This window comes from Coloeus monedula (assembly GCF_965178545.1).
Source record: "Coloeus monedula genome assembly, chromosome: 8".
Classification (NCBI taxonomy): Eukaryota; Metazoa; Chordata; class Aves; order Passeriformes; family Corvidae; genus Coloeus; species Coloeus monedula.
In genome coordinates, this window is record NC_138788.1 from 3,515,201 (window position 1) to 3,629,208 (window position 114,008).

Genomic DNA, 114,008 nt, shown 5'->3' on the forward strand with positions numbered 1-114,008 from the left:
AAAGCCTCAGAAGTTACATATTCAAGCATCTATTTCAAATCTAAATGAAGCCCAGAAACTTCTAGGAGACCTACAATGGCTTAAACCCATTACAGGAATTCCCAACATGCTATTGGAACAGCTACGTCCTTTGCTAAAAGGCACAGATCCATGTACTCCTGTGACGCTTACGCCGCAACAGTCTAAAGTCTTGCAGCAAATTACATCCTGTATCTCCAGAGGCTTTGTTGACCGTCTAGACCCCGACACCCCCTTATCCTTAACTGTCTGGAACAGCGGAGAACATCTCTTAGGAGCCATTACTCAGCAAAAGAAAACGGGGGACATCTCTGTTCTAGAATGGATTTCGCCCCCCTTGCAGCAAAGAAAAACAGTTACTCCAAAGATTGAAAATTTAGCAACTCTTTTAAAGAAAGGACGTCTACGCACCTGGGAAATTAGTGGCCTTGAACCTGCAGTTATCTACCTCCCCATGGAAAAACCTACCTTAGATTGGTACCTACTCAACTCCTCGCAGCTCACTGAAGCATTGCTCTCTTCTGGAGCAGAAGTTCGCACCGGCCCATTAGCTCCAAAATTACTCAACTGGTTGGGAAACTGGACTTGGATATCCAAACCGTTGCAGCACCAAGGACCTATCCCTGATGCTCTAACAGTTTTTACTGATGCCGGACGCAGAACCAGGACAGCTGCCGTTGTTTGGCACTATAATCAACAATGGTGCCACCATAAGATTGCAGCTACCCCTACTGATACATTACAAACCTTAGAACTTGTAGCAGTACTGTGGGCCGCCCTTCATTTTTCGGAACCCCTTAATGTCATTTCAGACTCTCTTTATGTTGTAGGAATTGTTTCTAGGATCGAGGACGCTGTCATCAAGGAAGTGAAAAACCAGCGACTTTTCGATCTGTTATTACAACTGAAACGTGCGTTGCGGAACAGATCCCACCCTTATGCAATTCTCCATATACGCAGCCATAAGTGGCAAGAAGGCTTAGGAGAGGGCAATGAGAGAGCAGATCAGATCGTGTCACTCAGTCAGAATGTTCCCAAAAATACTAGGGCTCGAGAAAGTCACAGTATGTTTCACCAAAATGCGAAAGGATTAGTAAGAGATTTCCATATCCCCCTACGTGACGCACGTGCCATAGTAAAAGCATGTCCGTTATGTAGCTTTCATAATGCTGGAGTCGGTTTAGGTATAGGAGTCAATCCTCGGGGACTTAAAGCCAATGAAATATGGCAAATGGACGTCACACATGTCCCCAGTTTTGGGCGCTTGAAGTATGTTCATGTGTCAATTGACACATACAGTCATTTCATATGGGCTACAGCTCAGACAGGAGAACAAGCGAGACATGTTGAACGTCATTTGAATAGCTGCATAGCAGTTATGGGAGTTCCTCTAATAATCAAAACTGATAATGGCCCTGCTTATAGCAGCACCCGCTTTGACAGATATATGCAGAATTGGAGTATTACTCATAAAACAGGCATCCCCCACTCGCCCACAGGTCAGGCTATTGTAGAGAGGGCACATGGTACCCTCAAAACATACCTGCAGAAATATCCTGAATTGTCCAACCCACAAGATAAATTACTAAAATGCCTTTTTGTCTTAAATCACCTTTGTGTGTTCGGTGACAAAGAAGTGCCTCCTGCCATTGTTCATTTTACCTATCCTCAACCCCCGACGCCCATGCCTTGGGTGTGCTACAAAGACCCCAAGACGGGACTTTGGCAGGATCCTGTAAAAACCTTGTACTGGGGAAGAGGTTACTTATGTGTGTCCACTCCGACAGGTCCCCTATGGGTTCCGGCCAAATGGACTAAGCCTGTTGTCACTGATGAGCAACCCACAACAGAGGAAGAAAAGAAGGGTACAGAGGAAGATCTCACAGATCCTGCAGGAAGCTGAGCAGCGGTTTTGCATTACCTTCCTTGTGGACTCTGAACAGGAGATAGAGGGTTATCTCCTCCCACATTTGCAGAGACACTTTTTGCGCTTTTGCCAGTCTAGTTGCTTTGCATGTAATTGTAACAATCATAAGGCGTGGGTAAGATTGCTTTGCGGAGGCTGTAATTTACAGTGGTGGGTCCACCAGCAACATCTATCAGAAGGGTTTTGGTGTCAGTCTTGCAGTTTTCACTGGCACCGTGAGACGGCTCAAGGAGCATTAGTACAACTCACAGGCAAAAATATCATTGACAGTTTGCAATTAGTTGAAAATCTTGAAGATCTGCGGCTAAGAGAATTAGCGTGGTCAGTACAGCATTTAGCAAAAAAGATCTTAGCCGATAGCTACTCTGTAATTTTGCAATCCTCGTGCCAACCAAATATCGGGGTCCCCATTCAGTGGCAAGTTGACCCAAGAAAGTGGGATCATGTTTGCCGGCGGTTTAAGCATCGTGCTGCTAATCGCAGGCTCAGTAATGGGTCACCCCCTTTCCTATCCTCCTAAAGTGTTTGACCCTAGAGATAATATCTGGGTCTCCTTGGCACGTGAATTGAACACCACAACATTCTGTGCCTCCCTAGCCACACCCAGTACCCCATTTTTGACATGCTTAGTTGGAGTACCACTAACAGATAATACATGGCGTAACTTCGTAATCGAGACCCAGAACCAGTTCAAAATTATTAGACCATTAAAATCCACAATGAATATTACCGCTGGCCTACAAGAGTATGATAGCTGGGATGATAAACTCCCGGTGGGTCCTGAGCCACAAGAGATAGAACTAGTTGATTCTCTTAACGCTACAGCCTGTATTTATATTAATAGTTCACGTAATTTATGCCAAGAGGGCAGCCTTAATGGCTGTCGACTGAATGAATCCAACCCCACCTTGATTTATCCTATTGGCAATGCTTCACAGTGGGATTTAGAATGGTGCAACATTACCGTGAGAAATCGATCTCTTGCAGCCCCTGGAACGTTTTTCCCTCGAAAGTTACCCAGAGGGTTTTTCCTAATTTGTGGGAATCGTGCCTGGTCAGGTATTCCATCCAGGCCTGTAGGTGGGCCCTGTACCTTTGGCCAACTGAGTCTTGCACTTCCACAGCACCATCCTAATGCTACACACCGAACACGATGGCGGAGGTCTTTAACAGAAACTATAACACCTGAATGTCAGGATGACCTCACGCTATGGAGCAAATCAGAAGTGCTTTTTACCTCCCTTTTTGTTCCTGGTGCAGCTGCGGCACGAGCCCATCGTCACTTAGAAAAACTGGCATGTTGGGTAGTTAAACAGGCAAACGGTACCAGCCGAGTGTTGTCTGAACTTGCAGAAGATCTGAGTTCAGTCCAACACGCCCTGCTTCAGAATAGAGCAGCTATAGATTTTCTACTCTTAGCCCACGGCCATGGCTGTGAAGACTTTGAAGGAATGTGCTGTATGGATCTTGAGGATCATTCTAAGTCCATCCACGCCGAAATTAAGAATTTGATTGAACACTCCCAAAAAATAAAAAAAGACTCTGGATTTTTCGGATTAGAAGGACTTACAGAGTGGATGGGCTTAGAAGGATGGATGAAAAGTGTGATTAAATCCTTAATGCTGTTGCTAATAATTGTTTTGCTTGGTTTACTTATGCTTAGCTGTATAATGTCATGTATAAAAAATTTAATTTTGAAGTCAGTCAATATGACTATGATCATGCAAAAAGAAAACAGGGGAAGTGTTGAGAGTCTTTCTGAAGAATGGCTAAAGAGCAAAGGTCATGATAACACAGGAGGCTTAGAAAAGATGCAGACACTGAGTCCTTGAGCAAGAGGTTGCATAAATAACAGTGTGCATTCAGATAAGAAAGAAGACAGAAACCATATGGAAGAGAAAGATAAGACCACCGTGTTTGTAGATCCCACGGAATAGCTCCCACCAATGAGGAGCTCAACTTTTGCAATATGTATGAGCTAATTAAAGGTACTATAAGTAAGTGTAGTTTTGAAAAATAAATCGAGACTTGCTGAACATCATGCCTTGAGTGCTTGTCTCCCGCGACTCCACCCGACACATGGCCAGCAGAATGAATTACACAACATGATGAACCAGCCACATGGAATCCAATTTAATTAATATCAGATGCCTGAGAACCCATTTATAATTGGAATGGGATAATTAGCTTACAAGCTGTCTTTGAAATAATAAGCAACCAGACAGCCACAGCTCTTGAGCTTCTTGCTGACCAATCCACTTTAATGAAGAAAGCAGCATTTCAACAGTGGATGGTATCAGATTATCTATTAGCAGAAGAAGGAGGAGTTTGTGGAAAATTAAATGACTTGAGCGGCTGTTGGCAAATAGATATGACAGTGAAAAAGTGGTAAAACAAATAACAAAGGAAATAAAGTTAGCTCATGTACCAGTCCAAAGGTGGAAAGGATGGGAATGGGACACGTTTTCACGGTTGCCTGCTGATCTATGGGTTAAATGAATACTGTTTCTCCTCTTATATGCTATAGCAAGCCTAATCTTTTTAGCATGCATGACACCTTGCCTAGTGCAGCTCTTTCGGCATGTGATCAAGGGCATGCAGGTACCAGCCATACCTACTGATCCAGAAATGACTACAAAAGGACAGAAAAGGATGTCACTGCAAATAATTGCAAAACCTAAGAAGACCCAGGAAGAAAAAATTAAATCAATGGCAATTAAGGTTTGTAAAGACAAAGAGAAAATAAAAAGAGGAGGGATTAAAAGGAGTACCATGAATATATCTTTACAAACAGACGGTGTTAACCTGCCCCTAGGCAGGACTAGGAACCTATGGATAGCGAAGTGAATGAAGAAACTTCTTAGTTCTAGAAACTGTTACGAATCAACACAGACTGCTGCTCAGCCATGGCCATGCTAAATTCCTGAACCTAGTGCAAGAGAAGAAAGGCTTAACAGAATTTTGAATCGTTTCTTTTTCTTTCTTTTATGTACTAAAACGGGGGTTGGTATTAGAGGGGGGCATAGAGTAGGTAATTTGGGAAGTCTGTACCTTCCGAGTACCTCAGCCAACGGGGAAAAGGGAGAGGGCGATGTGGCCGTGAACTTAGGATAAAAAGGGGGCTGCGCCCTGCAACAATTTGAGAGACCTCATGGGAAAAGCCCCATGGCCTCTCCTTTTATGCGAATGAAGTTACAGAACTCCTCTGTCTCCTTTTTGGACATAAACCTCTGGCATCGTGGATTAACTTTCTTAACAGCAGCGACCTGCCACCTGGTCTCCTGGCGCCCCATCCCCTCCCAGCACTCTGGCAGGTGTAAAATAGCTCCCGGCGGCTCTCACCGCGCGTTACAGACGGCTGCGCGGCCCCGGGGCTGCCCGCAGTGCTCCCCTGCTCCGCAAGGGCTGCCCGCGGGCTGCGAAGCCACCTCACTACCGGCGCGGCCAGGGCCAGGGCCCCTCTCAACAGCAACCGAGGGGCTGCGGAGCGGGCGGCTGCGGGACGATCAGCCTTTTTAGGCTGCACAGTGCTGCCGCCTCCATCTCTCCATCGCGCCGCACGCTCGCCCCCCGCCTGGCGTGCTCAGCCTCGCCGGGAGCCCGCCGCCCCCGCGGTTCTCCCGGTGGGGCCGTGCCCCAGCTCCGCCGACGCCTCGGCAGAGCCCGGCTGCACCCATGCCGCGTGGCGCGGAGCACATACGGGGCGCGGCAGGTATCGGGGCAGGCGGGGCGGGCCGGCGAGGTTGCGGTAATGCGGGGAGAGGAGGCCCGGGGCGGGGCGGCGAGTGGTGCGGCGGTGAGCGCTTCTGCTTCCTGTCGCTCGGCGGCCACCCCCAGCACCGGACCGGCGTGTGCCCTATGACTCTGCGGAGCGGCGGGACCGGCCGGGCGGCGTGTGGCCAGGCGTGCGGCCAGCGGCGGCCGCAGCGAGGGGCTGCCGGCAGTGCCCGTGCCTGTGGTGAGAGCAAGAAGCCGAGGCCGGCCTTCCCAGGCCGGTGAGGGGTGGCTGCCTTTGCCGCGCTGCCCTCCTTGCAAGCACGTGTCCGATTCCGGCCAACCCGGGGTCCCCGCAGCGGCGCGGGCAGGAGGGAGTGGGGAGCACGCTCGGTGCCGTGGCGGCCGCTCCCGCCAAGCGTCGTGCTGCGGCCAGGCGTTTTCCCGCCCGTCCCGGGAAAGACGTAAGGGACACTGAATGTGGAGGTTAGCTGTGAGCGGGAGCAACTTCCCTCCATTGGCGACCTCTTTTCCCCCCCGCGATTCAGCTACCTTGTGGTAGGTGCGGTGGTGCTGAAGAGGGGCGGCGGCTTGGCACAGATGCTGGTGTAGATGGTGCGAGAGCTCCACGCAAGGAGCTTGGAGTGGCATGTGTGAGGGTAGGAGGGTATGGCATCCATAGGTGAAGGAAAAAAGGTCAGGGCGTGTAATCAGCCACAGTAATGCTAGGTTATTAATCTTCGCAAGCTGCTTGCAGTGTTGTTCTTTCCTTAGGTAATGGGGGTTTGTATCAACCAGAACCGCATGTGGTCAGTATTTGCAGATACTGTTTACTCGGACCGATGGTGAAGTAAGTGTAGCAGTTTATATGGCATTCTGCAAAAAAAAGTGACAGGTGTCTCTGTGTTCCTGGTTTTAAACAAAAATTAAGTTAACAAACCCCTGAAGATAGGTTTTGCAAAACATCCTATTTTTTTTCCCTACTAGTACTAGAGACAACCATAGTCACCTTGTCTTTCCGAAGTCAAAGGTTACATATTTTTGTCCAAGAGCATCAAGTGCTTTTGATCAGTGCATGCATGCATTAGTCTTGTTCTTCCTTGGAGAACTTTTACAGTACGCAGATGATCTGTGTAGGCTGCAGACTGCAGTGGCGGACTTTAAGGCTTCCAGCAGAAGGGAGATGCTGTCCATGTTTTGGATTTTCCTTAGTCTGAACCTTCAATGTCCAAGGCTTCAATTTTCAAGCAGTTGGAAGAGCTCCAAATTACGACATGAACAGGTAGTTGTTTTCTCATCACTTCAGTTACCACTGGTGGTTTAGTCAAGTTATCCTGTGCATTTGATTTAACTGAATAGTGAAGTGGGTGTTAAAGATATGTATGGTATCTCCTCCATTACCTTCCCAGAAGGGTTTTCTGAGTGGAGAACAAGGAGTTTTGAATACAAATATTTGGCATACAAGAAGTAGAATTTAGGATTCGATTCCAGAGCACTGCATGCATGAACGGTTAAGGAGGATCAGACGGATCCTTTTATGTCCCCTCGATGCTTGTTCTCATTGGAAATAGTGAACATTCTGCAGGTTGGTTTTGTTAGGGTTGTGGGTTTTTTCTGGGGGAGGGGCAGTGGTGGGGGAGGAGGTGGGTGTTGTTTTTGTTTTTTCTTTCCAGAATAGTGTACAAAGAACTTGTGCCTAAAACCAGCACTATGAAACAATGCAGGTGTAAAAGAAGGTCACAGAAATGTAGGATAATATGAATCTGAAAATGCTCCAGTATTTACCCAGGTGTTTCACTCCAACAAGGTGATTGTCCTTCACAGAAATGCAGTGGCAGGCTTCTACCATACTAGAAATGATGACCTTTCTCTGCCCCAAATTGATCAGCAAAATATTTTGGCTCTTGATTTAAACACCTGAGCCAGCCGTGTTTCAGGCTGCAGAAGCTGCAGCTGTTGTGGCAGAGGCAGGATGCAGCCCTGCCTGCCGGTCCCGACCTGGCACCGCTGGTGGCAGCCGTCAGCGCCCGGGGTCCCCTGCGCCGCCCTGCCAGGGCTTGGCCTGCCTCCGTCCCACCCCTGGTAGCCTCAGGGAGAAGGCACACTACTCCATCTGCTTCAAAAACAAACAAGCAAGCAAAAAGCCCACTGTAAAAATAAGTAAAAGTCTTCAAACTAATTATCAGCCCTTGCTTGGAGTTTGTTGATGGAGCAAATGTTTTTAGATAAACTGGTATTGCTAGTATGACTTTTAAATTAGGTTCCTAAACTTCAGAAAGGAGGAGATGGTGGGCATGTACCCCTGAGGAATGTTCGAAACAGTAGGACCGCTCAGTCATTTAAAGGTGGCCAGAAAATGGGTGTAGCAGTGGAGTGGACACTCTGTGAGTAAGTAGCCTTAAGTCATGTAATGACTGGCACTTTGGTGGGAATTTCACATCAACACCGAGAGATCATGTCAGGATGCGTTGCATGAGAGTGAATTGGGCCAAAATTCTACTGACTTTGACCAAGGTGGACAGGCCACCTTCCCTTAACCCGTCAAAGGGGCGTAAGTTCAAAAAGCAGCCATAAAAAATAGTCCCTTTAGTTTGTTGGACTGTTGCAAGCCTGCAGAGCTCTGTTGGCGGGTCATTGGAACTAGCTGTTGGAATGTAACTGCAGTTTGATGCTTCATAAGTCAGCATCACTAGGAGGCTTAATCATTTAGATTGAGAGGTGGTGGATGTTTTTTTCAGAGTAATGGCCCAATGAAGAGCAGTGTTCACTGCCAGGACTGCTGTTATACCCTTCAAGAGAAATGGGCTAGGCTTAGCACTGTGTGAGAATTCTTGGTTCATTCTAACAGGTTTCACAGCTGGAGCCAAGGTACAGTATTGGAAGCAATTCCTAGGGCAGAAGTGGAACATGTCCAAAGCACCGGATATGTTCATTGTCCTTGAGCACAGCGTAATTGAGCGTAGTCTAATTAGAGGAGTGCTTGACCATCAGTGATAGCAGACTTTTTAAAAGCTCTTAATTCTGTCAAAGCAAGAAAGAAGGAAAGTGATGAAGATGCAGTCCTTTCCTCTTAAGTCAGCCTACGCAACAGCTTCAGGGGTAGTCGGGATGTGTACTCACCTATTTTAGCACTGAAAGGAAACCGGAGTCACTTAAAGAGATGTTTCTATGGAGTACTACAAAACTGGGGTAACTGTAACAAAAACCAGCAAGTTTTCATGCAGTAGTTTGAGCACGGAAGTAATACATGTACAGTCTTGGATGTTTACTCCTGCTGGCTCAAGAGCCAGTATTGAGCTTATTGGTTTTAAATCCGGTCTTAGAGCTCCGGCAGGGATCACTGCAGCATGACGTTGTGACAAGGGGATGCTGATTCATGCATAAGCTTTAGATGCTTTCATTATATCTTCAACCAGCTTTGAAAACCTATGAACTCAACTTGATAGTCATGGCAAAGGTTTCCCCAACCATTTTGTGATATCATGCTATAGCTTCCATTTCTAAAGAAATTAGCATTGAGCATATTGCTGGCAAAATGCTGAAAGAATAAGCCAAGAAAACTATCCTTTAATGGGAGGGACGGAAAAAATTTAGACGTGTTTATTTGAATTAAAATTACTGTGGACCAAGCCTAAATGTATTTCACACTAAATTCTTAGAACTGCTTTTAAGGAAAGGAGGAATGTATTAGCTGCTTGTGTTTCAGTTCGTTTGTAATCCGGGTCTTTCTCATTTCCTTTTCACTAGAAAACATTTCTCAGGCTCAGCGAGCAGATGTGCAATCGGTTCTGTGTGTCCTTGTAATCAAATAGACAGGGTCAGATGGGTTTCTGCAGTAAAAGGATACAATGAAACGAGGATATAGCCTACAGTGGGAACTCCTGTGATTTTTCTTCTCTCAAAACATTTCTCCTCCCAAAACTGATCTCTGTAGCAAACTTTACACATTCTTCTACTCCCGAGAGTTATTAAAAAGAAACCTGGGGTGTTTATTGGGTGCCAGTGCCGTTCCAGCTGTGCACCTTTGTGTCTGGCTTGCAGACCGTTTTCACACAGCCGTGGTCCAGAATGTGGGCAAAGGCAACAGTTTTCTCTTGCTTACTTGGCTTTTCAAATTCTTATCATGTGATTATTGCATTACTTGTGTCCATAATACCTGAATTGATTTACCATGCAGTTTTGAATACAGTGCAAATATATATCTTACTCTTAGAGATCTGAAAGTGAGTTATACTTAAGAGGACTTTGTGAGTAGTATGGCAATCAAGCCTTAAATATGCCAATCAAGCCTGTAAATAAACCCGTATTATCAGTCAATCTCTACAATATATTCATCTGTTTGTCTGTGATTTTTTTCCTATATAAGAGAAGAAAATGTAGTAAATTGCCTGTTTATAATGAAAGTTTTAGTTGACACTGACTTTGATAAGTGAGATTAATCACACATAGTTGGGTATGTACTTAACTCCCCCACCTGAAATTCAAGACCCCTTTCTCGTGACATTTCCCAGCCTTGCCCAGCCCTGTCTGCTCCTCTGAGGACTCCCAAGGCCCACTCATGTATGCCCAGTGTTTCAGGAGTATGGGAGAATAAACTCAGGGGAGGTCCCATGCAGCCACACTCATCTGTCTGGGCAGTTTTTGCCTGGGACCACTGCTTGCATGCCTTGACTTTTGGACAGGCAATTCACATTTCACCCTTGGCCTCTGGGACCAGAATGACAGTTCTTTCACATACGAAGAAAAGCAGGTAGCCCAAGTCTTTTAGGTGCAGATTAGAGATGACCTGTGCAGGATCAAAGCCAGATGGAGCAGTCTGTCCTGGCCACTTTCGTGTACTACAGGAGAAAGGTTCACGAAGGATGTCTGGACTTCAGGCGGCTCTCTTGAAAGCTGTTTATTGCATAGGCGAAGTTACAGCAGCTCAGGGAGTGGGTATCCAGAGCCAGCCCTACAGCTGTCAGCTCCAGCTTGTAGGCATACCTGAAGCTGCTTTCTGTTCAAGTTACAAAGCATTATCTACTTTGCTGAGTGTCTTAATACATAACAACTAATAAGCACCACACACAATACCTTTACATTTGCCTATAGCTTATCATAACTACTACCATTACCGAATTATAGTCATTATTATCCAATCACAAGAGTAAGTAAGTTACAATTTAAGCTCACAGTGGAAAATTCTCAGACCTCTCTTCTTCTTGCTACATCGACATTTCTTGTTTGCCTGCGATAGCTCTTTTTGGTAAAAGCATGTTTTCTATTTACTTATGGTCTTCTTGAGACTTACTTACTTGCTGAGAAACAGGTGCTTGTTTGTAGTCACATACCTTTGTCCTAATCATAAAAATCTCCTTCCAACTCATCTCCAACCTTTGCCTTCTCAGTTATTCAGTGGTCCGTGTTTCAGCAAAACTTCTTTTACTCTATATCAAAACTTGCTTTCATTTCTATCTCATCCTCAGTTTCTACAGAGATCTTTCTGCCAAGCCTACATAGCTGTGAAACTTTCTTACCAAACTTTCATCCTCTCCAACAGTGTACCACCGATCTTTGAATGTACTTCTCTCCTGCCTTGTCTTGCCTTGCATTGGCAACCCAACAGTTGCCTTGCCTTGCCCTGCTGACCCTCCCTTGCCATGCCCCACCCTTGACCTGCCTACTGCTTTTCTCCAGGGCCTCCTTGCCTTGCCAGGCCTACAGATGGTTTGCACTTCCTTGCCTTTCCTGGCCCTTCCTTTACTTTGCTTGACTTCCCCACAGCTTGCATTGCCTTGTTGTGCAGTTTGTAGCCTTCCCTCAGCCTTCCTTCCTTCCACTGCTTTGCATTGACTTGCTCACCCACCCCCCACCTGACTTCCCTTCCCATTTGTCCAGGTCCAGCTTTTCATTTCCTTCTCCTTCGAGGACTCTCATTGCCTTGCCTGCGATAAGCATGTTGGCCACAAATCCAATAATGTCCTTTCAAAGCCCATGTTCCATCAGCAAAGGGGCCTTCCTACCCTTTGTCATCAACTGGTGGGTCAAAATACAGCTTGTTTCCTGGGCTGAACAGTCCTCCAACAATAGTTGCCCCACCATAAGAGTCACAATATTTGCATTTCTGAGCTCCTGCACGGGGTTCCCATCTACTTTTACATCTGCAAGCTGTTTGGTTGGATTTGCAGCAGGACTCACTAAAAAGGGTTTGAGTTCCATTCTGGTGTTGCCATTTCTGCTGATAATCACGAACAACATGTGTTCTACATGTGGAATTTTCTTGGGGACAGCTTAAAAATAGGTGGTTGTAGCGGGTTGAGTTCGAAACCAGGAAGAAACACCAATTAAGTGCAGTGGTCTTGGCTCAAAACATTCACCACTTACTCATTTTCCCTCAGTGAGACAAGAACTAGGAGAAAAGCAAAGCAGGCACAAACCTTAAACAGTTGCAGTACAATGAAAGAGTTTTATTACTAATAGAGTTAAAATTAAAGAGAAAATAACAAAAAAATTAAAGCACCCCCCCCCCCTCCTTTTCCAGCACTTCTCTCCTTTTACCCAGCTCACACAAGGATAACAGAACATGGGATGTTAGTCAGCGTTCCCATTCTTGAAAAGTCTCTCTCTTATGCTTAAGGAAAAAAGGGTTTTCTTCCGTTGCATGTGGTTCCCAAACTGCTACTAACAGCAGACCCGCCTGGAAACAATCAATCTGTTGTGTGTAAAACATCTCTCCCATGAAAAATCTCACAGTTCCTTCACACTGCAAAACATGGGTCACCACATGGGGTTATTAATCTTTTTTAAGGATAAGTTATTTTGGCCTGCACACAAAGGCTTTTCTTCGCCACAAGTCTTTAACAGCCTCTTACTGCTTCTATATAGCCTGGCATAGGCACTCTTCACAATCTTCACAGGCCACACGAGGATTCTCCATCCCCCCATGTACTTCAAATGGATTAAAGAGACAAACACTTTGTGGTATTACAGTTTCTTACCATGGCATGCAAGAAGGTTTTTTAAGGTACGTGCGAGAATCGCGGCACCGCCCTCTTTTCTCCCGTCGCCATTTTCAGCTTTGTCTCGCATGACTCACTTCTCTTTCTCTCTGACTCTGAAGCCGCCATGTTGAAGGGTGTTCTTGTTCAGGCTTTACGGTGGGGAAAGCCTCGCTCCCTTTGTGCTGCTGGCTGCGTGGTGTCTTCTTCAGTTCAGCACGAAGTGTGCTGGCTGCAGACAGGAGGCTCTGCTGGCTCCCGTTGACTCCGCCGGCTCCACATGGAGAGGAGAGGGACCCGCCTGTCCCCAGAAGCCGCGCTGGATGGGTTTAGCTGTGAGCAGTCCATGGCTGGTTTTAGCTGCCTGCGGCTCTGGGACAGTCCCCCCCAGCGACCCAGGGTCCGTGCCGCAGTGTTGGGAAAGGGGGGAAGGGGCAGTGGCCCCGGCCCGGCCCGGCGGGGCCGGGAGGCTCGGAGGCCCCCCCCCCACCTTCCAGCAGGCGAGCTCCGACGAAAAGGGAAAGTCCCGCCTTTCTGTGCGGTTTAAATATGTAAATTGTGAGAAGCGTCGTCGGTCCAAAAGACTGTCTATCAACTCAGGCTCAACCCAATACAGTGGTCAAAAAAACCCCCTTTTCCCTCCTCATTGCTTTACAGCCTTCAAAATCTTTTTGGTAAGTGTGGTAGGAACACCTTACCCAGCTACCATTAGTGAGCTTAACAGGCATATGATTGCATTTGCCTTGATATTTGGAACAATTGTAAGGAGGGCAATTGGGGGTCCATATCCAATTGTTTAAATGCAAAGATGAAGTCAATTCACAAAGCCCCTTTTCCTACATATACACCCCATGTGCTATTGAAATGGTTTAAGTCATTGTACTCTGGCGTGCTTGGGTATCCTGTGGCTAGAATAAGATACATCGTAACCAGTGTAGAAGCTAGCTGAATAAGTTGGCAGAAGATAGGGAACAAAAGCTTGCTAGATCCAGTGAAGAAAATGCTGAAACAACTAGCAAGAGACTGCGCGCGCCTAGGAAAGAAAGGTGAAAAGTTCAAAGCAAGGAAGATGTTTGACCTTCGTCAAAACGACCACCAAGCCTTCCTCAGGGGGACCACCAGGGAGCACTGCGCCTGCGCTCCGCGTATGCTAATGATAATAATGAGTTCTAAGAAATTGTTGGCATAACCACAGCTTTTCTAGGGAAAACTATGAATATGCATACATGGCAACCATATATTGTAAACTGCTGTGTGTGTGTTTGGAGGAGCAACTGGGGTGTGTGCGTGTTTGGAGGAGTGATCCGTGCCCAGCCAGCACGCTGAATAAAGCAAATACCCTCTTCTTGGACTTTGTCTCGGAAGTGTCTCTAGGCCCGGTTTGGAGCAAATAAGAGGGACCTTCAGGGGAGAGTGGTGGTGCTGAAGAGCGGCATGGTAAAGTCTAGAAGGTGTGAATAGAATAAAATACTGAGAATGATCTAAGAAATAATAGAAGAATCTCACCAGGAGCTGCTGCTGCCCCATGACTAAACGAGGTACACCGAGGGATCGGTGGTGCAGCAGCGGGGAGGCTCCACCTCTCCCCTGTGTGACTGAAAGAGGCATGGTCAGGGTGAGTCGGGGTTTCTAGGGGTATGCTGACGGGTCTCTGGATCCTTGTCCCTAAAAGAGCTGCACTGAGCGATGGGCAAGGTGTGACTGCAATAAGATTGAGAGAATATAAAGCTGCACCGCAGGGTCTCTGTCATGCTGTGTCACTAAAAGAGCTGCACCGAGGGACCGTCAAGGTGTTGCTGGTGGTTAAAGAGAGGCATAGGAAAGGGTGGGACATGTGATTAGAATAAAATACAAAGAATGGTATAAGAATAATAAAAGAACCGCGCCAGGAGTGGCTGCTGCCCCGTGTAACTAAAAGGGCTGCAACGAGGTATGGTCAAGGTGCAAATGCAATAAAAGAAAATAGAAAGCTGCACGGCCAGGTCTGTGCCACGTGCTGTCACTGAAAGAGCTGCACGGAGGAGTGGCCGAGGTGCAGCCCAGATCGAGCCCCCTCCACCTGCGTGACGAGCGGCGACGCTCAGCAGGACCGCGCCGGGGTTGAATGGCGGCAGCGGCGGCAGCCCGAGCCAGGGAAGCGGCTTCGAGCAGCAGAGACGAGCGGGGGCTCCCAACCAGTTCCATTCAGCCCCCTGGCACTGGGCTTGAGTCGCTGCACACTTTCCAACCAGGGCCGCTCACATGGACATCACCCCGTGTGTCCCATCATGCTGCCTCGGCCCTGCGGGGCCAAGAAATCACTGGGAAATCGCTCCGGTGCACTGAAAAAACTTTTTGTGCGCAGTGAGGGGCATGGGGGAGCCCATAGGAACTCTCCTGCCCTCAGTCACTCCGGGGCCATTAGCCCGGCTCCCAGGGCTCTGGCCCGGCACCAGCTACTGCCTTGGGCACAGCATTGCTGTAGAGTTTGGTATCAAACGCAACAAATTTGGGCACGGGTTCCAGTCTAGGAACCAGCACTTTGTCCTTGGCAACTCACATCTGCACGAGGGGGATAAAGGATCCCCCGGCCTCCCGAGCAGCGGCTCTGCCCCCCACCAATGGAGATGTGTCCAGACTCCACAGAACTATAATGTTCAGTTAGAGCCTAGAGAGTTAAATGTTGAGAAACAAGTTATGAGACTTTTTAGAAAGCTTAGAAGTTAAGAGTTAGGAATGTAACCAATAAAGACAGATAGTGTCAACCAAGGTTGATTGTTTTACATCTGGTAACACTCAGAACCAGCCAAAGCGGGACCAACACATCTGGTAACATTTAAATGAAACCGATATACCTCGAATAACACTCAGAATCAACCCGGGGAGACCTATACATTATGAATTTTAACACTGAAACTAATCAAAACCAAAAAATGAAGAGACCAGCAGGTCAGGTAGTCCTAGCAGCAAGGCGAAGGTGAAAAGTTTAGGGGGGAGGAAGACTTCTCTCTCCTTCATCTCTGCGTCCCCAGACTCAGTTTACGACCCCTGACTCAATAAAGAAAAGGGACTATGCAGCCGTAATGAGCATGCAAACTCATTATAATACCGAGTGGGGAATGGGCAGTGATAGGTAATAAATATGCACAGGCACCTTAGAATATGCATGATTTTTGTGGATCAATAGAGAGCTAGAAGCTGCGGAAAGGCACACACGCCTTTGGGAGACATCCCGCGTGTCCGCCCAGCGCTGAAAATAAACATCCCCTTTTAACCAAACTGGTTGAAAGGTGTTTTGTCCTTGCCTTTCACGCATCATTCTGGCAACCGCGGCAGGACATACTCTACCTGCCCGCAGGAACAGACGGGAGTGCGACAGCTCCTGGCACGCGAATCTGAGTCCCTCTTGGACGGAGACCTCCACTCCCGCCTGCTCCAGTATGGGAGATAGATAAGACTGTTGGTAACAGATTAAAGGGTATGTTTATGATTTTAAAATCACCCCAGGGTTAGAAGGCTAATTGGTAAGACATAGAAGACGTTCTATGCACAATCTGGGCCAAAAGGTACTGCTTGCAAGCAGAGGGGACTGTTTAAATTGACAGTAGGGGATTTGCTGTGCCGTAGAGGGCATTGCTAGCAAGCTCTGGGGGTGAGCTTGAGCGAATCCTGGTGTTTAAGTTGCCGGTGAAGGGATTTGCCATGCCGTGGAGGGCACAGCTAGCAATTCTGGGGGTGAATTTGGGCAAATCCCTGTTTATTGTAGCCATTTCAGTGAGCTGTTGTTTTTATCTGTGTTTGGAATGTGTGTGTGTGTGTGTGTGTGTGTGTGTGTGTGTGAAAAGCGCTGGATGAGATTTTTTACGGTTTTGATGGCCATCATATATTTGTGGTACAATACTACCATCTTGTGCTGAAAGTCATAGTTGCGATGAGTTACTAACATTCTAATCCATTTGTAATACAGTACTGCCCTCTTGTGTTGAAAGTTATAATTGTGGGAAATCGGGAGCTTTTGTATGAGATGGGCTGTTTGCTTACTCTTAATGAATAGATAGTTAAAAGTGGCCAGCGAAGCTCACACTCGAGCTGTAAGGGCCTGACCATCCAAGGAAGTACTCTCTAGATGAATTTCTTGATACAGGGGAAGATTAAGATGAGAGGGTGTTTTTAGGAGGATTATATTCTCGAAGAAATTATTTGGGTTTGACTGGGAAATACCTCAGAATACCTGGGAATAACCTCAGAAATCCACATTGTGGCGATCAATAGGGGTGACTCCCTGTTTGTGGTATTATCCTGTGTATGGGGGGGGGGGGGGGAACAAAAGGCTACTTGTAAAGTTAAAGAACAGTTCAATAGGAGAAGGAAGCAGCTAGTTATTTGAGCTGCTGGAGGAGGGGGGTTTTGAGTAACTTGAAGAGAGAAGACAATGGGTACTGGTCAGAGCAAGGAGATTTCTAAAGCCAGCCCTTTGGGCTGCATTCTGGCACATTGGAGAGAACTGGTGGGGTATGGGGGCATTGAGAATAAAAGAAATCTTGTGAAATTTTGTACACAGCGGTGGCCACTGTATAAGTTGGGAAAAGGCATTTGGTGGCCACCCACTGGTTCTTTGGACTATGCAACCTTATTGCAGTTTATGTTATTTTTAAGAAGGGAAGAAAGATGGGAGGAGGTGACATATGCTGACATGCTTTTCTCTCTCCGAAATCATCCTGAATGGCAGAGAAGTTGTGGAATTAGACCTCCCTCTGACCCTTTCATACTAGCTTTAGAAAAAGACAAGGCAAATAGAGGGAAACCCAAGCGTTGCTGTGATGCCTTCTCTATAAACTAAAAGTGCACACAGCCTGATAAAGTTTATCATGCAGAAAAACAAGAACAGGAGTCTATGGACTTACTCAGTCCACCCCCTAAAAGGCAGGGTAGACAAGTAGAAGAAACGGGTTTAAGGGAATCATCACACTTAACCCCTACTCCAGTAACCTTAAAAAAGAAAAAGGCTGAGCAGCCTATTCCTTCTCATGCCAAATTATCACACCCATGTAGTAGTGATAGTGATGATAAGTCGTCTTCCACCTGTAGCCTGCCTTCCCAAAGTAGTCCCATAGCAACCTGAACTCGAAGCCAAACAAAAAAGATAATACAAGCACCCCTACAATAGGCAGTGGGATCAGAGGGGACAAGGATGTTAGTTAAAGTACCCTTTTCTACAGCTGACCTAGAGGCATGGGAGAAAGTTGCCAAGAACTATCGAGGTGATCCGATAGGCACCGCTAAAAAATTCAAGTTTATGATTAAACAGCACAATCCAGATTGGGTGGGCATCCAGCTAATGTTGGAAGCTTTAACTGAGACAGAAAAACAATTAGTTTTCAAGACAGGAGGGGACTTAGCAGAAGATTCTCGTAGGGGAACAGATAAGGATATTAAAGAATTTTTCCCTCTCCAGGATCTGAATTGGGACCCAAACAGTCAACTTTATAAAGACATGTTAGAAAACTATCAAAAATATATAATAAAAGGAATAGAGAGGGCGATATGTAAAACCATAAATTGGTCAGCCCTTTACGCAGTTAAGCAAGGCCCTTTGGAAAGCCCTTCTGAATTTTTAGATAAATTGCAAGACGTAATGTGTTGTCATACGTCCCTAGATCTTGCATCTGAAGAAGGGACACAACAGTTGGTCAATTTATTTTTAGGGCAATCCACAGGAAATATTAGGCACAAACTCCAGAAGATTAGGGGGCCAATGGGATGGAACTTAGAGACCTTACTAGATGAAGCATGGAGAGTCTCTAGTAATCGAGAAGAAAAATATAAACAAGGGACTAGAAAATTAGTAGCAGTAGCAAGGGAAGAAGGAAAGGGGAGATGTGGGCAGGGGCCACCTAGACAAGGTCCACCTTGGCTCAGGAAAGACCAATGTGCACTGTGTAAAAAATTTGGCCACTGCAAAAAACAATGTCCGGAGCGAAGAGAAGGGGATGAACAAAGAAGGGGGAACCTCAGAAGGGAGGGGGTGGTTGCACATGTCAGAGAGGACTGAGGAGGACCGGAGGGTCTCACTCTAGCGGACCCTCTGGTTATAATTAAGCTAGGGAATAATGAAAGAGAAATAGAATTTTTAATAGACACAGGAGCAACATATTCAGTGTTGAATAAGGCTCTAATGCCTATAACCAATGATTATGTTGTGGTAAGAGGGGCAACTGGCCAAACTGAGAAAGCATACTTTTGTAAACCATTAAAATACAAACTTGGGAAACAATGGGGAGTCCATAAATTTCTATATATGCCCAATGCCCCAAAGGCTCTTTTGGGCAGAGATTTATTAGGACAGCTAGAAGCAAAAATAATATTTAAGAATGAGGATATTCTTTTGGAAGTGAAAGATCAACAGTATGTGGAAATATTAAGCCTAATATTAACAATTAATGAGGCAACTAATGAGATTAAAACTAAAGATGAAGAAAAGATTTATAAAGAAATAATGGGTCAGGTATTTCCTGGAATATGGACCTCTGATACACCTAGAAGAGCAAAGAGTGCATCACCTGTGCAGATTAAGCTTAAGGAAGGAAAGCAACCAGCCAGGGTTAAACAGTATCTTCTCAAAAAGGAAGATAAGGAAGGGATCAGACTGATCATCAAAAACTTTCTGCAGATGGGGTTATTAAAAGAATGCCAATCTGACTTTAACACTACCATTTTACCAGTTAAAAAGCCTGATGGATCATACAGATTAGTACAGGACTTGCGAGCTGTTAGCAAAATAACTGAGGACTTATACCCAGTAGTTGCAAACCCTTATATATTATTAACACATTTGACACCTGAACTAACCTGGTTCACTGTTTTAGATTTGAAGGATACTTTCTTTTGCCTCCTTCTACATGGAGATAGCCAGAAAGTCTTTGCATTTGAATGGGAAAACTCAAAGATGGGTCGTAAGGTTCAGCTCATATGGACAGTTTTGCCCCAAGGCTTCAAAAATAGTCCCACAATAGTCAGAGAACAACTTGCAAGAGACCTAGAATCCTGGGAAGCTCCATCAGAAGAAGGGCAGCTGTTGCAGTATGTGGATGACCTCCTGATAGCTACTCGAACCCAAGAGGCATGTATGAACTGGATGGTAAGCCTCCCGAGTTTTTTAGGCCTACAAGGGTATCGAGTATCTCAAAAGAAGGCTCAGATGGTGAAACAAACAGTTATCTATCTGGGCTATGAGATCAGGGCTGGACAAAGGACTTTAGGACAAGATTGTAAAGAGGCAATATGCCAGACTCCAAAACCCCAATCAGTAAAAGAGCTGATGACCTTTTTGGGGATGACAGGGTGGTGCAGATTGTGGATTTATAATTATGGACTGTTGGTCAAACCTGTTGGGGTCTCCCCCCCTGCCATGGAGCCCTGGGAGAGGGGCCCTGGGGGGGAGACATGGGGTTTCCCTGCCCCTGCTCAGCCTCATTCCCGACTGGTTGGTTTGTGTTCCCTGGTGTGGCCAAGGACCCTCGGGTCCCGTGACTCCTGGGTTCCGGAGGAGAGCCTCGGCCATGCGGCTGGAGAAATAAACATCTCTGAAACATTTACCACAAATCTGTCCATATAAATTTCCTTTCCACGGGACTCCTGGTTTGATATATGTGTGTTACAGTAATCCCTGCTGTAACAAACTGATGGAGAATGCGGGCATGACACTGATCCCTGAGGAAAAATCGTGAGTAAAAAACCACTCTAGACCTCTCTCTTCTCATCTTGGTTTGGATATTCTCTCTGGACTATGGAAGAATCATGGGAAATGGGGCTCTCTGAGCCACAGAAAAAATGTATCTAGAAGTAAAAGGAATCCTTGAATAACAAAACAAAAAAGTATTGCAACCGGGAGATCTAGAACATTTTTTTATCTGGCTTTTCAAAAGGTTCTCCTATATTTCTCGAGACTTACTTTTTGATATCGAACCTCCCGGATCTTGTCAGGGGTGTTTCTGGTACAAAATCTGGGATAAGGTAAGGGATCAAAGAGAAGCTTTCCGTGCATTCCTTACAATCAATGAAGCTCTTGAGGAGCATTTGTATGGTCCCATTACCCCTAAAGCAGAAGATCATACTTATCCCGTGGCCGAGACCGTGCGGTCGCCATCCCTGGGGTGCGTGACTGCAGCCATGCCGGCGGAGGTGCCTGCGCTGGATGCGCCCGGCCCCCTCGGGAGTGCGCGCCTTATCGCGGACCCCGTCCCTGCCTCGGGGTCCCCAGCCACGCGACTGCGAGTGAGGGAGCGATGCTGCAGGCGCCGCGGGTGTCATGGGTCACAAGCAGCCAGGAACTGGGCATTGGCCGGGCATTGCTCTGAGCACACGGCTCGGAGACCCCTGTGGAGGGAGAAGCGGCGGTTTCCACAGCGACACGAGAAGCCGCGCAGCACAACGCCGAGCTGAAACAGGGCCACTCTCAAAGCAGTGTGGAGTTTGCGGAGCAGAACCACTCACAGGCCACGGAGCCAGCAGTGATGGCAACGCGGGGCCGCGCAGAGCCCAGACACGCACCGGAGCAGTGCTGCTTGGAAAGCGCGGAGCAGCTGCAACGCGGGGGCCTGGCTGAGACGTCGGAGTTGGCGAGGTGGCGGCCACGCGGGACCAGCACCCACGATGAACACGCAAGCATGTGATAGGAAAAGTTATAGCAACGAAAATCACAGGAACTGTGAAATGGTACAATGTAAAAAACAACTATGGATTTATAACATGAGATGATACAGGGGAAGATCTATTCATCCATAGAACTGCCATTAAAAGGAATAGCCCTAAAAATTACCTGCAAAGTGTAGGAGATGGAGAAGTTGTACAATTTGATATAGTGCAAGGAAAGGGTTTACAAGCAGTGAATGTTACTGGTCCTGGAGGTATTCCTGTCAAAGGCAGCTGTTATGCACAAAATTATAAACAATATCCATCCCAGCAATTTCCCTACCCACAGCCTACTTTCCCCTTTTACCCTATACCCAATATGAACCCTTTCCTAAGTTGACCCTATCCCCAGTTTATTCCTAATCCGTTTTTCACCCCATGGCTTCCCTATACAATTCCATTTCCCTACAATTCCTCTCCGATGCCGAGGGGGGGATGAAAAGAGGGAGGGAAGAAATTAAACCCTCTCCTGCCTCAGTTTCCCCACAAAGCATGCCCGGAGAGCTCTGTCTCCCTTCTGTCAGCCCTAAGATGTTCCACAGAATCTGTTTGGACATTTAAAGACTCAGGAGGGTGGCTTGTTTTGTTTTGAAACTGTTCTTGTTATGTTTATACAGTTGTTTTCATTCTCCTTTTATTAAAATAAAACGGGTGAGATGTTGGGGTCTCCCCCCCTGCCATGGAGCCCTGGGAGAGGGGACCTGGGGGGGAGACACGAGGTTTCCCTGCCCCTGCTCAGCCTTGTTCCCGACTGGTTGGTTTGTGTTCCCTGGTGTGGCCAAGGACCCTCGGGTCCCGTGACTCCTGGGTTCCGGAGGAGAGCCTCGGCCATGCGGCTGGAGAAATAAACATCTCTGAAACATTTACCACAAATCTGTCCATATATATTTCCTTTCCACGGGACTCCTGGTTTGATATATGTGTGTTACAGTAATCCCCGCTGTAACAAAACCCCTGCATGCCTTAATCATAGACGAAAATAGAGATCTCCAATGGACAGATGAAGATACCTGAGCCTTTGACTAATTAAACAAGGCCCTTACGTCAGCCCCAGCTTTGGGACTTCCAGATGTGAGTAAACCATTTTTCTGGTTTTCTCATGGGAAGTAGGGGATCGCTCTAGGAATACTAGCACAGGACCTGGGCCCATATTGGAGGGTGGTTGCTTACTTTTCTAAACAACTAGACGCAGCAGCAAAAGGATGGCCAGGGTGTCTTAGAGCTGTTGCTGCAGTGGTGTTGAATATCCAGGAAGCGCACAAATTCACCCTGGGCCAGAAAATGATTGTGCTAGTGTCCCATACAGTATCTGCAGTGCTGGAAGTGAAAGGGGAACATTGGCTCTCCCCACAGAGATTCCTGAAGTGCCGAGCTATAATGGTAGAGCAAGACGATGTTGAAATTAAGGTTACTAACCTTGTGAACCCAGCTTCCTTCCTCAGTGGGAAGACAGGAGAACCAGTGATCCATGATTGCCTGGAAACCATTGAGGCCACCTACTCCAGTCGCCTGGACCTGAAGGACATTCCTCTTGAGGACACTGAGAACTGGTTCACTGATGGAAGCAGTTATGTCATCAGTGGGAAGAGGCATGCTGGCTATGCAGTCACCACTTGCAGAGAGGTAATAGAATCTGGACCATTGTCAGCAAACACCTCTGCACAGAAGGCAGAAATAATTGCTTTAACCCGTGCCTTAGAATTGGCAGAGGGAAAGGAAATCAACATATATACAGATTCAAGATACGCATTTGGGGTCATGCATGCCCATGGAGCTATTTGGAAAGAAAGAGGACTGTTGAATTCACAAGGAAAGAGCATTAGACATGCACAGGAAATAATAATATTGTTAGATGTGGTTCAACTACCTGCAAAGGTAGCTATCATGCATACTAGGACACACCAGAAAGTGAGCTCCGAATTGGAAGAGGGAAATGAACTGGCGGGCAGAGAGGCAAAAGAAGCAGTCAAAGGTGAGGTACCCATAGAATCACCTTTAATTCCAGATGGACAGATCTCCCCAGAAGGTAACAAAAAGGATAAGAGGCTCATCATCCCAAATCAATACCTTCCTTAAACTCTACACACACACTCACACACACACATGTATATATATATATATATGTGTGTGTGTATATATATACAATGAAACCCTACATGCAGTTCTCAAAATTAGGTCTCCTTGTGATACGGGTTTCCCCATCTTTCTGCATTACCCACCAAGTGTAACCAGGTCCTTGAGCAAAGACAATCCCACGGATGGGTTTGGCTTTGCCTGAAGTGGGATTAATCCAAACAGTCTTTCGTAAAATACCTCTCGTGTACCACTGTGGATACAATATTGCTGCTAGCAAGAATTTTCTTGCTTCTTTCTAAGCCCGTGGGATACTTTTCTCTCTCACGAAGAGACTAGCAGAGTTCTACAAACTATGAACACCTGCAACCTTGTAGAACTGTTTATGGTACAGTAGAAAAATATTTTGACAATGGATGTTTAGGATTTCTAGCCAATCCACCCAGGGGGTGGCTGATCCTTTGTCCAATTAGACTATGAAGAAAAAAGTCTATAAAGGAGTTTGTAAAATAATTAAATAAATCAATCTTGCTGCATGATTCCTGCCTGTTGGATCTTCTCTCCTCTCCTATGGCTGTGGGATACAGTAATATACCACAGGTAGTCTATCTCCATCCACTGTGTGCAAGGGTTCAGACTCGGCGGGACCAGCTCAACTGATGGACCCTCAGGTGTAGGGTATGTCCAGCCACTGCCCTGGAGGGATGTCTGCTGAGATAAGGAGATTGCTTAACCTCCCAGCAGGACCCCCCTGGGAAGGCAGCTAACTTTTCAGTTACGGTGAGAAAAGACAGATCCAGAATCCTCTGGGAGACCCTATGCAGATCCTTTGTAACCCATTGGCCTTTACCCTCTTGTAAGAGATGGTCCGAAGATCCCTCATCTGCTTCACGATCATCACCAAGGACAGAGACTGAACACAGGAATCCTGGCCTGGCTGAGGTGGGATGTCTGCCAAGTGTTGTCTGCGGGTGTGCCCACTGGGAACTGGTACGCATTCCTGAGGAAAATTAGTGCAGGTCGCAATGGACTGCATTGTTCTTGCTGCCCAGGCGGGAAGGACTGCGCTGAAGCAGAAAGGAATGACCTGTCCTGTACACCTGTCCTGTACCTGTTTCCCAAAGCAAGGGGCCCCATAACAACGGCTGTAGATTTCCCAACCTCTTGGCCAGTTGCCCCTCGCTTCTGAAAAGGACTATAAAGGGACTTTCTGAAATAACTGAGCCCGAGATCTCCTCACAGAAAGAAGACGAATCTATTGGCGGAAGACCACGAGGACTTCGTCTCATCCGTTGGTAGCTATTGTCCCCCCCTTTTTCTTCCTCTTTACTCTTTTACATTGTCTTTCTTTATCTCTCTCTCTCTCTCCTCTATTGCATTACTATGTTGTGGGCACTTAATAAAGGTGCACTGTTTTGATTAAAACTGAAATCCCTTGTGTCCTTTTACGCTCTGAGATCTATAAAATGAACCATCACGACCCCCGCTCGTATTAGTGGATTGTGACATTAAACTGGCGTCACGGACAGGATCTCTGACAGACAGAAGGGGTTGCAAGGTTGTGTGTAGTCTGTAATAGGGGAAGGACGTTTCGCTCCAGCTGCACCTAGCCCAACAACCTGAAAAGGGTGAGTGGTGTCTAGAAAGCAAGGGGGGGTGACTTGAATTTCCTGCAAACTGCACACACCTGGGTGAAAAGCACCCCATACTCAACTGAGGGCTCTGTCTTCAGATTTTTCACAAAAGATCTCTTAGTGTAAAAGGGGGAACTGTTTTGGTGTGTGTGTGTGTGAATTTAGACTGCTTGGTGTAGCAAAGAGACAACCATAAGTAACTTAAGGAGTACCTCCCAAGCAGATTTGGTCTCTTCACCCACCCAGGGAAGCGAAGGGAGACACAGTGAAGCTGTGTGTGTCGCAGTGCGTAATTAACTTTTACCTCCCTGTGGTGGTTTTGATCCCTTCATAAAATGACTGAAAACCCCAGTGCAAATAATAAAGCTGCATTTTATGCTCTGCTAGCAAAACATAATGGCCAGCCCTCTCCGGGAGGGGAAGAATGGGCTCAAAATAACTGGTTTAATTTGGAGAATGTGACTGTTAGAGTATGTTCTTTACAACATGAGACAAAATTTAAATTTGGCCGAAATAAAACCATAATCTGCTCCATTTTAGGGGCATGCCTTACAGCAGCTATAGATCACTGCTTAAAGCGATGTACTGAGGAGAAAGCAATCATAGATTCACTTCAAAACCTAGTGAAGATTTTACAGAAACAATTAGATGAAGAGAAGAATAAAAATCATTTGCTGCAGGCTGCTTTAAAAGAGGAATATTTTAAGAATTCAAAGAATGCTGACTCACCAAAAGAGAGAGAGGAAAAGGAAACTCCTCACATTAACCAAATTACCCCCAGAAAGAATGCTAGTGAAAAATTGTGGGGAAAACTGCTGCCCTCATATGAGACCTCTGATTAAAACAGAATATAATTATATCAACGATGGAGAGTTTGAACTGCATATCACCACTAAACAAATACCATACACTGCTATTGAATTGGCTAAGTTAAAAAGGAGTATGGGCGGCTCCCCCATGAATCTGAGATGGAATATGTTTTCTGAGTGTCTCTCACTGGAGGAGAACAAATTCTATTAACTGAACAGGAGGCCAGTGGATACTGGGAACATGGAGTTTTCTTGACAACAGGAGACAAATGTGGCACATAGTCCCTGACTCAGCGCACAGCTTTCTAGGCCGGGGGGACTCAATCCTTTAGAAAGGGGAGACCCTTTAGCTATAGTTGGTACCCCCGATCAACTTCTAGAAAGCGTCCACAAAGCCGCCTGTCTGCAAATGATCCATGACAGGAAATTGACTCCTGGATATGAATCCCCGATGCAATTACCTGTGAAGCCCGAACTGATGATCCCTTTAATTTGAGGCCTTCCAGAATCACTCAAACCTACAGCAATTGTCCTTCAAAAAACCATAGCAGCTGTAGGTACCATAGAAAGACTGGATAGATTCCTTGGAAACCCAAGCGACCAAACTGGATCTACTGATCCTGGGTTTACTCCATATTCAACCCCCTCTCAGCTGCCAGGTTCACAATCGAATTCACCTGCCGGTGGTTGCAAAGTTTGGACATGGAGTGAGGTTGCAGAAGATCTCATTAATTACAGTAGAAAATATGGACCTATAAAAATCCCAGAGGAAAAATCAGAAAAAAAAAAAGGTGTCAGGTACATTAAGGCTTCTCATAGAGAAAAGCCAGAAAATGTAAAACAGATTTCTAACTGTCAGCATTGGTGGTTATTAGGCATCAAAAAGGGGGTCCCCAGAGATGTGATGGATGGCTTACCCCTTGATAAATTGAGTAAGGTAGTGTCTAACTGGCACTGCCGAAAACCATTCTACCGAATCCGTCAATTCAACCCAGTGCACCCCTCCTCCCTCAGAATCTGGGCAGTGAGTCAGAGCAACCTCTCCCTCAAAGTCTGTGCAGTGAGCCAAAATGACCTCTCCCTCAAAGCCATGGAAACTAGACCCTCCGTCTCTTGTCAGTGGATGAAGAGATGGAGCATGGGTATACCTGAGAATGCTCACTAAAAATAAAACAGGAGATATAAATGATCACAGCTATTACAGGCCCTAAACAGGCACCTGTAACTTTTCTGATTGACACTGGGGCACAAATTTCTGCACTGACAAAGAAAGATGCCCAGAGGTGTGGAATTGTTCCAACAAAGAACCACTATTGTGTTTTAAATGCCTTGGGAATGCTCTCACTACAGGGACCAAATGATCCTAAGAATCCAGCACACTACCCTGGACAACCTGTTTTGGTAGACCTCCCTACTGTAGGAGAAGTACCACTAGTGCTAAAAAGCCCTGTGAATAAATATGCATGGGTAGCCTCTGATGCCCTAGGGAGAGAGCATTGGATATATAAACTCTGGATAATTCCATCATTCTAATTTTCTGCCTTTTGGTGGCAGACTCTGTTGTGTTTGCTTTTCACAGAAGAACTCCGAGGGACATGAAGAGTCCAGCATGGTCCCTCAAACGAGTTAAATTGCTGATGCAAAACAATGTCTCAGAAATTCAGCCAGCTTGTTCACCTTTTCTGCAAACTTCCTTCGAGGGGTGGACAAACTGGTTGCGAAAGCAGAACCCTTCTAAGAAATAAACGCAAAGAGACATAACCGGTGTTATGGGAACAGGATTGGGAATCTTAAATAGTATTGATTCAGAAGTACTAATGAATAAATTGGCTGCCACAACTAGAGATTTGACTAAAATACAACAACTGCTGCAGTCATCCCTATTAGCCTTGGGAAGCCATCAGTGGTTGTTATCAAACATATTACCAGATTGGGAAAAGGTAAATGGGAATGACCACAAATTGATAATTGACATGCTCAGTGCTACACAAATCAACATTTCTTTGGCTCTCAGCTGCATCCAGGCTCAATTATGGATGCAGTCAGCAGCTGCATCAATCATCAGAGAAGGTGGTGAAGGCACGTTCCCTGCTGAGGTTCGCAAAATTATTTGGGATAATGCCTCTGACTTAGTAAGAGAACTCCAGTCATGGTGGGTCTTAGTTAACTTTACTTATGATCCTGTAACAAGTATGGTGACTGCCTTTGTTTTAACTATAAATAATGCACCAGTGAGTCTGATACACCCAATAACTGCTTTAGGATTAAATCATGAAGGAACCATCCTAAACCCCTCTGAACACAGAAAGTGGGTGCGAAAAGTTAAAGGGAAGTGGAAGACTATTAATAGAGTCTTGTGCCATGAGGAAACAATTGGGGTTTATATGTGAGGGAAATATAAATGAGGATCAAGATACTTGCCTGGATACAGACCAGAGCATTTGTCACTTCGAAGTTCACTCGGTCAATCAGACAACCTTGCTTGTGTACATAAGCCAGGGCTGTGTGTGTCTTAGGACATCATGCCCCACGATAGTGGTGGATGAATTGATCATAAATGAAACCAAATCTAATCTGTGCATATGTAATTTTGTCAGAATTGAAGGCTGTGACTTCTCCTATCAGGCACCTGTTGTATCACATCAATACATAAAGGTGAATCTGACTATCGTGCAGGAAATATCGCCTGTGCCTATAGGGATGAATTTAACTCTAGTCAAGCAGCTGTTGAAACATGAAGACTTAAAGGAAATTCTTGAAGAAATTAAGAACATGGGGAAGAAGACTGATTACAATACACCATGACGCAGAAACTATATGGAGAGTCTTTAAACGGTTGGAAATAGACACATCTCATCGCTGGTGGGATGTGCTCTTTGGATGGTCACCAAAAGCAACTGGGATACTCAATATGTTAGTTCATCCAATTATTGTTTTATTGATTTTGGTTAGCATAAGTTTGATTATGTCTATTATAATGTTCATTTGGAATTGGAAAATATTACGATGGGTAGCGATTCAAACCTCGTTATCAAAAGCATATAGTGTGGCCTTAAGAGATACTTTTACTTGGTATGAAGATGAAGAATCTGGGTAGTACTAAAAGAATTTACTAAGCTTATAGAAAAGGGGGGAATGAACTGTAGTGTTCAGTTAGAGCCTAGAGAGTTAAATGTTGAGAAACAAGTTATGAGACTTTTTAGAAAGCTTAGAAGTTAAGAGTTAGGAATGTAACCAATAAAGACAGATAGTGTCAACCAAGGTTGATTGTTTTACACCTGGTAACACTCAGAGACAGCCAAAGCGGGACCAACACATCTGGTAACATTTAAATGAAACCGATATACCTCGAATAACACTCAGAATCAACCCGGGGAGACCTATACATTATGAATTTTAACACTGAAACTAATCAAAACCAAAAAATGAAGAGACCAGCAGGTCAGGTAGTCCTAGCAGCAAGGAGAAGGTGAAAAGTTTAGGGGGGAGGAAGACTTCTCTCTCCTTCATCTCTGCGTCCCCAGACTCAGTTTACGACCCCTGACTCAATAAAGAAAAGGGACTATGCAGCCGTAATGAGCATGCAAACTCATTATAATACCGAGTGGGGAATGGGCAATGATAGGTAATAAATATGCACAGGCACCTTAGAATATGCATGATTTTTGTGGATCAATAGAGAGCTAGAAGCTGTGGAAAGGCACACACGCCTTTGGGAGACATCCCGCGTGTCCGCCCAGCGCTGAAAATAAACATCCCCTTTTAACCAAACTGGTTGAAAGGTGTTTTGTCCTTGCCTTTCACGCATCACCATCCCGGGCTTGCAGGGGCGAGTGTGGAGCAGGCCTTGAGCTGCTCCATGGAGCTTCCAGCCCCTGCTAGATCCATTGGGGTGCGACACAGGCAGTGGTGGGTGTTCGTCGGTGCTCAGTGTCTGTTGGCGTTTGCAATCTGACGGATAAATTGAGTCCAAACAGGCAGCGACCTCCACAGTGGCCCAGGGGAATGGGGGTCACAGTCAGATCTCTTAGAGATCAGGACAAACATTTTTATCTTTTTTTCTCACAATTTTCCGGGGGTAAAGGAGTGGTTTTTCTCTCGCAATAGCTCACGCTGCAGCTCCTTGTCCTTTCCCCCATGGGGAGCAGCCCCATATGATATGCGGAAAAGACTCCACTACTGGAATAAGTAGTGAAGTAAGTATGTTTATTTCAGTGCTGGGGCGCATGGGGGATAATTCCTCCAAAGTCATGTGTGCCCACAGCTGCATTCAGCTTGATATATATCGGGTTACAAGTTCCATATTCATTGAGTTTCCCAATACGCCTATGCATATTCATTACCTAGCCCCACCTAGCCTCGCCTCATATTACAATGAGCCCAGAAGTCATTTACATTCACGTTGCACTTGCGCAGTGTCGTCTGGTGGTCGTGGGCAGGGGCTCTGGGATGGAATAAGGGTCTTACTCAGATGAAGTAAAGGGTCTTCCTCCTTCTGAACTTTTCACCTTGCTTCCCTGCGCATGCTCTTTATGTCCCTGGCCCAAGTCCAAACTTCAAGGCTGGTTTAAGTTAGTTTTAGGTTGAAAACAGGATCTTTGGTTAAGATTCTTTCTCTTTATCAATAGTCTTCTATCTTCTCGTCCTGCTTTGGTAGGCACAATAAGTGTTGAGCAAGCTGAATGCATTGCTTTTAACAAATAGCTCCTTAGCAAATCATTTAACCTCTGCTTCTTCATCTCCCCTGATTCATGTATGCTGGTTTTCCAGGGCATCAGGGCCAGTCCCCCCAGTAGCCGTTGGGCTGCGGCGGGGGCAGGAAGCTCCGGTCCCGCTACCAGCTCACACCACACCGGGCCAGTGCCAGCAGACAGAGGTGCTTTGACTTCCTGTCCCCTTCCCCGTGTGCCCAGCCCAGTGTCACCACCCCCGTGTCCCCAGCCTGTGCCTCCCTGGCTCTGCCATCACATGGAGGACAAGGACGGCTATGTGGTCTTAGAACAACTGGACAAGCAGGATGTCAATAATGCGATGTGGGTTGGTCATGTGAGTTCTTGGGGTGACCCTGGGGTGGTCTGGGGGTTCTGAGGGGGATGTGGGTTATGCATTAGGGGTCGAGGGGGTCAGTTTGGTGGTCTCGATGAGGCCTTTATGGGTCTGGGGAGAGGTCAGTGGCCCCAGGGTGGGTCCTGGCAGGTCCTGGGGTCTTCCTGGGAGGGAGGTCCCATCAAAGGGTTCTGGGAGTCCCATAGGGTGATGCTAGGGGGGGTTCTGTGGGGGGTCATGGGGGTTTCATGGGGTGTTCCTGGAAGGTCCTGAGGGATCAAGGGGAGGGTTCCATGGGGGGGTTCTCGGGGTCCCACGTGGGAGTCCCGAGAGGGGGTCCTGGGTGGCGGGTCCCGGTGGTCCCATGGGGTGGGTCCTGGGGGGCCCGATGTGTCACAAGAAGTGTTCTTAGGGGGTCCTGGAAGGTCCCAGGGAGGGTCCCATTGGGGTGGTTCTGAGGGTTCCATGTGGGAGTACCAGAGGGGGTCTTGGGGAGGGTAACGGAGCGTCCCCTAGGGGGGGTTCCTGGGGTAGGGTTGTGGAAGGTCCCAGAGGGTCTAGGGAGGGTGTCCTGGGAGGGTCCTGAGGATCCTGGGGGCTTCTGGGAGTAGAGCCCAAGACGGGGGATAGGGGTGGGCATGGCCTGAGACTGGGTGGGCTCACAAAGGGGCGTGGTCCTGAAGCAGTCCAGGGGGGTCACTGTGGGGGTTGGGGGTCACAGAAGGATTTGGAGGGGAGGTCCCAGAGGTCAGTGGAGGGGTGGGAACATGACTGGGTGTGAGAAATGAGACAACTCTTAAAAAGATTAATTTATTGAAAACAGAAAAAAATTGAAAAATTACAGAAATCAGAAAAATATAAAAATTTGGGATCCTATGGCTCGGTAGATGGTATGCCCCAGGAGCGCAGGGATATGAGATCTTCTGGCTGAGACAGCACTAGACCTCAGGTAGAGAAAAAACTTGCAGTGCTGGGTTGACTTAAAAAAATTACTAAAAGCCCCTTAAAAGGGGTAAGGCTTTTAATGCCCAGCACCGATGTCTCCCACAGCTAGTCTGGAGAGAGCAAGAGGGGAAGAGGGAAGAGAGAAGAGAGCCCGCCTCTCGGCTTCGTCCTTTTTATAGTTTTTGCTCCGCCCCCAGTCCGCCCCCAGTCCGCCCACAGCCCGCCCCTTCGGTCCAAGGCGATTGGTGCTTTCCCTTTGATGGATCATCTCTGTCCACCAATGGCTCGTCGTTGTCAAGGGGGGTGGTATCAGTTAGAGATAAGGGAAAACAATATCTTCATTAAAATTCAGGCATTCAGGCTGCCATGGAACCCGCCCGCAGAGCAACGGCTCTGCAGCTAGAAATAGCTGCCGGCTATCAAGACTGGGTGGGGGGGTCTCGGCCCCGGAATCAAAATGCAAGTGAAACATCTACAAAAAGTATTAAAATACATCCAACACACCCCAGAACACCCGCAAAAGTACACAGCAAACACAGGAAAGGCAACTCCCACGGTGCACCAGTGGTCTGCAGCCCGAAAAGGGGCAAGCCTGCGACCTCCAACTGGGAAAACTCCAACTGGGAAGGGTGCAACTCCACCAACAACTCTAAACAAATAGAAACACCGACAATGGAACCGGACCCCTGCACCTGGGCCGATGGGTCAACTGCAACATTCAATTTAAAAATAATTAACTCAAAATTAACTATCCAAAGCACCCAATATGCAAAGACCAAGCACAAATAGGGATTTCATGTATGACACTGGGGACCCTGCGGACAGGAAACTGTGGGTACAATCCGAGGAAACGGAGGAGTTGTATCAGCACCTCCACAGGAGTTACACTAGGGCAGGAAGGTTGCAATAGCACATGCCAGTCGCTGATCCTCGGATGGAATGGGGGCGTGTCTTGGAACCCATCCCAGGGTGATTCCCATCCACACGCACCCACTGAGGGGGAAGGAACGCAGGGTGGGGCAGAGTGGAGGAACCGTGGGCCGGCTCCGTGGGAATCCAGGCATGCAGAGGGGAAGTCGGTGGCAGTTTTGCTGCTGATAAACCAGGGGAGAGAAGGGGAGGTGTCCTGCAGCCGACGCAGCGACTGGGGCGGAATCTCTCTCCTTGGATGGACTCGCTTCATTAAACCCTAATAATAATATTAACACCTCCTCTCCATCTCAAAGTCACCTCCCTCCATCCCAAAGTCATCCTTTTTAAGGCACGGACCCCATCCCTGGACACTCCCAGATGGTCCCGGGTATCCTGGGGGTCCCGGGGGGGTCCTGAGGTAGTGTCTGGGCAATCCTGGTGGGGTCTATGGTGGGGATTGGGTGTCCCAGAAGGAATTGGGGGAGTCCTGGAGGGTTTGGGGAAGTTAGAGGCGTCACGGAAGAGTCACAGGTGATATTTGAGGGGCGGAGGGGGCGTCCGCGCTGCAGGAGCCAGTGCGGGAGCGGGGCGGGTGTCACACCCCATGCTACCACTGTGGGAGGGGCTGCTCAGGACACGGCCCTTTCCCATCAGACCACGCCCTCTTGCCTAAAGCCATGCCTCCTCTCCTTATATCACGCCCGTTCCATCTTGGCCATGACCCCACTCCCTCAGACAGACAATGGGGTGGGACCCTGGCCACACCCCATCCCAAGACCACATCCATTGACTTTAGACCACGTCCCTTCACCCTCTGACCATGCCCTTCATCCTAAGATGTTCCCCCTCCCCTTTGGCCATCCCCCTTTTATCCTTTTTACCCCTTTTACACCACTACGTCCTACTGTGGGGGGAATTGTCACCGACCACCAGCAGGATGGGGCAGCTTGAGGGGGTCAGAGGTCAGCAGGGGGGCACACTGGGGGTCACTGGTGACACAAGGGTCAGTGGTCACTCACCACATGCCCTTCGCCCCGCTGTGCTGCAGGTCCATGCCCCCTTGCTTGGGCAAAGCAGTGTTTTGGCTTTACCCACCTCAGCCATGCCCCTTTGTGACCCCGCTCATCCTCCTCAGGCCTTGCCCACTCTCCATCTTACCCCTTGGCTTTGCTCTCGGAACAGCCCCTGTACCCTCCTGGACATTTGAAGATCCCTCTGGGACATCATGGGACCTTCCAGGACCCACCCCTAGGATCCCACATGGAACCCTCCCAAGGACCCTCCCCAGGATACCCCAGGACCTCTGACCCCCTCAGACCCCATCAGAACCTCTCAAGAATCACTAGGAACCCCCCCGGAACCCCTGGACGCCCACGATGCTCCCTCCTCCCGACTGCCCCTGGGACCCCCCATGTGGGACCCCCACAACACCCCTATGGGACCCTCTCTAGGACCCCCCAGGAAATTCCAGGAGCAGCTGGGACTTCCTTTGGACCTCTCAGGACCTCTGACTCCCCTGGGACCCTCATGGTACTGAACCAGGGGGGATGGGGAAGCAGAGGTTAAATGATTTGCTAAGGAGCTATTTGTTAAAAGCAATTCAGCTTGCTCAACACTTATTGTGCCTAGCAAAGCAGGATGAGAAGATAGAAGACTATTGATAAAGAGAAAGAATCTTAACCAAAGATCCTGTTTTCAACCTAAAACTAACTTAAACCAGCCTTGAAGTTTGGACTTGGGCCAGGGACATAAAGAGCATGCGCAGGGAAGCAAGGTGAAAAGTTCAGAAGGAGGAAGACCCTTTACTTCATCTGAGTAAGACCCTTATTCCATCCCAGAGCCCCTGCCCACGACCACCAGACGACACTGCGCAAGTGCAACGTGAATGTAAATGACTTCTGGGCTCATTGTAATATGAGGCGAGGCTAGGTGGGGCTAGGTAATGAATATGCATAGGCGTATTGGGAAACTCAATGAATATGGAACTTGTAACCCGATATATATCAAGCTGAATGCAGCTGTGGGCACGCATGACTTTGGAGGAATTATCCCCCATGCGCCCCAGCACTGAAATAAACATACTTACTTCACTACTTATTCCAGTAGTGGAGTCTTTTCCGCATATCAGGATCCCCCCAGAACCCCTCCAGGACATCCTGGGATGCCTTGGGACCTTCCAGGACCCTCCCAGGAAGCTCAGGAAAGCTGGAGGGCTGCTCCCAGACAAAAAGACCAACAGCTCTGGCTGGCCCTGGCCTCCCAGGGGCTGCCTCAGGCTGCCCCCAAGACATTGCGAGTGATGTGCTTTCCATCCTCTGGAAAAGAGCCATCCTTTGCAGACAGGCAACCCTGGCCAGAAGTGGGATTCAGCCAAAGCAAGTCCAACTAAGAAACACGGGTTTGTTCCATTCAGAAAGTAGTTATAATTCCCCCTTCCCATTTTTTTGTGGAAAGAGGAAAAAACCCTCCTTTTTTTCAAACTTGACTGCTTTCAGACTTGACTTCTGCATCAGAACATCAATCAATTGGTCCTGCTGGATTGGTCTCCATGACAGGTTTTTCTCTCATAAATATGCAACCTGTAATACCAGTGCACAGGGTAATGCCAACCCCCCACAGGGTCCTGGAGCACTGGAAAATCAAGAATCCATTGGATTTTTCTCTCTCCAGCCCCCTTCCAAGCCAGCCTTTAAAGGAAGGTGTGAGATCTCAGTTTTAGCATGGGCAATGTTGGCCAGGTGATGCTTGGCCTCTCCTGGGAGAGCAGTCACTTTGGCACAGTTTCAAAATTAATCCTGCCACCTGTGAGGAGAGGCAAAGGTACTGTGGTTTATTTTTTTTTTTTAATTCTTTTGAATAGTGGGAAAACCAATTTTTACCTGGGCTGTGTGATAGACCAAAGAAAAACAGAAATGGGTTCAGGGCCAACCTGCATACATTTGTTCTTCTGCCACCATTGTCCCCTCACTCAAATGGCTCCTCTCCTTGCCCTGTGGCTCTTCCTCTCCACCCAGATATTCATAGCAAGATATTCCCTTCTACCTGTACTTTTAGCCATATTAAACAAACCAAGCCCTCTGTTTCCGGGCATTATGTGAAGGTGTGCATGAAGATTAGCAAAGTTCACAATGATGCATCCAAAGAGGCTCTTTTCAGGGTTGAAAGAACAAATAAGATTTCCTCGAGAGGAAGTTGTTACTTAGAATACATAAATGTGGGTTTTAAGGCTATTTTCCAAAGAGTAACATTTTTCTTGAAGACTGGGGTCACTGGTGTTTGCAGAGGTTTTTATAGTGAGCTCCTTTGGGGTTGACCTGAACAGCTTTCTTTTGAATGCTTTCTGTGTTGGCAAGCATGCGGGAGGAGGCTTTAAGGAGCCCCTGGGGGAGCGTTACCTGGGAGGGGCACAGGATCCTCCGCAGCTCCCTGAGGATGCCATCCCAGCCCGAATATGCAATTCCCAGTGAGGCGTTCCCGTATCCTGTGGTCCCCTTGGGCTGCCACAGCTGTGCCACCCACCAGGAAACTGGGAGAGGGAGATGCTGAGCCCAGTCAGGGAAATCAGGGGAGGTGTGGGAAGGAGTGCCCGGATGCCTCTGCCACCCTGCAAACTCATAGCAGAGCATGAGGGACAGGGCCAGGGCGGCTGTCAGGGTCCCAGGGAGGTGGCGAGGACAGCAGAGGGATGCTCCAGGAACCCTTCGGGATCCTTGAAAGTCAGATCCTGCTGCTGGGCAAGGGATATGGAAAACAGAGTGGGATCAGGAGCACCTGTTACCTCCTCCAACCCCAAAGAGCCCAAGGCAGGAAGTGCTAGGGGAAAGCAACTGAGTGAGACACCCCCCTGCATAGGAGCATGAGGAGCTGTGTGACCCCAAAACCCCCTCTGCTCCCTTTTTTGGGGTCATGGCTTGGGGGATGGGACAGCAGCCAACCACAGCCTCAAGAAAAGCCCCCCAGACCCTCACTTTCCCCAACCTGAGCAGCTCTTGGCAACTCCTGGGTGGCTTCACCCCCCCCCACCCCCCCTGCCCCGCTCCAGTTCCTCTTGAAGAAGGGGCAGTCAATAACTAACTCATGTAAGCACAAGCTAACTATTGGGACACACCAAATGTTAGTTCAGACAGAAGATGTTAATTACAAATTCACCCTAATCTTGTCAAGATAGAGGGGACAAGGATCATCTCAGAGACTGCTGAATCATTCCTCAAAGGACTACGCATGCCCAGGGAGAAAGGTGAAAAGTTCACTAGGAGGATGACTACTGGCCTTCATCAGAAAAGACCCCCGAGGAAGAGGAGAGGTCTTCCTCAGTGCGAACACCAGGACACACAGCGCATGCATGGCCCATATGCTAATGACTTCTGATAAATAATTTGTATAACCACATCTGTCCCAAGGAATGTGATGAATATTCATAATTTAACCCTTAATACTGTGTTGTAGAGAGCACCAGGGTGTGTGTGTTCGGAGGAGCAATCCCCACAGACCCGGCGCGCCGAATAAAGCAAGTACCCACTTCTCTGACTCTGTCTCTGAAGTGTCTCCTGGCCCGGTTGAGGCGTGATTCACTCTCCCCCAACGATCTGAGGCAGCCCAGAGGACATGACCCTCCAGTACCTGAATCCTGCAGGGTTGGGGAGCTCCCCGCACTCCCCCACTTGCCCTGTCGGTCTAAGACCACATAGCCGTCCTCGTCCTCCATGTGATGGCAGAGCCGGAGAGGCACAGGCTGGGGACACGGGGGTGGTGACACTGGGCTGGGCACATGGGGAAGGGGACAGGAAGTCAAAGCACCTCTGTCTGCTGGCACTGGCCCGGTGTGGTGTGAGCTGGTAGCGGGACCGGAGCTTCCTGCCCCCGCCGCAGCCCGACAGCTACTGGGGAGGCTGGCCCTGATGCCCTGGTGAGGGACACCGAGGGGCTGCTGGTGCTGGGGGTTTGTCTCCAGACAAAGGAAAACAGGCATACGGGGTTGCTCCCCACGGGGGAAAGGACAAGGAGCTGCAGCATGAGTTATTGCAAGAGCAAAACCCCTCCTCAAAAATGGTCAAAATAAAAGATCAAAACTGATCAAAACCGTCCTGATCTCTAAGAGATGATAATCAACAAAGTATCATTGAAAGAGGCATAAAACATCAATAATTGATCCATAAAATGCTAGATATATCTGAAAATGGACAAATCGTTTTGCAGAGCTCATGGCCCAGTTTACCAGCCCTGTGTGTGGAGTGGCACCACCTCAGCGGGAAGCCCTGGGGCCTCTCTTCTCCTACCCACTACGTAGGAGCCATTTATTAAGGTAATTAATAGCTGTTTCACTGTCTTTGAGCTGCCTTGGTCCTCTGCCAGGCACAGGCAACACGGGCTCAGAGGCTGCGGGTGCCGAAGGTGGGATTCAGCCTCCTAAAATTGCGAACCTCCAGGCATTGCTCCCAGACAAAAGCTGCTGGGACCAGCGGCTGTGACTGGCCTTGGGACTCCCGGGGGCCACCTCTAGACTGCCCCCCGACACGGGGGACAAGAGAGGGACACGGGAAGACATGGGGGGGACATGGCAGGGAGCACAGGGGACGTGGGCAGGGACACAGTGGACCATCAGTCTCAAGTTCCCCCCCCTCCGGCTGAATCTTGGATCATCCCAGCACCAAAACACCCCTTAAAATGCCACTTTTCTTCCTCCCTCTTCTCAGTGTTCACCCCAGAAGTGCAACTTCCCAAGTTATTTTTAGGTTTTATTTGTTTTTTTAGGTCAACTTCTCCCTACATCGCCCACCTCAGAGAGACTTTCACTGGCTGCGGCTCTGTCCATCCCCGCGGGAGCTGGCGGATCTGCAGGAATTGGGATTTTTCCTGCATTAATGCTGGTTTGTTTTGGGGTGCAATGGAGGCTCAGATCTCAGCAGATTCTCTCTGGCAGATCCACTGCAGCCTCGTGTCACAGTTCTGAGGGTCGATCCCTTTACCCTTGAGCGTTCCACAGGCTCCAGGTTGCTTCCCGAGGTCCAGCTGGAACCTGCGGGTGTCACCCCCGGGGGTCCCTCGGGGACAGTGGGGTGCTCCCCCTGACCCCCATCGCTCCCCCTGGCGCTCACCGGTCCTGGTCGAGGCCGGAGCTTTTCTCCCATATCCTGGCTGTCCCGGCCACAGGCACCAAGAGGCCGATCCAGAAGTGCCATGTGGGTTTCTGCAGGCTTTCAATTAGGAATTCCTGTCCCGGGAAAGGAGAAGTGATGATGCTGTTTTGGTCACCCCAAAACAGGCTCTGTCCTCAGCCCAGAACTGAGCCCCACCCGTGTCCCCCATACTCTTCCACAGGCAACAGGGGGGTTTGAACATGGTCGGGGGGCTGATCACAGGATTCTGGGAACCCCCTCACCCTTCCATGGGTGCCTCCAGCCCCTCCGGCACCACCAGCCCCCCTGGGTGCAGCCCCAGGTCCATGCCACATCCCCAGCACTATAATTTCCTTCACCAGCTCATCCTGATCCCATGGCACCAGCAGTGCAGACCCCTGATTCTCACAGTCTTCCGAGCTCCTGTTCCTGTTGGAAACCCAGTAGCACTTGGTCCTGCCAAGCACCAAGCCCGTGGGGCAGAAATGGCATTCCTCGCTCTCTGCGGACACACGGACGGATCCCAATGCACTGAGGCACCACTGTGGAACCAGAGGGAATCTCCGGCCTCCCTTTTCTGCTAAAAAGAGCATCCGATGTCTAGGCATGCTTCTAAAAACAATCCCATGAGGGCAGTTTGCTTGAGATAAAAGTACTGTCTGCTGGCTTACGCCAGGTGCCATCTTCTGTGAGGAGACAGCTCAGATGGCACAGTGACAGCAGGCAAACAGTCACTGCTTGTAACACAGCAAACTACAAATGTCAAGAGCTGATGCTTGTGCATCTTCTTCAAAAGAGTGTAGAGAAAAAAGCAAGGGAGGTTAAGAGCAAAATTTTAAAATGCTGCACCAGGCTCTGTCTAAAATAGTGTACAGATTTATAAATTCTAAAGCCAGGATGTGTTCTGTAGAGATTAACCAGAAATGGCTTCATATGAATATTTGCTCCTGCTGTCATCTCCCAGGAGAAGGGCAGTTTCTCCAGTGTGTCCTGCAGGTAGCAGAGGCAGCACCCCATGGCACAGTGCGCTGCAATTGCTCCAGGTGTTAATTTTTGGGAAATGAGCCAAATGCTGCTTTGGTATCTGTTGAGTTCACACTTACTGGCAACCAGAGCACCCGCTTGTGTGTTTGCCCTCAAAAGACAGCCTTAGTTGAAGCTCTGCTGTCACTGCACAAGGAACTACTGATGTGAAAAGTTTTCCCCCCTTTTGCTGCTGCCCATCTCTGCCTTCCCCCCCCCTGCAACTATTCTGCAACACAGTTGCTTCAAAATGTTCCTTTGCATAACCTAAATGCCTTGGGGTGTTCGTCAGGTTTGCCCTCGATGTCTAAAAACCACAGTGCTTGTATGAGGATGGTCCCAACGTTTCACTTGCAGTGTTTGAAACCCAGCCTTTATATCATGAGGTCAAAATTAACCCTAGGGGCCACAGAAACCTTTAACCTCTTAGAACTCTCCTGAACATCTGGGCAGTTTGGCTACTGCCACTCTTCCCACTGGTTTTATGGAATAGCCCCAGGAGTCAGCAGCCTTCAAATCCTTCTCCTTCAAATCAGCTGTTTTTGGTATCCTTGTGGTCTAAGTAAATGTCAGCCCCAGGTGCGGGAAGTTAGGCTGATGAGTGGTGGGACAGCCCCAGGTGTGGCCAGTGAAGGTGATGAGGGGTCCCACCTGATTCATGCAGAATAGAGTAGATTTTAATCCATGGATTAAGGGAACTAACAGACTGGATAATGCTATAGTGGCTAGTAGTTCTTGCCTTATATTTTGTGCAGAACAAAAACTCTTCTCAAAAGATATGACAGAGTGGTTTCGGTTAGAAGGGGCCTTAAGGAGTGTCTTGTCCCCACCTTCTGCCATGGGCAGGGACATCTTCCACTAGACCAGGTTGCTCCAAGCCCTGTCCAGCCTGGGCTTGGACACTTCCAGGGATTCTGGGGCAGCCACAGCTTCTCTGGGCAACATGTGCCAGGGCCTCACCACCCTACATGTATCAATTTCTTCCTAATATCCAATCTACCCTGTCCTCTGTCAGTTGAAAGCCATTCCCCCTTATCCCAAGTCCCTCTTCAGCTCTTTTGGAGCTCCATGTAGGCACTGGAAGGGGCTCTGAGATCTCCCCGGGGCCTTCTCTTCTCCAGATGAACACCCTGAGCTCTCTCAGGCCAGATCCAAAGCTGAGGGGCTCCAGCCCCAGATAATTAATAACTAGGGTGGACTTACAAACTGGTTTTTTTTGGTGGTTTGTTTGTTTGTGGTTTTTGTTTGAGGTTTTTTTTTTTTTTTTTTTTTTTTTTGTATTTTAACCAAAAAATACCTCTTTTTTAAGGTTTTACCGCCTCCTTCCAAGTGAGGGCGCCACTTTCCCGCTGCCCTTCCGCCCTGAGGGGGCGCGGCTTTTCTGCCACCCCCTCCGCCCTGAGGGGGCGCGGCCAGCGGGGAGCGGCAGGCTCGGGGCGGAGCGCGGCCGCGCCGGGACCCCGCGAGAAGGAGGAGGAGGGAGTAAGGAAGGAAGGAAAGAAAGAAAGAAAGGAAAGAAAGAAGGAAGGAGAGAGCCGGCGGTAGCAGGAGTGATGGTGAGCGGGGAGTGCGAGGCCGGTATGGGGAGAGAGAGAGGGGTGTCCCGTCGCGGCCTGTGAGGTAGCGAGGCCCGGGCCTTGTCCGGCAGGGGCTGGGTGTGGGCTGGGGGGTCCCGGTTGGACCTCAGGGGATGCCTGGCCGAGCTCGGCCGCCGGCGGGGTGCGAGGGTGGGTGGTCAGGTCCTCTCTTCGGTCCCCACCCGAGGCTCATACCCTTTACGTAAACGTAAATGTGTCTCTCTTATTTATGCACTGCTTTACTTATTCCCCACAATTACCTAGTTTCGGGGTAGAGAGGATTAGAAACGGTGTTTTCGCTTGTCTGTGTTTTTTTCACCTGGGTGGGGCAGAATGGTATCTTCCTCAGGATTTTGGTGAAGGTGCTGATTTGGCTAAGAGAAATCGTGTTTGCTGCTTAATTATATATTTTTTTAGAGACACTCTTTGCTTATTGGCTATTATTTTTTATCTAGAAGCAAACTTCAGGACTGCTTGGAATATAGCTGGCCCTAGCCCACGTTGGCATGGCATGAATCTTGCAATTCGTTAAATCTGGAAGGGGTACTAGATTTTTGGTTGCTTGGTTGGGATTTTTTCCCTATCAGCAAGGGAAATTGAAATCACAGTTGCTGAGTGATAAACAAAACATTATCTTTGTCTCACTCCTTTGTCCCACTTGGTTACTCCATTCCCAAGAACCCAAGTGCTGTTGCTTCTTTCTGCTTTGGTGTGGAGCTGTGTGCTGCCATGGGTAGCCTGGGACAGCACCAAGGGCCTGCACAGCTTGTGTTTGGGTTGCTTTCAGCTGCCAGAATTTGACACTGGGTAAACACTTTGCTAATTGTGCAGGGGGTGGTCTAGACTGGCCTGGGGTTGCTGGAGCCATGCTGTGTGGTGAGGCTGTTCTCACCTCAGTCCCTTCTGTGCCAAAGCTTTGCAAAGAAAATTGCTACTTATTGCACCTGAAGACCTGCTCAGGTCTGCTCTTCTATTCACTAGACTATTCAGAAGCTATTGCATAGGATTCATGGCTTCTGGAAAGCTTAGGAAGTTGGCTTTGTACTTGGGGACTGAGGTTTCCTCTGGAGAAACACTGATACGTAACGTTTTTCCTAAACTGTGCTTTCATTTTGCCATCCTTCCTGTGATCTTAGCAAAAGGCAGTGTGGAAATTTTCTTACCTAGACAGAGTAAAATCTTTCTTCTTCCATGTCTTGCTCATGTCCAGTCTACTCAGAACTTCTCACCCTCTTTCTAACCTTAGAAGTTGTGTCTGAATCACTGAGCAGGGAAGGGTCTGCTGAGGTAACGCCTCACTCACTTCCCACCTTGGATTTCTGCAGCAGTGTTTGGTGGTGTGGAGATAAACCTAATCACAGCATTTATTGCATGTGGTTTGCCTGGTGTGGCAGCAATCACAGCCTTGCTGTGACTCCTGTGGTCAAAGGGATTCAGTAGAGCCCCTTTCTGAGTAATGATTTTGGGGTTCTGCTTGTCTCTTCTTCCAAACACACAACTCTGCCAATAAAAAGATGTCTCCATCTCATCTTCTCCTGCACCAGCTGCTCCCATCACGGAACAGCTAAGAAGGACTTGGGGTGCTGGTGGGTGATGGCTGGCCATACCTGAAACCCCCCGTGCCCTGGGCAGCAGGGTGGGCGGGGGATTCTGCCCCTGCTCAGCTGAGATCCCACCTACAGAACTGCCTCCAGCTTGGAGGGGCCCAGCACAGGAAGGACGTGGAACTGTTGGAGTGAGTCTGGAGGAGGCATCAGGATGATTAAAGGGATAGAACACCTCTGCTATGAGGAAAGGCTGGGAGGATGGGATTGTTCAGCCTGGAGAAGAGAATCTTTGGGGTGACCTAATTGTGGCCTCCAGTATCTGAAGGAGCTGACAAGATAGGTGGAGAGAGACTCTTTACAAGGCACAAGGGGGAATGGCTTCACACTGACAGAATGTTAGGTTTAGATTAGATATTAGTAAATAATTCCTCCCTGTGAGGGTGGTGAAGCCCTGGCACAGGTTATCCAGAGAAGCTGTAGCTGCCCCTGGATCCCTGGAAGTGTCCAAGGCCAGGTTGGAGGGGCTTGGAGCGCCTGGTCTAGTGGAAGGTGTCCCTGCCCATGGCAGGGGGATGGAATGAGATGATGATCATGATCTCTTCTGAACAAAATGAGTCTGTGATTTTACTATTCTATTGCTCCTGTTCTTTGCATCCCAGGCAGTGAAAGGCATTCCCTTTCAAGTACTAGCAGGCCTGCTATGTGTTTTAGTCCTGCCCTTAGAGCATGAACGGAGATTTAGGATTCTGCCAATTGATGTAGTAGCAGGTGTTCTGGTCTATTTGCTGTGGTGATTGTGATACAGTTTTCTGTATTAGGAAATATTTGAAATATAGAAATTTGCATGTAAAAGTCAGAATCCTTTGTGTTCTGAGCATTTCCTTTGTCTCTCTTTGCACATCAAGATTTATCCATGCCATATCAGGAAGGGCATGTGACAGATATTGCAGGGGTTGAAGGGTTCTGTGTGTTGGTGTTGATAAGATAATTTTTGAGGATTCTGCCCTATGGTTGGACTTGCCCAAGAGCAGAGCCCTTAACGGATAATAGCAACATTCAGTTTGTGCTGATATTGGGGGCTTTGTCCAAGGCTTGCATAACGCTGCTGGGAAGCTGTGCCAGGGCTTGGTGCTGCCTTTGTTCATGGATGCCTGCTCCCAGTACAATTGCCTTGCTAGGGTTTCCTTCTGGACAGCTTCTGCCAAGACTTCATGTCTTAATGCTGCGGGTGCCTCTGTGTATGCTCTCAAAATATTTCCAAGAAACACCCATTTTATTGTCCAGAAGGCATGCAGTGATCTGAGGCTGAGAGGAGGCCAAGTGGAGGAATGATATGTGTCCAGATGAGCCCCTGCATGCCGGGAACTGGGTGCTTCTTTTACCCTAATTATTGTGGGTGTCAGCAGAGGATGTTTCCTTGCACATTCTTGGACCTGGTGACCCACAGAGATCCTTGATGAGTTTATGTGCAGCATCCATTGGGTGGATCCTGTTTCTTGTGAGGTCTGTGCTGCCTGGAGTGCGCCTAGATGTTTGCAGAAACTTTTATAAATTGGTTTGCCTAAGTGAGCAAAGTGAACGTGACACCTTGTGTGTATTTTGAGTTAAATGAAATTTGAACTTGCACCTGATTTTTGGAGGCCTTTGGGTTCCTGTAAAATCATACATATTTTGAGCCTCCAATCAGCCTTTTCCCATTTTGTTTTGGTAGTTTTACATTCCATCTCCGCAGTGGAAGCTGGAATGCTGTTGTTCTTACTCTGACTTGCTGCCTTGTTTGTTTTTGTGCTGAAGCTATAATTAGCCATTGTTTAGCCACTCCTCTTGAACTCTCAGGGCTGGTGGGACAGTATATTCATACATTCATTTTGCAGACATTGTACATGGCCAAAGAAACCCCCCAAACTGCTGTCATTCTGGAAAAAGAAAAAGTTTCAGTATGGCAGGGGTGGAAATAAATGCAAGGCAGATGAAACTAGTGGTATTGGGGACCTGTGGTAAGATGAGCGTGGCCTGAATGTGGTTTTAATTTCACTTAGTTCCGCCCATACATCCGAAAGCTCATGATTTTTGATTTCTGAGAGATCATGCATCCAGTGTCGCTCTGTCTGCCCACATCCTTTGGTCAGGATGGACACCACATGGTCCAAACCTCGAGCTGTAATTAGGAGCTGACTAACAAATATTCCCTGCCTGGTGCTGATGTAAAGATATTTGTCAGGCTGGGGTTGGCAGAGAGGGATGGAGGAACAGAGTCATTACTGGGGTGCGAATCAAAACACTGTAGGCACAGACAGCAATAAGCACCCTCTGAAGAGGCTGGGGTAGTGTTGCTCAATCCTGTTCCCGGCTCTCCAGTAGGAAGTTGGCAGGCTGGTGGCTCTGAGTCCAGGACTTCCCTGTGGCCAGGCTGGTTATGCTGGTCAGATGTGCCTTTTGTGGACAGAGCACGTGTAGGCAACAAGGTGTCAGTGAAGGCAGGGCTAATTGAAGCTTTCCTTCTGCTTAGGAGCAGAATAAATAAGCAAAGCTGCCGTGTCCTTGCTGGCTTTCTGTGGTTTGTTTTCAGTCAGGAAGCTTCTACTCGGAAAAACTCGTTGTATTGGAGCAGAGGCCTTAATTTCAGTGGAAGTACCGGTATTGCACGTGCTCCCGTAATTGGAGCTGACCTAACTTGTGCTGTTGGAGCCATCTCCCTTGGCCTTGATTTACTGTGTGCTGACTTGTGTGACAGCCACCTCCTGCCTCAGCTCTGGGGATGTGAGGGAAGCTGATGGCAGATACAGACGTTCAGGTTAGGGTGTGGGGAAGTGGTCAGAGAGTCCTTGGTTTGGGAATCCGTGTGGATTCAAGTGAAAGCTGAGAATGTGGTATAAACTGACAGAGAGCAGGTTTAAATTGGATATTAGGAAGAAATTCTTCCCTGAGAAGGTGGTGAAACCCTGGCACAGGTTGCCCAGAGAAGCTGTGGCTGCCCCTGGATCCCTGGAAGTGTCCAAGGCCTTGCTGGATGGGGCTTGGAGCCACCTGGTCTAGTGGAAGGTGTCCCTGCCCATGGCAGAAGGTGGGAACAAGATGGTCTTTAAGGTGTCTTCCAGGCCTTTCTGTGATTCTTTGATCTTAGCACTTCCTCTTTCCACAGTCAGCCTCATGGTATTGCATAACATAAACTTTCCTTTAAAAGCGACTTTTATTCTGTGGCCCCATTTTAAACCCACTTTAATCGTTCTTTTGGAGGAAGGAAAGTTCAGCTGATAAAGTCTTTCTTCTCATTTTTGTCACAGGTAAACTCAGGCAGTGTTTCCATTTCCACAGAAACAGAAGGCACTTGTAACAAAACTCTGAGGTTCTTCAGTTTATTGCCTTTCTGCTTCTCTCTCATGCTTTTTTTTTCTTTTAAGCTTTTTTATGTCCTAAAACTCACAGCCGAGGAAATGCTGTTCTGGCAAAAATACAAAATGTGCTCTCATTAGCTTTGGCATTCCTTCCCTCTCCCTCTTCTATCATCTCGGACAGAAGAGCATTACTGCAGTTAATTTGTGCTCTTTTGTAGTGGTGTAAGGGCTATCCCTGGAACCAGCTCAGATAGCTAATGGCTTTTAGAAATAAAGTACAAAGGATGTATTCCTAATCTGTGCAGCTAAAAATTCAATATGTAAACTGCTTAGGTAGCTGAGTGCATTATGTCAGTACAAATGAGCACTGCAAGTCCTAATGATAGCAATTAGTATTTTATCTGATACCTGGGTCTGTCTTACTGCTCTGCGAATTAAAAACAAATCCTCCAGTGGAGATTTTTTTTTTCCTCCCCACTCTTTAGTGTGCTAATAAGTTGGGTTATTAAACTGCTTCTGAAATAATCCTGTGTCTTGTGAAGCTTTTGTGTAGGGAGGGTTCTCTTACAGAAATAAAACCAGCTTATCTACTCTCTTCTAACAGGAAGGGAAACCTTTAATTTTTGATGCCTTCAAAAATAAGCAGGTTATTGTTTTACATGAAATTCTGTTCTGTAGACAGGTTTAAAATCAGGTCAGCCTGTTGTCTTTAGCCCAGCTGGGGAAGCAGTAAGAGTTTTTCACTCTGAGCAGCATCTCCAGGGCTGCAGGGGAAGGGATTCCGATGGCTGGGCTACACAGAAGCTGTTTATTCCCCCTGCCTCCTCCCTGTAAAATGAAGAAGTGGTATGGGACTGCAATCGTAGAGAATCCCAGAATGGTTTGGGTTGGAAGGGACCTTAAAGATCCTCCAGTCGCACCTCGTGCTATCAGCAGGGACACCTTCCACTAGACCAGGTTGCTCCAAGCCCTGTCCAACCTGGCCTTGAACACTTCCAGGAATGGGACAGCCACAGCTTCTCTGGGCCTCACCACCCCCACAGGGAAGGATTCCTTCCTGATAACCCATCTAACCCTTCCCTCTGTCAGTGTGAAGCAACACCCCCTTGTCTTGTCACTCTGCCCATGTAAAAAGTCATTCTTCCTCTTTTTTATAAGCTCTCTTTTAACCCAGCATGTTCTTGGGTGTAATAAAAACATTTGGATGCAACCTTCTAAATGCCCTGTGGTTTCTGTGGAATTAAGTGAATAATTTAGAAAGTAAAGATCTCTCATGTCTTGCTGGATACTTTCAGGGAAAGGAGCGCATGGGAAAAATGGAGTGCATGGTTAGCCAGGTATCTGAGAAATTGTAATTCACTACTAACTTATCTTCCATGCCAGTTTTCACTGGGATTTTTAATCCCAGTTGTTAATGTCCTCCTAAAATGATCAACCTCGTCCTTCAAACTTCTCCAAGTATGAAATAAGTGAAGAAGGAAAGTGAGAAATACAGAGAAAACTTTACCTGGTCAAACTGTATCACTTGCAGATTGATTTCAGGTTGGGTTTTTTTAAAGCTTTCGAAAGGGGAAGAAATTCTTCCATGTCTTAGAATGAACATAATGAAAATCTTCTGTTACTTGTTCAAAACTTGGATATACCACTGAGTTCCTGTATGTCAGTGCTTAGGGGTTTCAGTGACAGCAAAATATACAGTCATCTGGGATCTTCTGTCCAGAGCTTTCTCCAAGAGTGAGGTCAATTGCTTGCCAGATTTATTTATTTTAACTTGGCCGTTGACTGGAGTGACTTCTGTCAAGAAGGTCATGTTCCATTTTGAGTCAGGGTTTACAGCATCCTCCATCTTCAGGGGAAAAAAAGGCACAGCCCACTTTATATTTGATGCTGCAGCTTGCCATGAGTTGAGAACAGCTATTAAGACACCAGCCCATTAGTGGCTCCATTTCCATCCTTTAAGCACAGTTCCAAAACTGAATGATATCCTAGCATTTCCTCCTAGGCAAAGAATCAGAGTCATTGTTGCTGGTTAAACAAGCATTTCCAGGGATTTGCCAGTGAAGATTGTGCAAACTCGCTGAAACTTAAGTACCACCTCTGGTTAGCTGGAAAAGGTGGCTCTTCCCTTAAATTCTGAGGTTAAATCAGCTGTGTGCTTAGTGGCTTGGAGGACTGGGCATTCATTAGCTGGGACATTGCCTAATTGCAGTGGTTTGTGGGGCCCCCGTGTTTTGGAGGCTGAAGTGGCTCTGATGTATTTTTTAATTGCCAAGTGAATAGGTGCTAATTTGCCTTCTCAGAGCTGAGTGCTGCCTGCTTTTGCTGAATTCAGTCCCTTCAGTGTCCCTTCAGCCTGTGCTAGGACATGGATCTAAACCCTTCTCTGTTAAGGGTAAATGCTGTTAATTCTGCTGGAATTTATGTTTGGCTAGCTTAAATACTTTCAAACTCTGCCATGTTATATGCATTTTACTGCTTTTCCAAAGTAGTGAGTGTTCATTAGTGTTGCTTTTTGAAAAGAAAACCTGCCTTCCTCCTTTGATTATTTGGAAAAACTTGGCTTTTTTTAGACTGTTAGTAGCCTATCCAGTTGTGTTGGAATGACATGTTACCCCCTAAAAAAAAGCTGATTAAATGCTGCTTCTGTTGTTGGCTTGACCCAGAAGTGAGACTTGTGAAGGGTGCTGAGAAGCACAGTTTTAGCAGTTTTTTATTTAGTGGTTTACTGAAAATTTGCTCTGTTCCCATCTGAAGTCAAACAGCACAGGAATCAAGGATTTATTCCTTCCAAGGTTTAGTTACAAATCTTTTGAAAGGCCCCGTGTACTTTCCCTGTTGTTTGAGGGGTGAAGATCTCCCCAGTAAAACTGGGCAAAACTGGGCTGGATGGCTGGTCAAAAGGGAGGAGGGATTTGGAAGAGGGCTCTGTTCTTGCTTATTCTTCTTATCTCTAGAAACCTTTTCGCAGAGAATTGGATGGAAGACCCCTGTTTAGGCGGAAATGTCCTTTTTCTTCTGTGTACATCCAGTTTCCTTGCCCTGTTCTGATGCTCTTGAAGAGCATCTGGTTTGAAGCTATTGATTAGGAACTTGGGCTGTGTCCCGACAGTAATTCCTGGTTTGACATTGTAATTGTTCTTGCATCACCATTTTCTGGGGGTTATTTTGGCAGTAGCAGTGTTTTCCTCTCCTGTCCTCCCTTGGTGTGTAATGTGCTAATTAGATCTTTAAGTTAAAGACTTGCTGAGTGCTTCCATCTTCATTAAAAATCCAGCCCAAGGTATTTAATAGACCTGTTTTTGTGGTACCTTCACTCACCACCTGAAAATTCCTTAGAAAAAAATTAACACAGTTAATTCTCTTGGGCGGTGGTAAGATCTGGTGGTGGTTCTTGAAGCTCTGCAGAGAACCTTACTTTGCTCATCTGCTCTTGGTGCTTCTCTCTCAATATTTGAAGTTTCTCAAGGTGTGTATTTTTATCTGTGACTCAACTGGAAGTGAATGAAAACTATCTCCTACCTGTTGTATTTGTAGGAGTTAAAGAAAGCATGGGGTCTGCATACTGAAAAAGCACCTTTTTAATCAACAGTAGGCTTTTTGATGCCCTACTTGTTTTCATTTGTGTTTTCCTCAATATCCTTCCAGTTTTCCTTTGCACAGGATGCCATTATTCCCTACAAGGAAATCCTTCAGATGTATTGGGAGAAAGTCACAGGCTTTGTGAACGCCCGGTGTGATGGACTTGAACCCTGGCAGCTCATTGGGTTGACCTTTTCTTCCACCCTTCTAAGTGTGTGGTTGCGTGGCTTCCTCTGCCAGCCTGAGAGTAAGTATTTGAAATGGGAGATTTTCTTACCTCGGGAGGGAGGGGAGGTGGGCCTGAGTTGTTCCTGGACAGTGGAAGGAAAGAGGGTGGAACAAGGCCAAACACTTGTTAAAATAGGCTTTCTGCTGTCACCTAATATGTACCAAACTCTCATCTAAATTAAGGTCAAGGCTTGTCTGGTAAATGAAGCTCTCCTGTTCCTTCAGAGAGTGCATGGAATGTGCTTCTGTCTCCTTCCCTTTCCCTTGTTTCCCTTTTTACTTTGGCTAAACCATTTTCTTGTCACAAGACTCTTTTCTTGCCCAAACTCTGGGGAGATTTATGGAGAGCTGGGCTCCTGTGGGCTTTGTCACTGCTGCAAAGCATCTGGATAACAACACTTGATTGTTTCCCTTCCTGCTGGGGGAGGAGACGTGGTCTTGGTTCTATGTTGGGGGCACATTTCATCCTCAGTGTTCAAGGTAATTGCATGTGATGGTGTGAGGATATTTTCTTCTTTTAATTTTTTTTTTTTTTGTATTTCTGGAGTATCTTCCTGTTTTGAGTGGTTTCTGATACTGGCAGCTCTGTAGTGGAGCTGAACTCTGTAGAACCTGCAGTTTTCTCTGGTCATGAGATGGCCTGAGGTCCCTGCCATGCCCTCAGAGGTGCTTTTCAGTTCCCACAGGCCTTAGGGTTACACTCCGGTGGCAGCTTGTTAAAAATAGCCACGTTTTTAACTTGATGTCTCCTCCCGTGTCTCTGTTTCTCAAGAGCCTTTTCTCTTTGTAGAGCTGGGAGTAGTTTAACAGTGGGAATGTCTGTAAGGAACAAATTGGTATGCAACTTTTGTTCAGGACGCTTATCTTACTGGCTAGTATTTGTACCGTTGCACAATGTATTTTTTTAAAGTATTGACTACTCTTAGAAGTTCTGATTAGATTGTCAGAATTTTTCAGGAGTTTGCAGTCTTTTCTTGCTGTGAAAATTATTAATGAAACTGTGCACACTAAGATGTGCAACAGAAATGTTATTATCAGAGCACTAACGAGTATTTGCTACAGAATGTGCTAATTAGTGTCCTTGGGTAGCTTTTCCAGTTATATATATGAAGTGAAATATATATGAAGTGGGAGGGAAAGTGTAGATAAAATTGCGAAGTCTTAAAATGGTTGATTTTTAAACTCAGTTATTTTTTGGTGTGTCCTGTAACTGCTGGTGTGCAAGTAGGACTGGGAAGGCATTTTTGGTGGCTATAAAGCATCTGTGACATCCTGATTTTGTTTCTGCCTTTAGAGCTACCCAAGGATTTTTCCAGTGCTTGTCATCAGTGGCTTCTCTCATTTGAGTCTTTGGGCTGTGGTAGAATTTCTGCTCTTTCCTCCATCCACCCCCTTTCCCTGAGTCACTTCCTGGTGCATCAAATGGGGCAAATTCACGTCGTGTTGTGGCTGACATTGTCATAAATGTCCCTGTTCCCTCCCTTGGTCTGGGAGCCTGTTTCACACTGCCGTTCTTGTTCTCTAGTAACTATTCTGGTTTGAAGAGGAAGGAAATGATAGTAATTCCTTACCTTTAGCAAACCCTGAAAGAATTCTTTTTCTTGTAAAATTCCACACATGGGTGTGAATTCCCAGGTAAGTAAGGAAGCAGGTCAAATAACTCATTCCTGTAGATGGCTGCTGTTCTGCAGTCCAGATGTTTCCATGGCATGGTCCATCCCTGAAAACCTTGCTCTTGGATTCACGCATCTGTCTCACCATGTCCCCTGGGTCACTGTGTTATTTCAGCTTGGGTCAGGAATGCTGAGCCTGATCATGAGCTGCATCAGAAGTTTCTTTTATTTTGTTTCTTAGGTTCATTTCTGCCTTTTGTTTTTCAGGTTTGACATCCCGAACTAAAAAACAGTTCTTTAAACTGCTGAGAAAAATGCCATTTGTTGGGGCTATAGTAAGTATTTGAACAACTACTTAGAGTATTATTCCGGGTCCTTGTTTCAACTCTCTTGGAGAATATACAGTTCTGTGCATCTTCATTGTCAGGTCACTATGATCCTAGTGGTCCAAGAATATAGATCTGGAATGTCTTCTGCTGCCTCCTGGTTTAATGATAGATACAATTTCTACCCAATCTTTTTGTATCACTCTCAGAAAAAAGGGAATGCTGCCTTTTTTACTTTTGAGCTATTTATATCAACCAAGAATGAGTGAATTCTCCAGTAATGTTTCCTCATTGTTAGATTTTAAGAAAATAATTTTATTTCTGGAAGAAGAGACAGAATTGAACTGGAGCTGTTCTTCTGAAACAGTGTGAAGTGTGAGATAGCCAAGGGTTTGTTGTGCAACATGGAAGGGTATTTATTTTAACCAAGCAACTGGCCATGATGAGTTTAGGGCTCAGATAACAATTAGCAAAAGTTAGCAGAAGGATATCAGCACTTTGTGTAATCATTAAAATGACAAACGAGCTGTAGTGTTTGGGAGCTGCTTTTTTTTTGCTTTTGCATAAAAACTTGAAACCACGACTAAGCTTATTTTAGCACGTTAACGACTCTGGGATGAAAAAATGCACAGCTGGGTTTCTTTTACGTCATAAACGATGGTATCACACTTGATTGCACTTCCTGCTGCTTGCTGTGCTGGTGTATCTATGCATTGATTCCGGGGGTCAGATCTGTTCCAGGCAGTTTTGTCCAAAGAGAGTAGCACAGACGAATTTTTTTCCTTTTGCTGTGGACATGGAAGGAGTCATCCAATTCCTCCCACATTCCTCTGGGAGGGATTAAATTCCCTCCCTGTCCTGTTAAGTGCCCCAGCTTTCACCTCCTAAAGTGAGTAGCCCTTGGTCAGACAAATTCTCTTCTGCTTATTTTTGCCTGCCTGTTAGAAAAGGACACTTTAATCCCTATTGTTCCCTGTTTAATCCCTATATCCCTTCTCAGGGCTAACACTGCTCCCCTGTGCCAGGGCACTCCTGCTGTGTCCTATCTGTGTCCTCTTTCTGCTCTTTGATAGGCTGATACCTGATAACTTATCAGTTGCTCACAAGAGGCCTTGACTTTGAGGCATTCCAATGTCCAAAAGTCAATATCCCAACACCTGTGTTGCTTGGAAGAAGAATCTTTACTTTGGTATGTGTTGTGAGAAGAAGTCTGGGGTTTCCTGAGTGCAAGATGTGGGTGGGAAGAAAGAAATCTCTGAACTGTGTCTGTGTAGAGATTTCTTTATTGTGTCTCTGTTTTCATGAGTTTCTAAACTGTTTGTATGGTGGTAGAGAAGGCAAGGTACAAACCAATGCATCTGAAGACCCCTACAAATTAAATCGTGACTTAAAAAGGTTTTCTGGATAAAAATGCAGGTTGTTTTCTTTGAGTTTTATTTTCTCAAGCACTAAGGAAAGTTGTCAAAGCTCCCAGTGGAGCAGTTCCTGTCTGTTCCATCAACACCACTGATGTAGGCAGCGGGTCCTGTCCTGCACACACTCAACTATTATTTAGAATTTGACCAGTGCCATTGTTTGATAAGCTTTCTTCTTTCTTTTTAGATTCAAAAGAAGATCGATGAAGCTTTGAATGATGTCACTTCCAGTTTATCCTTCCTGAAAGATGAAAAGGATTATATCAAAGCACTGCCAGAACAAGGCATGAGCCAGCCTGAAGTGCTGCAGAAGATGAAAGAGTACAGCTCAAAAGGTGAGTCTGTACTGCAGCAGAGGTGGGTCTGCTCAGACACCAAACATGACACTTCCTTTCTTAAATGAGTCCCAGGGACTCCTGCTCATGGTTTCAGCTTAAATATTTTGTCCCCTTGCAAATTTTTGTCTGTTTTCCTTCTAGACATGACTAAGATCCATGAGTTCAAATACTGTGTTCAGGTATCTACATTGAAATTCTGTTCCTTCCCCAGGAATTCTAGGCTGATGGAGAGATGGGAGAGCTGAGGAGAAGAGAAACATGGAGGAAGTTCTCTTTTTGGATTGCATTTCTCTGCAGTTACCTTGATGTTTGACTTTTACCAGAAATGCATTTTCCATTAAGCCCCAGAAAACATTCACAAGCAACTTCCAAGTAGGATTGTTAGGGAATTTCCAAGACTATGACCTCAATTAGAGGAGCAATTGTTTGTTCTTTGAAAAAAGCCTTTTAAGGAAGAGTCATGATGATGTTCTTCTGGCTTGAGTCCACTCAAGCAGTGTCTGACACTTAATTTGAGTTGCCTCTCTCATGTAAATATGTTCCCCCTGATTTGTGTACCTGTTACTCCTAATGAGCAAATGTGAGTGACTTCCTGTCTAGAGGAGAAGATATGACTACCCTGCTGCTATCCCAAATTTGAGAAATGCCTTGAATTTTCTGCTAGAACAGTGCATCTGCTTCAAAATCTGAAACAAACAATTTCATAGTTGAGTATCCTGGAACAACTTCCTTCTTTTCTACTGTTGTGTATTGCTAATGTTGCTTCTGTCTGTGTTTTCTCTTAAGTTATTGTTTCCTTCCTTCACTAGGTTCTTTTTTTCTTAAGGCCCCATTGAATTCTCCACTCCCCTTTAGAAGTTGCCTGGAAATACCTGTTTAGGTGAAATTTAATTGAGGTGCCAGCACTGTGGATTTTAGCAGTGCAAACTTGGCCTTTCCGTCTCTTCTCAGCTTACAGTGGTGGTGGGTGCTCTTGGAAGGTGGCTTTAATTTAGTGTCCAGTTGGTTGAACAGCAGTTTGGGGAGACTGATGGGGTTTAAGCGGATTACATATTAATGTAACTGCTTGCTGCAGCTACATGTTGGTTATGTGCTGACTCTTTAGTCATCATTTACTTGCTGTTTGCTAAGTTCACACGATGCCAGAGGCTCAACTTCACACACAGCTTGTTCCTGGGCCACAAAACTCAGGGAAATCTCAACAGCTGAGTCCTCCTCTGCATAACTGAGGTGATTTTCTGTGTGCTTTTCCACACTGGCTGGGAATGGCTGTGTTTGTGAGCAGTGTGCTCTTCCCTCTCTTCCAGGAGATGTACGCTGGCAGGATGGGAAAGTCTCTGGGACTGTGTACAGTGGTGAAGAGAAACTCACCCAACTGCTGGTGAAGGTAAAGTGCAAGGAGGCCAAATTTGCGTCTTCGGGGTGACCAGAAACTCCTCAGAGCTCTTCCAGCATCCCAAAATAAATAGAGAAGATCTAAAACTTAAGTCTGGGAAGGGGAATTAGTGGCAATTTGGGCAGTGTAACGCTGGCCATGTAACTGTCCATGTGAAAACACCTCGTAAAGATAACTGGTATCCAATCAGATGAGGTGCTGTTTTGAGTGAGAAAGTAAGTAGTAATTACAAATGAACTGGAGGCCGGTACTGAAACAACTTTCACTGAGCGGAACTAAACCCCTCTTGGTTTAAGCAAAAGAAAAGCATTGTGAAATGTTTTTTTGGCGTGGCTGTGTGGTCCAAATTATAAACAATGGAGCAGTGGCATGCTTCAGTGGTGTCTTTGTGAGGTCTGTTTACCTGCTCAGAAACTTGTCCCTTTGGGGAGGCTGGAAAATAACCTAAACAGTCTAAAGGTTTGTTTTCAAGTACATCTCCTTCCATAGTTGTTTTGCTAGAAAGGGAAGTCTGGCCCTCTTGCTCCTGGGAACAGCTTTTGTAGCAGCTGTAATGGGCTCTGTTTGGTGGTTGCTATTGCTGTTTTCCTCCTTATGTTGACATTTTCTGTGCCGCTTTTGGGGAAACAAAGCTCGGAGCAGCCTTTCTGGAGGGGCCTTGGCTTGGATCACTTTGTGGAAACATTCCCTTTGTTTGTGCTGATTATTCACTGGTTTGTTTTGCTGTATTTTATTTAACATCCCTGCAGGAGGTTGGGACTGGCCTGTTCCAGCCTTGAATCCTGTGAATCCACAGTTGTGGAACAAGCAGAAATGCTGGTTTCCACAGCTACTTTTGTTGTGGTGTGGGTGGGCATTTGTGCTTTTCTACCAGCTTTAGAACCTCTCTTTAACAGTAAACTTGAGAACAAGTTCTGCAAAGTCACTTTTTTTGCTTGTTTTGTGTAAAGCAATTGCAGGATGTATGCTGTATTCTTTTTTTAAAACAGCAAAATTGTTAAATCTGTTCTTACAAGAGATATTGTTGTGCTGTAGAATCATTCCAAAGGTCTAAATGCCTTAGAAAAACTTTTTTTTATTTTACTCCTCAGCTACAGCTTCCCAGCTTGTGGTATCTACCTGCAGGAGTAGTTAAGTTCTGTAGTGTTCTTACGATAAAATGCAACTAATTTGCTTCTACAGTGCACATGGGGAATTCTCAAAGCCTCATATGCAAGTCTTAACTTTCTCTCTTTGTCTTCTGAAGGTGTATGAAGAGTTTGCCTGGAGTAATCCTCTCCATCCAGATATATTCCCTGGTCTGAGGAAGATGGAAGCAGAAGTAGTGAGGATTGCCTGTACGCTCTTCCACGGGGGCCCCAACTCTTGTGGTGCTGTAAGTAGCCTGTCTTTGACTGCCTCCTGAACATTTTGGGTATTTTTGACTTTGATAAGTGCAAATCCATCTTGTGCTCTCCAGAGGAGACTGAGGTTAAGCTCATTCTGGTGTATTTCATGCCAGCTGTGTGTAGGTTGCTTAATTCCTCTTCTTGGTGAAGCTTTATGAGAAACAATTTAACTCAGAGAAACAGTTGTGTAAACAAGACTTCAGCTTTTTTCCCCCACTCTTAAGTGACACATCTGCTTTATGGCAATTAGAAAAGAAAAATGCAGCCTGGCTAGTTGTCAGTGGGGAGTTTTGAACAGAGAAGTGTCACTCTGAGAAGCTCCCCTCAGTTTTGGTCTCTGAGCCGGAAATCTGTGAGCCTGCCAGATTGCTAAGCTCAAAGGCAAGGCCAGCTGGCTGGCCGGCTACTCACCAACAAGCGGGCATGGCATATATTGTCAGCTGTCCAGCTGGAAAGCTGCGTTTCCAGGCTTATGTGGCCTTCCAGTGCAAACCAGTTTTACAGCCTCGATAAAATTCTCAGCAAGAGTCCAAATGTGTGTTTTTAAAGTGATGGTTTCAGTGTTGGAAGGCAGTGTTGACACAAGAGCTTATGAGCTGAACTGGCCTTGAGTGGGCTTTCCCTGTCAGCTGGAGGCTTGGTCGTGTTAAGGAGTTGAGAACTGGAGTAGCCTTATAGAAGGTGTGGTTGGGGTCAGACTCCCAGTAGGGTTGAAGATGAATGCTTGACTCTGTGGGAGTGCAAAATGTGATTGTCTTTGATAGGAGGTGACACCCTCTGACCTGACTTTTCTTCTCAGGACTGTATTCCCTGTACCACCCTGAAGTTTAGAGGAGGAAAGTGCCTCTTCGCTTATAAGAAACATTTCACCTCACCTCAGCTCCTTCCTGGCTTGCAGTGCTGAGAACACGAGGGAAATTATCCCTGGAGTGGGGCAGGCACTGGGCATAAGGCTGTTGGAACTTGTTTCTATCAGCAGTTGGGACATCAGCTGATATAACAGGTGGAGAGCTGTGCGACTCTGATGGGTGCTTGGGAAACTTTGCTTGCTGAAGCCTGCACCAGGGGGCCTTCGGGTTTTGTTACATAAAATGCATTGTAAAAGTGTCAGCCTTGGCCCTGGGTGCTTTCCCACTTTGGGAAAGTGGAATTGCCTAAGAGAAGGTCAGAACGGGTATAAAACTGCCGCAGGCAAAGTGAGATCTGCACAGCTATACTCTGGGGAATTCTGCTTTTTCCTCTGTCCTCCTCTCCCTCCCGAGGATGGTGCTGCAAAGCAAAGGGGGAAGTGCACAACCTGCTGTGGGATTCTGTCCTAACTGCTTGAACACAGCCCAGTTTGCAAGGAGAAGGGGAGGGCTGGAAAGTTGATCATTTGGAAACAGAAGATTAATTGCACCCCTGTAATTATCATGTCCAAATGAGTGTTTCCAGTAGACTTTTTGTCTTTCTCCCACTGCTCTTCCTGACTATAAAGTGCCCAGAGCTGCTGATCAGTGATGGAGAGATGTGGGTGGGTGTATGGAGGTCACATGCTCTTTAAGTAGTAGGACTCAAAGACTTCTCTTATTTTCTTTTTTTTTTTCCCCAGAACTGAATTAACATTTCAAAATAATTTCTGGAGGCTTGGACAATTACAAAGTCATTTAACAAGAACATTTTTTCAAACTGGTGATTTGATTTCTGTCTTAGGAAGGCCCTGCTGTAGCTTGGTGGCTCAGAGTGCTGCAGTTATGCTTCTATAACCGGTGAGGCTGTAAAGCAGAGAGGTTTTAATGCTAAACCAGAGAAGGTGCAATGCTCTGAGTTATCTTTATCTTTAAACTAATCTGTCCAAGAGGGCCTGCTGGCTCCTTCTACTTAAGAAGGCCTCTGGTTTACTTGATTCGACTTTTGCAGTGTTGAAATTTAGAACAACTGCTTTTTTTTCCCCCAAAATTCCTCACTGCCACCTCTGAGAAGCAGAGTGTCATAGTGCCAGGCCCCTGTCGACTGGATTTACTCACCTGATTTAAGCAGCAGGGACTGCTTGGCTAATTTGTTGGTGCGTGGTGGTGGTCCCTGAAGGCAGATGGAACTTGTTGGTGTTTCTGGAGAGGGTGTCTGCTTCTGTGCTGCATGGAAAGCACAAAAAAGTTTCTGTCTGGACTTCTCAGTGAGGCAGTTTCACTTCCTTTGTGCTCTGGTTTCCACAGCACTTTGCAGAACAGCACTTTGTGGGAGTAGTATTCTGCTGCTCAGTCTGGGAAAAGCAGCCCAGTGACACATCCATGCTGTTCCCAAGGTTTTCAGCAGCCTGGGATCTCTGTGTGGTCCTGCCCTGTGTCATGTGGACACCTCCCTCAGCAGGATCTCTGGGGAGCTTCCTCTTTGAAGGTTTTTGGTGTGTTTCATAAATGCTAAAATGAAACCTGTCTTTTTTACATTTCTGAATGTTAGATGAGCAGCTTGCATTATTTACAGGAGTTACCTTTAGCTGAGCCATGTAGGCTGTAATTCTCCTTTGTTTAAACATGGGCATAAAAGCTATAACAATGCCCTGGTAGTTGGGGGTGGTTCAGACATGCCTTTGCCTTAAATTGCTCTGGGATGTTTCAGGTTTTTAAGCAGTTTTAGACGGACTCATTTTCAGCAGTAGATGGATGCTTCCTATTTCTCACTAATTACTACTGTTGTTCTTACTTTTAATTGTGTTATGCAAGAGCAAAAAGACAGGAATTGGTGAGTTTGGGCACCTAGAAGATTCTAATCACATTCTTGAAATGATTTGGAAGGACTAATTAAGCTCAGCACACAGAAGAGGAACAAGGGGGTTTGTTCTTGTCTGATGTGTGCATGTGTTCATGTTCACAAGGTGCTTTGTTTTGCAGTGTTGGCTCTGTGGATTTCCCCTGTAATGTGGGGAGAAATCACCATTTTTATGCAAGCTTCAGTATTTTTTTTTTAAGTAGCTTTCTGAACCTTAAAAAGAAAGGGCAGCTTTGAAGTGTAGGGAAAAATTCTGTGTGTGGGTGACGTATGTATTTGATGTGGATCTTTCTGAATTCTTCTTCCACTTATTCTACAGCTGAGGACAGGAGAGAGAAGGCAAAATCACCAGATGCAAGCCTAAACCTCCTGTAGAAACTCGTTTTGTCTCTTCTCCCAAAATTCTGGGGCTTCCAAACTTTGTTGCACATTTGAAGTAGGGAAATGAGAGTGATGTGTCTTGAGGGGTCTTAAGCTGTGCAGATCTGTCAGATTTTATCTGTAGTGATGAGCAGGTTACCTTGAGAGACATAAGCTGTGGAATTTACAACCTGCAGGTTTCCAGGGGTCTTATGGGAGGCTGCCGCAACGTTATGATTGTGCAGTGGATTGTGGTGGGATTTTTTTACTCTGTTACCCTAGAAATAAGTTGTAGTTTGCTTTTTTTTTATTCATGGGGTAGTTCAGCTCAGTGAAACTTTCCGTCAGCTTTGTCTCCAGGGTCTGAATGGACATGTTTATTCAGGAGAAAATGGAAACAAAACTTCAGAGACCATGAACCAAAGTGGTTCATTTATGTCTGACAGTTTGACAGTGACATGGTGTCTTGGTTTGAAAGACAGGCATCTGCCAAGGAAGGCAGGAGCCTCCCTTGAAATGAAAAATGCAACCCCCTTCCCTCCAAATTATTATAATTTTGAAATTAAGGGGCTTTCAGGCAAAAATATGAGGAATAGGAATATATATATACGTATGGATAAACAGGCAAACAGTAATATCTATGGCAGTAACAGCAAACAATCACAAACCCAGTGCCAGCCTTCTCGGCTGTCGGGCCCTTTCCCCTCGGGTGCAGTTCCGCTCGCAGCCGGCAGGGGCGCTGGCGGCTCCCGGTGAGCAGGGCAGGTGCGATGGTTCCCCCGCGGCTGCAGGGGGCGCTCCGGAGCGAGCTCGGGAAACACGCGGCACTGGTGGCCTGGGGTCCCAGGGAGGGATGGAACAAAGGCTTCATGAACCCCTGGGCAGCCAATCCCGCTGTACGGCTGGACCCTCGGGGACAGCAGGCTGGAACAGCAGGGACGAGCACAAATCCTGGGTGGCAGACGAGATGGATCAAACTCCAGAGCTGCAGCGGAACCCTGGGAGGTCTCAGCAAGCAGGGCGTGCGGAACTACAGAGTAGCGAAGGCTTGAAGCAGTGACAGAGGCAGGGCTGCTGCAGCCCAGCTCCCAGTGGGGCAGGGGAAGACGGGCTTGGGAATCCCGGGGTTTCTCCCTGAGGCACCCAAGCAGATGGTGAACCTCTTTTAGTAAGGTGGGGTGTTAGGGTCCCAGCGCAACAGCCGCTCCAGTGAGCAAACTCCACTCGTGGTAGAAGGAAGGCAGCTGAAAGCAGAAGCCTGCAGTGCTGACGAAATCCCTCCACAACAATGGCAGCCTCTCTTCCTCCCAGCGCTGAGAACACCAGCCTGCCTGGGGTGTACCCAACCCCCAAGTGAAAGAGAGTAGCCAATTTGACCCCTCCCTCTGTGGCCACATCTTTTGTTTTTCTTAAGCACACAATAATTTGTTGCTCTGGCAACATATATGGGGAAAATTCTTGAAGAGAAAAAGAAAACAGGAGAACTCCTAATAACCCCAACACATGGCCAAATAAATCCTAGAATAGGGACCACATCTCTTATTGCGGTTGTAATGTTGAGGTTCCAGAGCACTGGGATTTGGAGGGAGGGAGCAATGGATATACTGAGTTTGTAAAGCAGGAGGTATATTTATTCCCTGTGCTCTCTCCTCTCCCCTCCCATTTGGAAAACAACAAATAAATCAAGAACACAAAATGTCTGTTTATTTTCCTTTTTCCCCACACTTTGCCTGGCCTGTGAAGATAGTGCAAGGTTGCAGAGCTGCTTAAAACAATGCCTGTTTCCAGCCCCTTTTCTGCTTGGCATGGCCTGAGCTTGTGGACTTTAATTGAGGGGAGAGAAGAATGTGTGTGAGCCCTTGGCAGGTGCTGAATCACCGTGCATTGGCTGGGTGCCAGCGCTGCAGGCACTGGGGAAGTTGGATCCTGTGACAGTGATTCAGGTTCTGGCTACTGAAGAACCGAGTTTGCTGTCGGTGGCTAAGCTGATAAAGCCTCCTGTAAAGGAGCAGGCTCCATCCACAGGTACAATCCATGTGGACCAAGAGGATTCTGCTGTTGGAGCTGTGCTAGGCTGCTACAGACTCTAGCACTTCTCTGTGGTGGAGACTCGTGGTGTGCTGACTGTGGGCCAATTTAGGAAGCTGAGCTGGCTGAAATTCAGCTTTTTGGGTGGAATTTCAGCTGCCTAAACAAGCTTTCTGTGTTGTTGTCTGCATGCCAGTCTGGGTGCCTGGGAGAAGGATCCATCCTGGGATGCTCTTCCTTGCCCTGCGGCTGATAAGTGTTGGCTCTGACCTACCCAAAACTGCGTGTGGCTCAGCATTTCCATGCAGGGAATAAAGCCAGGCTTTGAGGAAAGGCTTGTTACATATGAAGGCAAGATGTTGGTGTTTTGGTGGAATAATTGAAATGGGAATAAGACTGTACAGAGGCTGCTTTTTCAAGAGCAGATTATCTAGGTGAGAGTAGGGAATGCTGCCCAACAAGGAGCAGGCCTGGTGTTCAGTAACATGAATGCAAAGATCCCCAGGTCCTTCCTAGTAAAGTTTTCACAATCATCGCAATTTCCTAAGCAGTGTTGCAAGGATAGGTACGAGCATGCAATAATCCCATTCCTCTTCTCCCACCTAGTGGGAAGGCAGTCTGTGTTATCACCAGCTGGGTTTTATTCCCCAAAGGTAATCACTGACAACCTGACAGATCCTTTCATAAAGGACATTGAGAAGTGAGTGACACAGCCCATGAAAACCAACACTGTGTTCCTGCCGCCATCCATTTGCTTCACAATTAATGCAGCGGTGTCTTTATCCAGTGCGAGGCTCGGTTAGGTTTTATCTCTTGACAGCTGTTGCTTTTAAAATTCCCCCAAAAAGTAGAAATTCTGTGGTGTGGCAGTCGCTTCTGCGCTGCCTGTGGCAGCAGCTGCTTCTGGCTTGGATTGTGTTAGGAGCAAATCCTAGCAGGCTGTGAACCTTGTTCCTTATCTCTTAATATTTAAACTTAGTGTTCAGTCACTGTCATGCAGTCACACTTCTTGGCATTTTTGGGGTTTGCAGCCACGTCAGCGGGGAAAAACCAAAGGAAAACAAATACAAATGTGCTTGGGTCCTTTTTATGTTTATTTTTGAGACAGAAGAGGTTAAAAGGGGAAGTTGCAGTTGGTTCAGCAGGTCTGAGGAGCAAAATTAGTTCCCCATAAGCAGTATAAGTAGGTTTTGATTCCTCATTTCCCTGAACCTCTGTATAACTGTCCCAGCTACCCCATATCCTCAGGTTATGGCTCACCCAGTTAAGTCAGTCCTGCAGGCTGCTTGAAAAACCAATCTCACATTTTCCCAGGTTAAAATTTTACTGGGGAAGGTTGTGCCCAGTGTCCTCTGCATGCCAGAACTCATAAAAGCTTACCCACAAGAGACGGTCCCACTTGAGGAATTCCTTCCTGTAAAGAGTTTAATTTATGTATTTGCACCAGCTCTTGAGTTCAAGTATGCAACAGTAAACCTGTGTGTGCCTTCCTCTCTTCCACCTCCTGATGCAACCCTGTGGTCAGGGTGAAGAGGGCTGGGACAGCCGGGTTAGTGGGTGGTATGGATACTGAGGGACTGGCTGGGGAGAGGAATGGCCAAATTCCTCATGGTGTAAAATTTCTTGGGTCCCTGAGGGCTTAGAAGCTCTGGTATTGAGCAGACCTTGGCTGGCCTCTGCAGAGAGGAGGTGGGTCTTGCAGCATGCTGGGTTCTGGGAAGGTTTTGTAGCTCAGGAGTGGTGCCAACCCTGAGCTGACTCTGTGTCTCAGCGTGGCACTACTCCAGACCTAATAAACCCTGCTGGACTTCACCTGACTTAACACAGAATCAACTTTGTTGTTTCCATATATGTGGCATAATTAATCTGTAATGCAGATAAACAATCCCCAGGTAATCAAGAGCTTGAGTACGAGTAGTTTTGTGAGGTGAAGTGACTGTGCAATGTGGTCCCCTCCTGTTTGGCTCTGGAATTCAATACTTTTTGTTTTCCCTTTCCCCCATCCCAATTAAACAGAGGATTCAACATTTAAATGTGCATTTTCAAGCCGAGTGTCAGAAAGTTGCCTCATGCTGTTCAGTGGCTTCTGCCCTTGAAACCCTGAGCTGTCTCATGCATCTCTGAAGCAGAGACGAGATGCTGTGCCTGCATCCCCTTTTTGCTTTTTCCTCCTGCAACATCCATTGTTATTTTTCCTTGTTTGCTTCTTTTCCGGTGACAGATGACATCTGGGGGAACTGAGAGTATCCTGATGGCCTGCAAGGCATACAGAGACCTGGCTTATGAGAGAGGCATTAAACAGCCAGAAATGTGAGTGGTGCCACCACAGCTTTTTCCTTTGGGGGCTTGTGGGATTTACTGTGCCCCTTAAGCTGAGGTGGCTGCTGGACTTCAATAATCCTTCATTTCATAGCTCATTACCACCTATTCCTTGTCTATCTCTGTCTGGAGGAGGGAAACCTATGTAGAAAGCAGCAGTTCAAAAGTACAAGAAGTTTTAAAGCAGCCTGGGGGCAGAGATGTTGCTGGGGGGGGCAGTCCTGAGCAAATGTATTCTGGCAATACCTGTCTGCTGCTCTAGACAGCCTGCTCTGATCAGCTCTGCTCTTGAGCAGAGATTGTCAGGCCTTTTGAAGTATTCAAGGGTTTGGATTTACTCAGATCAAAGAGGGTTTAGCCTGAAAACTCTGAGGCTGGAGTTGGGCTGGTTGGAGCTCAAATGAGGAATTGTGCTAATCATTACACTGCTAATAGAGGATTTGCTGTCTCTGATGTGTTGCCTCTTTTCTAGATGGTGCATGGAAAATATTTTTCTGGTTAATTGCTTTGAGGGGGAAAATGTAAAAATAAATGAAACACTGGTGGTTCTTTTCTTCCCTCTCTAACATTTAAGGCTCTGATAATTATATGAGGCCTCAGAAAACAGGGTTAATTAAGGCTGTTCAGCTACTGCCACTCGAGATGGGAGATAGCAAAATGTTATTTTCATTTGATCTGTTTCTTTTCCAGGTTGGTCCCGGTGAGTGCCCACGCAGCCTTTGACAAGGCAGCACACTACTTTGGCATGAAACTGATCCAAGTACCACTGACCAAGGCTATGGAAGTGGATGTTCAGGTATCACTTTAGGCTCTTTCTGTGAGGAAATTAGCATACTACAGCAACTAGCAAGAAATCTACCTGTCCAGGTAGCAAGTCAGTGGATAAAGGGGGAGGAATGCTTTCTGGAAACAAAGACAAACAGCATGAATAAATGCCTATCATTGCAGATGAGGTTTTATTTGAAATAACTGGATGTTATCCCTTTGTCCCATGGGATTCATTTAGAATTAAGTAATTTATGTATTTCAGAAATAGCCCCAGATTTCAGAGGAGGATGAACAAAAATATTATGGTATTTCCAAGTGGATGAGTGGTTGTAGCTCGTTGCTTTCCTTTCTGTACACTTTTGTGCATTGGTTTTTAAGACCAGACTCTGCATCTTGTCACTCTTTATCTTTTTTGGCAGGATGGCACTTGGTAAATGGAATGTGAGCATCTTCTCTCTTTAAATCTTCAGGCAATGAGGAGAGCTATCTCAAGGAACACAGCCATGCTGGTCTGTTCTGCTCCCCAGTTCCCACATGGAATTATGGACCCCATTGAAGAGGTGGCAGAGGTAAGACACCCCTACCTTTAGGAACTTGTGTGTTGTAGCAGTAAAACCAGCACAAGAAGAGTAGAGGGGTTCCAGGATGCCAAGCAGTGAATTTGGTGGAGGGATCCCACTGGTTGGAAGGGTATTACTGTCCTCAGAAGGTGTTGACCAACAAACAGCAGGGTACACAGGATGTAGTTTGGGAGTGAGGGGGAATGTGTGACTGTGAGACCAACCAGAAGTGCTCGTTCTTTGCTACCTGAAAGAGCACCTATATGGCCCACTTAGTGAAGAGACTTTGATTTAGGGCCTGCTGGTTGTAGCAAAATTTGTGTGGAAGTCTGAGGTATGTGTGGAGGGAGTACGAGTCAGAGGGCTGGGATCTTATTTTCCAAACACACTGATTTCTTTCCTCTCTGTGCTCCAGTTATTTATTTTCTATGTGACCACCCAGGGCCTCTCCTCTGACCTTACATTCATTTGACTCACGCACTTTTACTTTATTGAGGATACTCCTTTCAAACAATGTTGTCACATTCCTTTGGCAAGCACAGCAAACTACCAAAATGCCACATTGTTTTTCCTCTGTGTGGAAGGCAGAAAAAGGCGTCCCACAAGTAGCCAGGCCTTCCAGATCTTCTGTCCTCCGCAGCTTGAGAATGGTGTGATGCTTTCAAAGGGTTCAGTGAACATTTAACCATGAAATGCCAAATACGTTTTAGTGACTGGAGTTTGGGTACATAATTTTGTTCCCTGATCTCTTGTTCACATGCAGCTTGCAGTGAAGTACAAAATCCCCTTCCATGTGGATGCCTGCCTGGGTGGATTCCTTATTGCTTTCATGGACAAGGCAGGGTTCCCCCTAAAGCGTCCCTTTGACTTCAGTGTGGAAGGTGTGACCAGCATTTCTGCTGATACCCACAAGGTAAGGAGAGGGGAGAAGGGTCTTCCAGTGCTTTCATTTTTGGGGTGTGATTCGTGTTGCCATCCCGACCTTCAGGCATTTCTTCTTTACTGTGTGGAGGAGCACCGAGGTGTAGGGGTAGGGGCTGCTCTGTTCACATGCGTTGTGCAGTGTGCCAAAGTACAGAACCCTTCAGGTTGGAAAAGACCTCCAAGGTTGATTCCAACCTGTGACCAATCCCCACTTTATCAACCAGACCAGAGCACTGAGTGCCACATCCGGTTACTCTATGAACACCTCCCTGGGCAGCCCCTCCAACCTGACAGCCCCTTATCCCTAACTACCCTTTCCACAAAGAAATTTCTCCTGATTTTCAACCTTAACCTCTCCTGACACAACTTGAAGCTGTTTCCTCTTGGTCTGTCACTTGTTTTCTCTGGGTGGAACCTGACCCCCACCTGGCTCCCCCTCCTGTCAGGGAGTTGCAGAGAGTGAGAAGGTCCCCCTGAGCCTCCTTTTCTCCAGGCTGAGCCCCCCCCCCCAGCTCCCTCAGCTGCTCCAGGTGCTCCCTGACCCTTCACGAGCTCTGTTCCCTTTCCTGGACATGCTCCAGGCCCTCAATGTCTCTCTGTCCATGAGGGCCCAGAACTGGACGCAGAACTCAAGGGCCCTCAGCACAGAGGGATAATCACTGCCCTGGTCCTGCTGGTCACACTATTCCTGATCCAGGCCAGGTGCCATTGGTCACCTGGGCACACAATAGCTCATGTACAGCCACTGTCACCAGCACCCCCAGGCCCTTTTCCAGCTTTCCAGCCCCTCTACCCAAGCCTGCAGCTGCAGGGGGTGGTTGTGACCCAAGGACAGGACCTGGCACTTCGCCTTGCTGAACCTCTGCCCATGGATCCAGCCTGTCCCAGCCCTCTGCAGAGCCTTCCTGCTCTCCAGCAGATAAACAAATGGAATCTTGGTGAGGACTTGGATGCATTCCTGTGCCCTCTTGCTGCTTTCTAACCCTTTCTGTGCCTCTTGCAGTATGGCTATGCTCCCAAGGGCTCCTCGGTGGTGCTCTACAGTGACAAGGAGTACAGGAAGTACCAGTTCTTCATAGCCCCTGACTGGCAAGGGGGAATTTATGCCTCCCCCTCTGTGGCAGGCTCCAGGCCTGGTGGGATCATAGCTGCATGTTGGGCAACCCTGCTGCACATCGGAGAGTCGGGCTATGTTGAGGCTACGAAGAGGATCATTAAAACAGCCCGTTTCCTCGAATCTGAGTATGTGGGTGTTTTAGTGTTTGGATCCTGCTCTTAAACCCTGGGCTAGACTCCTCCTCCCAAACTGGTTTTGTTTTGTTTTTTCCTGGTACCTGCTCGGTAGGGACCTACTGGGCAGTTTTGGGAGAACACGCTTTGTTTGTGCCTAGATAGCTGAGGGGCACAGAAGGGAGGGGTGCAGGCACCTTCATTCAGCTGACTTTGCTTCGAGAATTCCTTCTGCCTCAGTGGTGGCTGAGGGGGAATCTGGAGGGAGGACAAAAGAAGGGTTATACTCCTCCTTGTTGGGGTGCTTGGGTGACTATGTGAGAGAAGCTGATTTTCTCTGCTGCTCTGTCTTCCATTGCTTTTCTGTCTTCCCTCTTTCCCAGTTTTTCCTGAGTTTGCTTAACTTTAGGGTATGTAATGACCTGGCAAGTCGCAGTGGCCTGGGCTGGGTGCGTGATTTTTGGGTGGGAATGTGCCATCTGTTCCCTTTTGTAGCTTTTCCTTTAAGGCTCCAGCTGGGTGAACAGAATGTCTGAACCCTGTAACCCTGATCAGTCATTTCATTTCTCCTCCTTCTTTTCAAGATTGCGAAAAATCGACAGCATCTTCATTTTTGGGAAGCCAGAGGTGTCTGTCCTCTCCATTGGCTCGGACATTTTTGACATCTATCGATTATCTAATTTTTTAGCTGCAAAAGGATGGAACTTGAATGTCCTACAGTTCCCACCAAGGTGAGTCTGTGGAGACCAGGGAGTGATGTCTTTAGCCAGGGTATGCAAGACGGTCAACTTCAGGCCATGTAGCTCTCGTTATTTGCTGGATGCTGTTGTCCATATCCGATAAATTGTATGTAGAATTTTCCTCTGCAGAGCAGGAATCACTTTTGTAATTGCCATTATACAGCGGTGAAGATAAAGTAATAATAATTTTAATGAGCCTGGCAGAGAACATGTCTGAGGCTCCCTTTCTATTTACCTTTATCTAATACAAGCAGAAAAATATAAATAACCAAGGCTTTATCTCATGTTTAGTTAACTGAGGGTTTGTAGATTGATTGATTTATTTTTACTATCTTCCTCCTGCCCACTGAAGATGAAGGCAATTAAAAGAACAGTGAAGGGTTGATAATTTTCAATGTAAAATTAATCTTTGTCAGAGACTTTCCTTAAGTGGGAAATTGGGTTTCTGTGGACAGAAGTGGCCAGTGCTCCCAGATGTAGCTGCACTGAAAAAAATTTTGACTGGCCTTGTGAAGCAAAGTCTAGAGAGCCTGAGGTGATAGCTCAGAGGTGGGTGCCTCCTCGTGATAGCTTACAAGCTGCAGAGGAAGGAGAGGGAAATGATGCCGGGGTCCCCGTGCTTGCAGGCAGCTGCATTTTTCTCAGCATGGGTACTTGGAATGAGGTGAGAAACTCTAACCTAATTGTGAAGTCAGGAAGGAAGGAAGGAGATGGTTTTAGCAAACATTTTGCAGGGATTACCCTTAGTGGGAATGCTATTTTAAGGAGATACACGGTTATCAGTGGCCACAGAAGGGCTCCGTTGCTGTTGGTTGCTCAGAAAACGTGGAGCTGTGTGTACTGGAGGTAGTTAATCTCTGCCCTCTACCCTGCCTGCCCAGCATCCATCTCTGCATCACGCAGCTGCACACAAAGCCCGGCGTTGCTGAGCAGTTCCTGAAGGATGTCAGGGACAGCATCCAGGACATCATGAAAGACCTCAATGCCAAGACCACTGGCATGGTGAGGAGGCCAGCACACAGTGAGGGGGTGTTTGGGCTGAGGGTATTTCTCCTGTGTAACAGCCTGCTCTTCTCTGCTTAGGGAGCCATTTATGGAATGGCCCAGTCCGTCCCAGACAGGAGCCTGGTAGCGGAGATTTCCCAGGCATACCTGGATGGCCTCTACAGCACGGATGTTCCCAGCAGTGAAAAGCACATGAACGGCTCTCCCGGCCACCACTGACTGTAATGCAACAATCGGTGCCATGCCAGCGAGCACTGCGGTGGTTCCAAAGGTTTTGTAGGGAAAGAGATTACAGTTCCTTTGTTCCTACAATTGCAGGTCTGAGGGTGGCTTGATTGGAAAAATTCCTTCCCTATCTTAGTCTGTTCTGAAATCTGCATTGTTTTCATGCCCAATTTCAGTTTTAGGGCTTTTCTTCCCTCCCACCTGCCTGTTTTCATCATGGCTATTGATGGTGAATTGAATGTCCATTCCACAGCTCCAAATTCCTCAGGTATTCTGCATGTCACTTCATTCTGTGTTGTTTCTCCTCCTCAGACCTGGTATTCAGTCAGTGTCCAGCCAAGTGTTAAATTTGAGTTCTCACGTTGTGTGCCATGGCTCCAATCTTCCCAGAAATTAATGGTAGACAATAAATTGGCAATTTTGTTTTCTTTGGAGTATTCCTCTAAGCTGCTGCATTTAACAGACAGTGCAGGGAGCCTTACATCTGTTAATGCAGAGCTGATAAATTGGCAGAGGGAAGGCAGTCATGGCCTCCTTTTGAAATTCCCTCTGGAGATCTCAGTGACACTGCAATCAATATCTGCTGAGGGGGAGAAAAAGCCAACACAAAACCCTCTTCTGAAATCTCTTGAACAACAGCAGAAACAGAAATGAAGCAGGTGGCGTAGAGAGGGGAACTGGATGGTACTGAAAACCCCAGGTACATCATGGCTGTTTTGCTCCCCTGCCTCTTGCAGATGACATGCATTGACCACCCAGGAGTGCTGTTTTCCCTTGCACAAATCTGGAGGGAGGTGTAAAGCTCATTTCACTGTTCAGAACTTGAAGGTTTTACGCTGTCCCTTCATGATGCTGTAGCAGAGCCAGCTAGGCCCTGGCCCATGTCACAGACAGGGATGTCATGTGCAGACAGTTTTTTTACCACGGTCTTTTAGTATCAAAAAGGTGACTTTTGTAATAGCAGTAATCTCAGCTCTTTGCACTGATTCTTTAAGGCACATTCTCAAAAGGGCATTCACCATTGTGCCTTGATGCTTCTCTGGCATTTTTTTTGTGGCACGCCAGAGAGGGTTAGAGGGTTCAGCTGTTGACCGTGACCTTGGTTGTGGTCATTTCTCTATGGTACTAATTCTGAAAACAAACCTCAAAGGCCTCAGAGGAAGCACCCTTGCCTGTTGGGTAGGATAGTAGTTGTAATGAGCCAAGTCCCTTCACAGTATCACAAAGATGCTGGGAGAGCTCGGAGAAGCAGAGGAAAGGATGCAGCAGGTTGGAAGTGTTCAAGCCTTGGACATGTGGCTCAGCCTTCCTATTTTTCCTCACTGTTTTTAGGGTGAGAGAGTTTTCTCAGTGCAGTTGTGGCCTCAAGGACAAGCCAGAATCTCTTAAGTAGCATTGGAGTTACTCCTGCAGGGCTTTCCCATGTTTCCTCTCAGCTTTTTGCATGGAACAGAGAGTTTCCCAGGGAGAATCCCACACGTGGGCAAAGACTTCATGCCCTGTCTGCACTGTCCTGTGCAAGGCATCTGAAAGCATCTCTCTGCTGTAGCCTGCTAGCCTGAAGCTGACCCTGGTTGAAGCACAGAATTTTAAGGAATGAGAAGGTCACTTACCAGCCACTGCAGCCTTGGGCCCGGCCATTGTGGGAAGGATCCTGGCTTTCCAACAGCTTTATTCCCTGTGCTAGGAGATGCAAGTATTTTGGCCCTGAAATTGATGACTTTATGCAAGTCTCTGAGCCCTTTTGAAATCACTGAATTGCCCGAGAGTTTCTTGATGGTGATATCAGCTCTGGCAGTTTGTATTGGACCTATTTATTCTCTCAAGGTCCTGCCAATGTGACCATTACTGTATCTCTGAGTTTGCAGTACTTTGGAGACAGTCTTGAGTGTCTGGCTGCTGTGATGGTTCTCTTTGGGACCGAGATTTAACAAAACAAAAGGGAGGTACTCTTTTTGTTTCTGCTTTAAAAGAAAGAAGGGGTGGAATGGGGTGGGCTGAAGGAGAGAAACTCCCTTCTCTTCCTTCCCTAGTTGCCTTTTCCTCCCAGGAAGTAGATGGATCTAACAGATCAGTGCTCCATTTCACATTTTTGGATGTATTTGAAGATGTTATTTGTAAGTCAATGTATTCTGTTCTGGGCTTTGCTTATTAATAATATTTGTGGGTTTAATTGTTCCATGTGTATTTGTCCTATACTGTAAATGTAATCCTGTGGTCAGGAATAGGCCACTGTAGTTCCCTGGTGTGTAGTTTTTATTCATCCTTGTCACCTAATATGTAATCTGTATCTGCTTTATCATGCCAAATGGTCTTGGAAAAATGAATTTACAGGCTGTGTGATTGTTTAAAAGACAAAAAAAATAAGGAAGAATTTGATGGACTGGATTATGATCTGAAACTGGACGGTACTTTTAGACCTGGAGGGATCCTTGCCACTGTTAATTCCTGCAGGATTTTCCAAGGATGGTCCTTGTTTTCCAAGCGGGACATTCAATTTGTTGATTGTACAAAGCACTCCCAAGGGATTTGCCTGTTCTTAGGTACTAGAATGAAGAATATCCAATGGGATGGACCAAGAAGAGATGTGTGTCTTCATGCCATGGATTTCATCTGCACTTTTCTGATGACTTGGGGAGAGGGAAGGGTTGCGTACAACACAATAATACCTTGCCCAATAAATCCATGTGGACTTTTTAATGGACAAATGGGATAAGTTGATCTTATGGCAGTTTTCTGCATTGCTCTGATATGCCACTGTCGAACTGGAGGCTGAAGTAGCTGGAGAGCTGGTGAAAATGGGCCTGGTTTGTATTAAAATGGTGCATTTAGCTATCTAGGCTCACCGAGTTCTTATTTTTCTGCTTCAGTGCTCATTTGAATGAACGAGGACCTGTTGTTCCTGGAATTTCCTCATGCACAGCCTGGTCTGTGGCAGGGAGGATGGCTTATGAATCTTGCTAACTCTGCCTGAGGGCTGCTCTGTGTTTCTGTCGAAGTGAAGGTGGTGTCCGTGTCTGCATCTTGTGTGTGATGTTCAAAGATGCTGGAAGTTAAGAGCTATGGATTTTCTATTAAGACTTTGTAGAACTTTAAAGGGTTAAAAAAAGAGAAGAAAAAAAGACCCGAACTGGGCATTTGTAGTGTTTTTCCCCAGACTGTTGTGCTGAAAGCAAATGCTGTTGGCTTTACAGCAGATAGTTCATTGTGTCATTGAAGACCCTGCACCACCAAATCCACCCACAACCTCGCTTTGGGAAGTATTCCACCCTAAGCAGCCTGTGGTCAGGTGCTGTGTTGCTTTTGTGCCTTTTAGTTGTATTTTCCCTGTGTTTGTGCCTTGGCTACAGCACAGCTGGGACTTTACATAAGCAGTTTTTACCTGCTCCGGCTTTGATCATCTCTTTGTCTTTCAGACCCCAGTCACTCTGAGGTGAAGGGACCTGCCATTTCTGTGTGAAGTTTTTCCGTGGCAGAAGCACCTTGAGAGCAGTCAGGGCAGTACCTGCCCTTGGGAAAACCTGTTGGTGTAATTTGATCAGTGAGGCCTCTTTCCAAAGAACCATCGGGTTAAACAAGATGTTTATTGTAACATCTTGAAATATTGTAAACATTTTCAGTTGGTATCCTACTAAAGGCTGGTTTTAGTGGGGGTGAGACCACGTGCCTATTGCTAGCGAGGGGTTACAGCAATGACAAATTGCACAGCACAATGCTGCTTGGTTACAGAGAAGCCAGAGGGTTTACAAAACATGTTTTAGGCAGAAAGCACATTCCAGGAGGTAAAAAACAACAACATAGGGGCTGGATGGGGGCAGGCTGGGCGGGGGCAGGCTGGATGGATTTACTGGTGCAGTGGTGTAACATGACTCTGGAAGGACATGGCCTGTTGGCATGAGTCCAGAGGAGGTACCAAGATGATCAGAGGGGATGCAGCAGTTCTGAGGAAAGGCTGAGAGAATTGGGATTGTTCAGCCTGGAGAAGAGAAGCTTTGGGGTGACCTAATTGCAGCCTTCCAGTACCTGAAGGAACTGACAAGAAACATGGAGAAGGACTTTGTACAAGAGCATATAGTGACAGGACAAGGGGGAATGGATTCACACAGAATAGGTTTAAATCGGATATTGGAAAGAAATTGTTGTTCCCTGTGAGGGTGATGAGGCCCTGGCACAGGTTTCCCAGAGAAGCTGTGGCTGCCCCTGGATCCCTGGAAGTGTCCAAGGCCAGGTTGGATGGGGCTGGGAGCAACCTGGTTTAGTGGAAGGTGTCCCTGCCCGTGGCAGGGGCTGGAACGAGGTGATCTTTAAGGTCTCTTCCAACCCAAACCATTCCATGACTATGATATTCCATGACTCTACGACTGACTGCTGGTAAAAGGCTCAGTAGTGAAGGGGGTGTGGGATCTCATGGCTAATGGGTTTAAGGATGGAATTTGCAAGATCAGAGGTGGATACATGCACCCTGAGAAGTGCCTCCATCCATCTGAGCTGCACTGGGGAGGTTGGCGAGGTGTCGGGCAGTTTGTATCCAGGATCTAGCTTGGAAGTGGGAGAAGGCTCTGGGTGCAGCCATCTAGGCAGGACACAGTGGCTGTGTGTATCACTGGTCAGGAGAGGGAAGCTGCCACCTGCTCGATGAAGCTGGCCAGGTTGATGTCTCGCTCTGATAAACCCCCGCAGTCATGGGTGCTCAAGGTGATGTGAACCTAAGGCAGACAGACAGGCTGAGTATTGCTGACAGAAACAGCAGGGCTGGTTTCCCCCAGTGCTGCACCTGATGAGGCAGTAGCTCCAAACTTGTTAGCAAAATTCCCTGGGGTGGGAGAGGCGCTCTGGCACTTTTCCTGGTTTTTCTTCTTCCTACAGCTCATCCTGGCCACAAGCTGTCACTGCCACCCATGCCCTGGTCACAGCAGCCACCTGTGCCCATTTCCAACTCACTCTTTTCCCCAGAAGCTTTTTCTGTGGCTCCTACTTGATACTGATTTTAAAAAGCAACCCTGGTGCCAGCCTATGGCAGCTACTGCTCAGCTGGACAGGGAAAAAGGAGGAGGAAAGGATCTGTGATAGCCACAGGCTGGCTGTGATATGGAAATAGCATCTGAGGGAAGAGGTCCTTCTGATGTGAACAGGACTCGCTGCTCCTGTTTTATCTCTCAAAAAAGGGATCTGCTCCCTAAAGTTCTCTGCTTTGTCCCCACAATCCCTGTTTCTTACCTTATTGTACACATTGAACCATTCGGGATGGTGATCCAGTTTTTCTGCCTGTAGAGCCACTCTGGTCATGAAGCCAAAGGCCTGCAAAGTAAGAAGAAAAGTTAACTCTGAACCTGCAATATATTGGTTTTCACTCCATTACTATTAATTTTACACTGCCTGTGTCTAGATAACTCAACCAAATGCAAGGCCTGGGATATTCTGGGAGTTTTCTATGGGTTTTCCTCTTCCTGAGGAGTGTTTCCCAGACAAACTCTATGCTGGGTCGAGCACTTCGGGTGTCTTGGGTAGGCTATTTTGCTCAGCCATTCCATTTCAGGAGAGACACAAAGGGGTTTCTTTGGCTGAGCTTTGCAGAGGGGACTCCCTGCTCCGCAAACTGAGTGTCCCAGTCTGTAAAACTTCATGCCCCTGGTGCTCATACCCGGTTGAAGTCCTTGAAGTGGAACTCTTTGAAGATGGCGTCTCTGCCTTCCACCTCATTCCACCCCACAGCTCGCAGGTTTGGCAGCAGCTGCTCCCTCTCCTCCGTGCTCAGCCTGTGGGCTTTTCCTGCCTGGCACCATGGGAAGGAAAGGGAAGAGAAGATCAGTGTGGCAGAGGTGGGATGAAGCAGATGTTCAGAGTAATGAGGCATCCCATGGGTCATGGAGTTATGGGAACAAGGAGGCAGCTGCAGAGTGGGTGGGAAGGTTGGAATATCAATGTCCTCTGCTCCCTGCCTGGAATACTTTCTGCAGGTACCAAGGAAGTCCAGCTGGTTCCTGTCACTGTTGTACCAAGAACGGTGATAAACTACGCAAGTCCAGGATGAGGTTCAATGGCCAAAAGTGGCTATATTTAATTATATAAATATATAAATCAGCTTATATAACTTTGTTCACAAGAGTGGCATAACATCATTGGGTGCTTGACCATCCGCCTCCCAGAGTGATTGGCTGAACGGTATAACACCCATTTCCAAAATATTTTTCCCAGTGTGGAAAACAAAGACACAAACAACTTGCACCTGTGGAATAGTTTACAAAACTTCAAACTGTTTTCCCAGCTACTTTGCGTGAGAAAGGAGACTTTCACAGGTGGCTGCAGAAAGCTAGAAAATCTCTCTGCTAGCTTTTTAGTATCCACAGGTCCCTTCTATCCTCTCACCTACAACATCTCACACAGTGCCTGAGGTACTCCGAAATGATACCTGTGTAAAGTTAAAATCCAAATTATATTTTATTTTACATATGATCTTCTGGGGGAAAAAATAAAGCTTAAAAAGCTGAAGCTCTTATGATCATTTCTAGATCTGAGAGTTGCTTTAGGGTTCCCAAAGCAGGAGGGCTTTTTATTTATTTGTTTGTTTATTTATTTATTAGGAGCCTGCTTTTGAGGAGAAAGAAGTGGTGTAGATCAGAGATGAGTCACACTAAGCTTCAGGTCAGCTCCTTTTCCCATCTCCTTTATATTACAATGGAGTTTAAGAGGCTGTTTCTGTCTGTGAGGAACAAAGGGCAGAGGGAGGGATTGTGGTTGAGCTCTGCCTTGGGCAGAGCTGCGGGTACTTAGTTTTTAAGGGGTGGTAATGGGGAAGCAGCAGTTCTTGGCTTTGCGGAGTGTTTATAGGCAGAGATGAAACTAAAATGAAGCTCTTGGGCATGGGGGCAGCCTGAGCCAGCTCTGCTCTGGCTCTGCAGGGAAGTGAGTGCACAGGGGCACTGCTCTCTGAAATGTTATGTTCTGGCAGTTAAAATTCTTTCACAGAATTGCAGATTGTTCTGAGTTGGACGGGACCCACAAGGATCATCAAACTCCAAATCCTGGCCCTGCACAGGACAGCCCCAAGAATCCCACCATGTGCCTGAGAGCATTGTCCAAATGTTCCTTGAGCTCTGTCAGGTTTGAGTGAGTTGATCTTTCCAGTTGGTGATGATAAAGAACAATATCTCTTCACGATATCCTTTCCTTTATGTGCTGTAGAGCCACGTGTGGCAAGTTGGATATGAGTCTTGACAAATCTGGCCCAGTTTTTTGTGGGTATTTGGTCAGTGGCCCCTTGAGACACTTTGCTTGGGCATCAGTGCTCAGAAATGGCATCTTAAACAACTGAGAAACTGAGGTAGATCATCCTCTCCTATGGCTTCTCTGTTCACAGGCTGTACAAAACCAAAGAACCAGCTGTGAAGCTGATGTTTTTGTGGGTGGTTCTTGCATGTTTTTGGGAAGATTGGAAAGATGATACCCCATTCCCCTGGCTGTGTGGGTGCCTACCTGTCTGTGGTATCCGTGACCCTTAGACTGCATGGAATGGAGAGTGCCAGAGTGTCACTGAACCTTAGCACAGGATGTCTGGGGGTGGGATGCTTCCTGTTCCCTTGGCATTGCAGCTGAAAGGAGTTTTGGGGAAGGCCTTCCTTGCCTCTGCATATTTTGGCCTCACTGCATTTTGGACGACCCCCTGCCAGCCCTGGCTCTGTCACCCCCCTCCCTACCCACCAAATGTCAACCCTGTCCTCTCTCAAGTCCTGGGCTGGGAGGGAAGGTAGTGAGTAAACATGACGTAGCTCAATAAACCCTCAGCCGTTGCCCTTCCCTGCTGATGGTGTGATAAGCTGGGCACAGGTTGCTTAGCAACTGGATAACGTGGGGCAGAGGATGGCTCTGCACGGGGCGCTGGCAGGGGGGCACCCACAGGGGGCTCTGATAGGAATAGAGCAGGGGCTGCACCAGGATTTGGGGCCAGGGGCTAAAACCTGCTCCTTATCAGTGCTATAGAGAGGAAAGGTAAAAGCTGGAGTGGTTGCTTGGAGCAGAGGGGTATGGATGCAGGGGGCTGGGTTCCAAACCAACCTTCCCTGGGCAGAGCAACAAAGGGACATGGTATAATTGTTGTTGGACCCTTTTCTCCGTTGACTATGTGGGAGGATGGCCCCCGAGGCTTCTTCCAGCCCAGCTCCTCTCAGGCACCCCCGCACCAATGGGAGGCATGGGCCAGGCTGAGGTTTGGCCCACAGACCACACAGAGCCAGCTCCTCTGGCTGTGTCTTGTGATGGCAAACCCTCTGCCTGGAGCACCACCCTGCCCTCCACCCCACTCCAATCCCTCGTTCTTCACCCCAGGACATTGGCCAGCCTGCTAGTTTTGTCAGGATGGCATGTTAGTGCTTTCATGTGCTCTCACTCCTTTAAAACACACTCTTCTCATCAGAGAAATGAAATTATTTTGTTTTCTTCTGCTGGCTCTCAAATGCCAAGGAGTTGGGATTTTAATTTTTGGTTTTTTGCCAGCAGGAAACCAAGTAGATACATTATGCAACTGAGGGAAAGGAACCTGCATGGGAAATTGGGAGAGTTTGAACCCTCTGCTCTAACTAGAATCTTCCCTTTCATAGAATCCCAGAATGGTTTGGGTTGGAAGGGACCTTAGAGCCCATCCAGTTTTACCTCCCTGCCATGGGCAGGGACACCTTCCACTAGACCAGGTGGCTCCAAGTCCTGTCCAGTCTAGCCTTAGACACTTCCAGGGATCCAGGGGCAACAACAGCTTCTCTGGGCAACCTGTGCCAGGGCCTCACTACCCTCACAGGGAGGAATTTTTTCCTAATGAAAGGTATGACTTTCCACCTAGGAGAAGGTACAAGGGACAGCCCTGGGTAAGCAGGCAGGACTGGAATGGTGTATTCCACAAGGCCCATGGTCTTATGCTTTCGTGGAAAAGCCGATTTCCAGCCGGCCCAGGCGTGTTGCAGGGCTGTGCAGATGGAGCACACGTGGGGGTCGTCCTTGTCCTACAGAATGTGAGAGGGGGTCGTTGCTGGCGGACCCTCTCCCTCCCCCTTATAGAGGAATGAGCCTGGAGGGCGCTGCCTTTGGAAATTCAGCAGCAGCTGGTGGAGCTCCCGCGTTACTGATTAACCACTCGCAGCGCTCTGCTCCTTTCTCCCTTCCCTCCTGCCTCTCCTCCGAGCGTGGATCTGCCGCTGAAACATTTTTGCCTTCGAAAAGGCAGAAGAAACAGCCGGCTTTCCCAGCAGCGACTTACCATGGCCCGCGGGTCTCCGTGGCCTCCCTCCGCGGTGCGGGTCGGGTGATGCTCGCCGTGCCGGATCCCGCTGGAGCCGGGGATTGTCCGGGATAGCGGGAGGCGTGGCGAGGCTATTGGGTCCACCCACGGCCAGCCGAGCCTTTCTAATACTGGCCGCCTGCCTGAGGGGCCGAACGGGGCCGTGGGGCTCCGGGGATGCCCAGACAGGATCTCTTGGAAGCCCTGCACGACGGAGCCCCGATGCGTTTTCCCCCTGAACCGCCTACCCCTCTCCTGGGGGTCACTTCCTTAACCTGGGGCACAAGGAAAAGGTGGAGCGGGATGGAGGGAGCAGTTGAAGCCGATACCGCTGGATGCTGCTAGCAGCACGTGTGAGGAGCGAGATGGTGGTCCTGGCTGAGCGTATGCATGAGCTCAGTGTACCCATAATCACCAGATCATTGTCTGGGGCTACCGGGATTATATCTCAGCACGTAGAGGAAGAGCCATGGAAATGGGGCGGAAGAAGGCGAAGTGCCCCACAACACTTCCGAGCGCTTTAAAGCTGTTTTCTCCTGTTGCCGAGGGAATGGTGTGTTCGTGGATGCTGAGTGCTGCTCCCTGGCATTTTACCTCTCCAGGCCAGGTGGATTTGTGCCCATGTCCTGCAGCACATTGTCTGCTAAACCCACTCATGTGATGGGCAATTTACCAGTGCTGACAACAATTTTTTACTGTACTGGTGTATGTGGTACACAGAAATTTAGCCCCCTGCTATTCCCTCATGGCTTTTTTCACCTTTGAAGCAATTAATTCCAGATTTTTTTTTAATACAGTGTGACATAACATCCCTTGTATATACTCTTGTGGGCAAGATAGAGGGAAGTAAATCCTTTTTTTTTTTTTTTTTCCCCCTCTGTAGGTTTATTTGCCAGGGTAATGAAAAGGAAAAATGAGCATCTTTTGTGTCCTGGGAGATACTGAGTGTCTGTTCGGGGAGAAAAGACTTGGAGAGCAATGAAGCACCTCAGAAGAAAAAAATTACGTGCAGATGCAAAGCTGGAAGCTTTGCTGTGGATGGCAGGAGGAGGTGTGCTCTGAGGTTTCCAGCAATGAAATCAGGAAGTGGGGTTGCTTGTAAGGTTGAGAAAGGCCAGCAGAATATTTTCTTGGCCTAAGTTGGAATTGCAAGATTGACAGTTTCATCACAGTCCAGCAGAAGTGTCCCTGTAAATAATAGTTTGAGCAGGTGAACTGAGGGCAGCTGGGCTGGGTAACAGTGCCTCTGTTGGCCTCCCTATTGATCTGGAGATGGGCAGGAAGCAAATCCCTCATGTTACCTGGCTTTTGCTCCATTGGATTTTACTCCAGCCTACCTGGGAGCTGATCCTATTTCCCTTGTTGACACGTGTGCTGCCAGTGCAGAGTAACTGATGGCCACCTCAGCTCCCTAGAGGTTGAGAACATGAGGAGAAATAGGATTCCTTACACTGTCTTCTCATTGCTCAGCTCCTTTGTAATGGCATTTTCTCTCCTGGGTGATAAATCCAGCCTTAACTGCCAACCTTCCATGGGAGGGGTCTCTTGCACAGGGATGGGCTGATCCTGAAAAACGACAACAGGGCAGCTGTGATTTTCCTCACTCTACACTGTGGAATTGTGTCCAGGGAAATCCTTTGGCTGACTCAAACTTCTGAATGTCTAAGTTCCTGATTTGCACAGCTTTAATTTCCCTTTCTGAGATGGGACCCTTTAGGTTTGTTTTTAATGATTAATTGAGGGCGTTGGGCAAGGTGTTTGCTCAGAGCAGTTTTCACCCTGTGCAAGGGGTGAACCTGTTTACTGGATTTTTGCTCTTTTTCCCTCTCCATTTTGTCTGTTTTAGAGTTGCGCTGCTTTTGGTGGCAGCTAAACCCACACGCGTACAGGATTCTGCATATTTGGAGGGAGGTCTCATATCACTCACCTACGGATATTTTGTCAATAACTTTTTAATGAAATATATCTGACCCTGAAAGCTGCTTTGCTTGAGAGCAGTGTTCTGTCTCCCATCTCAATATTTGCTTTTTGAATTTTGCCCTCCCTCCTCATTTCACTTTCCCTGAACCATTTTGATGGCCCAACAGAGCAACAAGTGTTGTTTGGTTGGTTTGGGTCTCCAGGCTGAACACCTCCAGCTCTCCCAGTCTGTCTTTCTGTGAGAGGAGCAAACAAGAACAGCAAATCAGTGCCCAAAGGGGCTCCAACGAGCTGGAGAGGGGCTTTGGACAAGGGCCTGGAGGGACAAGACAAGGGGGAAGGGCTTCCCACTGCCAGAGGACAGGGATAGGTGGGATATTGGGAAGAAATTCTTCCCTGTGAGGGTGGGGAGGCCCTTGCACAGGTAGCCCAGAGAAGCTGTGACCCAAAGGGTGTTTTAAGCCAGGGTGGGCCAAACTCCTTCATCATCTGCAATCTGAAGCATTGCTCTCATGGCACAATAGATTTAATTAAAGAGTTTGTTTAGCACGGGGGGGCGGGGGGGTTTATGGCAGGTGTGACAAAAGGGCCCAATAAACAGAAATGAAGCATTAATTAATTATGTGTGAGATTTCCTCTTGTAGCAGTGTTTTATCAAAATCAGTGAGGCCCTCAGAGCAATGAACAAAATAAATTGGAGGCTGGCAGAAATTGGGGCTTTGTTCTGCTCACAGTGGGTGTTAGGTGAAGGTTCTTTGTGTCAGGCAGAGTGCAGGTACCCTGCATGGAAAATAAGGTGGAAAAATAGCAATAAAATGGCATAACCACTTCTAATAGGTTGAAAACATGAATCCCAAAGTGGGAGGTGACTGTTTTCCAAGGGATATCAGAGTATACAGGAGTGAGCAGTGTTTCATTGAAGGGAGGTTTCCCAGAGGATGATGCAAACCTGGGTTGTCCGAAGTATCCAAAAGCACTTTGCTGTGGATCCCTTCTGTGTCAGACTGGTGCTGTGTCGGGGTCCCTTCCCCCCTGCCATGTGGCCCTGGGAGAGGGGCCCTGGGGGGAGGCACGGGGTTTCCCTGGCTCCTGGTCAGCCTTGTTCCCCATTGGTTGTTTTGTGTTCCCCCTCGGGTCCCGTGATTGCCGCAGTTCCTCGGCAGAGCTCCGGCCATGCGGTTGGAGAAATAAACATCTCTCTGAAACATCTACCAAGAATCAGTCCATATATATTTCTTTTCCATGGGCCTTGTTGTTTGATACGTGTGTTGCAGTAATCCCCTGCTGTAACAGTGCTGGAGGACACCGCCTGTTCCAAGCCAATGCATGGAGAAACCTGGCATGGTTTAGATTTGGAAACTCAGAGTTGGGACAGAATAATCCTGTTTGGACTCTGTGTTTGCCCTTGAAACCAAAAACAAGGGCCCTGGATCCTGGCAGCTAATGTACCCCTGTATCACAGGTCTTGTCCTCCAGCTTCCCAGGAGTTTGCTCCATGGTCCGTAGCAGACAGTGGTGAGATCATGGAGTTTGTGGCCTTGCCAAGGTCACCCAGGTCCCTGCAACAGGATGCATTTGCCCCGGGGGAAGGCAGTCCATCAAAACTGCCTTCTCCCCACCCCTTGTTTTGTCTGGTTTGCTGATGGATTAGTCCTGTAACTTGGGTTCCCTGGGCACAGCTGGAGCCCGGTGCAAGGGAAGCTTCTTGTATTCGTTCAGCTTGTTTTCTGACTTCCAGTCCAAATTTGAATCTCTTTGCTAAACCGGTTGGATTTTCTGGCAGATTTGCAGGGGTTGCAGAGGGTAAGTATCTTGACAGATCTGGAAACCGTTTTCCCATGTTAAAGAGTTTTGTTCCTTATTTATTCAGGGAGAGTTCGGCACTGCATGTTAGGCGGCTGCTGTACAGCCACATCTTGTCACTAGGGGTCAGGAAAATGCTGGAAAACCAGAGATGTGCCTGAGACATCTGTCCCTTGGAGGAGGGCACAGGATGAGGGCTCTCAGAAACCTGCCTGATCCCGAAAACTGGCAGTGGTTCCTGGCACTGCCACCCCTGCGAAAGTGGACCTTCGGGATCAAGTTGTTTCCCATGAGAAGCATCTCCAGATCCTTTGGTGTGTTCCAAAGCATCGGTGCCATTGCTGCGACATGCTTGCATTGAGGGCGTCTCTCCAGCCAGATTGCTGGAGATCATGGAATGGTTTGCATTGGAAAGGACCTTAAAGATCATCCAGTTACACCCCCTGCCGTGGGCAGGGACACCTTCCACTATCTCAGGTTGCTCCAAGCCCTATCTAACCTGGCCTTGGACACTTCCAGGGATGGGGCAGCCGCAGCTTCTCTGGGCAACCTGTTCTAGTCCCTCTCCACCCTCACACAGAAGAATTTCTTCCCAATATCCCCTCTAAATCTCTCATCTTTTAGTATTAAACCATTCCCCTTTGTTCTGTCACTCCAGTTTCTGATGAAGAGACCCTGTCCAGTTTGTGGGTCCCTATTGCAACAGGCTCTGCTAAAATCTTGTCCCCATATAATTTGGCCGCCATTGCTGTTTTCAAGTCCTGGAAGTCCTTGGGTTTTATTCCCAGCTTTGCAATTGCAGAAAAAAAGCAGTAAGGGGACAAGAGAGGGGCCCTGGGTGTGGATGTAAAGGTGAGGTCTGTCTATACAAATGTTTTATTGGGCAGGATTAGAGAAGGCAGGGAAGCTTTTGAGTAAACAAACCCTCTGATCAGAACCAGAAACATCAGGCTCCAAAGCCAGATGAGAACAGTTGCTCAGAGATTAGTGAGGTATTTAACACCTGGGGATGCTTTAGAAGGAAGGAGTGACTGTAACATACAGGACATGGTGAGAGGAGAAAAGATATGCTAAGGCAGCGGTTTCCTTGGAGACAGAGAAGCAGTTTATGCGCTGTGGCACGTGATGAGGTGCTAAACGGGACAGGGGCCAACTCCAGGAGCTTTGCTGTACGGTAGCGTTGTGAATTTTATTTCCTAGATCTGCCTTTGGGTGCTGTTTCATTGTAGTGTTGGGGTTTTTTTTGTTTGTTTTTTGGTGGTCCTCCCCCCCCCCCCCCCCCCCCCCCTCGGATCAGGGCTGAGAAAGCAGATGGAGTAATTTTGGTTTTTTTGTGATAAATGGTCCCTCGCTGGTTGGGGGGTATGCCTGTCTGTCACGGATTGTCTGTGGGAGTGTGCTCGGGTGCTCAGCTTCATCTGCAGCCCTCCCAGGAGGTGAGCTGGGGAAGTTTGGGAGCACATGGTAGTATCCAGGCGTGGAGCGTGGTGTACAGGGAGCTGCTGGAGATACATTGTCGAATTGTGCATTTTTCCTAGTGCAGAACCTGCTACTGGAAACTCATGATATTCATGTCAGGTGCAGCACTGACTTTTTTTTTCCTTGTTAGCATTAAACATACTCTTTTGGTGAGGTTACTCTCTTGTTTACATTACCACCTCTCTTCCTCCTCAGCCTAATGAGCTTTGTGCTGCTTCTCAGAAACTGAATTTGTCTGCTCTGCTTGTTCTTGCTATTAGTGGGAAGGACCACTGGACTACGCTGTCTGCACTGTTTGTTTGAAGCAGGATCAAAATTACTGGGAAAATTGTGTACGTGGCAATCTTAAGAACCCAAAATGCCACTGTGCCTCAACTGCTGGGGGTACCGAATTAGATAATGTAGCAGCTTGCTTCAAAGTCTGGGGATAAAGAATTCTGGAGGCAGGCACGGTAAGGAGGGGAGAGAAGAAATTCTACAAAGTGCCATTGATTCACAGCCTGGTGAATCGTGCTGAAACCGGGCCAGGAGACACTTCAGAGACAGAGAAGTGGGTATTTGGTTTATTCGGATCGCTCCTCCAAACACACACACACCGGTGCTCCCTACAACACAGTATTAAGGGTTAAATTATGAATATTCATCACCTTCCTTGGGACAGGCGTGGTTATACAAATTATTTCTCGGAAGTCATTAATATCATTAGCATACAGGTCACACATGTGCTGTATGTGTGTCCTGGTGGTCAGGCTGAGGAAGGTTCCTCTTCTTCCTCGGGGGTCTTTCTGATGAAGATCAGTAGTCTTCCTCACAGTGCCCTTTTCACCTTTCTCCCTGGGAATGCGTAGTCCTTTGAGGAGTGATTCAGCAGTCTCTGAGATGATCCTTGTCCCCTCTATCTTGACAAGATTAGGGTGAATTCGGCTTCTCAGGCTTTGTAATTAACATCTTCTGTCTGAACTAACATTTGGTGTGTCCCAATAGTTAACTTGTGCTTACATGAGTTAGTTATTGACTGACCTTTCCTCACTGGGCTGGGAAGTTTGTGGATGTGCTACAGCAAAATGGAGCTGTGTGTGATTTCAGCCAGCTCCGCTTCCCTCTGTGACAGCTTTGTATTGCTTGGAAGGGTTTTGGGCTCAAAAGGAGGGACCTGTCACTCACGGTGGTTTGTTTCAGCTCTTGGACTTCTGCTGACATCCCTCTGAAGTGCTGTTGAAGGTTGTCTGAGTAGTGCCTTGGACCTGGAAATTATTCCTCAATGTTTATGACCTTGCAAAACTGAAGTGTTGGAGCTGGAGTGGAGGAAGGAGAAAGAGAGGTGATTTTTTCTGATCCAGAGTAGAAAATCGCTGGTGCTGTGAGCTCCTGCAGGACATTGCTTGGTGGCACCAGCTGTCCTGTGTTATCATCTTAGAGCTAATGTCCTGTGGCAAAAGAGCTTTCACTACAACTGCTGCTGCTGTTGCCTGCTTGAGGCACCATGGGGAGTGAAGATGTTGGTGACAGTGTTGTAGTGCTGGGAAAGAGACCCAACTGTTTTCTGGAAGGGAATAGATTTAGATTAGATGTTAGGAAGATTTAGATGAGATATTGGGAAGAAATTGTTCCCTGTGAGGGTGGTGAGGCCCTGGCACAGGTTGCCCAGAGAAGCTGTGGCTGTCCCATCCCTAGAGATGTCCAAGGCCAGGTTGGTTTGGGATTGAAACAATCTGGTCTAGTGGAAGGTGTCCCTGCCCATGGCATGGGGTATAACTGGATGATCTTTGAAGTCCTTTCCAACCCAAACCATTCTAGGGGCCTGTGTCTTGTAGGATTTCTCTCAGCCATGAGCCCCTCAGAAGGTCCTTGTCCTTGGAGAGGCTGGTTCTCATGCTGGTCACACAAAGGGAAGGAGAAGAGTAGGAGTGTGTCCCACACGGGCAGACAATGTTTGTTCATGGGATGGGAGGGTTTCCAGTGTGAGGGTGTATTGGGGAATCTACCTCTGATGTATCATCAGGCTGAGGAGAACTCATTAGTGGCTTTGGACAAAATGGAAAGTAAAGAAGGCTAAGGGCAGAAGAAGAGGGAGAACAAAACACGAACTTTTCTCCCCAAACTCCTATTCGCATTGCAATAACAAAAAGGATGAAGAGCTCCAGGGCAAGTAGGAGATTGTGATATTGACCACCATGACAGCAAGGACTAAAGCCAGCAGGATCAAAAAGCAACTGTGAGCAGTAGCAGTGGCATCAGTCAGCAAAGGGAGTGTTTTCCTCCATGTATCAATCAGCAGTTTACAATAAATGCCTAGCATGGAAATAAGTAGAAGTTCTGTGGTGGTGTTGCTGCAGACCTGAGCCTGAGGCCACAGGGAGCTCTGTGATAACTCAGCCGTCTCTTCTGATGCACAGTGGAGCAGGTGAGGCTGATTCACTCAAGCCTGGTGAATGCAGCTGCTCTGCCTTTTTAAGCAGGTTTATATGACTGATGGGTGCCTTAAATCAGCTGAAGGGTTTGAGAGTGCCTCACCCCAATAGCTCCTTGGAAATTCAGTCTTGCTTTTGTAGGCAAATTCAGCATAGGGCAGGAGGGAGAACTATGATATTTGAAAGCAGTTGCAGTTTTGGGAACCCTCCTGGTTCTGCTGCAGTTCTCCAGTGCACAGATGTGGCTGTTGTGAGGGGGAAGGAGTGAGAGCCCACCCGGTGTCTCTTACCCACTTCATCTGCACAGCAAAATTTGGGATCTGAATTGTTGTGTCCGGAGCTTAAGTGTGGACTGCAGCATCAGGCTCCCATTTTGATTAGTGGTGTATAGCTTTCATTAATTAATGCTTTAAAATATCTGCTACAAACCTGCTGGTTTGTGGGCTACAAATCAGAGAAGTCTGACTCTAGGTGCTGTGGTTCTGGGGCACATTTTGGGTGTTCGTTGCCAGAAGTCACCAACCAGGAGGGAGGAGTTGTGGAAGTTTCTTGCTGTTTTTGTGGTACCATCTTCTGATGAAATTTGAGGGGCAACCTGAGATATACACCAGTTTTAGTTTAAGGGTGACTAGACTGGCTTTTATTTCACTTGCTTCCATTTACACTGCTGGCAGATTTAGTTGCACTTTAGCACGTAGAATTGTGGTTTTTCCTTACAGAGCTCCAGAAAGGGTATTTTAGAGCTTGCAGGAAACCAGCAAAGTGGGGAACAGGTCAGGACCTTTCCCCTCTTTGCCCTGTGCCTCTGTCTTCACTGGCAGTAAGCATAGTGCAAAAGCCACCTGTCTTATTGTCCTAACCTCTTTAGTCAGTGATCAAGTCTGCCATGTCAACAAAAAGCATGAAAACCTCTGTTTTCTGCTGAGGCAGAAAGATAATTTGTGGCTCAGGCATGACTGAGATGTTAGATGCCAAAATTATGACCACTGTCAGATTGGCTGGATAATTTTTACTCCTAAGCCTTCCACCAAGATGATTTTCAGTGCTTAGAAATTAGTCTTACTCTGCAGAGCTGTCAGTGTCTCCCAGCTGTGTCAGTGTGTGCTCTAACAAATGTGTGTGTATATATGATATAGCTATTTCATCATCATTCCTTGCACTTCTCCAGACACCTGGGAAGCTTAAGTGCAGCTCTCCTCTCCAAGAGGTCACTTTTGTTAATTTGTGTTTTGGTTTGTTTTACAGTAGTGTAGAAAATTTCTATAACAAGCTGCTTGTTGTGGGATTGTTGGTTTGTGGTTTTTTTTTTTTTTTTCCCCTAGGCTGTGTAGACACACAGGGAGAAAGGTTTCATGTTTTGAGTAGATTATGCTTGAAATGTGTTGGGGTTTTGGGAGTTCCCCTTCTGTTCTTTTTTTCACTTGAGGAATTTTTCCCTTATATGTTGCTGGGGTGACAAATTGCTGGGTGCTTGGGAGAAACAAAAGACCGGACCATAGAGGGAGGGGTCCAATGGGCTACTCTTTATCACCTGGGCTTGTGGGGGTAGCTCTCCGAGTTCCGGTGGAGAGAAAGGCTGGAAAGAATTCGTCAGCACTGCAGGTTTCTGGTTTTTTTTCGACTGCCTTCCTTCTACCGGAGAAACCCTGGGATTCCCAAGCCCGCATTTCCCTGCCCTGCTGGGAGCCGGGCCGTGGCCGCCCTGCCCCGAAGTTGCTTTGAGCCTTCGCTACTCTGTAGTTCTGCACGCCCTGCCTGCCCAGACCTCCGGAGGTTCCACTGCAGCTCTGGAGTTTGATCCATCGCGTCTGCCACCCGGGATTTGTGCTCGTCCCTGCTGCTCCAGCCTGCTGTCCCCGAGGGTCCGGCCGGACAGCGGGATCGGCTGCCCAGGGGTTTGTGAAGCCTTTGTTCCATCCCTCCCCGGGATCCCAGGCCGCCATTGCCGCGTGCTCCCCGAGCTCGCTCCGGAGCGCCCCCTGCAGCCGCGGGGGAACCATCGCACCTGCCCTGCTCACCGGGAGCCGCCAGCGCCCCTGCCGGCTGCGAGCGGAACTGCACCCGAGGGGAAAGGGCCTGACAGCCAAGAAGGCTGGGTGGGACTGGGTTTGTGCTTCTGTTTGCTGTTACTGCCATAGATATTGTTGTTTGCTTGCCTTGTTTTAAATAAATAAATAACTGTTGTTCCTATTCCTCATCTCTTTGCCTGGAAGTCCCTTAATTTCAAAATTATAATAATTTGGAGGGAGGGGGGATTGCTTTTTTTTTTTTTTTTTCATTTCAAGAAAGACTCCTGCCATCCTTGGCAGACACCTGTCTTTCAAACCAAGACAAAATGGATGTGAGGAGATTTTATTTGTAGAGGTAGGGAATGAAGCAGGGAGAAATTGGGACCTCAACGTGTTTAAGACTCAATTCAGAGTAAAAGTTTGTATCCTCAAAAGGTAGAAAGTTGTTGTAAAGGGGGGCTGTGCTGAGGTCTCTTGTCAGGTCTGAAAGAGGGGCAGATCCCCTTGCAGAAAGGAAACAGCAAATCCTTTGGGAAAAGGAGCATCTGTTTGCAGACCTCTCCCAGCACTGATCCGTGGCCACGTTCATCTCCACCCCCACTGGTCCTTCCTGAGGACACTTGGCCCTGTAACAACACATCTCTTCCTAGCAGGAGGCAAGAAATGCAAAAAATCCATCTGGAAGAGTTTTTTGCCTTCTTGTGGTGAAGGTGAGCTGAGAGCCTGCAGTTGCCTCATCCTTTTGGCTATGCTTCCTGACTGTTTTGGGTTCTATTATTAGTAGCTGATATGCTGGTGGAGTCACTCTCCTCCTAACTCTGCTAATTAATCAGTGTGCCCCATGACAGCTCTTGACCATTAAATAATATTCATTAGTATCCAGACCCCAACAGTATGGATGAACTCATCTATCTTCATTCGCTTTTGGATTTCAACATCAGGAGCAGGAGCCAAAAGTGTCAGTAAAAGGGCACTTTCCTTCCTCATCCTAGTGAAAACTGACCTTGATGATATTTTTCTTTCTTCCCTTCCCTGCCCTTTGTGTCTTGGTTAAAGGAGAAGATGGCCAGTAGCTTCAGCTCCTCTCCTTATCCCAAGTGACTATCCTAGGGGAAAAAGGAGACAGGATGCTCTTTAGAGGTGATAAATAGCATATGATTATCCTTGTTTTGTAAGGAATCCAATAATGTCTCTTCGGTCATGAAAGAGAGAAAATGAAGAGCGATATTTATCGATGTCCGAATTACCTTCTTCCTCCTAACGATTCACTTGGCCAGTGGTGGAGCCACATGTGCACACAGGTAATCCTAAATTGTCCAAACCTGTATGCATAACCTCAAAACTTGGAAGGAGGAAATGTTTTGGAAGTGTTTCCTGAGCCAGCCAAACATCTGGTGTTTTCCTGGGAAGCCATGGCTGTGTGCTCACCCTTGCTCCCCAAAATGAGAGGATATTGCTGTCCTTGCTCATTGTCTTGGTTTGAAAGACACGTGTCTGCTAAGGAAGGCAGAAGCCTCTCTTGGAATGGCAGATGCAACCCCCTTCCCTCCGAGTTATTATAATTTTGAAATCAAGGGGCTTTTTGGCAAAGATGTGGGAAATAGGAATAACAGTTCTTTACTATTATATATCTATATGTGTATAACCAGTCAAACAAACAGCAATAACTATGGCAGTAACAGCAAACAGAAGCACAAACCCAGTCCCAGCCTTCTCGGCTGTCAGGCACTTTCCCCTTGGGTGCAGTTCCGCTCGCAGCCGGCAGGGGCGCTGGCGGCTCCCGGTGAGCAGGGCAGGTGCGATGGTTCCCCCGCGGCTGCAGGGGGCGCTCCGGCGCGAGCTCGGGGAGCACGCGGCACCGGTGGCCTGGGATCCCAGGGAGGGATGGAACAAAGGCTTCATGAACCCCATGGCAGCCGATCCTGGTGTCCGGCCGGACCCTCGGGGACAGCAGGCTGGAACGGCAGGCTGGAGCAGCAGGTACGAACACAAATCCCGGGTGGCAGACGCGATGTATTCAAACGGGGAACCCCCCCGGAGGTCTGGGCAGGCAGAGTGAGCACGGCTACAACGTAGCGAAGGCTCAAAGCAACTTCGGGGCAGGGCGGCCACGGCCCAGCTCCCAGAGGGGCAGGGAAGGCGGGCTTGGGATCCTGGGCCTTCTCCAGCAGAAAGGAAAAGCAGCCGAAGAAAGCAGACTCTCTCTCTGTCCGAACGAAGGAGACCGAACTGCCCACACACCCAGGTGAAAGAAAAAGAGCAGCCAGCTCTTTTGTTTTTCTGAAGTATCCAGTCATTTGTTCCCCTAGCAACATGTAGGGGCAAAATTCCTTTAACCGAAAAAAAACCCCAGGAGAGCTCCTAAAACCCCAACACTCATCCATGAGGTTATTTCCTGAACATTCCTGCAACATGGCAAATACTTGGTCGTGTTGGGAAGTTGTGTAATTTCCTTCTTGCCAGGTGAATCTGGCCTGAAGCAATTTGTCCTTTTGTCAGATTAAAGTTATTTAAATTGAAGAGCTAAAAGGACTCAGTGAGACCTCCCGAGATGTTGAAGTTTGTCCTCTGCTCTTGGGTTACACAATGTGATCCTCCAATCCCCCATGAATGACCTGGGGGTGGCAGATTTGTCTGCTGTTAACAATCCCATGGATGACCCAGAGAAGGATTGCACAGTGGATAAATTCCCTGTGTATCTCAGACCTTTTGGGCCTTACTTCCTGTGGTGCCGTGGGTGTTGGAGATGAACAACAGATGATAATTTTGCTCTTTGCAGGCTGCTGTACTCAGGCTTGCTCTCTGGTTTTCCAACAGTGTTCCTAGAATTAGGTTTTTTTCTTCTGTCCTCCTGTAGATCTTAATTTGAATCCACCTCTGTTCATACAGGTCTGAGAAGATGAAAAGCAGTCGTTTGCCTGGAGCCACCACTGTAAGTTATTTATACAGTGATTAGTTAAAGCTTCAGATATTTAATGCAACCTTTAAATCACATACCCACCAACAGCAACTGGTCATATAAAACTTCATTGAGTGGTATCTATCACTTACTGTTTTTCTCAAGATGTGCATATATTTAATTTTCCAGAGATCTCTTGCTGATGTTTTCTGCTGAGGAACCAGTAAATTGAGGGGCTTCATAAAGTGTTTTGTTGCATGGCTCTGAGTGAATTACTTGTAAAGGGAGCTCAGAATATAAAAATTCATCTTGCAAGGAAGTTGCCCTGTTGGATGAATCCCATCTCTATGTTAAAACAGACTCAAACCTTAAAACAAAAAGTATTTTCACCAGATGAGTAAAGGCTCTTCCACCCAGCCAGCTTTGAATATTCAGTGTGGTTGGTTTTGCTTCTGTTTTTTTCCCTCTTCTGCCTCAGCTTGTGGGACAACAGCTGGTTTGTGCCAAGGGTTCAAAGCTGTACCTGTAAACAGTTGAATTCAAATGAACGGTCAAAATTTAATGGTTTTAAGTTGGCTCAGAAAGCAAAATTCTTAAGCTTAGCAGAGGAAATGGAACTTGAAAGAAACATAGGTAGAAAATGTAAAGCTGAAGTCTAATGAACTTCATATTTTGAAGAAAAGGGAATTAAAATAAATGAGACAAGGTTATACCTTCATCAAGTAGCAAGAGAATATTCCAGTTGTTGGAGCTAGGCTGAGCCCAAACCAGCAGAGACCCTTGAAGTGAAGCATTTGGGCACCTTATCTCACCCCCTGGCTGTGTTGAACTGCTCCACCAGGGTCTGTCCGTGACCTCAGCTGGATCTGACAGTGGCTGGGACTGGGAGCAATAAGCCTGGGATTGGGTAGGTTGAATGCCAGTTTACAGACTCATGTGGTTCAGTGAATGTCTCGTCTTTGACTCAGATGTGGGATTTCTCTCATCCTGGAGGCAAATTTGCCACTCATTTCTGTGGCAAATAAACTTCAGGCAGAGTTAGCTGCTCCTGTTGCTACAGCAAAGGCCTCTGTCTTAGTCTGTGCTGTAATTAAGTCATTAATTTAATACTCTCTGAATATTTCCTTATTCCTTTTTTGAAATAAGGATGGAACCAGTTCCCTTTGGCTGAACTGTACTTGGTAGGGCTGAGTAATAAAGACAGAGTGGCAGGTAAAGGTGATGGAGAGTCCTTCCTGTGCCTTCCCACACAGCTTTGAGTACTTCACTGCAAGTCTCATAAATAGGGGCTTGACCTCTTTTTAACTCCAGTTAAAAGCAGTGTAGCCCCTTCCCAGCATTGCTATGGCACAAGGAAAGGGGGAAAAAAATGTCCATAGACCTCAGAAGACCTTTTCCAGGTGTGAGTCAGTTCCTGCTGTATCTGAAGTTCAGAGCCAAAGACGATCTCACTACATTGTATTTAACTTTGTCCAATTCCCTTCCCATTTTCTGCAGCAATAAAATCCCTATTGCTCTTTCATCTCTCCCTGTTTTTTCCCAAGTAGTTTCTGTGAAAGTGATGTTTGGGGGCAGTAAATCACAAAATGAAAGCCTGCATTCATAAAATGCTTTATGCCTCCCTTCATCAATATTTCAATGTGCAACACAGACACCAGCATTTCATTTTAATTATGCCTCAAATTTCCTGGAAGAGGGATAAAGCTGAACTCTGCAAGGCAGCCCAACCCCATCCCCTCACTGCCATGGGATCCCTGCAACATCCAATTATCCGTGGGTTTTGTTCATCTGAGTCACGGGGCTGTGTGCATGCCCGGTGCACAGGAGGATTTCCAGCTGGGCTGAGTCTGGCCTGGCTCCTTCTTCCCTTGCCTTGGGTTGGGAGGAGGTCTTGCATGTATCTGTGGGAGCTGGTGCATTGCCTGGAGCCTCCAGCCGGGTAGGAAGGGCAATTCAGCGCAAACAGAAGGTTTGGGAAGATAGGCTCTGACAGTGATTAGAGGCAAGGGAAGGCCTCCCTGCTACAGCAAGTGTCACATTTTTTTAAATTGTCCTTCCTGAGGTTGCTTTAGTTGCAAGGACTGTTCACATTTGCAGAAGAGACAGAACATAACCGAGATGTTCAAGTCACTGAACAACACTGGCAAGTCACCCTGTGCCTTTGTGTAGGTAGCCCTTTTTGGGATGTTTAAGAGCTGGTGTCTTGGGGTGACCTTATGATGTGTATCCCATATCGCTGCCTATGCCCAGAAATTAATTTTTGGGCCTTTCTATGCCTCTGAACTGAGCCTGAGAGGGGGAAGAAAAAACTGAGCAAAACTTTCTCAAAGCAGTTTGCAGCTTGTTCAAGGTCACATAAAGATAGCAGGTTTTTTTTCCCAGCTGGGGCAGGGGAGCGAGGAAGCACCCGGCTTGCAGCTTTTCCAGTCAGCTTTTGGCCAGTTTTTCCAGTTTCTTGTTCTCCGGAGAGAGGCTGAGAGTTGAACTTTTCCTCCTCTGGAATTTCGGATTTTCTCCCTTTTCTACTGGACTGCTTGATTGCTGTAACATCAGAGCACATCGGGAGGACTTTCCACTGGGCACCGAGGGCCTGGCCCTGGGCCAAGCCCCAGCTCCGAGGAGACCAAAGGGAGGACTCGAACACTTTCCCAGGTTTTTCCTCTACAGCGAAAGATTTTACCATTTAACATTATTTTCCTTTCCCGTGTGTTTGTTAAATAAATAGTTTTATCTTCTTCACTTTCCTTCGAGGAAAATTTATTTTTTTTTCCCGAACCTGGTGGGGGGAGGGGTGGTTGTACCTTCTCTCAGAGGATATATATTTCTAAATTTGGCCAAACCGGAACAGCTGGTCACCTGCAACTGAGGGGCAATACAGGAATCAATAGTTGTTCACTCAGTTAATGTGCCAAACTGCAAAACTCTTTGCCAGAATCACAGAACAGTTTGGGTTGAAAGGGACATTACAGACCATCTTTTTCTACCCTCCTGCCATGGGCAGTGACACCTTCCACTATCCCAGGTTACTCCAGGCCCCATCCAACCTGACCTGGAACACTTCCAGGTATGGGGCAGCCACAGCTTCTCTGGATAACTTGTGCCAGGGCCTCCCCACCCTCACAGGGAACAATTTCTTTCTAATATCCTTTCCAAACCTCCCTTTGTTAGTTCAAAATCATTGCCCCTTGTCCTGTCACTATCAGCCCGTGTAAAAAGTCATTCTCCCTCCTTTTTATACACCCCCATTTAGGCACTGGAAGGGGCTCTCTGGTTTCCCTTGAGTCTTCTCCAGGCTGACCAACCCCAGGTCTCCCAGCCTGTCTTTGAGGCAGAGGTGCTCCAGCCCTTGGAACATCTTTGTGGCTGATACTGCCATGTCCTTCCCAAAAATCCCACAGCAGATGTTCTCAATGTACAACATTCACAGGTATGTGAGGCAGGATGAAGATCCATGTGATAAAATGTGGAAGGAAATGAGGAGGGCCCCTAATGCAAAGGAAATATGTCCCTTGTGGTGGTGCTCTTCCATCACTGTCAATTAGCAGGAGTGTTAAATCTGTAGCAGCTGGTGTGGTGTATGACTGGAGAGAGGGCACCAAATAGGATGGTTTATCAGTGTAATTCAATATGACAATTTCTGTGGTCTTATCCTGAAGACAGTGGGCAAGGTGGGGAGAGGGAGCCGCACTCGTGACACACACAAATGCTAACTGGAAGGGAAAGAGGCATTCATTCCTTGTTAGCACATACAGACGTGAATGTACTGATTTATGTAACTTCCCAAAGCCTGGCTGCTGCTGCCCACAGAACCCTTCTTAAAACACACATCCAAATTAAGATGCCATGCAGCAAATAAATTGCTCCGTGTGGAAACTTTGTTTGCAAAGTCAATGGTTTTGCAAAAGCTTATTTAAAGCCCTTAAAAAACCAAAACAAGATGTGTGGAGAAACAAGTATCTGTGTATTGCTGGTACCAAGGACCATGAGATGGTTTTGAGGCAACAGTCTCAGGGAAAACAGAATGTCACAGCAGCTCAGGCTTTCAGGGACAAGGGTTGGCATCTTTGGTTATGGATCTACTAAAATTAATTCAAGTCCAGGCAGCACCAAAGAGATTATTTAATAAATGAATCACCTGCCCAAGCACAGCAATTTGGGATTCTGTAACAGAAGGGTAAACGTTTTGAGCTGAGAGGGGAAGTGTGGGATGTGTTATGCTTCACCCAACATCTTAATGCAGCATTTCCTCTGTGAAGGAAAGTGTGAAAAGTGAAGTTAAAGCTGTGATCCCTGTTTTTTTTCTCTCCCTAGGTCTGGTGACTCCCTTTTACTCAGAGCTACAGCAGACTTGCAGACGAGTTCTCAGGTGGCGTTATCCACAGGGTCGTGGGAATTTTCCTACTCTGTATGTGTGTATAATGCTCAAACCATATTAGGGCAAGAATAGAGCTGTTTTGGAGAACCTTTCCTACGATCTCCTTAAAGTTCCTCTAAAAGAGTTTTCCAGCAGTCCTGCTTATAGATAAATTAATCTGGTTGTAATGACAGAAGATGAGGAGCTAAGGGTAAGGCAGAGGACCCTGAAATAAGGTTGATTTGCAGAAATACTATAATAGCTCAAAAGATAAGTCTTCATCTGCAAGCCTGGAGAGAGTCATGAAGGTTGGGAGCTGTTAAAAGGATGTGCCATAGGAGCAGAGGTAGGGACAGCATCAAAAAGCATTTCTGAAGAGGTGGGAATGGCAGTCCCTCTTGTTAGCAAGCAATATTTCCTTGCTGGTCTTGAGATGTCACAGACCATCCTAACAACCAGTGGTCTCAAACAGGAGAGTTTAAAAGAAGCTGAAATTTATCTGTCCTCACAGGAAATGAGTGCTGGCAGGTTTGGGTTGATCTGGAGGAGAAGAGAGTTGTCTGGATGGGCAGAGTTGTTTGCCAGGTGAATTTGCCTCCCTGCATGGTCCAGCAGTTGCTGTAAGTCAGTCTTAAAGAATCTGTGGCTGATAAATGTGGCCTGTACCATGTGTAGTTAGCAAGGATTTTTGGGTTGAGACCTTTTGGTCTGGACCCTGAACAACAGGACTGTTAGGGAGGAGAAAAGGAAAATGGCAGTGTTTTCTGAGTGCCTGCTCCTCAAATACTCTTAGGCACATCCTGCAGCACAGAAATAAGCAGAAGAGATCTACTTAGGAGGTTACAGGTTTGCTATCCTTGGATCCTGATAGAATACACTCTGTCCCAGAGTTGTTTTGCATTTCACCAGGGAGTCTTTTGTCTAAAGGGCATCGCTGCTACAGCAAAGTGGAGCTGTCCCTGCCCCTGCTTTCTCCAGTGGATATCACATTTCATTACCCTGATGAGCCTGAGCAAATTCTCTTGGTTGTGTTAATTTGCCCATGAGCCAGCCTGTGTCATGTCCGCAAGAATTCTGTGACATTTTCCAGCCTCCCCATCCCTCCCGGTTCCAAAACCTCGAATAATAATTGCAGCCTTCTCCCTTTTTCTACTTCTTGCTTCTGAAATGAAGGGCTGAGACACCCCCTTTTCCTCAGCATGCGGAGAATGTCAGCCCCAGGCTGGGTGAGCATGCAAGGCGTACCCCTCTCAGTGCTCTGTGTGTCCTGTGGGGCTGGCAGGGCTCACAGAGTGGGGTGATTTGCACAGCCTCAATTTTTGCAGTTTGGAGCTCATCAGTGGAACGGAGTGGGGTGGCTGGTTTGGCATCTTCCTATGCTTTGGGCTGATGTGGCTGGCAGAGTAGAGTGCTCCTATGCACTTAATGCCTTCATACCTTTTTCCCCCTCCCCAAAGCATGGGTGCATCTCTAAGGAAAGGGCCACATAGCGTTGGACAGCAAATGTTTTAAACCCAGGATGTGAATGCTGCCATTTCCTCCACACCTTTCCTGTGAGGCACTCATAATGATTTAAGTTTAGATGCATGGGGGCAGGTGAGAAGTAAACTACATGTGTTTCTGTGGTGCTGCTCCTTTGCCACAGCTCCAGTTTGATCCATATTTTGGATTATGTTGATAGTACAGAAGAGTTCAGGCTTTTTTCCAAAATATTTGTATCCAGAAGTGTGAAGTGAGGTGGTCAGACACTGAACAGGCTCCCCAGGGAATGGTCATGTCCCCAAACCTGCCAGAGTTCAAGGAGCATTTGGGCAATGCTCTTCAGGCACAGAGTGGGATTGTTGGGGTGGACCAACAATTTCCAGTTCAGGGCCAGGAATTGGACTTGATGATCCTTGTGGGTTCCTTCCAGCTCTGGATATTATATGATTCTATCAGATGTGCTTCTGCATTTATCACAGAGAATATTAATGCATATTATTTTTGCTTTAAATAATGATACGTGATGATAATTTTGCTGTTCTACAAGCCTGAAGCTGAGCTATTGAAAAATCACTGGTGCTTCTACCAGCCTAACCTTAAGGACAGATACTAATTTCTCAAGAAGTCAAACAAGCTCTAACAGGACAGAGAAAATTAGCTCCTGATTATTGGTAGTTTTGAGAGAGATGAAGGAGCACTCTTTCAAAATACTTCTATGCTTATTTCCCTCATCCAAGCATCCCAAGAAGGCAGCTCAACACTGCGAGGCTGCAGCCATTCCTCCTGCTCTCTACTGGTTATTAGGCCTTTGGGATAACGTGGGTTTTCCATATTCAGGTTTGAGAGGAAAGGTTAATGCACATTGGTCCATAAACCCCACTCGGGAGGCATTGAGAGGCTTTGTACGGAGAGCACGAGAGCCTGAAGCACGTGTGGACAAGAGCACTTCCACGAAGAGAACTGATTGAAAGAGAGCTTCAGGATAAGTGTGTGAAGGGGCCTTTGAATGGGTTTGGCTGTAACACAGAGCTGCTCCTGGAGAGCTCTTTGGCAGAAGGAAAGAGGCTCTTGCAAAGAATTAGTGGTGTGTTGCATCAAAAGATGAGGGGTTAGGGATTGGAGTAAATGGATCAAAGAGATCTGGATACAGAAACTAGAGCAAAGATAATGACAGGCAAGAGTCACCACTAATGAAACGTGAAGCCCTGAGCACTTAAAATGCAGTGAAGAAGGTCCAGGATCTTCCCTCAGCCCTAAATAACAGGATAGTGAGGTGGCAGCAGCAGCAGGTGCCTGAGGTACATTCACCCAGATGGAACTGGTAAGGAAGGAGATGTCAGTACAGGTGGGAGATGGCAATGGATGCCTGGATACTCCCAGAGAAACAGCTGGAATCTGCACAACGTGTGCACAGGTCGACCTGTGGTGGGAGGTGGCCAAATTACAAGGGACAGGCTGTGAAATGTGACAGGGACTGAAGTGGATATAGAGGCGGAGCTTTGAAGCCATCCACCAACAATGGATCCCACTGACACTTTGGATGCTGATGACCCACCAAAACAGGGGTCCAATTTGTGCGGAAAAGCCATGCTATGAAAAGCCACTGTCCACAAAGGAGACAGAGGAGTCCTGCAACGTTATTCGAATAAAGGGAGAAAGTCCACTGGGGCATATCCCCCGTGTGGTTTCTCTCTCTGTTTGGAGGGTGCAGCCTCCTTTCGTCCTAAACTCCGGTCTGCGTGTTGTCCTCTTCCTTTCCCCACTGGCTGAGGTACTAGGAAGGCACAGCCTTCCCGAACACCTACCACATATTCCCTCCCTTTAACATGTCATTTCTCCCCAAAGTTCGGAAGTTCAGGCTGTCTGAGTTCTGCGGATCCGTCAGACGTTCAGACTGTCTGGGCTCTGCAGTAAACTTTGCGCAGACCCATTTCTCCTGTTACCCTAAAGTTTAGGAGTTCAAACTGCCTGGGTTCTGTAACCAAACCCATTAGGCTTGAGGTCGGTACAGGCATTAAGACGCATTTAGAGGACATTAACACCCATTTTTCCTAAAGACTCTCATCCATCGAGTTGTTTGTAAAGAGATCAGCACCCATCTTTCAAATTCAACCTCCAACCCCCAGGCCAAAACCAGGTGCGGTGCTTTAAAGGCTTCAGACGCAGAGCCAACAAGGAGGAAGTGGTGACAGAGGAGGATGTTTAGGGTGTCCTGAACTCGGCCACCTTCTGAGGTGTTTGCTTCTCTCTCCAGGAGCCTGCAATCCCAACCTCAACACCTCACCAACTGCTTAACCTCCGGGGACATAAGCATTCTTTCCTGGGACAAACTAGGACCTACCTCAGCCTGAGCAGACAGATGGTTGTCAAATGCTCCGAGCCCGGCCAGAAGCTGCTGTGGTGAGTGATTTCTAGTCCAAAGAGATATTTTTTTTTTCTCCCAGCATCCCTCTGAGACATTTTCCTTTGCCCCGAAAGGCTTTCTCCCTGTGTTGAGTCATGCTTGAAGCAGTGCTTGGATAATAAATGCTGCTGAGCTCTGCTTTAAACAAATGAAGTTGATTTAACAGGGCTGTAGGACGGCAGGTATCTGTGTTATTCAAGAGTATTGGCAGTTCGAAGGCCGAGCACTAAAAGCACTTCATTTTTATTTCAACTCTTAATTGAAAATCAGCTGTTTTGTCTTGTTCTCCTCGGTGCTGCTCCTTCCCTGCTCCCGGCTCCCATCCCCTCGCGATGGGATAAGGGCTGTTAATGTGACACCCCTGCACAATGTGTTTGTCAAAAAGTGGCACGAGGCCAGGCTTTCACTTGTGGTTTATTAGTTTAATTAACCAGGGCCTTGCAAATACTTCTCCGTGAGGCAGAAATGAGAGAATCTAATGTTTCTTGGGCTGAATCCTTACATCACGTTTAGCCACCTGGTGAAGGCACCAAGGTAAAAACTTGGCTCCTGTGATTAACCTTGACTGAATTCATAATATCTTGGAGTCACATTATTGCTGACCTTGTGCTTTGCTACCTTCTCATCTTTCTAATTTGTCTTTTCTTCCTGCCTTTGCAATAACAGTCAGAAGTGTTAAAAAATAAAAACCTCCTGCTGCCTCGTGGGAGAGAGTTCCTTTACTTGCAATGGTTTTTAAATTAATTAATTTTTTTATTTTTACTTTCAGTAAAAAATACTTCTTGTTATACTTCTTGTTATTTGTGTTTTTCTGGCATTTGTGCACACAAACACTTGCATGAGAATAGCTACTTAAGAGTTGTTTGGAGGTGACCTTGTCATTTTTTTTTTTTAATGAATTTGTGTGATGATGTGCTGGATACTGCCAGCCATCAAGATAATTCGGCATTTGTTCACACAAAAAGAAGTTCTTCCTATGTGCTATTTTAGGAGACGGTCTTGATGTTGTTTGTGAGAAAAGCAGTGTTGAAGCTGGGATGTCCACAAAGAAAACTCCAGTTGCTGCCTGGGCTTCTTTCCAGTGATTTGGTATCCTTTGTGGGTGGTTTGTTTAGTTTAGTTTAGGGTTTTTTTTGAGGTGTTTTTTGTTTTTTTGGGTTTTTTTTGGTAAGGTTTGCGGGAGCTTGGGTGGGTTCGACGGTCGGGACGGACGGAGACGAGAGATCTCTGAAGTCAGATCTTGGAACATGCGGTTTATTGCAAAGGGCGTGGGTACAGGGGCACTGCTTAGAGCTGCCAGCTGCAGCTCTGAGCAGGCCCAAGAGAGCAAGAGAATAAGCGGGTAAGTAAAGAGAGAGAGAGAGTGAGAGGAATGAGAGTGAAGAAGTAGTGAGAGAGAATGTCTGAAGTCTTGGTTACAATACAATAAATCATCTTCTGTACTGAATATTCTAATTGTCACTAACCAATCTAATACAAGATACAAATCCTATGGCATTTACATACAGCCTATAAGAGTTCTTATATTACCATAGAGTGTTACATCTTAACTTCTAAAAACTACTCTGTGGACCCCTTCTGCTGAGCTAGTAGGGTCTGCTCTGACCCTTGGACCTGCCTGCAAGCAGAGGGTATTGTTCAATCAAGAGGGGATTACCTTCAGTCGGCCATACCATTGTTTTCCAGTTGTTCAGTAACTAAGACGTGGTATTTCAAAAATGGCTTTCATTTCGATGTCGCCCGTAGTTTTCATATTCCCAAAATCTTTTGTCAGGCAATCATATTTATAAGGCTTTCCTGTTTCATCTTCCCCAACAAGGTTGTTTGGGTTTTTTTGGTCAACCAGACCAGAGCACTGAGTGCCACCAACTGTTTGTTGAATACCTCCAGAGATGGTCACTCCACCACCTTCCTAGGCAGCCCCTTCCATTGTTTAACAACCCTTTCTGTGAAGAAATTCTTCCTGATATCCAACCTGAATCTCCCCTGGCACAGCTTGAGGCCAGATACCTCTTCTTTACTAGGAATTCTGAAGCAGAAATGTGGACTCCAGGACCTAAGCAAGTAAAATACTTGGAAAATACCTTGCTCATCCCAACATCCAGCATTAGGAGCAATCTCTTTGTGAGACTTTCACCCAGAAACACTAGCAAGTGTAAAATTTGGTAAACACATCCCTCTGGCTTTGTTTTTTTAGTTTAATCTGGAGCATATTGAATTGTCCTGTTTACTGCCTGGTGTAATTTAAGATGTTGAATGGAGGTGCAGCATCCTTAGGTGAAAGTTGCTGGCTACCCAAAACATTTTATCGTGGTGGAATTTGTAGTCTGGTGGATTTAGTGAGGATCATCTCCTCTAGAAAGAGATTTAATCTCTCAGCTAACACTCAGCTGACCTGTGTGGTGCATCACAGGTTCCAGCCATTTCTCTGTGACTTTGGGAAAAAGGTGCTTACCAGATGGGATGTTTATCTTTCATCAAGAGTGGGTTTATCCAATATGTCAATACAGAATTTTCTCTCTGTAGGTCAAGAGGAAATCTACATGTATATTTAGAAACACAGTGGAGCCATTAAATTAATTTGTCTTTGCTTTAATAAAGGCGCTTCTTGCCTTTAGAGAATGATAATGGCACTAGATTAGTGTATCCAGGAATACCATTGTGAGTGGCAGCTGGAGAATGAGAACTCGATGGGATCTAAAATTAAAGAAAAATGTTTGCAATCAGTTTTGTGCTTCGTTCTCCTCTTAGCCTGGCTACCTGAGATGTTCAACACATAATTCTACAATTATGTGGTGTATTTTTTTTTTTAAGGGAAGGTATTGTATGTCTTCTGTAAGAAACTCTCAAGATGTTATTTTCATGCAAATAGTTTTGTGTGCTAAATTGAGGAACTTAAGAACCACAGAAAATACAGGAAATGTGGGCAGAATGCATTCAAAATGTAAAAGTTTCCTCGGAGTTGTCAACAGCTCTTTAAGAAGTCTATTACCTGCACCTTTCAGCAGCTTTTCTTTGTGATTGCTGGGGGGAAAAAATCCCAACAATTACTGAACTGAAAATATTGTAAGTAGCTTGTTGCACGAGGAACAGCTCTGGAGAGGGATAAAGCCACTACCTTCTGCAGTTTGCCTTTCTGGCTTTGACAAAAATCGAGACGACAACCTTCTTTTTCTAGTTGCCGCATCTAAAGTAAGAGGATGCCTGGGTTTCTTGATGGCTTTTCCTTAAGGTTTCTCTGACACCTTCTAGGATGTGTCCTTGTGCTTGTGCCTTTCCTTCAGCAGCAACCATAGCAAAAGAAACCCAAATTTCCCAGTGGAAGGATCTTTATCGCTCGTACAAAAGATGAGTGTATAAGCCTTGATTCCCAAGGGCCAAGCCAGCCTGGAAAGCATCCTCTTGAAATTGAGTGGGGTATGAATAAAGCAAGTGACTTTTCCCCACCGCAAAGATGAGTACTGTACTTCACTGCTGCGGATGATTAAAGAAAACAATTGCACTCTTGACAACATGCATTGACGTTTCCAAATGAAAAAGGAATGAAGAACAGATTCTGTGAGGCTTACCACTGATGAGAATGGATCTCCCTGGATAGCAGCCTTTTTGAAAGTCGATTCTATTTCTTTTTTTTAAAATGCTGCCTAGAACGGGCAATCCTGTCACGGGGACAAGTGGTAGATCAGAGGAGTTCAGGGGGTAATCTGGGGCACAGAAATGACTCTGCACTTGCACTCATAAGCCCACTGAAAGGCAAACAAGAAAAATGCCTGAGTGAATGAGGACAAAGAGGGAAGGGGCATCTGGGTTAATGCTGATAAATGAATATTTGACGTTTAAGTTCAACTTCCATTTGCTTGCAAATGAAAACTATTGTGTCAACACTGCAAGAGATGGGCCATGTGGTTTTTTAATTTATCTTTTCCCCCCCAAAGGTTAATTCTTCTTTGATTTAAGAGGAAAAAAAGAAGTGAGAAACGTTGACTTTAAATGATGGGCAAACACACACAGAGTCTTGCCTTCCTGGCAGTGCTTGCTGCACATCCACAGCACAGCCCTGCTCCAGCAGCTGGCAGGGGGCTGGAGGTGTCTGGGATGCCAGGTCAGGGAAGGAAGAGCTTGCCAGACAGGTTTCCTGTACAAATTTTTTGCTTCTTGTGATGCTCGCTTCCAGCCCTGAGGTTAAAACCCGGATGTTTACAACCACATCTTTTTATAGGCAGCAGGTGATAGGTAATTTTATGTGAAAAATCTATTTTGTCCCCTGATGGAAGAAGTAAACTTAGGTGATACTTGTTCTCCCGTGAATTCTTGGCATGCCATAAAAAAAATCCTGTTGCAGTTCTCCAAAATATTAGCTGTAAAACTTGTTCCTTGTTAAAATTACAATCAGAAGGTGTAATAAAAGGATTATTCAGGCATGCATTACCATGGAATGTTCATCTTCAGGCACTTGGATTTTGACTCTGTAGTAGTACCGTGCTTTGCCTGGTAAATCTTGTGGTGGCTGCTGGGGTAGAAAACACAAACCCTCCTGCTGTGCCTCTCCTCTGGTTCAAAGACAGTCCCACTTTCAAGTTTAATCAGTAGTTTTATTGTTGCTCACAGGCAAAAGATACCGATCCCAAAAAAACCCCAGGAAAACTGGGATGGAAAAGTTGAATACTGGGTGGAATTGCATGTTCTCCTCTGCTCCTGCTGGTTTTAATTGATCCTTCATAATGATGTGTTCTTATTTGGGAGGGGTGACCCCGGGAGGGTGACAGCAGTCTGTTCTGGCGGACATCCTCGCCTCTGCCCAACCTATCCATGGTGGAACCAAGCTCTTGGTGAAGCTGTGCTGGAGCAGACCAGGGAACAGAGAGTTCTTTGGATGTTGGTTGGATTTCTCTCCCCAGGTGGCTCTCCCAGAACTGTTTCTGTCCTTGCAAAAGGTCTTTTGGCTTCTTTTTTTTTTTTTTTCATAGTGTCTTAGACCTGTCTATGCTCCTGAAACACTAAAGGGTGTGAATGTGGCTCAGTGCAGCAACTGAAAGGTGGATCTGTCAAAAAAGGTATTGAGAGAACTGAGCTGATGCTTTCTAAAAACAAACTAATGTTGTTGTTTTCCAGAGCAGAGTCCCAGTGATCACAGGCAGTGCTGCAATGGAAGAGGTCCCCCCCCTGAGGGAGAGCACAGGGAAATAATGGACTCATTGAATGATTTGGGTTGGGAGGGACTTTAAAGCTTATCTTGTTCCTCCCCCTGCTGTGGGCAGTGGCACCTTCCACTACACCAGGTTGCTCAGAGCTCCAGGCTGGGAAGGTATGAAACACAAACTGCTGGAATCTGTCCTTGTATCCACGCTGGTGCTCCCTGTTGGCTTTTCAATGGCATTTGAAGGTGTCTGTCTAACAGGAACGGTTTGGCACAGGTTCGTGGGGGAAATTTAAGCTATCTTATTTTCCAAGAGTACTGTTTTGTCTAGAGCCTCCTTGGCCTTGTGGGCTGAGACTGCATTTATCCTGTCTTTGTAGAGGACACTTCATTATTTAAGTGGGATAATATCAATCTGTTGGTGTTCAGTCTGTCCCTCTGTGTGTGTTAATGTTATATATATTATATATGTTATTGCAACCATCTCTTTCTCTCAAAGACCCCTGCAAAGCCAGTCTGGGGAAAAAGGCTTGTTTTGAACTCTGAATCACCGGTATTCTCTGGAGTCTCCTACAAGCCTCAATTTGGTTTTCAAAGCTGGTAAAACCAATCAAATTTAGGATGCTGTTCATTTTGCTGAGTATGTACTACCCCCACCAAACATTCTTCTTGGTCAGTTCAGCTGCCACTTTAGATCTCTAGTCCATGTTGTGCTGCTTTTCTGTTTGAAGAGAGATACAAGAAAATCACTCTGTAACAACCAGGGCTCTGAGGCATTTCCAGCCTTTAAAAAAGTTGTACAGGATTTTTCCTCTTTTTTTTCTTTTTTTTTTTTCCTGTGGTTGCTGTCTGCATAGGTAAAACCCGGCACAGCAAATGCTGATAATTCAGCTAAAATGCCCAGTGTTTAGGCCTTGTATTCTTAACTGTGGGGAGGAAAAGAGGCGTTTAGTACTGCTTTGCCAGGAATGGATATGGAGGTGGCAGCAGAGAAGTCAGATGAAGGGTTTTCTTGGAAGCTTGGTGCAGGATTTTTATGCATGGCTTCCTGGCTATCTGCATGGGTATTTTATATAAACAGGAGATTGACATCTTTATAGACATATTACAGATGTGTTCTCATCTCAAGGTCACAGTTTTCCTTGTTTCCTGTGTGAGGCTTTCTCCATGCCTTGCATAGCTCTGGCACTGGTGATCCATGCTGGGAACTCTTCTGTCTCATACTTTTTACCTGCAGAGATTTCTCCTGTGAGCCATAACGTGCTCATGCATTTCCTAACTGCGATTGACGCTATATAGATAACATCTAAATATCAATTTTTAAAAAATTGTGCAGATTTGAAGGTCTGGAATGGTTTTTTCCCCCTGAAATCTAGTAAGTTTGAGGGGTTTTTTTGTAGGTGTGAAAGTACTGAAGGTCTTTTTTTTACGTCTTAATGGTGTTCCCCTTTTTTAGAGGTTGGATTTGGTCTTGGAGCTCTTTTACAACCCTAATGATTCTATAGGATGGGTTACTTAGGAAACCAGCTGGATTTCTACTTCTCTTAGTGTGAGCTTGATGGCCAAATCGTGTCAGGTTACCGGAAGCATCACAGAGACTTAACTGACCTCCCACCCCTTCAAAACCTCTAATTAAAGGGGTGAATAATTTTGCAAGGACATACCAATTGTGATTCCCCGATCTAGAGGAGTAACTTTTTTTTTAATATAATTTGTATCATGCACGTCCCCTTCTGTCAATTCACATTTCATTTTGCAAATGATCTCTGATAGTCCTGCAAAAACCAGCTTCAGCAAATGTTCCTCCTGGAAACTTTGGCTGTGTGGGGAGACTGAATACAAGAAGAGTATGGGCTGGAGCAGGGAATTCATGGAGGTTGCTAGAAGGCACTCTTGGGAAGCTGCATTCAGCATTTGCCTGTGGGATTATGCCAAGAAACCCAACCAGCTTGACAATAGCCAGAGATCTGCCGGGATGAACCACGCTTCTCATAGAGATGTGATGGAACTCCGTTTATTCTATTGCCAGACCCACAGTTACACTCTAATTCCTCAAGCACGCATAGGCAAGCTCCATACTGTTGGATTACAGCTACTGTTCACGCAGCCTTTAATAGCAAGCAATTGGTTACAGATTAATATGCACGCGACTAACTAACATAAGTCTTTCTCTTTCTATGGTCAGCATCCCCCTCCCCATCCTGTCGGTTTGCCACATCAGCATTGCTCCTCTCTTTTTTCCCTAGTCAAGGACAGTTCACTAATATAGCTTGGATTGTGCACGTACACATGTCCCTGTTCACTCAGCCATTTCTCTACACTCGATTTTCCAAGCTATTTAATGGCATTTTCATACAACCTCCAGGCTCACCACCTTCCCTGCTTTTCCCACCTGCAGTCTGTTCCTCCCCACCAACCTCAGCTTCCCTCACTTCCCAGAGCAACACCTTTCCCATCTAACTTTCAAGGCTCTCTCACCATCAGAAATTCCTGCAGCTGGGCCTGGAATGACATCCTGCTGCTGGAGTAAGTTATGAGGCATGGGCTGGATCTGCTTCCCTGTGGTTCTTGGATCTCACCTTGCTCTCCACGTCCCTTTGTTGGACCACCTCTGGATCAGGAGACTGGAATGTCCAAGGACGTTTTGCAGCAGTTGACTTCCTTTTCTAGTAACAGTTGTCCTGATTTAATTCTGACAGGAGGCAATCTCATTCCACTGCTTGTCCCTTAAGGACTTGTGACGAAAGGCACAGACTTAGAGCAGAAAACAATTTGTTCCTGGGTTCAGCTATTTGATATTTTCTGTGGTAAGGTTGTCCTTTGCACTGATTTATCTAGAAAGGCCTCTGGGCATTCCCAGATGCTGGGCAGCCCGAGGGGATGTAAGAACAGGGAATTTCATGCTGTTGGTGCCTAATTTTTCTGCTGACTGTTTTCTGCAGGTGGCTGTTTCCTTTAAGCCTCAAGCTGGGAATGTGAGCCCCTGGTCTGGCTCCCACTGCACCTCCACTGTGCTGTTCAATCCCACCAGCAGAGTGTCTCCCAGGCTGAGAAATAGCTGCTAAAGCACATGAGAGCTCTAAAAGATTGTGAATGTGCTCAAAACACCAACAAATTGACGTGTACAGGGTTCCTCCTGTGAGCACCAGTATAAAAAAACAGGATGGGAGAAAGGAGACAGGCTGGGTTGGCATGAGATGGCAGAAGTAAATTGCAGGGGAGCTTGGGGTAACTTCACTGCACGCTGTTGAAAAACTGTGGTATGTCCAGTCTGGAAAGGCTTTCTGGAAGGCTGTGCTCCACCAAAGCACATTTGTAATGGGTGTGTTGAATGATAGGATCTTCCATGTGGGGTCTGCTCTGTGCCTGCCCCCATTTCCATGCTGCAGATGGGGAAGGGGTCCTGGATGTCATGGAATCCCAGAATGGTTTGGGTTGGAAGGGACCTTAAAGTTCATCTTGTTTCAGACTCCTGCCATGGGCAGGGACACCTCCCACTAGACCAGGTTGCTCCAAACCCGATCCAACTTATCCTTGAATGCTTCCAGGGATAGGGAATCCGCAGCTTCTCTGGGCAAGATCAGGGTGGGTACAGCTCTCCACAGGTCCCCCTTAATGGGCTGCTCTTCTTGGGACTGTGCCAGCAGCCTCACAGCCCCTGCACTGGTGAAGTGTGACTCTCAGCCCCTTTATCTGCAGTGTCCACTGGCTGTGCTGAGTTCCCTGGGGGGGCTCCAGCAAGGGGCAGGATCCTGAGAAAGAACCCACACTCTTGTCTTGCTCCCTTCCAGTCTGGGGGATTCCTGAGCTGAAAGTTAATCTGTAACTTCATGTTTAATAGTCCTTGATGGACTTTTGCCAGATTGCTCAAGCCTTTTGTGTTCTGGGCCCTTTTCGTGCCCTGTTGTAAGGGCTTCATGCCTAGTGTGACAGAGCTGGCGACTGTTTCAGTAATGCTTCAAAGTCTGTGTTTTTCCTGGTACGTTGGATTTTTGCTTTTACTTCTCAGGCCTCTGGCATCCCCTGACCTTTCTCTGGCAGGAGGAGCACATTGCAGCACTGCTTCTGATATCTTTTTTCCTCTCTCTTAAGATTTTTTGAGAAGGTGATCTGCTGTCATGCAGGGTATCAGGCCAGGGCTGGGGGGAGGTACTCTGCAACCTGTTGAGTTTGTGTTGGAGTTTGGTGCTACACCACAAACTCTGCTTAAAAAAATGTGTGTTCTCAGCTCTGCCCAAAAAGCAGAGCTCAGCTCAAACTCTGAGCCAACCAGTGTGCTTCCCCCTTCCTTCCTGCTCTGCTTTCCCTGTTAATATCTGCTGGAAGAGCTCATGTCTGTCCTCTCTCAATGTCAACTTGGGCATGTCCAAGTCCCTCGTGCAGAGCTGATGTTCTCACACTTCCCTCTCCTCTGGGTGTTTTCTCTTTGTTCTTCCTTTTTTTTTTCCTTACTGTGGGTTATTTTAACACAGTAAACATTTTTTTGACAGTTAGTGGCATGAATAAATCCTTTTCCTGTCCTACCCCCAGTTTATTATTTAAGGGGAGAAGATGATTAAATCCGGCAGGGCTGATTTGAATTCTCTGTTCGCAGGAAGAGGGTGGCTGATGGGGGTCTGTCAAGCCACAGAGTTTGTGTTCATCAGCATCTTGGGAGAAACAGCAATGCCAGCTGCTTAAAACATCTGGTTCGGGTTGTTCCCTCCACTCCCCATCTCTGCTTTTCTTTCTTTCTCTTTTCTTCTGGAGAGTTCAGCATTGCTGACTCTAAATGTTGGATCTAGTGGGTTGACAGCTTGGTTTCTGCTGTTCCACTCGAGCACCAGAGCCTGATGAAGTTACTGGGTTGGAGTCCAAGCGAGGGTCAGACAGAGCAGTAAAAATCCATCATCTGCTCCCATGTTTCTGAAGAAGAAGCTCTCACAGTCTGGGGACAGGCTCTGTGTGCCCAAGGGCCCGGTCTGTGGTTCGTGTGATGCCAGCACAGAGCAGGGAGGGCCCCTCTGTGCAAAGGGAGAAGGTGTTTTCCTAACCTCACTGGCATGGAAACTCAAACAGTGAGAGTGAAAGAAGCCCCAGTTGAGTTAATTTAGTGTTGCATTTAAAAGGTGGAATTGAATGGAACCGCTTTGCATTTATTGGAGTTAGCTTTTCCTGCTCTCAGGGCTTGGAGGAGGGCTGAGTACCTGTGCAATCGGGAGCACTGCATTAGTGTGAATTTGGCTGAGGGCTTGAGAGAGGAGTTTTGAGCTTTCTGAGCAGTGGATTTGCTCACCAGAAAGCCCTGAGCCTGCCTAATGAAGGCAGAGTGCTGTAAGTACTGTCAGAAAGATGCAGGGGTGAGGGTCCCCTCCTTTCTATCCCCTTTCCCATTGTCTTGACTAAAAGATGTGTCTATAAAACCAGTACCTTCTGGAGACTGAACTCACGAAGCTGATGCATCCGTGCAGTGAATCCCATGCTCAGGTCCTGCTGTGTTGTTTCCCAGTGGAGCTCAGCCTGGCTAATTAATCAGGGGTATAATCCCAGAATCATTTAGGTTGGAAAAGCCCTCCAAGATCAGTGAGTCCAACCTCTGCCCCTTCCCCACCTTGTCGACCAGAGAACTGAGTGCCACATCCAGTTATTCGTGGACACTTTCAGGGATGGGGATTCCACCACCTCCCTGGGCAGTCAATTCCAAAGCTTGACACCCCTTTCCATGAGAAAATTCTTCCTGATGTCCAGCCTGAACCTTCTCTGGTGTACCTTGAGGCTGTTTCCTCTCATCCTGTCCCTGTTCCCTGGGAGAAGAACCTGACCCCCCTGGCTGCCCCCTCCTGTCAGGGAGTTGTCCAGAGCCAGAAGGTCCTCCCTGAGCTTCCTTTTCTCCAGGCTGAGCCCCTTTCCCAGCTCCCTTAGCCACTCTGTGCTCCAGACCCTTCCCCAGCTCTGTTCCCTTCTCTGGACATGCTCTGCCCCCTCAATATCTTTCTTGTGAGGGTCCCACAACTGGACACAGCATTTAAGATGAATATAAAACCAATAAATAACCAAAATGTAACCCAGGCAGTGCCCTGTGCTGATGGGGTCACCCAGCTCAGCGTTGGGTTCTCCATGCGCCAGAGGAATCTGTGGCTGTGAGTACAGACACCCCCTCAAGGCTGAGGCTTGGCTGTCACTGGGGCTAGGAACTCGCCACTTGGAATAATCAGTGATGTTTCCTGTGGTCTGGATGCCATTGAGTCTGGAAAATTCAAACTAATCTTGTCTGGTGTCTGACTGCACCTTGCTAGAGGGGAATTCTCTTCTGCTGAAAATTGCACTGCAAATGTGTGCCAAAAGGAGCAGGTCCATGTCTGAAGCAGAACCAGCTCCTCTTCTCAGCATGGAAATGGAGCTCCAGGACTCACCTGGCCTCGTCCTCCACTGCCAATATTTTAGTGCGATAGGTTGTCTCATGGTATTTTGGTGATAGAGGATGACTTGCAATACTTCAGGTTTTCCTGGGTTGTCCTTTCACCTGCCTGTCTTTTCCTTTCAGCCTCCTGTGCTTCTGATGCCTGACTTTATTACCTTTGCTATTTCTAACCCTCTTTTTGGTCCCTGTTGGAGCTTGATTTCTGCTGCGGGGAAGATAGAAAAGGTCAGGCTCTCACTAGCAAAGCTTATTTAATTAATGCTGCAAATCTGTGGGCAAACTTGAATGTATGTTGCAAGTATGACCTACCAGGACCCTCCTGGGCACATGGGTCCCATGGTTGTTTATTTATTTACCTCTCCTCTGTTGTTCTTTTCTCCCATCTGATCCAGTATTCCCAATTTTACCTCTACTCCAAGAAAAAAAAGCTTAGTGGACTCCAAACAGTAAATAAAACTGACATTTGTAGCAGTCAGTCTGATACAACAGGACAGGGATGCAGCAGCACTTTTTTGGGTTTGTTCCCACTCCTTATCTAAAATCTCCTTTAATCAGGAGCTAATGACAACTTTTGGTCATGAGAGCTGATGCACAGGGATAAAACCCCACCAGTTTGCATTCAAAATAATGCAAAACATTATAAATAGGAAGATCTGCAAGGATATAATCAAGCTAAATTGCTCATTGTTGCTCTCACCAGAGATGATCTCTTGCCTCTATCTGGGTTGGGCTGTTGTCTGGCTTTAGGGAGGATGTGTTCTCTCTTTATTCCAGTTATGAACCTTTGCAGCAGCTGGTGGCTGCAAGAGTGGGTTTTTCCTCTGGGTTTTGTGTGGATCCAGCAAATATTCTGGTGGCTTGGATTTTGGCTTCCAAACTGTCACAGGAAAATTGTCCTACAGGTTTCTGCCACTCTCCCTCTGCAGCTGAACTGACACCTTAAGGTGGATTATTCTCCTCCAGGACTCTGCTGCAGGCAGACATGGAGAAATCTTGCAACAGGTCACAGCAGCAGGCTGCCAGGAAAACAGCTCTGGCTTGGGAATAGAGGACTCTCTCTGCCTGCAGATGGTGTGCAATAAGCTCTGGATTTTAGTGATTCTGTGCAATTTACCCTATTGAAAGTAGCTGAGCCTGGAGAGAATTGGGAGCTGATGCTGAAGTCTCCAAACAGAGATGTGTTTAATACTTGGGTGATTTTTTTGTCCTAATTTTCTTCAACTGTGTTGTACATGAATGCAACATAAAAACTGTGCATTTTCCCATGCTTTAATTGAAATAGTATGTGGACAAATGGAGTGATTTGGGTCAGAAAGGACATTAAAGTTCATCCAGTCCCACCCCCTGCCGTGGGCAGGGACACCTTCCACTAGACCAGCTTGTTCCAAGCCCCGTCCAACCTGGCCTTGAACACTTCCAGAGATAGGGCAATGACAGCTTCTCTGGGCACCCTGTGCCAGGACCTCACCACACTCAGAAGGAAGAATTTTTTCCCAATATCCCATGTAAACCTTTCCTCCTTCAGTTTAAGGCCATTTCCTCCTTGTTCTATCACTCCATGCCCTTGTGAAAAGTCCCTCTACTTTTGTGTATTGTGGAGATGGCTGATAAATTGGGCAGCATTATTCTGGCCTGCTGATTTTCCTACTAAATTATATTTTAAATTTTTAAAATAATAATTTGCTTGGTTGTTTCTTCACTGGGCAGTTCTCTGAGAAGTGTAGCTATCTTCAGTTAGGGCTTGGCAGTGAAATTTGCCATGGAAATACCACAACCTGAAAAAACTTCATGGTTATGGAAAACAAACATGGCTTGATGATGTCACTCTTGTCCCCAAAACACAGACTTTGGCTCAATTATTCTGCATGTGTCTCTCTTAAAGCATTTTCTCCTTTGCTCTACTGTGTGTGGAGCAACTTTTGCTGAGGAAGGGGAGTGTCCTGAGGGTTAAGTGACCTATTTTCATCTGTGCTGCTTTCGTCTTTCTAACCTCAGAAGGCAGAGACCCTGAACTGAAAACTTTATTAAACGATTCTAATTAATACAGGACAAAAAATAAGGCTTCCCTTGAAAAAGGGGACTGATTTTAATCTTCTAAATTAACAAAGGGGTGGAGTTAAAAGCAGCAACTGTGGCACCTACTTGGATGTTCCACAGCATCCTTTTTTTTGGCCTAGTTCTTGGTAGGAAGGCAAGCTCCTGGATGAAGTTATAGTTCCCATCAAAGATTGTCTTGTCTGGACATGTTGACAAGGCACTGATGTCCTTGTCAGCTGTAAATGTCAACTTGACTGTCAGGAGGCAGCTACGGATGAGAGAGGTGAAAGTGCCTGGTCTCACCTCCTGCCTCCTTGTGTGGCCCCCTTGTGACAGGCAGGAAAACCTGTCTCTGATAAGCAGCTGGGAAAGCCACCAGCTCCTGGTTGAGCATGACGTTGAGTCTTCTGGGATGCAGAGAGGTCGTCTCAACCCCTTTCTCATCAGCAGCTTGCTCAGAGGTCCCACAAGGAGCTACTCTTCCAGAGAAGACAGGCACCCCAGGAAAGGTGATTTTTGGGGTGGCTCTTGGAAAAAAGCCTGGTATACTTTGGGTTAGGCAGTAGGACGTCACAGCTTGCAGCCTCTTTGGCCAGATGCCTGTTGAGCCAGGGCATTTTTGCCAGGTGGAGATGAAGAGTTTTGCTGGGTGCTCAGAGAACTCTTCTCCCCACCTTTTTTTTGTCAGAACTCTCTTTATTGCTGTTTTTCTAATTTTTCTTTGGGCTTCTAATGACAGTGATTATGCCAAATGTGGCACATTTCATGTACTGTGGAAATGACTTTCAGACCCAACTCTCAGTGCTTAAAGGACCATTAAAAACCCTGCTTTTCAGAACTAAGCTTTGGTGTTCTCCCCTCTCTATTTCCAGTCCTGTGTTAACCTGTAAAGTAG

The 114,008-nt window shown here is 46.9% G+C and overlaps 3 protein-coding genes across 3 annotated transcripts; 1 reads left to right on the forward strand and 2 right to left on the reverse strand.

The window, feature by feature from the left end:
- Window positions 1-35,991: 35,991 nt before the first annotated feature.
- On the reverse strand, window positions 35,992-37,430 carry LOC309575394 (uncharacterized protein; the record flags this gene model as incomplete). Its single annotated transcript, XM_082285811.1, has 2 exons — window positions 35,992-36,455; window positions 37,346-37,430. 2 exons carry the CDS (start codon window positions 37,428-37,430, stop codon window positions 35,992-35,994), a joined length of 549 nt encoding a protein of 182 aa, XP_082141937.1.
- A 3,890-nt stretch (window positions 37,431-41,320) lies between these two features.
- On the forward strand, window positions 41,321-71,432 carry SGPL1 (sphingosine-1-phosphate lyase 1). The gene is made up of 14 exons (XM_082286666.1): window positions 41,321-41,420; window positions 49,969-50,149; window positions 52,011-52,078; window positions 53,672-53,819; window positions 55,130-55,209; window positions 56,465-56,593; window positions 63,964-64,052; window positions 64,752-64,857; window positions 65,300-65,398; window positions 66,153-66,302; window positions 67,317-67,555; window positions 68,128-68,274; window positions 69,165-69,285; window positions 69,367-71,432. Exons 1-14 carry the CDS (start codon window positions 41,418-41,420, stop codon window positions 69,505-69,507), a joined length of 1,701 nt encoding a protein of 566 aa, XP_082142792.1. The 5' UTR covers window positions 41,321-41,417; the 3' UTR covers window positions 69,508-71,432.
- A 2,688-nt stretch (window positions 71,433-74,120) lies between these two features.
- On the reverse strand, window positions 74,121-82,195 carry PCBD1 (pterin-4 alpha-carbinolamine dehydratase 1; the record flags this gene model as incomplete). The annotated part of the gene is made up of 4 exons (XM_082285812.1): window positions 74,121-74,219; window positions 74,731-74,811; window positions 75,155-75,286; window positions 82,148-82,195. The coding sequence occupies 4 exons, from the start codon at window positions 82,193-82,195 to the stop codon at window positions 74,121-74,123; spliced, it is 360 nt and encodes a 119-aa protein (XP_082141938.1).
- Window positions 82,196-114,008: the final 31,813 nt, after the last annotated feature.

Excerpts from the sequence above, each read along its gene's own strand:
- SGPL1 (XM_082286666.1), top strand. Across the intron at positions 52,079-53,671 it reads TGCCATTTGTTGGGGCTATA|ATTCAAAAGAAGATCGATGA; the intron begins GTAAGTATTTGA and ends CTTTCTTTTTAG. Across the intron at positions 65,399-66,152 it reads CCATTGAAGAGGTGGCAGAG|CTTGCAGTGAAGTACAAAAT; the intron begins GTAAGACACCCC and ends GTTCACATGCAG.